This window comes from Cucurbita pepo, chromosome 11, assembly GCF_057944985.1.
Source record: "Cucurbita pepo subsp. pepo isolate OVF chromosome 11, ASM5794498v1, whole genome shotgun sequence".
NCBI classification, from domain to species: Eukaryota; Viridiplantae; Streptophyta; class Magnoliopsida; order Cucurbitales; family Cucurbitaceae; genus Cucurbita; species Cucurbita pepo.
In genome coordinates, this window is record NC_141808.1 from 15,950,764 (window position 1) to 16,086,807 (window position 136,044).

Here is a 136,044-nt window from a genome sequence, read left to right on the forward strand (position 1 = left end):
CTGAGCAGCATCTCTACAGCTCACTGTTCTAAGTAAATGGATATCAGTATAGCTCTAGATGATATCTATGCTTAATATTGCTTCTCTGTCTGATATGTTTAAGCCAGTACTCTTAGTTCTTATTCTCGGTACTTCGTCTTATACAATCATAGTTTCGGGATTGCTTGTATTTCGATATTGGAAAACAAAGGATGTGAGATCCCATATTGGTTGGAGAGGGGAACGAAACATTCCTTATAAGAGTGTGGAAACCTCTCCCTAATAGATGCGTTTTAAAACTGTGAGGCTGATGACGATACGTAACGGGCCAAAACGGACAATATCTGCTAACGGTGGACCTAGGCTGTTACAAATGGTATCAATGCCAGACGCCGAGCGGAGTGCTAGTTAGGACTCTGGGTCCCAAGAGGGGTGGATTGTGAGATCCCACGTTGGTTGGAGAGGGGAACGAAGCATTCCATATAAGAATGTGGAAACCTCTCTCTAACAGACGTGTTTTAAAACTGTGAGGCTGATGGCGATACTTAACGGGCCGCAACCAATATCTACTAGCGGTGGACTTGGGCTGTTACAAATAGTATCAGAGTTCGACACCGAACAGTGTACTAGTGAGGACGCTGGACCCTAAGAGGGGGGTGGATTGTGAGATCCCATAGTGGTTGAAGAGGGGATCAAAGCATTCCTTATAAGAGTGTGGAAACCTCTTACTAACAAACGTGTTTTAAAACTGTTAGGCTGACAGTGATATGTAACAGGTCAAAGTGGACAATATCTGCTATTCTGAGTACCTTTGTTAGATCATTTTTCTGCTCATCCTTGAAGGAATTTAACTTTGGTTTCTCTCATTGTGAAAGCAAACTTACAGCTTCCAGGATGAAGCTGCTGACCATTTCCGCTCGTGATCGATCTTTTCATCTGCCAGTTTGCCGTGCATATTTTAAGCTCGTTGACTGACGTTTACACGTCGCGTAGTACTTGCACAACTCGTCCTTCTTGTAAGTATTCTTAGCATAATTATGCTCTTAACTTATCGGTTCAAATTTTCTAAGTTTATTAGTAATAACTTAACATCGTATCGAAGCAAGAGGTCTTATGTTCGAACCCGAGAGCATCGTGATTCAAATTACTATCTTAAGTCCACACATAAAGGAGAGGTTAAAGATACATTTATAAGATCTTGGTTTTGTTTGGTTGCTTCTTCTGCAAATTTGTACTTCTAACATTATATCCAAACAACCATTGAACTTGTTCATGAATTTGAAGCCTGCAAGCTCAGGTTTCTCATTTGGTTCATATGGGGTCGGATTCGGATATGCATTCTACGGAGTCGAAGAGGAAGTTCGAGGTCGTAATAAGGTTTAGGGTAGATTGTATTTACGCAGGGTAACGGCGTATTCGTTATCTTTGGCTGGACGTAAACTCGAAAACTTGATTAAAGTTTGCATTTATTTGATCCGTGAAGCTTAAATAGTGTTTAATAAGTTTCTAAATTTTCAAAATTTTTATATTTATTGGATATAATCAGAAAACGAGACACTAGTAAAGTTCATCAACATCGACATTTTTAGGTCAACACTCCCCAAGGACAATCGTGCTATGTGTTATCGTCATGCTTGTCCACAATGTGTTGTCTATGGTCGCATGTTGGATGTTCGGGTCACGCTTGTCTAGGATGTGTTGTCCATGGCTGCATGCCCGTTCCAAACCCTTTTTACATGCTTTCATCGTAGATAGACCCTTTTACCATTTCAAGTTGTGTCAATACGAGGGCGTATGACCACTTACCAAAATCATGTCTACACCCGCTCGGGCTAAAATGTCCCAAAATGTACCATAGGGTGATATGACTAGTTGTCACTTCATCCTACCGAGTTATATGTTATTTAAGTCATAGTATTTCTTTCTTTGTTTATAGCCATATAACGTTGATTTCTTCAGTTCTTTTAAATCGTATTCAAATATATTTTCTTGCTCACGTTTTCTAAAAAAACTTGTCGCAAACATGACTCGATACTCGAACATACGCCAACACTGTATGCAATGTCCAAATTTCTCACGGCTAACTTGTTCGTTGGGTTAAAATACATTATCCTACTACCTCAAATAAGTGCTGCATAATCGTTGTCCCGCTGCCGTAAGAGTGCGATCGTGACACTATGCATGCATTGTTTACCTGTTATATTCTTATATAATAACGATATAGATAATTAAAATCGTTGTTATCATTTATTTTAATAATATATCATTAAAATAATTTATATAATTAATATGATAACAAATTAGCCATCGCATCAATTTCATCTCATTTTAAAGAAAAAAAAATCAATTATGTTATCGAGTCATTTGATATTTGTTCAACAAAATAAAAAAATTAAAAAAAATTAAAAAAATCCAAAACCCGAAACCCGAAAGAAAGCGAACCCGACCCGCTTTTCAGAGTGCGATCCCAAGTCAAATTTTCTCTCCTCTCTCTCTTCTCTCTCTCTTCACTCCATTGCAGGCTTGCAGCTACTAGATCCAAATAACCGGCCGGCGACGGAACTGGGCTGAGAGGGTGGGTGCTTAACTGCATTTTCTTTGCAATTCTCGATCTCAGCCACTCTCTGAATTTCGCGAAGATGGTGAGTAAAGCAGAGGAGGCCGAATTGAATAGACTCGAGACCCAGGTCGATAATGGAGGTGGAGGTGCTTGGGAGTATCTTTCCCTCGTCAGAAAACTCAAGGTTCGCCGTTCTCATAAGGTCTTAAACCATGGATTGTCGATCTTGAATGATTCCAGAAAGCGATCCGGTCTCGGCCAAGAGGGTGAGTTTTAGCCCTCTCTGTTCATTCTTCGATCTGGATATGAAGATATGTTTTTCTTTTAACGGTTCTCTTGCTTTGTAATTTTTGGATTTTGGAGGAATCAACATATAATTAAGTTTTGCACTGCTTGCTTTGTTTATAAGAATTTGAATATTAATTTTGGATTTCTGTATCCTTGTTACTGCTCAATTGCAGATTGTAATGTAAAAATTAGCTGGACAAAAGATAATAGCTTTAAAGAAAAGAGCAACTGTAGATTCAATGCACATCTCACTAGATCATTGGATGGACTAACTTTGATTTTTGTTTTTGAATAGTTTATCAAAAGAAACTTTAAATGCAAGTTTTGCTTCATCATGTTTTTAAATTTTTTTGGCTCATACACCTTTTTGTGGCTGAAATATGCATTAAACTTCTTCTTTACCGAAGTTCTTGGTCCAGGAAGCAACTAGAACTTCTTAATTTGCATATGCAGTTTCCTTTATGTATAACTGAAAAATTATATAGGTCCAGGAATTATTTTTCTCGAACAGGAAAAACATGAACTTGTTTTGAAAAACAAGTGAGACCGGACTTTTAATCCCTCTTTTTGTTACTTTTGTATCGTATCGTGGAAGATGTATCATTAAAGGTTTTCCTTTCTCAATGACTAAATTTTTGCCAAAAAGTTTTCGTGACTATGATTTTTTGCTCGGTGTAGAATGGACCCTGTACGAACAGGTAGCTATTGCAGCGCTGGACTGCCAAGCTATAGATGTTGCAAAGGTGCAATTTACACTTCTTTAGTTAACTACTTGAATTGCAGATTGGTCGAGTTCATTTTAGTCTAGTCATTTGATGACGCTTGGTTTTGAGATTTTTTTTTTGCCTTGAATTAATGCCTTACACTCTGCAATCTATTGTAGGATTGCATAAAGGTTCTTCAGAAGAAATTTCCACAGAGTAATAGAGTTGGTATGTTAAAAATAAATTGTTGTTTTTTCTATACTTGTATTCTTGTTTGATTTTGTAACCGAGGTTGACCCTTTATTTGTCATCATATCTGATAATTGAACTTCCAATAACGTATGAAATACTAACCTATGGTAAACCCAATGGTCGGGTAAAGGCAATTGAGCTGCTGAGCCTTGGATTGGAAACCACTCGACTGGCTGGCCTACTCACGTGAGCTAAATATGCCACAATGTGGCAATCTTCTTTTTGACTACCTAATGTTCTAGGGTCGACTTATTTTTTTAGCTATTTATTATAATTGCTTTGTCATTTTCAATTCATTGGTGATTAACAATAAGGCTGCTCTGTGGTAAATGTTACCTTAGATATCCAATTCATTCTATTTTCATGGCTTACGGTTCCTTGTTATCCTTTATCATTCGCTTCACCCATCATTACATTTGTACTCAATTTTATTAAATCCGATAATATAAAAAGCATGGGCATGAACTTGTGATACGAACACAACTCGGTTGTGATAATATGTCATTTTGTAAAGAAATGAGAATATATAGACGCAACAAGGTTTTCTTACCAAAGTACATATTTTGCAAGGGCTCTCAGGCTGAAAAGTTCCATTTTGAAGCTGTAGCAGTAAACTTCATACATTTGAAGATACAATATCTTATAAGGGTTTAAAAAGGAATTTCAATCCAATTAGCATATTTCTAAAAGATTAATATTTCATGATAAGACACAATTTTAAATTAAATTTGTTCATTGAAAATCACTTACTTTACAAAACCATCTTCTTATCATTCAAAGTTTATTTATCTTTCTAAAAGGCTTTTAGTCACATCCACTATTTTGTGGATTATCACTGGGCTACTGTTCGAAGCTGCTAAAACTTAAAGGCTGGTTTTTTGTCGTTAGATCTGAAAAGGAGCTAAACTATAGATTGGTGGATGGATATGATTGCCTGATGGTGATGCTAGAAATTCTCAATTTGAGACTAGGGAGGCACAGATAGTGGTGGCTTTGGTGCAGCCTGGGTATTTTTATGTAAATCTCTTTGTTCTTGGACCGTGTAGTAGATTTTGGAGCCATCCTCAATTGGGTGTTATGCAACTCTATTTTAGGGGAAAATGTCCAACTCCTAGGAAGGTTAAGGTTTTTATTTGGTGTCTAAGTTTGGATACATATGCGAAGGTAGGCTCGTGCTAAGATTCTACTCGTGAGCGCAATGGTATGTCATGGGCTAGAGGAATGGGGAATAAACCAATCGCTTGTCCTTGTGTTGTTGCATTGGAGTCAAATCATGCATCCCCTTTGACTGTTATCATTCTCCTGACTAAAGTGCGTGTCCTCATAGGAAATGTGTCAGTTAAGTAACCATTTCGTTTCGAAGGGAATTTTTTGGTGGACACTGTACAATTGTATTTTATGTGATTTAACTATAATCTGTGGCAGTTTTTGCGACTTTATTAGATCCTGGATCTCAGAATCCTCAACCTGTTTCTCACATTGTGAATGGAATTTCTGTTGATTACATCAGCAAATTGCATATTGTTGATATAACAGATTCTGAGTAGATAAACATTACAAGCACTTTGATGGATTATGGGGTTGTCTTGTCACAGGGAGGCTAGAGGCTATGTTGCTTGAAGCAAAGGAATTGTGGGCTGAGGCTGAAAAAGCTTACGCTAGCTTTCTAGAGGAAAATCCATGTGATCAAGTAATTTTTTTAACTGTTCTTTGTGAAACGATATTTTTATTTTTTCCCGTGCAATTTTTATTTAATGATGGTATTCCATTATGAGTATAATCACTTGAGATATATGATGAGCTATAGATATAGCTATATAAGCCTTTCAGATATTTCATTTTCCTTCCTTGCACTTGAACAGATAGTACATAAGAGGAGGGTTGCCCTGGCAAAATCACAAGGCAACATTGCGGTGGCTATTGAATGGCTTAACAAATATCTTGAAACGTGAGCAGATTTTTGCATGCCTCTTATTTGAAATGCTTAAAAAGGCGTCTTTCAGATTTCTTTTCTCCCTTTATCGTAGATTTATGGCCGATCATGATGCCTGGAGAGAACTGGCTGAACTATATGTATCTCTCCAAATGTGAGTAATTTCCCTTTTCATGTTCCTTTCTATCTATCAGTAGTGTCCAAATTGTGTCCTTGTGTTCCCAATTAAGAAGTTTGTATTTTGTATCTGTATCTTAGGTACAAGCAAGCAGTTTTTTGCTACGAGGAGCTGATACTATCTCAGCCCACAGTTCCGCTATATCACTTAGCTTATGCAGATGTAAGTGGCTCTTCATCCCTGATGACTATATCTTCTACTTCATTAATTGTAATGTTTTCTGGAAGTTTATTGTGGGAAAGCATGTTGGAAGAGATAGTTCTCCTTGTGATGTGTATATAAAGTTTGCAAATACTTTGTTCATCATTTCATAATTTGACAGAGCTTCATGTTGGAGTTGGCTGCATGGGTCCATTGTGAGATCACATGATTGTCAAAAGCGGGACTTTCTTTAACATCTATGACAACGTTATTCTCCTGAGTCATTTTGTCTCCACCATGCTAAGTCTATTTCCTAGATAGATTTCTTGCGTTGATGAGTTATTTGCTGCATAATAAATCATCTTTAGGTAATACTCATTAATGTGGCTAGGTCCTTTTGTTTTCTTGTGTTAATTGATAATCAATTAAGATAAGATGCAATAACTAATTGGGCTTTTTATTTTATTTTATTTTTTTGGTGTACTTATCATGGAGTGTTTTTGCTAGGCTTCTTTTCATAGCTATGGTCTTTCATTGATTCATATCAACCGAAGGGATTTTTTTTCTTTTTTTTTGTAACTTTAGCTCTTGGTAGCCTTTTAACTTCTAACTCCATTTTATTGCTGAAATTTGGGTGAGAATTTGGAAGCTTTGGGTTGTCTTTTATTGATGCACACCAACTGGAGAAATTTGGGTGAGAATTTGGACAGCTCCAAAGAGTTAATGACAAAATCAATGCTTTGGCGTTTGGTTTAGTCACCTTGAAGTTATGGCATAGCTAAGGCAAGTTATTAGGCATTAGGTGGTGAGATAATGGAGCTGTCCACCTCTTGATATTTTACTGACAATGTAGGCTGTGTCTGGATTGTTCGGGTTAGGCTGCGTTTAACCCAAAGAAAATGCCTTTTTTTGTGCTATAACTGCAAGTCGATCGATGACGAAATTTAATTTGGATACCTGATCCAGTTTCATCCTGAGGAGCACCTTAAGAGTTGACCCTGATATTGAGGATTTGGAATGCTTGGAGATTCTCTCCAAGGTCTTAAGCTCAAGTCTCTATATGGAAATTTTAAAACTTGAAACTCATTGTCTCTTGGAGTTAGTTTTAGTGTGGTCAAAACATTTTTGTGCAGTGAGCAATTAGTGGAGCCCCTACACCTCAATTATTTGAAAAGAAAAAAAGAAGAATGAAAGAAAAACCCTTGCAGAAAGGAGCTCTCGTTCAGCATGGCGTTGCTTATCGACATATCTTGCTCAAACTTGCTTTCCCTAGTCTCGATTTTCGTGTTGGAAATTTTAGAAGATGTTCTTGTTTTCTGGCAAAAGCGTAGTATTAGTTAAACTTTGTTTTACCATTCTCTTTAACTTCGTTTCAACTTTCAAGTAATTACTCGAAACCTTTATCTGAATACAGGTACTTTACACATTAGGCGGCCTAGAAAACCTTCAAACAGCAAAGAAATACTACGCATCTACTATAGACTTGAGTGGGGGCAAAAATACCAGAGCCCTGTTTGGCGTTTGCTTGGTAAGCTTTCTCTGGCAATCTTCTGCATATAGCAATTTGTTATATTCATTATAACCTTATATCTGATGCACATTTCACTGTCATGGGAGTATATCCATCATTTTCGGTTGATATCTTGAGTTTTGTGCTTCCTCTATGTGAAGACTATATCCATCATTTTCGGTTGATATCTTGAGTTTTGTGCTTCCTCTATGTGAAGACTTTGTCAGCTTTAACCCAAATTAAGTTTTATTATAACATTGAATGTTTCTTGCCCATGTAGTTCAGCCCAAGTCCACCGCTAGCAGATATTGTCTTCTTTGGACTTTTTCTTTCAGACTTCCTCTCAAGGTTTTTAAAACGCATCGCTAGGGAGAGGTTTTCACACCCTTATAAAGAAGGTTTTGTTCCCCTCTCCAACCGACGTGGGATCTCACAATCTACCCCCTTTGAGACCCAGCATCCTCGCTGACACTTGTTTCTCTCTCCAATCGATGTGAGATCTCACAATAGCGTCCTTGCTGGCACTTGTTCCTCTCTCCAATTGATGTGGGATCTCACAAAAGAGGAACGAGTGCCAGCGAGGACGTTGGACCCTGAAGGGGGTAGATTGTGAGATCCCACATCGGTTGGAGAGAGGAGCGAACATTCTTTATAAGGGTGCGGAAACCTCTCTCTAGCAGATGCATTTTAAAAACCTCGAGGGGAAGCTTGAAAGGGAAAACTCAAAGAGGACAATATTTGCTAGGCAGTTACATTATCTCTCATTTCATTTTAGACCTTATTCTTTTTTTATGTTGTGACAATTTGGTCCTCTCATTAGTTACCAAATAAATAGCAACAAAACCCGTCATGACATTGTAAAAGTTGACATGATACCGCTTTAGCTTTTCATATGCATGAGACCGCATGACATTAAAGTGTTATACCACAGTACCAAGAAACAAAACGTAGACCAGAATTATACTTTTAACAAAAATGAAAAAAAAAAAAAAACAAAAGGCAATTGGCCTGCAATTCCTCGCATTTCTGTCTTATTTCAAGCTGATTCCCTTTTTCTTTTGCAAACCAGTGTTCATCTGCCATTGGACAACTCACGAGAGGTCGAAACCGAGAAGACAAGGAGGGTCCAGAGCTCCAATCTTTAGCAGCAACAGCCTTGGAAAAAGATTACAAGCAAAGAGCTCCACACAAGCTTTCTCTGCTGTCTTCTGTATTGAAAGGCTTGAAGGTCTCCCCTTAACTTTTCCTCCTTTGAACTGAGGCTGATTAGCATTTAGCTACTGGTAGTTTATATTAATTCATTTTCTTGTGATTTTTCCCTAAGAAGAAAATTTTCTGTGTTTCCATAAAGTCCCAAATATAAGAAGTGATGTATTTTTTTTTAGCCTAAGTTAAGGACGACACAGCTACAAAAAGATATAAATCTTATTCTTTCTTCTTTCTAGTTATAGAATTCTATACCAATCTTCTATAAATATGAAATCATTGGGAAGAATGTACACAAATTCCTCTCTATGTCCTTTGAATGTAGGGTTTCTCTGCTCCTTTCTTCTTTATGTCAGTCTAAAAGGGGTATGAGAGATGAACAATATTAATTCTTGGGATTCTAGAGATGAAGATTTTGACAAAAGAAACTTGAGCGGCAAGTTTCTTGCCCCTTTTTTAGTTGTAAGTCCCGGTACAGAATCCGAGCCTCTGACCTCTTTATCGAGAGTACAGACCTTGTCTCCTTGTGTCTTTGTGTCAGTTGAGTTGTGTTCATATTGACTACTTGATAAGCTTTTTTTATTAGATGTAATTATCGCGATCTTAGTTTTGGATCGACCGAACATATAATTTAGACCGTTTTCAAAGAGGAAAAATATTAGGGAGAGTTGGTAAAGAAAATGATAAATTATTCTTTTATTGGTTGAGTATGCTATATATACATTTTAGAAGTACATAAAAAAATGATTTAACTTGAAATTAAAAATAAGAAAAATAGAATTAATGATTTATTTATGTATTAATAGAAATCAATAAAGTGTTCATTGAACCAATAGGTAAGATGTTCGAATCTTTTCATAATTATATTGGTAAGTTTGAATATTGATCATAAAATATTTATTACTTTTTCTAAAGGTAAAAATTTGATCTGGCCTTTTTTTTTTAACCACGTTATTTTTTAAAATAATTACTCCTCTAAATGATTGATTGAAATTAAGTGATAGATTGGGGCGAGATTTATGTAACTAAAAAGTACCCAAAAGATTGGAAACCATTTGATCATAACACTTTTATTTTCCTTCTTAATTCAAATAAAGTTTTAAAAAATATATCCAAATTTATTTAATATTAGTTTTAAAATTTTCTATTAAATACGAGACGTAAAATAAATAAATAAATAAATAAAAGACACCACTTTAGCTTTCCCATGTTTTTTTTACTTTCATTGTCCCTACATTTTTTGTTTGAACAAATCACGTTCTAGGCTTTCATTTTTCATTTTTCATAAATAAAAATAAAAATAAATTAAAAATGTTTAACTGATCTGGTGAGACGGTGGATGTATTTCACTTCATGAATATCGTAGGCTCGGGTCTTTTCCATTTTATTTGCTAAAAAATCCTTGTTGTTAAAACTAACATATTTAATCATGCCATTTAGTTCTTGTTGATGATCAACCTATATCGACAATATTTAAGTAACAGCGTCGATGATAGAGAATTATCAATATAAAAGTTTAAAATTCTTGACTATGAATAAAAAAATTTAATGTTACGTGAGTAAATAAATACAATGATATAACTCAACCGAGTAAATATATATGTTAAAAGTTATTTATTAAATTATTAGACTGAATTTATATATATAATGAGTGTAGTCAAACAAGGTAGGAAAATGAATGAGCCAATCCGGGGTTTGGAACAACATATCTCTGTCACCAAACATATATCCTCTAGGTGGGACCCACTCAGCCAAGAGCTGACAAAAGACAGCGAAGCCCAGCAGGTTGTTTTTTTTTTTTTTTTTTTTTTTTTTTGTCTTTGTCTCAACAATATTATTATTATTATTATTATTATTATATATAAATATTTTACAATATAATTTATAGCTTAATTAAAAAATAAATAAAAAGTAGGAAGAGGAATTCAAAATAGTTTTTTTTAAAAAAATAATTTAAGAATATTATTGAAAATTTAGAAAAAATTCAAATATTTTTATTAATTTAGCCAAATAATAATATATTAAAATTATGATTAAAAAATTAAAGATGAATAAAGAAATTAAAACGATTAAATTTTGAAAGCATCGAGATTTAAAAGAAACATTTGAAGAATATAAGGATTAAAATATCCGAAAGCTAAAAGCATATGTCCAAAGTAGAATTATTATTTTATTACCCACAAAATAAAAATAATTCAATTCAAATAAAAGCATGTGGATAAGAAAATATATATATACCTTTTTTTTTTTAATAAATCCCATGCTCACTTGATTTTTGTGAAATAAATAATATTATTGTTAATTTAAAATATTTTTTTTAAAACTATTTATATCTTTTTTATAACAAGTCACCCATTTTATATTCTTTAACTCCAAAATTATATATATATATATATATATATATATATAGTTCTAAAATTACTATTTTGTTAACTATTTAAAATTAGTAATATCTTGTTTTAAGTGATTCTCGTAAAACAATATATATTTATATTATTTTACATTATTTTTATTATTATTCAAATAACGAAGCAAATTTTGAACCACGATTCTAAATCTATTCATTTATTTTTAATATTCTATTCTATAAAATAAAATAAAAAAAGTAAGAAAAATGTTTTAAAATATAATTCTAACGGTTAAAGAGATTTATACAAAAATTAAAAAAAAAATAGTGTAAAATGCTGTATTTTTTTTTTTTTTTTGTAGGATATAAATTATTTAATTAACCTAAATAGAATTTATTTGAAATGTAACTAATTAAATAAAAAATAAAAAATAAGGAAAAAGATAACTGAAATATTTCTATACATTTATTATTTTTATGTGTATTTTTCTTCCTCCATTTTTGGTCATTAAATATAAATTCTATTTTTTTTTCCAAATTCCAACACACAAAATTGGCCAAAAAATAAATTATATTTCTTTATTTGTTTTTCCTTTCTTACCCCCAAAAATAATAATAAAAAACTTTATTATAAATGGGAATGACAATGATGAAAGAATTAAACCTCTTCCGTTTTTTATAAATATTTTAAGATTATTGATCGAGTAGAAATTTGTTAAAATATTCTATGAAATTTGAGATTTTGAATCCAAATGAGGACCTAAACACATAACGATACCGCTTCAGGTCATTGTTGCACCTGCCCGAGTCTCAGTATTCATCCGATTTTTACTCGGATGACAATCTTAAATTTTTTATAAAATATTAAGAATAATATCGTAAGGTGTACATTCACGAATCGAAATCACATCCGAACAAGAGTGGTTATTAGAAATATGATGGTTTAGAAAGATATAAACGATTTTTCCAGTGGGTCAATCGTAATAATTTTTATGTTGGGTGACCTCTAAAAAAAGATAAATAACTAACTGATAATAGAAAACTCCAGATCTATCCGGTGCATCGGACAATAAAATACAGAAAATACAGAAATAATATTTAATAACTTAATTTTTTAACACGAGAAATAAATAATTATAAAAAAAATATCACTAAGATGAAGAAATGAATTATATATATCCATTAAATTCTCACTCACAAATTTGGCATAAAGTTTTTGCCTTTTAATTGAAAATGTGTTTAATTGTTTTTTTTTTTTTTTTTTTTAATTATTCCCACTTTTTTATTTTTTTATTTTTTATTTTTATTGCTTTCATGATTCCCTACCTAGATTCTCAAAATCACACACTAAAAAACAAAATTAATTGAAAAAAATAAAATAAAAATAATAATAAATAAATAAAAATTATTCAAAAGGAAAAAAAGATGAAAGATTTACATAAATGGCTCATAAAACAAAATTTTAAATTTTTTAATATTCTACCATTTATGTCCATATACTTTTAACTATTTAGATTTAATATTAATTTATAGTTAACCAAATTAACTTTATTACTTTTTTTAAATATTCTAAATTATTATGAAATAAAAATTAACTCGAATTATTGATCTTTTGGATGATAATAATAATTTATTCACTTAGTTACATTAAAATTGACGATTTTTAAAAGTTGTAATTAATTGGTCTCTGCATCGTTAATTTTGTATATAATAAATTTTAAATTTTAGAAAACATAATTTTGTGGATAAGACAAATACTGTAACATCCCAGTCTACCGCTAGTAGATATTGCTCACTCTCGCTAGTTACATATCATCATCAGCCTCACAGTTTTCAAACACATCTATTAGGGAGATGTTTCACACCATTATAAAGAATGTTTTGTGCTCCTTTCCAACCAAGGTGAGATTTCATAATCTACCCCCGTTGTAGACCAAACGTCCTCGCTTGACTCTGATACCATTTGTAATAGCCAAAACCCATTATTAGCAGATATTGTCTGTTTTGACCCTATGACCATCAACCTCACAGTTTGAAAATACGTCTATGTGGGAGAGGTTTTTAGACCTTTATAAGTAATGTTTCGTTTTCGTGTAAGACTCTCGCTCGTTCTCTCTCTAGATTGCAAATTGACCCACCATCCCCCAAATCTTTTCCATTAACTCCCTTTCCTTCCATTTCTTTGTCACTTTGACCCATCATTCTCTCTCTCTCTCCGCTCTGTTTATCTCAAGAATTTTAGTAATCCCATTATATATTCATCTATCTATTCTCTAAAACACTCCCAGTTTCAGTGTTTTTTATCTTTAAAACCCACACCAATGTTCTTCTCTCTCTAAGATTTTGTCCTTTGGCGTCCTTTAAATCCATACCCATATCTTGTTTTCTCTCAACTAAGAGGAAAAAAGGTTGCTTTCTGAACTTTGAATCCCAACAATGGCGGAACCCCTTCACTATCTTCTTCCCCTTCAGCTGCAGCTTCTGTTTGTCTTCCTTTTGCTTCCAAAACGGTGTCGTTCCTTCTCTCCTTTGTAGCTCTCTTCTTTCTTCTACTTGGATCCTCATTTCTTCTACTGCTACTTTCAGGTGCCTCTCTTTTTGTTGTTGGGTTGGGGTTTTGTTTACATTTGAAGATTTTATGTTTGAGATGAACTGAAGATTTTGTAGTGTTCTTAGTGAAGTGATGAACATTGAAATGAAAACTACATATTTACTGTTTTTTTTCTGCTTTTTTTTGGCTGAATCTTTTAGTTTTGTTTAAAGATGTGAAGCAGTTGTTATGGAAGGTGAATTCAATGTGGTTTGTTGGATAATATCTCTGTTTCTTACTTAGTTGTGATATTGTCTATGCTCGGAAAACAGATAGAGTGTGTAACAGCTCAAGCCCACCGCTAGTGGTGAACTTGGGCTGTTACAAATGGTATAGAGTCATATACTGGATGGTGGGTTAGCGAGGACGCTGGGTCCCCAAGGTGGGTGGATTGTGAGATCCCATGTCGGTTGGAGAGGGGAACAAAATGTTCCTTACAAGGGTGTGGAAACCTCTCCCTAGCACCTAGCAGACGAGTTTTAAAACCTTGAGGGGAAGCCCGAAAGGAAAATCCCAAGGAGAACAATATTTGCTAGTGGTGGGGTTGGGTTGTTACAAATAGGAGTATTAGAGCTAGTCACCAGACGGTGTGATGCACTGCTCGGAGTAGGGCTAGACCCTCTCCATAGTAGACGCGTTTTAAAAACCTTGAGGGGAAGCCAAAAGGGAAAGTTCAAAGAGGACAATATCTGCTGGTAGTGGGATTGGGTTGTTACAAATGGTATTAGAGCTAGTCACCGAATGGTGCAAGACACTGGTCGGAGTAGGGCTAGACTCTCTCCATAGTAAACGAATTTTAAAAACCTTGAGGGGAAGTCCGTAAGGGAAAGCCCAAAGAGGACAATATCTACTAGCGGTGGGCTTGAGCTGTTACAAATGGTATCAGAGCCAATCACTGGAGAGTGTGGCGCACTAGTCAGAGTAGGGCTAGACCCTCTCCATAGTAAACACGTTTTAAAAACCTTGAGGGGAAGCCCAGAAGTGAAAGCCCAAAAAGGACAATATTTACTAGCGGTAGGCTTGGGCCGTTACAAATGGTATCAGAGCTAGTCACCAAACAGTGCGAGACACTGGTAGGAGTAGGGCTAGACCCTCTCTATACTAGACGCATTTTAAAAATCTCGAGGGGAAGTCCATAGAGGACAATATCTACTAGCGGTAGGCTTGGGCTGTTACAAATGGTATCAGAGCTAGTCACCGAACGGTGTGAGACACTGGTAGGAGTAGGGCTAGACCCTCTCTATAGTAGATGCATTTTAAAAACCTTGAGGGGAAGCCGGTAAGGGAAAGCCCATAGAGGACAATATCTACTAGCGGTGGGCTTGAGCTATAACAAATGGTATCAGAGCCCATCACCGAACAGTGCGAGACACTAGTCGGAGTAGGGCTAGACCCTCTCCATAGTAGACACGTTTTAAAAACCTCAAAGGGAAGCCCAAAAGGGATAACCCAAAGCGAACAATATCTGCTAGCGATGGGCTTGAGCCGTTACATTGTCTATGCTAGCGACTTAAAGTAGATTTTGATTAACTTTTGTTCTTATGTGTACTCAGAGAAAGGGGACTATTAAGCTGTCCAAATGGAGCAATATGAAATATTGGAGCAAATAGGGAAAGGATCCTTTGGCTCTGCTCTTCTTGTGAGACATAAGCATGAAAAGAAAAGGTTAGACAATGAAGTTCAAGTATTCTTTACCAAATTATTTTGTTTTTCATATAGTTCTTCATAATTTCCTCTCTTTAAAACTTTGAATATGCGTGACACATAATTTTGACCTTTATATATTAAGGTATGTGTTGAAAAAAATTCGCCTCGCCCGTCAGACCGATAGGTCCCGTAGATCTGCACACCAGGAGGTTGGTGTTTTTTTACTCCGACATACTTCTCGAGTCGTTAATAACCTGTCTTGTCTTGTTGCTTTTTAGCTTTTCATGTTCTACTATAATCGTGTCGGGGTGCTTTAGAATGAGTTTAGATTCTCTTCTACTGCCATGACCGTTTCGGTTTTCGTCGATTATCGTAACTAGGAATGCTTTTGTGAAACAACCAATGATCAAAATGAACATTAGATCTTCTTTCACTTTATGTGAACATTTTGGAAAGCTAAGCATAGATCATCCATGATTTTGGTCGATTGGAGGTTATGATAGAAACGTTTATGTCGTTTTTTCGAGCTAATCCGTTCCTGTTTTCTTGTAGATGGAGCTCATTTCTAGACTATGGAATCCATTTATTGTGGAGTATAAGGATTCATGGGTCGAGAAGGTAGATCGAGCTTTAATCACTATAAGTTATTACTAATGTGCTGTTTAATGTTGCTATCTACACTTAAAACATGTACAGTTTAACGATATCGATGGTCGTTTAAGATGGTTAAGAATAAATTTCCCGTTATTCTTAAATCATTCGTTCTTACCATTTGATCGTCTCTAGTTCATCCTTCGTATCGGTTTGGTCTAATGTGAGATCCCACATCGGTTGGGGAGGAGAACGAAACATTGTTTATAAGGGCGTGGAAACCTCTCCCCAGCAGAAGCGTTTTAAAACCTTGAGGGGAAACCCAAAGAGGACAATATCTGCAAGCGGTGGGCTCGAGCCGTTTCAAGTGGTATTAGAGTCAGACATCAGGCGATATGCCAACGTGGAGGCTGAGCCCTGAAGGGGGGTGGACACGAGGCAGTGGACCAGCAAGGACGCTGGACTCCGAAGGGGGGTGGACACGAGGCAGTGTACCAGCAAGGACGCTGGACTCCGAAGGGGGTGGATTCTGAGATCCCACATCGATTGGGGAAGAGAACAAAACGTTCTTTATAAGGGTGTGGAAACCTCTCCCTAGCAAGCGCGTTTTAAAATCTTGAGGGGAAGCCCGAAAGGGAAAATCCGAAGAGGACAATATCGGCTAGCGGTGGGCTTGGGCTCGTTTCAAATGGTATTAGAGCTAGACACCGGGCGATATGCCAACGAGGAGGCTGAGCCCTAAAGGGGGTAGACACGAGGCAGTGTGCCAGCAAGGACGCTGGGCTCTGAATGGGGTGGATTGTGTCCCACATCGATTGGGGAGGAGAACAACACATTCTTTATAAGGGTGTGGAAATCTCTCCCTAGTAGACGCATTTAAAACCTTGAGAGGAAGCCCAAAGAGGACAATATTTGCTAGCGGTGGGCTTGGGCCGTTTCAAATGGTATTAGAGCTAGAGACCGAGCGATGTGCCAACGAGGAGGCTAAGCCCTAAAGGGAGTGTACACGAGGCAGTGTGCCAGTAAGGATGCTGGGATCGAAGGGGGTGGATTGTGAGATCCCACATCGATTAGGGAGGAGAACGAAACATTCTTTATAACAATGTGGAAACCTCTCCCTAAGCAAACACGTTTTTAAAATAAGCGGTGAGTTTGGGCCGTTACATCTAATCTAGTTTCTCTTTGTTGACAGGGTTGCTATGTGTGCATTATTATAGGTTATTGTGAAGGAGGGGACATGTAAGTACTTTTCTAGCCCAATGTTCATCATGTTCATCATTTTTTTTGTATTACTTCTCCATTTAGCCTACATTGATTCGATTTCCACAGGGCCGAAACGATAAAAAAAGCGAACAGCGTTCATTTCCCCGAAGAGGTTCTTAATAACATTGAAAATCTCTTTTCGTTTCGTTAATTCTTTTTATATCTTGTTCATCGTTCATTTCGTTTCGTAGAAACTCTGCAAGTGGTTAGTTCAACTTCTGATGGCACTCGATTACTTGCACACGAATCATATCCTTCACCGAGATGTTAAGGTTCGATGTGTATACGTTTTTGGCTAAATATATACTTTAGTCCCTAATGTTTGGCGTTCGAACATATTTTTGACTAAAAATCGATATCATGTCAATGCGAATATGTTGAGTTCTTTACTAACCATCGATATCATGTGATTTGTTTAGTGTTCGAACATATTTTTGACTAAAAATCGAGATATACGCCTCGGTAAGTGAACTCTTCCTCCATCCCCACCGTGTATATATATAGAATCAAAATTGCAAGTACGAACAGAAATTTGATAGTAATTCATGTTTGATGAACCAGGTGACTTTGGACTAGCCAAAATGTTGACGTCAGACGATCTTACGTCCTCGGTGTGTAATTTGACGACGCATCAGTTTCTTAGTAGTTGTTTTCGCTTGTGATACCTTGCTATTGTTCTTTTAAACACTTGGCATGATAATGCAGGTCGTAGGAACTCCGAGCTATATGTGTCCAGAACTTCTTGCTGATATACCTTACGGTTCGAAGTCGGATATTTGGTCTTTAGGTAGGAACCGCTCGACCTGACCACGAACCTTATTTGGCCTTTATTGACTAAAAATGACTCCGTTTCACATCTGTTTGTCAGGATGCTGTATATATGAGATGACTGCTCTAAAGCCTGCATTCAAAGCGTTTGTAAGTTTCGAACGTCATTTGTTCTTGTTCGGGAATTTCGAACGCCATTTCCTCATCTTCGAGCACTTGATTGTTGTTTTCATAAACTATTCAACTTTTGAAGTTGTTGGGCTGATGGATTCTATGGTAGCTTATGTCCATTAGATAACTCCATTCCCTCTATAATTAGTGTGAGTTTATTTTATAACTAGGGTCCGACCTAGTCCACTCCATGCCGAGGACGTTTGTAAGCCAAGGTCCACCACTAGCAGATATTGTCTCTTTGGGCTTTTCCTCTAGGTTTTTAAAACGAGTTTGCTAGGGAGAGGTTTCCACACAATCCACCCCCTTTCGAGGCCCAGTGTCCTCACTGACACTCATTCCCCTTTCCAATCGACGTGGAATATCATAATCCACCCCCCTTCGGGGACCAGCGTTCTCTCTAGCACACCGTCCGATATCTGGCTTTGATACCATCTGTAACAGCCCAAGCCTACCGCTAGCCGATATTGTCCTCTTTGGGTTTTTTCTTTCAGGCTTCCCCTCAAGATTTTTAAAACGCGTCTACTAGGAATAGGTTTCCACACATTTATAAAGAATTTTTCGTTCCCCTTTCCAACCAATGTGAGATCTCATAACGTTAGAGGGAATATACCAATCGATGTGGGATCTCACAATCCACCCCCCTTCGGGGACCAGTGTTCTCGCTAGCACACTGCCCGATGTCTGGCTCTGATACCATTTGTAACAGTCCAAGCGCACCACTAGCCCATATTGTCTTGTTTGGGCTTTCCCTCAAGATTTTTAAAACGCGTCTACTACGAAGAAGTTTCTACACCCTTATAAAGAATTTTTCGTTCTCCTCTCCAACCAGTTGGGGCGATTACTAGGAAAGTTAGGCAACTATGTACAAACTTTAGTACATGTAGAAATTCAAGCTAAAAACTTCGAGTGAACACTTCGAGAAAAACTGCCCCACGTATAATATGCAAACATATATCAATGGTTACGATTCCCAAATCCGACCATTACCCTTTAAACGTTCATCCTCTTTAATTTACGTTTTAGCCCTCTTTTTTTCCACGTTGCACAAATGTCGTTTTCGAGTACAATACCGAAAATAGGCGAGTTTTGTATGGCCTTCTTGTCATGGCTCTATTGTGTTGAATGGTCAGGTTTGCTACTTTTTCTAATTTGGTTGTGTTTTGGGCAGGACATGCAAGCTCTTATCATTAAGATTAACAAGTCCATAGTGGCTCCTCTTCCAACAAAATACTCTGGTGCATTGTAAGTCCATCTTCTCCCTGACTTCTTGTTCGTCTGCGTTATTGTCGATCTAATCGCTTTCCTTTTCGGTTTGCAGTCGAGGTCTCGTCAAAAGCATGCTACGTAAAAACCCCGAGCTTCGACCAAGTGTATGTGTTATTCTCCTCTCATATTCCGCTCTGATATGATCAAAAGAAAACCCTCTAATAGTCTATCTGATCTATCCAATCCTCTAGTTTTCTTATTCAATCAACGAATGCCATATGGATCAAAATTGCATTACCCGCCCCAATTTCCATAGTTATTTTAGTACTTATGTGAGATCCCACGTCGGTTGGGGAGAAGAACGAAACATTCTTTATAAGGATGTGGAAACCTCTCCCTAGCAGACGCGTTTGAAAAACCTTGAGGGGAAGCCCGAAAGGGAAAGCCCAAAGAGGATAATATCTCCTAGTAGTGGGCTTGGGTTGTCACAAATGATGTTAGAGATAGACACCGGACGATGTGCCAGTGAGGAGGCCGAGCCTCGAAGGGGGATGGACACAAGGCGGTGTACCAACAAGGACGTTGGGCACCGAAGGGGGGTGGATTATGAGATCCCACATCGGTTGGGGAGGAGAACGAAACATCCTTTATAAGGGTATGGAAACCTCTCCCTAGCAGATACGTTTTAAAAACCTTGAGGGGAAGCTCGAAAGGAAAAGGCAAAAGAGGACAATACCTACTGGCGGTGGGTTTGAGTTGTTACAAATGGTATAGAGACAGACATTGGGCGATGTACCAGCGAGGAGGCTGAGCCTTGAAGGGGGGTGGACATGAGGCAGTGTGTCAGCAAGGACGTTGAGCCCTGAAGGGGGGGTCCCACATCGATTGGAGAAGGGAACGAGTGCCAGTGAGAACGTTGGGCCCCGAAGGAGGGTGGATTGTGAGATCCCACATCGGTTGGAGAGGAGAACGAAGCATTCTTTATAAGGGTGTGGAAACCTCTCCCTAGCAGATGCGTTTTAAAAACCTTGAGGGAAAACTCGAAAGGGAAAAGTCCAAAGAGGACAATATCTGCTAGCGGTGGGCTTGGATTGTTCATATAATGTTCGTGCCAAAATTGACGATACAAACGACCGATAAGAAACGCAAATCTCCCAAGTTTATTTCTTCAACGTTTTAGCCAATAAATTCCCTTATGTTCTGTTGTATCATGTTATATAGGTTCCCCAACTCTAGTGTTTTGAATAACTTTGTTTGGCAGGCTGGGGAACTACTTGGTCATCCTCATTTGCAGCCTTACATTCTTCAGATAAATCTCAAACTGAATTCTCCGAGACGGAATACGTTACCGGCACTCTGGTCCGAACCCAATTATATGAAGAAGACGAGGTTCTCCGAGCCATTGCCCTTTAAGCGCCATTCATTAAGCAACGATCGAGCTATAAATCCAAGTGTTTCGGTAATAGAGTATGATTCTCCCAGCTCAACGCATGATATACATGATAAACAGAACTACCCGAGTCGCAAACCGACCACTGGTGACACTCAGGGTGGAGAAGCGTTTCGAAAGATGCCTGCCAAGTCTGCAACTAATGCTAAAACTTCACGGCTTCTATCGAAAGCTTACGCCACTCGGGAAAAACGCGATGAACCGTTGAAAAACAATAAGAAATTGGTGAGTCTGGATGATCTATAGCTTATTTATACCAATTTTGGTTCATTAACTGAGACCTCATCTTTGTTTATAGCAGCTCCGAGTTTCATCTACTTATGTTCGTCGAGCATCGTTCCCGTTGCATACGAAAGCTACCACCGATCAAAGCGCTTGCAGACCGAATGTTGGTATTCTTCACCACATTAAGTCCCCGGATGTCTCGGTGAATTCTCCACGAATTGACCGGATTGCTGAATTCCCTTTAGCATCATACGATGATACATTTTTTCGTGTTCGCCGTGCTTCACTGCCATCCACGCATGGATCTACGAGCTCCCTGCAGCACACTGATTGTTCAATAACCGAAGACAAATGTACAATCCAAGTTTGTGACAAGGTTTGTTCAACTCGTGGTTACACCAAAGCATGGCAGGGAATACAATGCAGCTTATTTCAAGATGACCGAGACGCTCGAAGTGATTCCTCCGCTCAGGATGCAACGGCTGGGGCATCGAGCCATACCTCATCAGACTTACGACAACGCCATTTTGATACGTCGTCGTTACAACAGAGGGCCGAGGCTTTGGAAGGTCTGCTCGAGTTTAGTGCGAGATTGCTGCAGCAGGAGAAGTACGAAGAGCTCGGGGTGTTGCTGAAGCCATTTGGGCCCGAAAAGGTCTCCCCAAGAGAAACTGCTATCTGGTTGAGTAAGAGCTTCAAAGAAATCAATCTCAAGCAGGAAACATGAACCACTCTTTGATGTGCAGAGTCGTCGCATTTTCTCGAGGTATATTTGACACTTGGGAAGATGCCGAGAAGGAGAAAAACGTCTTTTCATTATAGATTATAGTCGTTTTAGTTCGATAGACTAGCTAGCGAGTAGCGGTTATTTGTCGTCCTTAGTTTTTAGCTCATTAGTAGTAGCTGATATGCAACATTTCTGTTGTAGGAATGTAAATTTACAACAGTTAAGATGGCTAAGATGGTCTCGGTTTTAGCTGATGTGCACTTGAACTCGGACGTTGTTTCGGTTCGCTCTGCGATCGGACTTTTGCCCGTGATGTTTTTGTCTTGGCCATATAATTTGGATAGAATGGATGGTCATTAGGCACGAAATCTGAACGCCTTGGATGATCCATGGAAAATAAGGTTGTTTCAGCTGTTGGTTTGGACATGTTCGGTTCCCTGGTGCCGGAGTGATCTTTGTGCTGATACTGCCTCGGGATCGAAAGGTTTCGTCTACAAGAACAAGCATTTGATTCATTCACTATCTGTTCGATTTGAGAACGACTTATATGGTCACTCTTGCTCGTATATGATCTCCGAGTTTCATTGAGATTCATGTTTAGTCTCTAAGAAAAGCCAAGAAAAACCAGTAAACAAAGTGAGTGAGTAATCAAGCAGGTAACTAGAAACTGCGACGAGATGAATCATGGAATTTACTTTGTATACTTCTTCGAGATTGGTGTCAACGATACGCTTACGTCGCCTCCTTTCGAGAAGCTCTTCCTCGTCCTCAAGCAGCTGGATCCGACTCACCCGAGCTCGAACTTGGATTGCCATCAAAGCTTGCAGGCTCTTTAAGGTAGCAGCTGTTTGTTTCCTCACAAGATAGCCTCTCACAAGTGCTTGTATCTTAACCAGTGCTCTTAAAGCATGCAATGCCTTCCTTGCCTAGAAAAAACATAAGCAAATCACAACAGTAAACAGTAAAGAATATATTTCAGGCCGATATTGTTTACTTTGGGCTTTTCCTTCCAAAATTGTTTTGTTCCCCGGATGTGAGATCTCTCACAATCCACCCCTTTCAGGGCCCAGTGTCGTCGCGGGTAAATCTCACAATCCACCCTCCTTCAGGGCCAAACGTCCTCACTGTCACACCGCCGGTGTCCACCCCTTTCCAAAAATATTTTGTTCCCTTGATGTGGGATCTCACAATCCGCCCCTTCAGAGCCCAGCGTCCTCACTGGCACACTACTTGGTGTCCACCCTCTTCGGGGTTCAGCTTCTTTGCTGGTACACCACCCGGTGTCTAGCTGTGATACCATGTTAGGAATCACGGATCTTCACAATAGTATGATATTGTCCACTTTGAGCATAAGCTCTAGCTTTGGTTTGGGTTTCCCCAAAAAAATCTCAAACCAATGCAGATGTATTCCTTACTTATAAACTCAACGATCATTCTCTAAATTATCCAATATGAGACTCCTTCCTAACAATCTTCAACTATATTGAGAAACCAAAGACATAAAACGAAAAACTAATTACCAAATGAGACCGATACATGGATTGGATCGTCGTAGCAGCAGCGTTTCGAGCACTCGATGGTGGCTTCTTCTGATCTGCCATGGCTACATGCTTGAGAGCTTCAATGGTATGAATGGAGCCAACAGATTTAGAAAGCTTATGAGTTAACAGAAGATTTGTCTTTCTAAAACTCCATTTTAGCTTCAAATTTGCAGAGTGATCAGAAAAAGAAGAAGAACCCATCTTCTTCTTCTTCTGATTCTTCTGATTCTTCTGATGTTCTTCCTTCTTCCCAAGAAGAAGATTCAATATCCATTTTGCAGCCTTCCCCATCTTGGCTGAGAAGAAAACTTCAAAAAAGAAATGGGTTTTTGAAATGGTTTCAAAAAGTTCAAATTTTGATCATCAAATTCAAATGGGTTTTTGAAATAATTTCAAAAAGTTCAAATTTTGATCGTCAAATTCAAATGGGTGTGGGACTTTTTGTGTTATGTTTGGCCAGCAACAAAGTTTTTTATACATGATTTGTTGAAACTGTTGACTTCAAGCAATGTTTTTTTTTCTTTTTTTTGTTCTTTTGATTTGTGTTGTTCCTTTTTTGTCTATGGCCTGCAGATTTTTTCTTTCTATGATTAAGCCATTTGCCACTTCTTGAATTATTTTTATATTTTTAAATATAAGAACTGAGGTTGGAAAGGTTCATCCGTAATTAGACTATAAAGCAAATAAGACTCGAGCTTGAGCAACGCCCTAGGACCCAAATGGGATTGGGAAATCGAGATTGGTAAGTTCAAGAACAATCAGACTAGAAAGCAGATAACACTTGAGCTTGAGCAATGTCCCAAGATCCAAATGGGCTTTGGATAAATTTAGGGGCAATCGGATTAGAAAGTAGATAAGTCTCTGATAGATGAACACTACTCTCCACAATGGTATGATATTGTCCACTTTAAGCATAAGCTCTGGTGGCTTTGCCTTGGGCTTCCCCAAAAGGCCTCATACGAATCGAGTTAGTATTCCTCACTTATAAACCCATGATCATTCCCTAAATTAGTCGTTCCACATCCAACAGTCTCGAGCTTCAGAAAACGTCCTACAACTCAAATGGATTTGGGTAAGAGAAGAGACCCAAATTCCTATGCTCGGCCTCGATTAGTGGAAGTAGTGAATTTTGAAAAATTTCGACTAAATGTAAAATTTATTTAGACGTGAACTAAATTAAAAAAAAAAAATTTATTAAAAATATAGAAATTAAAATATAGTCAAATTTAACATATTTATAATTTGAAATAATAATAATAATAATAATAATGCCGACTTTCATCCCTGTTCAACAAGTGAGTCGAAAAATAAAAAAACATTCTTTAAAGATTTTAGGTCAAACTCAAACGTACAAGAACTTGTTCTTTTGAAGATATTCAAATAAAAATATAATAATTTAATTTTGAATAACAATTGACTTATTATATTTTTCAATTTTGTAACAATCATTTTAATATATAATAATTTAATTTTGGCAATTCAATCCCTACTCTAACAATTTCATCATTTAATTAAATGTTGATTTTTATGGTTTAAGATGTAGAAATTTGAGCTTAAACATATGAAATCCCTTTAAATACACTAATTTTTTTCAATCCTGAAGTACAAATGGATACAAAAATTACATTTATTCCATCCCAAATTGAGCATATCATCAGCAAAAATTTGAAATCAAGCTGATTGTTACCAATAAATCATGAACAGGAAGAACAAAAAAAGTTGCAATTCGAACCTCTAATTTAGGGTTTAGGAGGAGGCGAAGGAATTGTAACAGTTTTCAGAAGAACTCACCAATGGAAGTAAATGGAAACGGAAATCATTTGGTTTTGATGTCGATTCCATCTTTTCCGGCGATGATTACGGCGGTCGCCATGTCCAAGAACAATCCGTGCTCCACTACTCCTTCAAACGCCGAGATCTCTTTACCGGCGGCCAATCCGTCCTTAATCGGAGTCTTGAAATACAAATCAACTATGTAATTCGAGTTATCGGTGACGTACGGCTTCCCGTCGGCTTCCAATCGGAGCTTAGCCTCGCAACCTTCGTCCTTGAACAGATCTTGAAGCCTCACCAAATTGTGTTTCCAGCAGAACTGAACGACTTCAACCGGCATCGCGAGGCCGCTTCCACCGAGGCCGTCAACTAATTTAGTTTCATCGACGACGACGACGAACTTATCGGAAGCGGCTTCCACCATTTTCTCACGCAAGAGAGCGCCGCCGCGGCCTTTGACGAGATTCAGATCTGGATCGACTTCATCAGCGCCATCGATGGCCAAATCGAGATGCGGATGGTCGTCCAAGACAGAAAGAGGAATACCTAATGACCTAGCTTGCTCTTCCGTCCGCTTCGAGGTAGGGATTCCAACAATGTCTCTCAATTGATTACTCTTGAGAAGTTCGCCAATCTTGGCGACGACGAAGGCGGCGGTGGAACCAGTGCCGAGGCCGAGGACCATGCCGCTCTTGACATACTCGACGGCTTTGTCGGCGGCGAGCTTTTTAAGGTCGTCTTGAGTGAGAGTGGAGACGGAGCGGGCTTGGACGGAGAGAGGTCGGCAATGGGCGGAGAGATTTATGGATTTTGGGGAGCGGAGGAGAAGGTTGGCTATGGAGGAAACATGGCGGGAGGAGGAGAGAGAAGGAGGAGAGATAGAGGAGAGGGAAGCCATGGATGAGAAAGGGATTAGGGATTTGAGCTTTTCTGTGTTCTTTCTTCTTCGTTCTTTCTCTCCACTTTCCCTATCCAAACTCGGATGGCCAAATAATTTCCAATTTTATTTATTATTTTTTATTATATAAAAAAGAAGGAAATTTTTTTAGCTTTTGGTTTGATTTGTGAAATGGACATTTATTTTTTATTCTATAACCTCGAGATTTAGGTTAGGTTATGATGAATTGACGAGATTTCACTTACGTCTATAACCTCGAGATTTAGGTTATGATGAATTGACGAGATTTCATTTAGGCCTATAACCTCGAGTTTTGGGTTAGGACGAATCGGTGAGATTTCACTTAGGTCTATAACCTCGAGACTTAGGTTAGGATGAATTAACGAGATTTCACTTAGGTCTATAACCTCGAGATTTAGGTTAGGACGAATCGACGAGATTTCACTTATGTCTATAACCTTGAGACTTGGGTTAGGACGAATTGACGAGATTTCACTTAGGTCTATAACCTCGAGATTTAGGTTAGGATGAATCGATGAGATTTCACTTAGGCCTATAACCTCGAGACTTAGGTGAGGACGAATCAACGAGATTTCACTTAGGTTTATAACCTTGAGACTTAAGTTAGGACGAATTGACGAGATTTCACTTAGGTCTATAACCTCGAAACTCAAATTTTTACGTGGCGTTTGATGTTCAGACACTAATGAAATACACACTCAAACTTCGACGTTATGATGCTGATGAAATGCATACTATGATGCTCAATCATTCCCTTGTGGATCGTTTCACGAGTTTGATTCAAGCTTTAAAAGGGTATGGATTGAGCTCGTAATGCTCTGTAAAACTATCGAAAAGAAGATAAAAGGTGAGACAAGATCGAGTAATTTTTCAGAGATTTGACGTTTTTATAACCCAAGAGTAAAAAGACAATTATACCCTTAGAAAAACCATCAACCCTTTTCATGAATCACTTCAAGAATATATATATATATATATATTATATATATTTTATTTGTGAATGATATAACTTAATGACTAAATTTGTAAATTAACCAAATATATATATATATATATATTTTAATTATGATTTAACGATGCATCTAGGGTTTAGAGGGGGATTAGATTCTTGATGGGCCCACAAGCTTGTAGAATATGGAGTCGGGTTATTGGGTATGACCCGACCAAGATTCGGGTCAAAAGGCGATTCCTACCGGACCTTTCCGCCTCCTCACGCGACCACTTTTGAGCGCATTGGAATTTACACAGAATTCATTCCCATTTTCCTTCTTTTTTTTGCTTCTCCTCTCGTTCGATTAGCTATGGCTGCCGCATCTGCAACCGCTATTCATCGGAATCAGGTGAGTGATTCAAGTTCTTGCGGCGTTTGGTTATTTAAATTCATGCTTAGTTTTCGAGAAATGATTATGGATGATGTTTAAACTTGAATCTGGCTGGGAGTTTCAGGATTGTATTGCTTTAAGCTTGGTTTTTTTTTTTCCTTCTCATACTGATGCTTCGTTTTAACCAGGTTGATCTGTCCGACTTCATTAATTGGTCTGGCGTTGAGTGCCTTAACCAGAATTTCAGCCACACTTTTACAAATGCTCTTAACCAGGTGCTGTTTATTATTATTTTGACTCGAGCTGTTAGTCAGTTGCTCGTACTTCATTGTTGTTTTTGAATTTCTTAAATAATTCATTTTTATGAAGTTAAAGATGATGCTGAGTTAGACTCGCGTTCTTCCACAATATAATTTGCATCTATTATTCCTTTCTAATTGCAAGAGATGGGAAGTTGTGAATATGGAGGTCAGCAAGGTTGGCTAGGTAGATGGAAGTTGATGAATATAAATTTAGCTCTTTGGGTCAAGTTGGCGAATAATTCCCTTTGAAAATAGATGTTGTTCAATTCATTGATTTCTGTTTTTCATCTTATAAGACATCTTTGTGATATTGAGTTACGAAATTTGTCGAATCTTTCTCTGTTTTAGTAGTACGCATAGTTGGGTTCTTCACTCTGATTTTGGAGGCTAAAATCTCAAAGAAGATAAAGTTTTTCACCTACCTGATTTCCTTGGGTAGATTATACTTACACCATAGACTTCGTCTAAAAGCCTTCATCTATGGTTTTGGGCCATCAGTCGTGTGTGTTGTATATGAAAGCAATAAAAGATGCTGATCATTTGCTATAGAGATGTCGCTTTGTTGTGAAAATTAGAACGATTTTTGCACATGTTTGGAGTTAGTTTGACTACTCCCAAAGATTGTAGGGATGAGGTGGAGAAGGTGCTTGTTAACCCAAATTTCCATGATTAGGGTCTGAATCAATGGCAAAAAATGTCTTCACAAATTTATTGAATCCATGGCTCGAAAAGAAATAAAGTATTCTAAGGGTATTCTTGAAAGAGTCTTGAAATATGGAACATCTTAATATCTCTATATTCCAGTGTTCTCATCTAAAGTGTTATGAAATTATATCTTATGTTTTTATTTTTATCTATTGGACCAACCTATTGTAATTTTGTTTCAGGTTTTGTTTTTAGATTGCTATTTGTTTGGGCCACTCTTCTTATACATTCATTTGATGTATTATAAATATAAACGTCAAAATATCATTTTGGTTCTTCAACTTTGGACTAAATTTGAATATTTTGAAAGAAGGACTAAAATAGAACAAGTTCCAAAGTGGAAGGACAAAAATGATACTATAACCTAAAATAATTTTTTTTAATGATAAAATAGGTTTCTCTTTTTCCCCTTAATTTATTCCTAACAGGGAAATATTATACCGAGGGTTTGAAGCAACTTTTTTTTTCCTAAATTAGACTTGTAGGGATAATGATAGCTTGCTTTTGGAGAGTGATGCAGATGAGCAGCTTTTGATATATATACCTTTTAACCAAGTCATTAAATTGCATTCCTTGGTCATTAAGGGACCTGAAGAGGAAGGTGAGTACTCTATCTATTACACCATTTTTTAATTCTAGTTCATGGTTTCTTCTCTCCTGAGTATTTCAGTACTGCTTGCATGTATATCGTAGTTCATCTCATCTATTGGCATAACAATTTTGTAACGTGGCTTACAATCCAACGTGGTCACTGAGGGTATGATAGTTCCATTTTAAATTTTTACTATTTGATTATTGTTATTTTGGGTTATCCACTCAAAATAACAGTCCTCTAGTCTTGTAAATCCCTTGTTGTACTGCAGTTTCTTGCTGTGGTGAGGGAGTAATGGACTATGGGCAGAGGAATGGAAAAATTTTCAGGGTTGGATAGAAACACAACATTGAGTTTCGGAGTGGATAAATGTGCTTTATATCAAAAACTTTTGTAATTATCTCTTTACTTAATCGCATTCAATCGAGAAGTTCTTTTTTTTTTTTTTTTTTTTTTTTTTTCTAGTAATTCTTGGCTGTGGAAGGATATCTAATCCTAATCCTCCCTGCCCTTTATTTACTCTCGCACCGCTATGTATTTCTTCTATTCAAAGAATATATGCAACATCTCATTTTAAATGAAAAAAGTACTGTATCACTTCGTCAAGAACGTACATATTGTCTTTCACCTTTCTGTATTTTGTTCTGCTTAACTGTCAAATCACAGGGTTTTTAATATTGAGGTTGTTCTCCAGGCCCTAGGACTGTAAAGCTTTTCTCAAACAAGGAGAATATGGGATTTGGGTAAACGAACTGTTTTCTTTAGTTAATATTTGGTGCAAGTGTTTTCTAAATATTATAATCTGATGATTGTTTGTTTCATGAACGTTGCAGCAATGTCAATGACTACCCTCCCAGTGACACGATTGTGCTCTCCCCAGATAATCTTACGGTAGATTTTCCTATACTTGTATCTGTATCTCATCACAAAATGGAAAACTCTTTAGGTGAGACTATACACAGAAACTGGGAGATCATTGTTTATTGTTATGCTTTGTAGGGAAAGCCAGAAGTTGTAAAGTACGTGAAATTTCAAAATGTTCGTAGGTAAGTCATTGCTGTCATCAGAGTTAGTTTTCTTCATTTAGATCGTATATTGAAAGTCCCTGTTGGTTGTTCTGAACTATTCAATTCTTTATCAGCTTGACAATTTTTATAGAGGATAACCAATCTGGAGCTGACGTTACAAAAGTTCAAAAGATTGCCTTGTATGGAACAACGTAAGTTGTTTTAACAATTACCATTATATTTCATTTGAGTTAATTTTATCTTCATCTTGCTATGTCTAACTGAATTACTACATTGCACAATCAGCAAGCTTAGATGAGATGACTTTATGTTTAGATTACTTTGACCAATAGAGTAATAGCATATGAACGTACATTTAAAGGGGACGCATTTTCGAGGAAAGTAATAAGTGAAGCAATGCTTAGATAGTTCATCTCTGGAAATTCCATTCTAGAGTTTTGCTACTTGATGTTGGCTGGCAAAGAATTTAAACCTCCTCCTTCTTTATAGATTATTTAATTAGTGTAACGGTCCAAGCCCACCACTAGTAGATATTGTTTTCTTTGGGCTTTCCTCAAAACTTTTAAAACGTGTCTGCTAAGGAGAGATTTCCACGCTCTTATAAAGAATGCTTCGTTCTCCTCTCCAACCGATGTGGGATCTTACAATTAGTATATGCATTTCTTATTGGCAACCATAGTAGTAAGATAACAAATAGTCCTCTCGAGTTCTTTTCTTCGTATGTTGTTCCACGATGAGCAATGCATGTCTTTTGCTTTAGGGGATAGCATCAAGTACAAACTATAGTCCTCCATGAATTATATAGACCATCTCATATACTGTAATCTAAATTTATATCGCACATTTTGGGATTGTGATCCATGATGGGATTGGAATAGAGGAAACAACATTCAACTCCATTTCATTATTTCCTTATGCTTGGTGAAGTGTTGAAGTTGTTGATCTGTTATGCAGGGTTGAAACAACTGACATGAAGGGTCTGAAGAAGATCGAGGATCACTGAATGCAAAAAGAGAGGAATCATGGTCTCTCTCTCTCTCTCTCTCTCTCTCTCCCTCTCCCTCTCTCTCATATGATTATGATTATGAGTAATTGATATCAAAGATCAATTTGCAGTAAAGATAAGAACTATTTAATGGGTTTTGATGTCATATTCTAGAATTTTGACGAGTTTGTATACTTGTTCGATCAGTGGCGCGTAGTTCATTCCATGTATCACACCTATGCACATTGTTAGGTAGTTTACAAGGAGGATCAATGGTGATAAACTCTCTAACTTTTAGCTCTGCTTGATGAACATGGTTGAGATTGAGTCAGCCATTTTATAAGAATACATGGGGCGTTGGTTTAGTATGTGCTGAAAAGATTTCTTGTTTATTCTCAATAGGTTGATCCAACCAAACTAATGAATGGCCCTTTAAGATCATCTTTATGTGGGAATTTCAGGTTTGCTGCAATATCTCTTCATCTTTACTCTTTATAGATTTGATATTGTAAACAGTCCTAAGTTATGAATTTTTATGAACACTGAACAAAAATATGTTTAAATTTCACTATTTTTTAAATAAATAAAAAAAAAAAACCTTAAAAAATTTCTGGATATAGTTTTTGAGCTTTCATAATACTCAAAATGTCTATTACTGTCGTTTAGTGGTACTTTTTAAAAATTTTAATTCAATAATATTAAAAAGTAAGTCGAGATATCTCACTTCTTCAGAATATAGATATAATAATGTTTTTTTTACTCTTATCAAATAAAAAACTCAATTCAACACGGATCATTCAAAATTTTATTTTTAATAAAAAGTAAAATGTATTTTTAATAAAAAGTAAAATGTTAGGTCGTAAAATATCTATTTATTTATTTTTAAATAGTTAAAAATCAATTTTAATTGAGTCTTTCGAGAATAAATAATTATAAAATTAAATAAAAATTATATATATATACACACACGAATGTATCTTAAATATTAGTTGAGTCTTTCGAGAATAAATATACATATACATATGTATATATACACATATGTATACATACATATAGATACACATACGTGTGTGTATATATATATATTATATCTTAAAAATTAATTTTGAGTCTTTCGAGAATAAATAATTATAAAATTTAATAAAAATTATATACGTATATGTATGTATATATATATATATATAGGAATAGGTGTATAATTGTATCTTAAAAATTAATTTTGAGCCGTTTAAGAATAAATAATTATAAAATTATTTATATATATATATAGATATATAATTGTATCTCAAGCAAAAAATAAAATGTATTTTTAAAAAAATTAAATAATAAATTCGTATTTGGTTCAAACAGGGAACCGGTGAACCACCAAAATTCACATAGTTTTCATCTATTTAAACCAACTCAAACGGTATTGTGTTGACTTGATTCATCAAATTTTTTGAACAGTCTTATTAAAATATTAACAAATTTTGAATGTATCATTCATACCTTATCAATAAATTCTTCAGACATATCTCATCAATCTTTTGGTGTCCAAATTATTTAAAAATATTGTGTTGTAGAAGAAGATAGATGGGCAAATGTGACATTTAAGACTGTCCTTATGAATTAATGGGCACAGCCAGTTTTGAATGCCACGGCTGGTCGTTGTGCCCACTCATTTTCTCTCAACTCAATCCTCCAATTTTACTCATTTTTTTCTATTATTAAATAATCCAACACGACGCCTCCAAAATTAAATTTTAAACACATGTCGTGATACTACTCGATATATCTCTATATCGAACAACGTACATCTTAATAAATACAATAATATTTATCAACTTAAATATAGTTTAATAGGTTAATGTATCGATAATTTTTTCTTGATCTTTACTTGCATATTAGTAGTATGGTCAAAATAAATTAGTAATTTTAAATACCCTAACTTGAAAAAGGTTATGTATGACTAAAAGGCGTTTTAAGATTAAGATAGGACGAAAATACCCTTATGGTAGATTGTAAATAATGTATTAAGGAAGAGAGAAATGATCGTTTCATATGAACATATTACTAAAAATGATGCATATTTATGTATCTAAAGTGCTCGATTAAATTATAAATAATTCTTTACTAACCGAATTTTTTTAAATGTAAAGACTAAATTCATCGATAACGAACTCAAAAGCACCTTGAGTTGAATAATACTTAGATTAATTTGACTATTTAAATAAATAAAATCTATTTAATTCTATGTAAAAATATTTTTTTTATTAAAAGAGAAAAAAAAAAAACGAGGGGTATTTTTGGAATTTTGTCAAATAGCTATCATGAGAAGAGGTTTATGATGACACGTGTCGAGTTTCTATTGGTTACATTATGCTTGCCGTAAAAAAGTCCATGAAAGAGTAAAAGTAGTCCTCACCATTAAGGCCCCCAACCATCTCCTTCCGCTCTCTTAACGGCCAACTCCCTCTCTCCTCCGGCATAAATACGCTCCCTCTCCACCACTCTCTCCGCCACTAAAAATCTCTCTCTCTCTCTCTCTCTCTCTCTCTCTCTCAGTTTGTCTACTGCGCCAATGTCTCAAATCCAGAGCCGTGTGACGCCGATCACCAAGCTAACGGCGGTGTCGAGCGACCCGAGCATGTCGGGTCGGGTCTACTCGCTGACAGCGGCTGACCACGCAATGGAGTTACACAGCGCCGCCGTAGTGATGTACTACAACGAAAATCCATTCGGGTCGTTCATTTTGGACCCGATGAGAGAGTCGCTTTCGAGGGTTTTGTCGCTGTACCCGACAGTGACGGGTCGGTTGACCCGATCGGAGAATGGCAACTGGGCAGTGAAGGCGAACGACGCCGGAGTTAGGGTTACGATGACAAAGGTGGGGACCACTCTTGATGAATGGCTCAGATCTGCCGATTCGGCCGAGGAAAGATATCTAGCGCCTTTCGAAGAAATGCCGGAGAATCCATATATCTGGTCGCCTTTCCGAATACAGGTAATATATATATATATATATATATATGTATGTATGTATGTATATGTATATATATATATTAATTATTTTTTAGTTTTCAATTAATTTTGATTTTTTTTAAAAAATTAGGTAATAATTAAAATATATATATATTGTTTATATACTTAATTTAGAAAAACTAAAATAAAATAATATAATAATAAATCGTTTAAAAAAAGTTCGAGAATATTTTAAATAAAATATTTATTATTTTTTTTATCTAAAATTAAGAGTAATAATATATATTTTTTTTTAAATTTAAGAGTATTATTAAAAAAAAAAATAGAAATAATTTATTAATATAAACAAAAGAATAATAATAAAAATAAAGACGAGTTCAAGTACGACGATGAATTTTATATGAAAATATGAAAATTTGAACGTTCAACTCTAAAAGATTCAGTTTTTAATGAAAATTAGGATTTGGAATAGGTATGACGTGATCGGTCTTTATATCTATTGAAAATTAGGATTTGAAATATTTACGAGATTATGAGTATAAACCTTAACACGGGTTAACACGGGTCAGGACTGATAGTGTTTATGATTGTCCAGATCAATGAGTTTGAAGGAGGGGGTGTGGCCATTGGAGTGAGCTTCACTCACCTAACTGCAGATCCAACCTCAGCAACTTTCCTCCTGAAAGCATGGGCCGACGCTCACCGGGGCGAACCCGTGTCGCCACCGATTTTCACCCATCCATCGATTGGAGACGGTGAACAAATCCCGAACATGGCCACGAAATCAACCAGCTTCTATGCCAACAAGTCCAAGACATGGACACAAAATCAACCAGCTTCTACTACCAAAATGGCCTCTGCTACCTTCAAATTCTCCAACTCAACAATCAACCAATGGCTATCAAAAACAGAGCACCATTGTCCTAACGCCACCCCTTTTGATCTCCTGGCTGCTCTCTTCTGGAAACAAGTCCTACAAATTAAGGGTCTGTCCCAAAATGAGCTGAATCATTCATTATCAATCTGCACTGACTTAAGAACTTCATTTCAATCCTCACAAAGGTTCTACTTTGGGAATGCTCTGCTTTTTTCAGAGCTCTCTGTAAGCTCAAAGGACATGGAGCAATGGGATTTGGGAGAGATTATGGGATTGATACACAGCCATTTGGAGAAGGTCGATGAGGAGGACGAGATTCGGACCGCGATGGAATGGCTCGAGTCGAGGAAAGAAAAGGGCGGGAAATATGCGGCGCCGTTCAAGATGTACGGGCCGGAATTGACTTGTGTAAGTATGGAACATATGGGGGTGAAATTGAGTTATGCAACGAAGTTTGTGAGGGATTCAAAGGCTGTTCATGTGTCGTATAATGTTGGGAATTGTGAAGGGGATGGATTGATTGTTGTAATGGCTTCTAATGAAGAAGGGGTTGCGAGGAATGTGATGGTGATGCTACCGGAGAGGGAGATGGCTGAGCTTTGTAAGGATGAAGCTGTTTTGAGGTTCAATCCGACAGTGATTCTTGGTGGAAGGTTGGTTTGATGAACAACGTTGTACTTGATGTTCTATGTTGGGATGAACTTGGAGTGATATTGTTCTAGGATTATGTTGTGTTTGTGTGAGTTTTTATGTGTTTTCGTTTAGAGCGAAAATTTGAAACTCGAAGTTCCTTGTTTAGACTGAAAATGGGTGTTTCGTAAGAATGAAGATTGAAATAGGAGATAGGGGCGGAGCGGGGACGGAGATATAATCCCTTACTCTAGACCTGTTTAGCTAATTGGAGAGAAATCTCTTCCAGTATCTCTCTCGTCCCTTGTTTAAATGAGGTTTTCTGTCTCGTTTGAAGTAGGTTAGTGCAGGTTAAGTAGATATCTTTAATGGAGCTATAGTTAGGGATGTAACATGTTTCAAACGGTGAGATCCCACATTAATTGGAGAGGGGAACGAAACATTACTTATAAGGGTGTGGAAACTTCTTCCTAGTAGACGTGTTTTAAAACTGTGAGACTAATGACAATATGTAACGGGTCAAAGCGGACAATATTTGCTAGCGGTGAGTTTGGAGTATTATAAATGGTATTAGAGCTTGACATGGGGCGGTGTGCCAACAAGGAAGCTGGCCCCCAATGAGGGTGATTTGTGCGGCTACAAATGGTATTAGAGATAAACACTAGGTATTGTGTTAGCGAGGACGTTGGCCCTTAAGGAGGGTGGATTATGAGAGCTCCCACCCGATTTTCGTTTGACCGACATCGGGGTGACATCGGTGGCTATTTCCTCACGTTCTAGGGCAGTTCCATAAAGTTGCTTTCTCTTTTAGATATCTTAATATATTCCCCAAGGAAGCAATGCTCATTGAATTTCGAAGAAAGAGAGCCTATAGCACTGTACGTATAGGATCAAAATCAAACCCTAATTTTGAAACCGAGGGTGGATTATGAGATCCCACATCGATTGGAGAGGGGAACGAAACATTCCTTATAAGGGTGTAGAAACCTCTCCCTAGTAGACGCGTTTTAAAACTGTGAAACTAATGACAATATGTAATGGGTCAAAGCGGACAATATCTGCTAGCGGTGAGTTTAGAGTATTACAAATGGTATAAGAGCTTGACACGGAGCGATGTGCCAACAAGGACATTGGCCCACAAGGAGGGTGATTTGTTCTGCTACAAATGGTATCAGAGACAGACACTAAACGTTGTGTCAGCGAGTATGCTGGCCCCCAAAGAGGGTGGATTATGAAATCCTACATCGATTAGAGAGGGAAACGAAGCATTCTGTATAAGGGTGTAGAAACCTCTCCCTAATCGACGTGTTTTAAAACTATGAGACTAACAACAATATGTAACAGATCAAAACGGACATATCTGCTAGCAGTGAGTTTGGACTGTTACATAGACCCAACTCAATTACTCGGGTTGTAAATTTTTTCATCAGTAACTTTTATTAAATAATGAATCGAGTCATTTATTCAATTTTTTTAACTTCGGGATCAAATAAGAAGCATCATTTTAGCAAATTCTTCATAGTCAATAAGACCATCTCCATCCAAATCAGCTTCTTTCACCATTTGCTCTACTTCTTCATCAGTTAATTTCTCTACCATGTGGATCATCACATTCTTCAGCTGCCAAACACACAAAATTAAACCATTTTAACCCTTTTTTCTCGGGTTTTCGAGTTAGGGTTTAGGGATTGAAAATGATCGAGAGGGATTCATAAATTTTTAAGTAGAAATAAGTAACAAAACTTGAAAATCGAGCTGATCGATCGAATTGACTTCAGTTGGTCGATTTAAGTTCACGTATCAACTGGGATCGGTTGGCTGGTGAATTCATAAACGCTCAAACCAACCGACCTATCAGACAATATCGATTTTAAAAAACCAACCAAAAAACGCTTCCAACCTTTTCTTTTTCTTTAGGGTAATTAGAAGTCAAACCTCGTTAGGCGATATGAACCCATCTTGATCCATATCAAATACTTTGAAAGCTTCTCTCAATTCTTCTTCTGCTTCACTTTCCTAAATATTCAAATATTTAAATTTAATTCTCGAACTTTCAATAAATCCTTAAATACCCTTTATTAGTCTTTCTTCTATGAACGTTAGCACATTGTGTCTCTTTCGGAAGGAAAATTATCGCTATTATTTTACTAATTGTAAAAAAAAAAAAAAACTATCTCAAACTATCTCAAACTATCTCGAAACGTCACAGATATTTAATTATTTTATAAATTATTGAAATATATTTCTTTTAAATGATTGAATAAACTAATTTATTTATCAATTTCTTAAGCATAAACATGCTTTTTTAACAAGTAATTGACTTGATTTATCAACAAAATGAAGATTTAATAATAATTTTTAAAAATATTAGCAGGCTTGTTTAACAATTTATCTATTAATAATTATTTTCTTTAAATTACAAATTAAAAATTACATAATCCTCGAAAATATAAAATAAAATAAAATAAAATAAAATAAAAAGTCAAAACTCATATTCCAACAAGTTGGCCTCGTTGAAAAATTGTGGAAATTAAAAGTATATAATTGATTATTTGAAAAATCCTTGTGGAAAAAATAAATAAATTATTAAAATACCCGAACTTGGAAGTATGTTTACATTTATGCCCTTATAAAATTTTTTACTTTTTACCTATGAAATTTATCAAAAAGAATTACTATTTGACCGTTTGTTTCATTAAAATAACAATATTATTAATATTATTTACGTAAATTATGTGACTTTTAATGTCTAAAAAATTATTATAATATTTTTTAAGATAAAATAAATTGTATTAATTTTTAGATATTAAATGTTACGTCAATTTTCATCGTTTATGGATATAATTGAAATTAATATTAATAAATACCTTCATCTTTTTTGCCATGAGATTGAAGAACTCCTCAAATTCAATGGAACCACTCCCGTTAATATCAACTTCATTCATCATGATTTGCAATTCTTCCTCGGTAGGGTTTTGATGTAACGATCTAATCGCTGTAGCAAGCTCTTTGATCGTTATGCAACCTATATTTCAAAAAACGTTCATAATTACGATCAGATATCTAGTCATCTTGAACATCACTCAACGGGCTATGATGTATATCTTTAGCCTTAGAGGTTCGAGTTTTCATCATATACATATCGCTGAGTTCATAAAACGAAAAAAAAGTTCGACCCAAAGAAATTATGAGAATAGATCATACATTTACTTTATAAAAAAATGAAAACTCGAACAACAAAATGATTATCAAACGATGATCGATAATTCAAAAATTCAAGAATAAAAGGTCGATCGTGGCAACGGTCAGCTACCATGAGCGGTGATGGAAGAGAATTTGATTCCGATATTCATAACTCATACGTACCATCACCATCTTTGTCAAGCAAACAAAAAGCTTCTTGAAACTCTAAAATTTGTTCTTCAGACATGATGTAATGAAGAAGAAGAAGCAGCTGGTCTTTGATGAAAACATTAGGCTATATATATATATATATATATATATATGTATGTATGTATATGTATGTATATATATATTATCAATAAATATATATATTTATGGGTCACATGTTGTTTTATTTAATAAATATTAGGACTTTTTATACTTGTTTTGAAAGGTTGATTTGGTAAATGTATGAATAATATTTTATTTTTTTGAGTAAACGTATATATTTTTTAAAATTATTATTATAATTTTCTCATTTAATTTTATGAAAGAAAAATAAAAAAACATTTTGAACTAAAAAAATAATAATAACAATAAAAACAAGTTTAAATATATAAAATAATACATTTATTCAAAATGAGATAGGAATAAAATAGGTTTAAAATATAATTTCGGTGGCCCTAATTTAAATTCTATTTTATTTTGGTATTCAAATTTAAATAGATTAAATTAATAAAAATATTCTTAAACTTTATTTATTTATTTTTAATTAAAAAATAATCTTACCATGAAAAATGTTAATACTTTATTTTTGAATTTCAAAATTTTTATTAATATCGTTAAATTGACGTTATTTAAAATGTAAAAAACAACTTTAATTTTTTTAAAAAAAATTTAAAAATTATATTTTCAGTTAGTATGACATTTCAAAAATACAGATGGATTTTCAAGAGTAGCTTGGAGATAATCTATGAAGTGTTAATAGATGTTTTCCGTGTTAATGCACATATTGACTAGGTCCAAGTAATTTTTTTTTTTTTTTAACAGAAAAATAAAATTGAATAAAATAAATAAAATCTGTCAATGAATTAAGAAGGGCAAAGTTGAAATAAAAATAAAATAAAATTACTCTAGGCTTTTTCTTTTTCTTTTTTTAAGAAAAATAATTTTAGATTCATATATTTTATTATTTTTCTTTGTCAGTCTTTCAAAGATGTTTATTATTATTATTTTTTTCCTTTTTTCTGTCTCATGTGAATTGTTTATTATTTTTTCTCCAAGGAATTGTAAAAAGTCCCATTTAATTAATTAGAGACAAAGACAAATTATATATATATAATACAAATACTGACCAAGTAAAATGTTATTTTTTTTTTTTTGATATTTATATATATTTTGCGTAGACTTTTTAATATAAATTTACGTATCGTCATTAGATTCATGGTTTTGTTCCCCTCTTCAATTGATATGGGATCTACGATGACTAGCTCTACTACCGTTTATAATAGCTCAAGTTTACTACTAGTAGATATTGTCAACTTTATCGGTTATGTATTATTTTCAGTCTCATAATTTTAAAATTTGTTTATTAAGGAGAAGTGTTAAAAATGTCGATTAAATTAAATAAAAATTAGACTCCAAAACAAAAATTCAAGAATTTAAAAAAAAAAATCGTCAAAATTTGTATTTTATTCCAACTCAATACTATATTATATTTTTCTAATCAAAATTGAAAATTTTGGAATATAATAAAAAATTTAAAATGGATTAAATTTTTTTTAAAAAAAAAACGTATATTTTGATAAAAGACAGAGATACTGTTCGTAAGCCCAAAGAGTCAATTTCGCGTTTGAAGTAAACTCTCCATTTCCCTCTCTCGAGCTTTTCTTCCTCTCTGCGAAAAAATGTCAGAAGCCACAATAACGATCCTGGACGGCACGCAGCTAAGATCCATCGACCTCTCTCTGTCCTTCTCCGATCGTAGTGTCACCGGAGCTCAGGTCCTTGACCTTGCCGATTCCTCTGTCTCCTCGTTTCTGTTCGGGATCGCCTTGCCGGAGACTCTCAGATCATCTGCTCTTAATCGCATTGGCTTCCACGACATTGTTGCTTTCCGACGATCGGAGCTCACTCGTGAACGAGCCTCTGAGATTCTGAAGGACTATGTAGCTGCGATCGCCGATAGTTTACGAGGTATCTTGTCTTCTCGTGTTTGTATGGTGTCTTAGTGCGTAATGTTCGTGAATTTCGTTATCGGAGCTCTTGGCAGCTCATCAGGAAGTACGATTGAGTGTTTTTTTTTTTTTTTTAATCATGGATTTGACATTTTAGATCTTGCGAATAGTGAATTAGACTGTGAAGGATGAACAGAAAAGTAAGGAGAAATTGTTTCAGCATGATGAAATTGAACTGATGGATTAAATGTTGGTTGTTTAACTGGATTCCAAGCATGTGTAGGGCGTTGATTGCCAATGTGAACTAGATAATCCGCTCAAAAGTTATAATCTGATATTTTAGATATATATACACCTTGGTACAGATATCATGTATCTGTCTGGTTCATCCATTTTAGTCTAGTAGAATGATCGAGGATTGCCTAGATAACTGTGTATTATGAACGATCTGTTGGATATTTATTTCTCTTTGTTTTATTTCTATAGCAAGAAAACGTTACTAATAAATTTTTGTTTTCCCAGATGATCCTGTTGTAGTGTCAATTTTGGATGGGAACAATCTGCGTGTTTTCTTAGATGATGAAGATGATTTTGCAATGCTAGCCGAGACCCTTTTCACTGATTTAGATACAGAAGATAAAGGAAAGATCAAGAAGAGTGAGGTTAAAAATGCTCTTATCCACATGGGGGTTGAAACGGGTGTACCACCTCTCTCAGGTTTATTCATATTTTACTTTCCTCCTTTTCTCCTTTTTTCTTGTTTCATTCTTGGTAATCTACTTTCAATTTTTACTTTGGTCTATGTCTTTAGACTGAGAATTGTTTTATACACGCTTCTACAATGAATTTATTTGCAAGTTGGTCTTCCTGCCTTTGTTTGTGGAATTTTTCAAAACTTTCTGCTCAATTATATCCACTGTTTCATGTGTTCAACATATCATGTTTAAAACTCCCCTACATAAGCTTCTGCGAGGATATTTTGAATCTCCTCTTAGTGGTACAGTAGCTAGCTACATAGAGCTATTATACTGGTACAAGTCTATAACTATTTGCTGAAAAAACATACTTCCTCACATGTTTATCACAACTATGAATGCTTTCCACGTTAAATGTATGGAAGAATTTCTAGAATGTTGTAATACATTAAGGAGATGCAGATCAGACTCATTTTCCTAACTTGGAAATGGTTTTCAAACAACTTTTCTCTATTATGACTTAAGGAACTTTAGTTTTGAGCATTTGTTCTATTTTTAACTGATTAGTAAAAGGACCCTACTTCACATTTGAAGTGATAACCTGTGTGCATTTGCAACGAACTTCTCTTTGTAACATACCAGTGATGAAACAGAATATCCTTTGCTGAGCGACATCTTGCAAAAACACGAAGTGGAGAGCAGCAATGAATTGGGCCAAGCTCAATTTGCAGAAGTGCTTCAGCCTGTCCTTCAAGAGTTAGCAGATACTCTTGCAAAAAAGCCTTATGTTTTCATTCGAAGTATCAAGGTCGCTAATGGAGCTCAGATAAAAAAGGTAAATCGGTACCTTTCCTTTTCTTCCTTGGACATACCCTTCAATGATATCTTCCCCTTGACATTGGGAATTGGGAAGTGTTGTAAACCCTTTTTTTTGTGAGAAACTTTGAAAGTATAGTAAACCCTTAATACCATCATTAGCATATTTTCTTAGATAAGTTTACTGGCCTGGTTTATCTGCATCCGACATTTTACGTACTAGAAGGATTACACCCATCAAATTGTGGATTCATTAATTTTGGAAATTTTAACATTATATTATCAGTAACAGGCACTGACAAAAAATGGGTAAGCCCCGACCTGTAGTTTCTTTTCCCCTCAAGTTCTGCACTCTGTTGACTAGCTTCTGGATCTTAGAACTATCCACTGCACTTAATACCATGTGAAATTGTTGTTATTATTTTATGCTCGAGGAAAATATTCTTTCTGTTGGTCTTATGATGATAGATACCACTGATTGCAGTGAGCTAGTTCTCTGGAGTCGAAGTATATCAATTTATGTCTGATCCTTCACATATAGTTTCCTTCAACCATATTCTCTTCATGAACTAGAGCCAATCCTAATTGATCTTGTAAGAGACATGCTATTGAACAAATTTGTTTTTCAAATGATTTATATCGTCAAGTATAAGCTGATTTTATATCACCCTTCAATTCGAATTAGCAAAAGCAATGTCTCCTTACATAATATGGATTCCAAACATTCATGATTTGGATGTGAATGCGTCGAATTACTTATCCCTTGGTCTATTAATGAACTATCTCTCTAGGGATTTTGTGGATTGTGAAAGATGTTCCACTAGAAATATTCTATTCTGACCTGCACTTCAGATATTGTAAACTGAATGTATATATACACAGTGAGATCTGGTAGTTTTCTTCTTTGTGATGAAGTTTTATTTTCATCTAGTCTACTCTAGTGTATAGTGACAATGACTTCTTACTACTATTTGGGAACTATGAATACTTTTGAAAATATTGTAATTCCTGATGTGAGTTGCAGCTTTTGGCTGACGAGAAGCAATTCAGCAATGTCATAGAAAAGCTCTGGCAGTGGCAGGGAACCCATAAAGAAGAGGATGAGGTAACAACTTTGCAAAAAATCAGGAATTACTTCGAAAAAGAATGGAGGGAACTGGGCTTACCACCTACAGAAGCCAATGATGCCATGGTTCTTCTCTATGATGCAATATTTGCTGATATAGCGAAGGAGAAGTGTGGTTCAATATCTGAAAAAAATCAAGTTGAAAAACTTGCGAAGGAGATTTTGGAGATATTTGTGGAGCAGCTTGAAGCCAGTCCTGTGTATTATGATTGTGACCCCAAATGAGCAAGGTGACCATGTTACATCTGAAGCTCGCGTCATCACTTACGGAATCGGTCGTTTCTTCGATCATCATTCTCTTATGATCAGGTACGAGCATTTAAGAGTAAAGTAATTATGATATCAAACTCGCATTGGGCTAGCATGTTATCCTGAAACATAGTCATGTTCATTATATACCATACTGAATTTGGAGCCCCTTGAAGTGGCCAATAGTTTTATACCATGACATACAGAATCAGAATAAAATGTATCATTCAGATGGGGTTTAGTTATACATTTTTGTGAGGAACAATTTATAATCCTACCAGAAAAATTCATGTACTCCTAGGTGAAGCTTTTGTCTGGTGAGATTAAAAGTAAAATGCATGCTTCATTTGCATCCTTTTCTTTGCTTGCTTTATTGATATTTATTCTTTGAATTTCCTGTTTTCTTTTCGCAAAGTGCACCTTCTTTTCCATACTTAAGAGTGTTAGACTTCTACTTTTTGGGGCTTCTATGCAACCTCTAGCGACCCAAACCCACGCTAGCAAATATTGTCCTCTTTGAGCTTTCCCTTTCGAGTTTCCCCTAGGATTTTTAATGCATCTGCTAGGGAGAGTTTTCCACGAATGTTTCATTCTCCTTCCCAATCGATGTGGAATCTCACAAACACTCACGGCCCAAATCCACCGCTAGCAGATATTGTTCTCTTTGAGTTTTTCCTTTCGAGCTTTCTCTTAAGGTTTTTAAAACGCGTTTGCTAGGGAAAAGTTTCCACAACTTTATAAAGAATGTTCAGTTTTCCTCTCGAATCGGAAACAGAGAACCATTAAACCTTACTAACTACCAAATTTCTTCCCCAACTTTCTTAACTTCTTTGAAAATTCTATTATTTTGTCCAGCCAAACACCTCATAAAATAGAACAGAAACTTGTTTTAGTTTATGATTTAACCAAAATTAAAACAAAGCTTATTTTTTTCTTCCTGAAATTAATTTTTGTATACAAATGTTGATTCACAATCTTAGTGAAAATGACCTCTACTTTATTTGAGAGCTTTTTGAGGAGTCCACGTATAAGATTTTGTTTCGTGGGAGTCATCACTTAATGAAACACGTTACACTACTATTTTCCACATCTTCTCGCCTTTTGCCTCTCCCCTAAGTTCATTTATTTTAGTCGTCGAACACAATTCAACTAGTTAAGAAGTTCGGCTAATTTTTTTTTTTTTTTTTTTTTTGTATGTGCAAGTATTTGAACCATGTAACATGATTATGACTATCACGATAGGAGAGACGTAATACATGACAAGCCTTGAACTTTATGTCTCATTTCATTGCTGACATCTCTCCAAATATTGAAGATTAACAAATGAGAAGATTTTTATTATTATTATTATTTTTTGCTTTTTTGTGAACTCGATGTGAGAGCCTCTCGATCGAAGGGTATATGCTCATCAACTGGTATATACCCAAATATGACCTTATTTATTGGTCTATGGTCCCATATGTTTGGAAACAGTAGCATCAACAATAATTTCAGGTTGATTACAAAATATTCGTATTGCTTTATAGTACACAAAGAGCATATTTACTCGCAAGGTTACAAATTTTCTTTTATTAATATCGAATATGTTAAAAATTTAGTATTTAGTATTTAATATTAACTTCTCCAAAATACATTACATTATTACAACGTCATAAACATGTCTTAACTAATAAAGATGTTTAATATTGATTACAAACGAGTTGTATTTAATACTAATAAAGATGTTTTAGCTATTGAACTATACTTAAGTTGATATTGATTTTATACTCTGGGCTACTCATTGGTGGTAGGCCGTTGCCCCAAAAAAAGGACCAGGAAAAAGGGGCAGTTGAAAATGAATTAGGAAATGTACACGTCCTTTTAAAAGGACCACAAAGCAAAAGGTGAAGCAGATGGGAAGGTGGCCTCATTGGCACCAAGTGATTTCTCTTCTTTCCCTTCTTGAACCATCACTTTTTGCTTTGATTTTGATCCCTTTTACGTACATGATTTTCTCGACGAGTCAAATCTCATATTGACTTGTCGAGTACGGTTATTTATTGTGTTTTTGTTGGCTTTCTAATATTGTTTTCAAAGCTCGTGTCAAAGTTTTTAAAAAAGTAAAAAATAATTAGTTGGAGAGATAACGAAACATTCCGTAAAAGGATATAAAAGCCTCCCCTAAATGCAATACGTAACGGGCCAAAGCAAAGCCAACGGTTGTCAGTGAAGACGCTGGGCCTCGGAGGGGGTGGATTGTGAGATCCCAAGTTGGAGAGGCTCGAAGGGGGTGAATTATGAGATCCGAAATTGGAGAGGATAACAAAGCATTCCTTACAAGAGTATAAAAATCTCTCCCCAACAAACGCGTGAGGCTCATAGTGATACATAACGAACCATATCTGCTAGCGATAGACTTAAGCAGTTACAAACTGTCTCTTAATTTTTTTTTAAAGGAAAATGTCGTCTTCGTCCTTTTGGGGACAATGGCCAACAAATAGTAATCGCGAGTCTTTTATTAAGGAAAAAAAAATCAATCTTACCCTAAACATAAATCAATCTAACCCTAAACATGGCGACGTGCAAGATAAACTTAGATAAACGTCGTAAAATCATACACAAAAAGTTCAGACCTCTGCTCTCTGTTGAACGAAGCATAGGTTTCAGAATTAACAGTGAAATAAACTGGAAAATCTATAAGAAATCAGACAAGAACATGAACCTGCTAAACAAAACTACAGTACTTCCTTAAGGGCATGTAGAATTGAATAGAATAGTAGGCATATAAAAGTATCCAGTAACATCTGAACACTACACAGAATGTAGTAGGTAGTAATAGCAACTTTTGAAAACAGCTAGTATAGGTCGGGTTGCACCGATACAACCCGAACGGCTTATCCGGGTGTTAACTAATTACTCTTTACCATCGGCAGCACGGAGAGACCCGAGTTGAACCGGAGCTTGGGTACCAACAACCTTTGATGATCCATAAAGTGAAAGGTCAATGCCTTGAGACTTCTCTTTTTCAATTTGCTCCTTGATCCAGAAGTAGGTAATTCTCAAACCATCCTACACATAATATACAGGAAAGCATAGGTGACGAAGTTGCGAAGAATTTAGGATCGTCGAGATGAAAACGAATGGCTCGACATTTACCTTCAACTTCATTGTGGGAGCCCACCCAAGTTTCTCTTTGATGAGTGTGTTGTCCGAGTTACGACCACGGACACCCTCGGGACCAGGGATGTGGTGAATTGGAAGCTTTTTGTTATCGAAGCTCAGAACGATTTCAGCCATTTCGTTCATGCTGACCATCTCGTCGCTTCCAATGTTCACTGGCTCACGGAAGTCCGACTTCGTCAATCTGTAAACAGAAGTTCGACGATTAAAATCTCATCCTGAGCGAGCCATGGTTTGTAACAAAAGATTGCCAAGCAATCGAGCTGTTCGTTCACTCAACAAAGACATCAATCATTAAGCAGTCATCCCAATTCATGAATCAAAAAGTTCACAACCAAACAGATCAGTGTACAGCCTACATACAATCTATACATCATTTTCCCTTTAGCTCAACCTTAATTTAGTGAAGCTAGAGCTGAAACCAATAAGCCAAAAAGTACTATAACGGGTGATGGCCAAGTGTGAGATCCCACATTGGTTAGGGAGGAGAACGAAACATTCTTTGTAAGGGTGTGAAAACCTTTCTCTAACAGAGACATTTTAAAACCTTGAGTGGAAGCCTAGAAGGAAAAGCTCAGAGAGGACAATATCCGCTAGTGGTGGGCTTGGGCTGAAACAAATAGTATTTGGAAGGGTGTGGATTGTGAGATCCCACATCGGTTGGAGAGGAGAACGAAATATTATTTGGAAGGGTGTGAAAACCTCTCCCTAGCAGACGCGTTTTAAAGCCCAAAGAGGACAATATCTCCTAGCGGTAGGCTTGGAATGTTACACCAAGCCCAACTAATTCAAGGAAGGCTTCAGCCACCTTGGCCGATCGTATCAAATCCGAGAAGCAAAAATTTAAAACATGGAATTTGCAGCAGATGAGCTTGCTTACCTAAGGACACCTTCAACACATTCATCAATGAAAGTGAAAGATCTTGTCTGAAGACCATCACCCCACATCTCAAACTTGTCTACAGAAGTAAGAGCCTTTCTACAAAATGCAGCAGGAGCCTTTTCCCTTCCACCTACATGAATAAACTGATAGCATTAGATCTTACAACATAAGTTCGAACGAAATATAACCCTTTTCGGCATTTCAATCTACCTTTCCATGTTCCGAAAGGACCATAAATGTTATGAAACCTCCCAACTCGACACTCGATACCAAAATCCTTTGTATAATGCTTGCACAACTCCTCCGTAGCAAGCTTCTCCAAACCATAAGCATCTTGAGGCTACAAAACAATCGTTAACACGGTTTTAATAACGACATAGCTAACAATAGCTTCGTTTCTTAGTCGTTAACATAGAAGCAAATACGTACCTCAGCAGGCCAAGCATCTGACTCTTTCAAGCTCACATTAGTTTCCAATTGCTTAAATTCAGGGTAGATACAAGCACTAGATGCATAGAAAAACCTGTATCCACAAGATGGAAGGGACAAAGCCAAGAACAATGATTATACACATAATAGCTCATAAAAATTTCTAGCTCATCCTGACCCCACCACCCACAAGCCATGATTCTAAAGGGTAAAAGCATTAACCAGTCCTGTATCGTTCTAGAAACCATGAATTGAGAAAGATTTTCATGAAAACTAACCTCTTGACGCCATTGATTCTTGCAGCTTCAAGCATATTGAAGCTAATCATGGTGTTATTATACATGATAACAGAGTGATTGGATTGGATGAAGCCCATACCGCCCATATCAGCAGCTAAATTGAAGACATGGTCGACTTTTTCAGTGACCTTCAAGCAATTTTCCATCACTCTAAGATCAACAAGATGGAATTCATGGCAGAACATATCCTCTGTCATGTGTTCATTCTTTTTCCAATCAGAAGCAATGATGTAATGGCCTTCGCTCTTCAAACGCCTAGCAATGTGAGAGGCGATAAACCCACCGGCGCCGGTGATGGAGATTCTCAGCTTCTCCGATGGCCAATACGGCTCTCTTTCAAGCTCCTGATAAGTGTAAGAACCATAATTCGCTTCCCCTGCGCTCCCCATTCTGCAACGTTATGGAGATTCATCATCAGAAGTGAATGTGAATTTCACAAAATTCAAACAAATCAAACGAAAAACAATAAATCAAGAACTACCCAGAAATCGAAACCCTAAATTGAACGAAAACACGGAAACATTGCAAGAATCAACAACAAATGAAGAAAAGAAAGCAGAGGAAGGCACAAAATCAAGTTCGGAGTTGGGGTTTTTTACCAGAAAAATGGCGGAAATTCACGATTCTAATAGATAGAATTGGGGAAGAAGACGTAATGGGCAGTGATGAAAGCGGAGAAGGGGAAATGGGTAGCGAATGGAATGGCGTGGCGCAGAGCGGGTAGGCTGTGGTGGCTATTAATAGACGAGAAGGGTGAAGTGAGCGAGGAAAGACGGCCATTCATTTATTTTTCTCTTACCCTTCCCGTTGGTCCCATCTCTCTCCTCCGCCATAACGGCAGCTCCAATTTCCAAACCCGCCAAACCAGATCAATTCAGACAAAAAGATGAGCATGAGACGTTAGTAGTGACTCTGAACAGTATGTAAAAATTTGTTTCAAAAAGATTCGTATTTTCTCGATCGATTCAGACAAAAAGATGAGCATAACACGTTAATAGAGACTCTGAGTACGTGGAAATTTAGGGTCGTTACAAAAAAATTTATATTTTCCCGATCGTTTCAAACAAAAGATGAGCATGATCGTTTCAGACAAAAGATAAGCATGACACGTTAGTAGGTACTAAGAGAATATGGAAATTTAGAGTTGTTACGAAAAGATTCTTACTTTTCTTACCATTTTTTTTTAAGTCAATTCTAAAGGGTTGAATTTAGACTCGAAAAAGATGATACCTTTCGAATTGTTTTTTTAGTTTTCACTCGGGTTTCTCTCGCTTTTGGCATAGCGGGCCCCAGCGGGAGGCCCGCACGACGGGCTTTAGCTCAGTGGTGGAGCGTGCCCCTGATAATTGCGTCGTTGTGCCTGGGCTGTGAGGGCTCTCAGCCCCATGGATAGTTCAATGTGCTCATCAGCACGAGACTCTGAGATATGGATCATCCAAGGCACATTAGCATGACATATTTCTCCTATTTGAATCGGGGTTTGAAACCAAACTTCTCCTCAGGAGAATAGATGGGTCGATTCAAGTGAGATCCAATATAGATCCAACTTGTTTTCTGTTCGTGTTTACTATGATTTTAGTAGGTACGTTTGCGTTCTTCGTCAAATTTTCAAAACTTTTTTAGAATTAGATAATAAAATCGAACAGTTCTGTTTTATAAATTATTGAAATGTCAGTTTAGATGTCGGATGTTTTGCTGCATAGATTTCCTGACATCCCTCCCGACAAGCACGAGTTTATCGACATGAACCGCAAAGTTTATTTGAGAGATGTTTTTTAAAGAGAGCAGATAAATCAAGTTTTGCTTTCGATGAAATAATTAAGAATATTTTAGATTAAATTTGTAAATACTATTTCTACTCGTAAATTTTTATGCTTCATTATCTACTTTCTATTGACGATTTCAAAAGCTAAAAACGTACTGATTATTAAACGGGTTTTAGAGACTAGATTTATAAATTATTATTTTAATGTTAATATAGTAACTTTAGCTTCAATTTAGGCTCGGAAAATTTAAAATTCTCAACTTGATCCTCGTAAATTTGTTAATCCAAGTGTCTCGAGTTGACAAAATTGTCTCGTGGGACAATTCTTAGAACATGCAACATGTTTTTATTGAATGTAAATAGGCGACTTAACTTGTAATCTAACACTATATTTGACCTTAAAACATGTTTTAGATTTAATGAAACTAAATAGATATTGTTCATCTTGACCCGTTCGTGTTCACGGTTTTAAAGATGTAGAGGTTTCCACATCTCTTATAAGAATTGTTTCGTTATCATCTCCAATCGTGAGATCTCACAATCCACTCCCCTTCGGGGCTAGTGTCATCGTTGCCACACCGCTCAATGTCTGGCTGTATACCATTTGTAATAGCCCAAATCGATTGCTAGCAGATATTATTTGCTTTGACCCGTTACATATCGACGTCAACCTCATAGTTTTAAAACGCTTTTGTTAGAGAGAGGTTTTCAAACCTTTATAAGAAATGTTTCGTTCTCCTCTTTAACCGATATGAAATCTCACGTCATTGAATAATAGTGTTTTAAAAAAATTAAATAAAGTTTATTATAAGTGGAACATAATATTTAAATGGATGGAAGTTCTAATACGCTTCATCAAGTCCTATGATATGTTTGAACTTTGACCCAATAATATATATATATATATATATATATATATATATATAGAGGTTCCATTTTAGTATAAATTACGTAAAAGAGAAAAAAACGTGATAATTTATTCAGTTTTTGAATCTTTGATTACGACTTTGTCAAACTCTCGAGTCATTAAAATAAAATAGAGTCTTGATAACGTTTTGTTTTGTCCTTTTTGTCGTTCAAAAACCTTCACGTCGTGATGGGTAGTCCAAAAACTACTCTAATCTTAAAAAAGTTGAAACTTTGGTTATCGAAGACGGAAAGCTCGGATGTGCCAATATGAACATAGCTCAACGATAATTGACATAAATTTCTTATCAAAGAATCAAATCTCCAAATTTCATATTTATTATATCTAAAAAAAGCTTCGATTTATAGGAATATATGAATTCGTCTTTACATAACTTATATATATCACATGGAAATTAATACAAATATTTAACCGAGAGTACTATCTCATGTGAAAATGCTCGTTTGAAATAATAGAGAGTAGAGATGTCCACAAAATAGGGCAGGGACGAGAAAACTTTCCCATCTCCATCCCGACGTCTATTTCAACCTCTATTCTCATAAATAAAATAAATAAAAAAATCATTTATTTTTGCAGTGATTGAATTCTCGATAAGAAATTTTGTCTCATTTCTGAAGTTTTCTGTAGAGTTTAATTATATCTAATTCTGAAATTTTTTAAATATTATTTCGAGGAATTGAAGCCTTTAAATTAAAAAATCAAACGTTAAATCAAATATAATTTCAAATCATATTTCTATGTTTAATTTCAACTATGTTTACTCAATATAGATTTGATTAAATATTCTTGTACCTCGAGAATAAAACGGAATCATTTTATAGATCGAAAATGGGTATACTTAAAAAGAATCAAATAGTTTTAAAATTGAGCGAAAAAAAAAAAAATATATATATATATATATTATAAATTTAGTCATTCTGTCTATTTGGTTCTTAAACTTTCAAAATCATAAATTTAATTCTAAAATTTTCAAATTTTTTAACCAGAAATTTAAATTACTATAAAATTTTAATTTATATCAATTTTTTTTTTAATTGAAGGGACTATAATGGTTTAAAAATTAAATTTGTAATTTAATAAACGCTAAATTAATAAAAATATTTATAAGTTTTGTATTTGGTCTCAAAAATACCTCTAATCTTTAAAAAAAAATTTAATAATATCTTTACTTTAAAAGAAATTCTAAAAAATATTTTAGCGTTAGTTTTGGATGGAAACCGTTAATACTTTATTTTAAAAAAAAAATTCTTTAAACTTTTAACAGTGTTTCAAATATACTCTTTAAAAAATTTCATAAATATCCCGTCGTTTAAAAGTATCTTTATTGTTAATATTTTATTTAAAAAATACTTGTGAAACTAAGACTAACATTAACACCCTTTGCCGTTATAAAAAAATTCAGAAAATTCATACCATCAATAATATATATATATACAAATAACGACACTTCATAGATTATTTTCAAACTATTTAACTTACTTTTGAAAGTTCATGCCTATTTTCGAAACATAATACTAGTATTTTTAATTAAAAAAAAAATTCAAAAGTATTTTTATTAAAAACATTTTAAAAATTTAATGATATTTTTAAAACAAAATGGTTTTCATTTAAAATTAAATATTTTTAAATTTTTCTTGAAAGATATTATTTATTTATTATTATTATTATTATTATTATTTTTTTTTTTTTTGGGAAAGATTAAAGATATTATTGAAATTTTTAAAATTTTTTCTTTTTTAATAAAAATAATAAGAATAAGAATAAGGTTGGGCCCACATAATGTGGGCCTTTTATATGGGCCTCAAAGTTGTTGAGTGTGTTATCCATTTTGAGTATCCGTACGTATCATTGGTAAGCAACCATCCATTGGAACCCACTTGGCCTCTCCCCATCTTCAATTTTTTTTTTTTTTTTTTTGGAATTTAATATCCATCACAAATTCATATTATCCTTTTATCATTAAAAAAAAATATTAAAAAATTAATAATATCTCACTTTTTTTATTTAAAAAAAAATAATTAATTTTCGATCTTCAAACAATTGCTCAACTCGGTTTACAAATACATCGAAAATGGTGATGTACACTCCGTTATAGTCCCGTCGATATAAACATAATAATTTCTAAAATAAATTTGAATATTTTAAATTTAGTTTTAATTTTTAAATGAAAATAGGAATATATATATATATATATATAGATATGAAGGCAAGTGGATGATGATAATTAGCCATTTAGAAAAATCTTCATATTCGCCTTCCTTTTTATTGAACAAGTGGGAGGGTGAGGAGACAAAAAGCCTATTTTAGAGACATTAAAATATATTATTGGGTCCTTAATTTTATTTTTTTAATAATATAATTATATATACATATATTATATTATAACGGCTCAGATCCACCACTAGTAGATATTGTCTCTTTTGGACTTTTCCTTTCGGGCTTCCTTTCAAGGCTTTAAAACGCGTTTGAGAAGGTTTCCACACTTTTATAAACAATGTTTAGTTCCCCTCCTCAACCAATGTGGAACTCCCACAATCCACCCCTTTCAGGGCCCAACGTCCTCGCTGGCACTCTTTCCTTTCTCTAATCGATGTGGGACCCTTATCAAATCCACCCCTTTTGGGGCTAGCGTCCTTACTGACACACCATCTCGTGTCTATGTGTTTATTTAATTTTAATGTTATTTATTATCCTATCACTCTTTATAATAAATTTTAACCGTAAATAAATAAATAAACCCGGGTAATTTCTGTGTTGTTTTTAATCAAATAGGAAGAAGAGATTTTTTAGAAAAAAAATATTATTATGTATTTATTCAATTATTGGGACATTAAAAAAAATTATATTTATTAGGGGAAAAAAGGGTATGGGCCCTGATAAGTGGGCCATGGTTTTGATGGGCCTCAAAGTTGTGGTTATCCATATCATTGGAAAGCCATCCATTGGAACCCACTTGTCCTTTTCTCTCTCCTCTTTTCTCTCTCTTCAATTCAAAAAGTGTGGGGAAAATTCCATCTGCACCACAAAATGATATTATCCTTTGTCCTTTTATGTGTGGCTTTTTGGTCATTTCACGTTTTATTTTCCCACTAAAAATATGGGAAATCTATTTTTTTTTGTCCACCTTGTATTTTATAATATCCAAAGTTTTTATTTTATTTTATTTTATTTATTTATTTATATATTTAGAGTGGTTTACTTTTTTACTTTTGTTTTGTCTAAGGATTCTTTTCTTTTATTTATTTTTTATCTCTCAAATTTTAAAATATTGATCACATTTGATATTTAATAAAAAAAATTATAATTTTATATTTATTTTATTCGTAAAATTTAAAAGATATTGAATAGGTTCGAAACTTTTAAACATTAAATTTAAAATTCAGGTATCTATTAGATATAAAATTAAAATTTATGCATTTATTAGCCACAAAATAATAAATATGTAGACCTATTAAACACAAAATAAATTTATATTTTATGAACGAAAAATATCTATAAATTTTATACTTTGTCTCAAAAATACCTCTCAATTATATTCTCAATCTTTCGAAAAAAAAATATAAAAATAGAAATTTTGTTTAAAAAATATCTTAAAATATCGTTAAATTTTTTAAAAAAATTTAAAAATACTCGGTTAGTAATAGGTTAAAAAATATACATAAAATTTTAAAAATAACATTAACACTATTTACCTTTATAAAAAAATTTTAAAACTTATTATCGTAAATATACAGACGAAAACTGTGTGATTATTAAATTTATGTATATTTATATAATATATATAAATAAATATCGGTCCAAGTGGAAATGGTTATTTATGACGAAAATACCCTCGACCGGAGCTAAAAGTTCTCCCGCACCAAATTTGCAAAGGAGTCGACAAGACAAGGGACATTTGGAGAGAGAGAGAGAAAATGGATAGGGTATTCTCAGTGGGTGAAATTTCTGACCAGTACTGGTCGTCTCAACCCGCCGCCGATCCTCCGCCGTCACGGCCGCTGCCGACGGCTGACGAAGGCTCCAAAATGAACCGTAGCGCATCGGAGTGGGCCTTCCAGTGCTTTCTTCAAGAAGCCTCTGAAACTTCCCCTCATTCCTCTGCTGCAGACCATGACGAAGTTATCGAGATCAAGGACCCTGCCCCTAATCAATTGCAGAAACTTAATGCTAATCGCGATGGCGCTAGTAATTGTAATAGCAGCAGCATTTCTACCAATGCTGGGCCACCGAATATTCCGATCGATTCCGAGGAATATCAGGCCTTCCTTAAGAGTAAGCTTCATTTGGCTTGTGCTGCCGTCGCCATGAAGAGGGTAAAATTTCCCCCCCTATTTTCTCCTTATTGATGGGAGTTGTTGATTTCTTTTCTGTGTTCTGTTGATGAGAGAATTGAACAATATATTAGAAATCTGAGCAATGATTTTGACATTGGCTGTTTAATCCGTTCATTTATGTACTGATCCAGTAGGGGACGGGTTTATCAAATCTCTAGTTCTTTAATTTCTTCTTTTTCCCTTTCTAATCTGGATTTATTCACATTTTTTAGTTTCTATTTAGGAAGAGAGTTAGCTCTAAGTGTCTAGATTGCTGGATTCAAACACTAGGAGTTGTTTTTTCGTTAATTATCTTATGGAGGTATTGTAGAAACTATGATCAAGCGTTTTCTTATATTTCTTTTAGGAATTTCAACTTCTTCATGTATGAAAACGAGATATTATTTTGATTAATGTTTGCGGATATGTCTTCCCTTTCCCCAGAACCAACCTTCGTATGAAAAATTACTCCCATTGGAATAGATTGATTGTTGAGATTCGAATGAATAATTGCTTGTCTGCATAGTCTTTAGGAAAAAGAAAAAGCATATTCTGAAAGTTATCAAGTTTGATAAGTTACTGAAGCTGGACAAATCTACCGTTCATCTGTATGAAGAGATTTACTAGAAGGTAAAGATGGGTTAACCTTTTTAGAAGCTCTAGAGGCTTTCCTTTGAAGTAAATTTTCAGATGAATTATGGACTATGGCTAGCTCACCTTCTCTGCTTTTGGTGAGGAAGAGCCCAATCACGATTTCCAGAACCATTTCATTGATGACTTGAAAATGTTGAGTCTCATTCTTTGTGGTGCCATTTGATATCTAAAATTTTCATCTCATTGTAGTTTGACATGGAGTTTACAACCTTACTCTATTTGACTTATAGCGATAGGAGTTGGTATGACAAGATGAAATGAAACAGTATGAAGGGGAATGCAGCTGCTGTTATCTTTACAAGTTTGGAAAATTATGAAGGGATTAATCTTGAATGCTGTTAGGGGAGATAAGGAGGTTTGAGATATTTGATAACCATGGATATTCGTTCTAATTTACGTGTGTGTCTCGTCTAATTCAAATGAAAAACTGCAGGACCTTAAAACGCTCGCATAGAATGTTTAATATTTTCTTAGGTAGGTGATACCGTTGGTTGTATCTATGTAACGGCCAAAGCCTACTACCAGCAGATATTGTCCTCTTTAGGCTTTTCCTTTCGGACTTCCCCTCAAGGTTTTTAAAACGCGTTTGTTAGAGAGAGGTTTCCACACCCTTATAAACAATGCTTCATTCTCCTCCCCAACCGATGGGATCTCACAATCCACCCTCCTTCGGTGCCCAATATCCTCGCTGGCACTCATTCCCTTCTTCAATCGATTTGGGATCCCCCAATCCACCCCCCCCCCCCCCCCCCCCCCCCGGGCCCTAGTGTCTTTGTTGGCACACCGCCTTGTGTCCACCCCCTTTTAGGGCTTAGCGTTCTCGCTGACACATCGTCTAGTGTCTGGCTTTGATACCCTTTGTAATGGCCTAAGCCCATCGCTAGGAGATATTGTCCTCTTTGGGCTTTCCCCTCAAGGTTTTTAAAACGCATTTGCTAGGGAGAGGTTTCCACACCCTTACAAAAAAAAAAAAAAAAAAAAAAAAAAACGCTTCATTCTCCTCCCCAACCGATGTGGGATCTCACAATTTACCCTCCTTCGGGGCCTAGTATCCTTGCTGGCACTCGTTCCCTTCTTCAATCGATTTGGGACCCCCCAATCCACCCCCCCCCCCCCCCCCCCCCCCCCCCCGGGCCCCAGTGTCTTTGTTGGCACACCGCCTTGTGTCCACCCCCCTTTAGGGCTTAGCCTTCTCGCTGGCACATCGCCCAGTGTCTGGCTTTGATACCATTTGTAATGGCCTAAGCCCACCGCTAGGAGATATTGTCTTCTTTGGGCTTTCTCCTCAAGGTTTTTAAAACGCATCTGCTAGGGAGAGAGGATTCCACACCCTTATAAAAAAAATGCTTCGTTCTCCTCCCCAACCGATGTGGGATCTCACCATCTATGACCTCATGACATATAAATCTCAAGTTAATACTTAGGTCCACTAGAAGCTTAGGATTTTGTTAGCTGAATGCTTTCTTTGGACGCTCAAGTCCAGTGTCTTCTCAGACTACTTTATTTCAATGTCACGTTATAGCTACCTATACTCCTCTAGCCTGACTCCTAGTCATCTTGATGTTAATTTCATTCATTAACTGTTTTTTAATAAGAGATGAAACAAGCTTCATTCGAAGACGATGATAGCCAAAGAAAAACAACCTTAAATGACAAAGGGGCAAGACGTCCTTGTAATAGATTAATTCAATTGTTTCTTCTATCACCAAATGAAAAGACAGGAAGAAGAACTCACGTATTACTAGCCATTGGACAGTCGAAAACTGGCCTGTCTAAAGAAGTAATATCAACTGCTGGAAACTAGAAAACGTATTTTTTCTTCTTTTACTTATTTCTTATCTGTCTGGTATACGTGATCTATACTTGGCAAATCCTAGCTGATATAGGATGAAGTAAAAGCTTTACTTTCATATTAATTGATCTGAAGAGTTAAAGTTGGTGGAATGTTGTTATCTGTATGAGCAGGGATCCTTTACAATGGCTCCGACTTTGTCCACCTCAGCTGACTGTGGATCACAAGCATCTAATACGTTCGGTGTTCAAGCTCCTAAAGGTTGGGATCACTGCTTGTCTATTTTTCATTTCCCACAATTAATATGAAATGTTATTAGATCTTTGTCTTTCTTTGTGTATCGTCAATATCTTTTAGCTATCCCGTCAAGTCGGTGATTAGTTAAATGAAGTACTGAATTCTAGATTTTAATTTTATCCATATCCTTCTCTTCCATAGCTTCTAATATTGGAGCTGGGAATAATTCATTAAGGTCACCAGATAAGGATATAAATAGAGTCCTTGGAGTTGCATCCTCACCTGTGGTGCCAAAAATAACTGAGGTTCAGGCTGGGCCAGTTACTAGTGGATCATCAAGAGACGTGTCGGACGATGAGGATGTCGAGGGAGAAACCGAAACAACCGAGAGTAAGGACCCTGCCGATGTAAAACGTGTAAGGAGGTAACTACCTGCATAGAACCAATTTAGGGACTGCAAGTATTGGATTTTTGAGTCTGTCCTCACCTTTCTTATATCAATGATCATGATAAATGGGACTTCAAAGTGGTGGTTTTTGCATTGAAGTGGTTGTTGTGGAGTTCTTGTTTCTAATTGAATGTTTTTCATTGTTCGTGGCGTTTTCAGAATGCTTTCAAACAGAGAATCAGCTCGACGTTCACGAAGAAGAAAGCAAGCACATTTAACTGAACTCGAGACGCAGGTGTTTGTTCACTCGTGCCTACAACTCTCTGTCCAGTGCCTTTATACCTCTTTTTATTATCTGCTGAACTGATACACTGATTCACTTTCTTTTCATAAACCAAGGGTGCCCAATTAAGAGTTGAAAATTCGACCTTGTTGAAGCGCCTCGCCGATATAAGCCAAAAGTACAACGAAGCCAACGTTGATAACCGAGTTCTAAAAGCTAATATTGAGACATTAAGAGCAAAGGTAGAACAACAATCCTTTGGTTCTCAGTTTTCCTTGACAAGCTTTGTTATTAAGGACAATGTTGTTTCCACCTTGGCAGGTAAAGATGGCCGAGGAGACTGTCAAGCGAGTTACTGGTAACCCAATGTTCCATGTCATGTCTGATATCACCTCCATTGGCATCTCCTCATTTGACGGTAGCCCGTCCGATACATCGACCGATGCTGCTGTTCCTTTGCAAGATGATCCATGTCATCATCTATATCAGTCTACATCTAATAACCCTGTCGGACCACACGATGTAGTTGTCAACAATGGATTGGCTGACATGTCACATGTAGGCACTGGACAGAAGAATTCTCCGTCTCCCGTACCGACAGCCATATCGGGGAACAAGACGGGAAGATCGGAGTCTTTGCGGAGAGTGGCTAGCTTGGAGCATCTGCAAAAGCGAATCTGTGGAGGCAAAGCAAATGCAGAGAAGTAGATGCAGCAGGCAAGATTTGGAGATGGCCCTTGCATTTGTGAATGATTTGTTTTTTTTACCTCATGAGGTGAAAAAGAGCTTTAGTTGTGGAGATTGATGCAAAGGATCATTGATCATTGATGCTGTTAATTTTGTGGTCTCCTCCCATTTACCATGTAATAATTCTAAATGAAACAGGGTGATTGTCTGAATGCTCTCTTGTTCTCGTGTATTCTAAAAATGCCTCTTTTGTTAGCAATGGACAAATTCGGATCTTGTGTTTGTTGAGTCCAACTGGAACCTTTCTGACGAGGAATCAACTCCAGGGAAAACTCTGATACTAAATGATACGGAATCAACCTAAGATAAACATTTGATACCAAATGATAAGGAATCAACTCAAGGGAAAGCTCTGGTATCAAATAATAAGAAATGATACTAAATGATAAGGAATCAACACATCTTAAGTTAAGAACACTTGTTTGAGATTCGAATCATTTTACAAGCAAGATTGATTATGTCAAACTTGAATTGTGATGTCCCACATTAGTTGGGGTGGAGAACAAAGAACAAACCACCATTTATAAGGTTGTGGAAACCTTCCACTAGTAGACGCGTTTTAAAGTCTTGAGGGAAGCCCGAAAGGGAAAGCCCAAAAAGGACAATATCTGCTAGCGGTGGATTTGGGGCGTTACAAATGGTATCAAAGCCAGACGTTGGACGATGTGCTAGTCTTCTCGCTGTTCCCCGAAGGGAGTAGACATGAGGCGGTGTGTCAGTAAGGATGCTAGGCCCCAAAGAGGGTGGATTTGGGGGCGGTCCCACATCGATTAGAGGAAGGAAAGAGTGCCAGCGAGGACGCTGGACTCCGAAAGAGGTGGATTGTGATGTCCCACATTGGTTGGGAGGAGAACAAACCACCGTTTCCAAGAGTGTGGAAACCTTCCCGGAAGCCCAAAGAGGACAATATCTGCTAGCGGTGGATTTTGGGCATTACATGAATGATTCTAACATGCAATCTAAACTATATAGAATTGCAAAGAAAAGGTAAGAACAAAATTAATCATGTCAAGCTTGAATGGTTCTGTATCCCATCCCAATCTAAATTAGGTAGCAGCTACATAAATAAATCTTAAAATATATTAAGAAAAAAAAACATTTTTAATATGGAGCTTGATTCATATTTAACCTGACATAAATTGCAACCGCTTGTGAATGTTGTTCTCCGTCCCTCCAATGACTTCCCATGGCGTCAATCAAGAACCAAACTACAGAGACTCTGCCTTTGGAACCCACCCCTTAAGCCCTAATTCATGGAACAGAAATACCACGAGAAGATTTGAAATCAGTGCCGGGTATTTTCTTCTTCAATTGATCATCCATTTCAATCTCTAATGATTTATACAAAGAATTTGAGTTCCCTTTTGAAGTTTTACTTATGTTCCGCTATGGGCGAGGCGTTCGCCTTCTTAGTTCATCTTCAACAGGTAGAAGGATCAACTGGGATCCAACTGTGAACCTTAAACTCAATCACCCATCTCTTGTTTTGCTTGAAAAATGCAACTCAAGAATCCAATTCAAGCAGATTTTAGGACACATGATGAGAAACAATTTGATGGGCCAAACATTTCCCATGAGTAGGCTTCTTTTTTTCTCTGCTGTTTCACATCCTGAGAATCTGGAATGGGCAATTCTTCTGTTTAATCACTTCACTCCTGATCCAAATGTTTTTATATTCAACACCATGATCTTAGGCTTTTCATTTTCAACTGAGAAGGCTTTTTCAATTTATAGTTCTATGCTCCAAAAGGGCATTTACCCAGATAGGCAAACACTCCTTTACCTTCTTCAAATTACAAAATGTGTTGCTGAATTGAAACAGATTCATGTTCATGCCTTAGTTATTGGTTTGCTGGCTAATGAAGGATACTTGCAAAATTCACTGATCAAGATGTACTTAGACAACGGATGTTTTGGCTCTGCCCGCCAAATGTTCGATGAAATGTCGAGTCGAGATGTTGTCTCCTATAATATCATGATTGTTGGACTTGCTAAGATGGGAGACATTTTAGGAGTGTTGGAACTATTCCATGATATGAGGGCTCATGGTTTTGAGCCTGATGATATCACTATGTTAGGCCTTTTCTTGTCATGTGGCCAGTTGGGTGAGGTAAAGTTGGGAAAATCTGTTCATGCACAGATAGTGAAGTCCAATGGTTCTTCAAATTTGATATTGTATAATGCACTTTTGGACATGTATGTGAAGTGCAATGAATTGAAGCTTGCTCGAAAAGTTTTTGATATGCCGATGGAGAAGGACGCGGTTTCATGGAATACGATGATTGCGGGATATGCCAAGGTAGGTGAATTGGAACTTGCTTGTGAGGTTTTTAATCAGATTCCTACAAGAGATATTGTCTCCTGGAACTCTTTAATTTCTGGTTATGCACAGAATGGTGATTATGTGATGGTCAAAAGTTTGTTTACTCGTATGTTTGCCGAGAATGTTAAACCCGACAAGGTCACGATGGTTCACATGATCTCTGCAGTAGCAGAAATGGGAGCTTTAGATCAGGGGAGATGGATTCATGGATTAGCAGTGAAAATTCAGATAAAAATAGATGCATTTTCGGGCTCTGCGTTGATTGACATGTATTGCAAGTGTGGAAGCATCGAAAGAGCTTCAGTTGTTTTCAATCAAATTTCTGAAAAAGATGTCACAATTTGGACAACAATGATCACTGGATTTGCCTTTCATGGATATGGAAACAAAGCTCTGGAACTATTCTCTGATATGCAGACCGAAACAAAGCCGAACGATGTGACTTTCGTTTCAGTTCTCACAGCATGTAGCCACAGCGGATTAATTGATGAAGGGCTCAAAATATTTAGCAGTATGAAGAATAGATACAGTATCGAACCAGGGGTCGAACATTTTGGATGTTTGGTCGATCTGTTGTGTCGTTCAGGTAGGTTGTCGGATGCCATTGGTGTGGTAGAAAAGATGCCTATGAAACCCAGTCAGTCTATCTGGGGAGCAGTACTGAGTGCGTGTAGGATGCACGGAAATATGGAACTAGCAGAGAAAGCTTTGATGGAGCTGCTCAAATTCGAGCCCGAAAAAGAGGGTGGATACATTTTGTTGTCTAACGTGTATGCGACGTGTGGGAGGTGGAGCCATTCGGACAGCATTAGAGAAGTAATGAACAGCAGGGGAGTGAAAAAGATTGCTGGCTGTAGTAGTGTGGTGGTGGATGGTACGGTCCATGATTTTACAGCTGCAAATAAGCAGCATCCAAGATGGATGGACATCTGCTCTACGCTAAGCTTTCTAACAAGTGAAATGAAGTTGGAACCGGATGTTCCATCACAAGCTCACTTGGCTAACAGTTGAAATTCGTTGAAAGGTTTCAAGAGCTCGGTTGAAAAGAAACGTCACCAAGGGGCTCAACCTCCTTAGCAATAGAGCTCCCTCCGTCTTATCGTACCTCTAGCAAACAAACTTCAGAGGAGTTCAACAATTTTTGTCTCTTTGCAGGTTTTGATCCCATATCGTGAATGGGAGAAGTTTTTCGTAGTCTGTGCTATTTGATTCACTTGGCTAACAATTGAAATTCGTTGAAAGGTTTCAAGAGCTCATTTGAAAAGAAATGACACCAAGGGGCTCAATCACCTTATTAGTAGAGCTCTTTTCGTCTTATCGTACCTTTAGCAAACAAACTTCGGAGTTCAACAATTTTTGGCTCTTTGGAAGTTTTGATCCCTCATCGTGAATGGGAGAAGTTTCCCGTAGTCTATGCTATTTGATACACTTAACTAACCGTTGAAATTCGTCGAAAGGTTTCAAGAGCTCGGATTTGAATATCGGCCTCAACTTGAATTCATTCTTTGGGTCAATGAAGGAAGTAGTACTTTTTAAAAGTGTTGTTTGCTCCTCACGTCGAGTCACTTGGAGTCATACTCGGCACCACTGAACGATCGTGTTGCTAACATTTTTTTATTGGTTATTCCACAAAGAAGATTACAAAGATCAAGATAGTTGCAGGAAACGGGTATGCCCTTCTCAATCTTTTTAGGGAAAGAGACACGTTGATGAGTAGTTGAATGGAGTTTGGAACCAAACTTGTGTATGAATTCAAATTGAAATGCCAACTTAAATTCTTACCTTTTGTCTTCTGAATACAGGTTTGATTAAATTGATATATCGATGTAAATGCATCCTTTGAATCAGACATGAAAATACATATTTGTTTATGAAATAATTGACAGCAATTCCTTTTAGGAATTGACTATTCATGACAGCTAGCGCTCCGAGTAGAGATTTATGAAATGTGTGCAAGATTTATGGTACTGGCACACCGTCTCGTGTCCACCTTCTTCGAGATCATTGGTTCATCATCCGTGTCTAGCTCTAATACCATTTGTAACCGTCCAAGCCCATTGTTAGTAGATATTGTCCACTTTGAGCTTTTTCTTACGGGTTTCCCCTCAAGGTTTTAATATGTGTCTGCAAGGGAGGGGAGAAGTTTCCACACCCTTTTGAAGAATGTTTCGTTCCCCTCTTTAATCGATGTGGGATCTCGTACCAAACATAAATATAAGTCCATGAAACATGTTAAAGAAAGAATTGCGAAAGGAAGAGGAGGAGGTAATGGCATCTTGCACAAGTTTAACATTAGGTTAAATGAGTACTCTTTATAACATGGAGGAACCTATTTTCCAGAGTTGGAGTGAAACAGCTGAGGCAGAGTGGGTATGGAGGTGTACAAGTGTAACATACTAAATTTACACATCGCCTGATTAGTGTAATATTTACAAAATCAGACCCAAAAAATGATTTCCCAATGTTACAATAGGCCGACATTAAAGCATATCATAAGAGCCTAATACCATTACTTTACCTGCATCCAATTCGAACTAGCAGCACCTATCAATCTGAAACTCTAAATCAGCTAATTAGACCAAAAATTTCCCTAGACATGTTGCCACATCTCCAATGAAGTCTAATGTTACAAGATCCTCCAACTTTATCCCACAATTTTATCGTCATCTCTGCGATAAACTACCTTCCGCTGTCGTTGCGTGCTTCGTCAATCGAAGATTTAAGAACATGTAGTAAATGGTGAAATAATGCCATACCAATGAGAGGCAGGTACATTTGCCCATTACGAGGTTGAGCCTGCAATTGCTGTTATTTCACTACCCTCTCTCAATCCTTGAAGGCACATATGCAATGTTCTCTGGACACTATCTGCTACAATTCTCAACCTTCCTTGGCTAAAATCTCCGGTTGAATTACTCACTTCGACTGTTCGAGCCACCCTCTGTTTAGATTTTTCCCAGTCATCAACGCGTAGCCAGCATGCTCGGACCCCGTGGCTTCCTTCCATACCAAGAAACGAAACAACGGGGCTTTCACCGAAGGAATATCTCAACTTCACTGAGACACAGTATGGCAACCAGGCAGCACCACCCGCTGCATTCATGTGTGGTATATGAGCAGGATCGAGTACAACAGTGAGAGCGAAATCAACAGAGTTGTGTTGCCTATCATAATGGATATTGCTTTTCGAAGTCGATCGTTCAGACTTTTCATCTATACTCAACCCAGAATGATTCTCAAGACACAATTCGATGCGGGGTTTTTGTGCAGGAGCAATATCTCCACCCTGTGCCTGAGCCACTCCCTTTTTCCATGCTATCAATTTCAAAAATTCCCTTAAAACCGATATTGGCAACGTGAGGAGAGTAATGAAAGAGGCAACACGAGAAGCATCGTATGGCTCTGATGCAACACGACGGCTAAAATAATCACATATTTCACCAATTTCTGTTTGTGTCAACTCCTCTTGTGCTGTAGTGGAGTTTTGTTGCTGTTGTTGTTGATGATGGAAACGCTTCACGCTAAGCACTTGGAGAAGCAGTTGAACTCTATGAACGCTTACAGCAAATACATATCCCCTACACAACATATGTACTTGGATGAATTGCAAATTCCTTCAGAAATTACCATAAAAACAAAGTTCTGTAGCACAACACATGTTGAAGTAATGAACATGTTTTTTATTATTGCATCTTCATCAGAAAATTTTGGGAGAAATTCAGAACCTCTCAGGTTTTTGTGCAAAAGTAAGGAACATGAATTCAGTTTTTGGAGGGCAGTTCAAAAGAAAAGCAAAGTTGTGATGAATAAATAAGAGCAAAATCAAACAAATAGGATTAAAACAGCAACATACTTACCCCACAAAGAAACGTAAGGCAGGCTGCTCAGGATCCAAATTCAGCAATGCACCTTCGTTGTCCCTCAAAATTGAACCTAGGATCTCTTTCAGAAGATCTGGAAGCTGGGCAAACAGCCAAAGAACTCCGAGGTATTTGAGAATACCTCTCAGAACTTTCTTCAGAGCAACAAGAGGAACCCAACCTCCTCCATAGCCCCCATCATCCCCCAGTCCAATAATGGCTGTATTCAGTTCACCTCTCACGTGTGCAGGGACACCGGTGCCTGGTGATCTCCGTAATGGCAATCCTGAGCTCACAGAAACCAAATTTGAAGATCCAGACAGAGCATTTCCTACACGATTTATGTTAGCCACCTGATTTCCTGCCCTAGGCATTGCAGGAGAACCAGGAAGACTAGGTCTGTTTCCATTTGCAGCAGTGATCGAGCTCGAATTTGGATTCTGATTGTTTGGGGCTGACAATCCAACGGTTTGTTGAACACCTGGGAAGTTTGGCTCTAAGCCATTTAATTCTTGGGCAACATGCTCCATAATAAATGGCCGGAATTGTGGGCATGGTAATGACCCTCCAACGGAAGGGTTGACCTTCGCAGGCGTTGCTGGTTGTAACCACACTTGATCTCCTGCAAAGCAGCGCATGTCAACTGCAAATTGTTTTCGATATATTATTCTTATCCAATATGGACCACGCAACACAACAGAAACATCTATTGGCAACAATGAACTAGGAGCAATGCCAGGCCCGCCACGCCCAGCAGCAGCTAACATTGCAGCCCCATGAAGGCTATGATTTGCAAGAGGGCCAGAAACATTTGCAGAAACAGTGTTCCCAATTGGGCCATTGGTAACTTGGCCAGTGTTCGCGGCTGAACTGCCGGGTAAAACACTCTGGGTTGGTGTGTATCCTCCATGTTTTGGAAAGGATGAGAGAGCTGCAGCTATGCCAGGAAGGGTTGAAACAGGACCAGCTCGAGCAGGTCGGGTTGCTGCTGCAAGAGCATGTAGTGGTCCAGCAGTGAGACGAATGCAATCCAAGAGTGATGCAACTTCAGCTCCGTTTATAAAATCTTCCAAAAACTGTTCACACCAGAAAATATATACACATTAACATATTTATGAAAACTGAAAATATATCCAGGCAAATTTTTGAACTCATGTCCTAATGACTGGAAGAAAACATGACAAAGGCACATATATAATAGACGCACCTTTGTATGAGGCCAAAGTTGATCAGGTGAAACGTGCATAGTGCAACCCTCTTTACCTGATTCCCACTCTACAACAAAACGTGCCAGCACACCAGAACCAAAACTAAACCACAAGCTCATTAACCCAACTGCCTCAATTCTAAATGCCCTCCTCATCTGTTCGGTTAACTTATCCACCGTGTCAGGTGCACCTTTCGTAACTGGTGCCTTGACATCTGAGGTCAGACTACTTTCTTCTAGCTTCGCATCTGTTCCAACCCCAAGCAGTTTTCGCATCCCAATGGCAAACGTTCTTGCATTGGAGAGCCTTCGTATATCTGCCACCAACTTGTCTATGCTATCTGCCTCTACTGATTGATAACTGAGAATAACACCTTCCGGATCATAACGAATGTGAGAGTCTTTGTCAGATGTATTCGCTATTCGAACATCAGGGCCCCATGGAGACTTACTACTTTTCTTCTGAAGCTCCCACAAATCTCTGAAGTGCTGGTCACGTATCTTGACATCCCAACACATGGTTCCAGGCCTTCCAAGTCTCAAGCATATGTGTTGCCAGGAATCATCTCTGGCAAATGGAAGCCGGAACCATATATTTGTTGATGCATTTCTTAAACCAACTTCTTCAACATATGGAATATCAAGTGCATCCATCTGGCTGGTAAGCCTGGCATGTTTGATACATAGTGAACAGTGTCTGATTACATGAAGCAGAGCAGAGACATATGTACTCGAAGGTGCAGTGCCTTTGTTCGCTTCAGCAATAAGGTTACCGTAACTGTATTCAGTTTTGGATACCATTTCTTTTGAAATAAGCAACTGTGATGAGGGTTTAGTAAATCTAGCTGATTCCAAGACCTTCCTTCTCTTAGAGAGTCCATTAGGTGCATAAATACCTTTAAGTGACGGGATTAAGCTCAGCACATCTAAAGCGGTACGCTTCGGAAAACTGTCACTTTTTAGACCACTTTCATACACGGGACTAGAGCAAGAATCTTGATTCTGGGCTGAAAAATGTACATCTCTCAAGTTAGTGAAAGTAAACAACTATCCCTTTTTTATAAGTTCAGAGCTTCAATTGTTAAATTACACGCAGTCAACCAATAACATAGAAACTCAGAGAAAGTGTCTTACATACGGGAGTAGAAACCAATGAGCAAGATCCAGAAGGCTTTAAAGACCCTGTTGGAGCTGCAGTTGGCGAACTTCTGGATCCATTAGGTTTTATGCTTGCAGAAATTCGAGAGCCACCATGTTGCGATGGAGACAATAGCCGAGAAGACCTATTTGCGTACAGCCCATCCTTTGACGTATCATTTGGCATACTTATATGATCATCATCCAACGCAGTATAAGAACCAACCTCAACAGGATTTGGGAATCTAAGGGAAGTTAAATCCTGTTCAGATTTTGAATTTGAAAGTCGTCTCATAGCAGCACCCCTTCCCGGACCAGAAGAAATAGAACCCAGGGATGTCGAATGCACTGAACCCTTTAAATTGCTTGTTGAATACAAGGAACCGTTGCTGTGCGAAGGAATATTTGAGAGCTTCGCAACATTATTACCCTGGGATGGCTGCATACCGACTTCCCACTTCGGAGAAGAAACTGCCTTTACATTATGAATACTAGAGAGAGAACCATAAGGAGATGCAGCTGAATTGAAAGACTGAGAAGGATTTGAAACGGAAAAATTAGGTACAGTGGGAGGCCCCTTCTCCAACCCAAACACTTCATCAACAACAGATGAGAAACTGGATGGAGGATATCCAGCAATCTGCAGAGCACCATGAAGGCTCATATCAGAAAGAAGACCATTTTCGGAAGTTTGATTTGTGACAGAATTTGGTAAAGAGGGCAACAGCTTTCCCCAGTCAAGCAGACTAAAGGTCAGATCGTCTTCAAGTATCTGTATCTGATCAACGTCAATTTTCTTCATGTGTATCACATTGCTTAGATCACTAAGACCACGGGCTTTACCAGTAGGATCTGACTTCGTCTCCAGCAATTTAAACTGGGGTTTGAAATCCTTGTCAAGCTGCATGAACAAAAAGTATGAATTCCCACAATCTGGAAATCCCATCAGCAACATGGCTGAACCATTTGAAATGTTCTTTGGCAATCGAACCGCAGAAGACCCATTTTCATATACCTGCAAATGTTTAGAGATTTAGATTTTTATTTATACAACACTTAGTAGCAATCACAATGTATCACGTCGTTTCCTTCTTTACAAAGAACATAAGACGCACAACCATACCTCAAGACCCATAAATCTACTAATAGATGCAAACAGATGCAGAATACTTCGGCTTCTCAATCTTATAAAAACATCAGTTGCATTCATACTTCCTTGATTTAAAGCTTCTTCACAATCTGTCAGTGATGCGGTTGCAAGTTTATTGTGGGAAGACTGAAGAAGAAAGCGACCATTCCTACAAACAAAATCGTAGGTAAGAGACAAAGAAGCTGAAGGAAATCTATGATATACTAAAAGGCAACATTAAACTGAAACATTTTTTGGACTAATATGTTTTAATGAAAGATCACCTGCATTTAATCACAGTTTACAATACTTAATTGACATCTATAACTTTTCTCTCGACAATTTCGATGGTACACAAACATTAGGATTAATTCCATAAATATTGTGGTACTATTCTTTTTTATGTTGAATTAATCAAACTCTCGAATGATTTTAACTACCAGTTTATAAAATCATTGTTTCGTGAATTTTTTGTGAAACCAATCTATAAAATCATAACCACATTCATAGAAAAGAAGTTCTACAAACAAACGCTTCCAATACTTTAACTACACTTATTATCATAACCATCAACATAAATAATTATATTAAATAAAACATGGACTCTTTAGTTGTATAATCCTTAATTTTTATAAATTAAAAAGAATATGAATACACAACTGACTTCTTCACATTGAATAACCTCCACAATCAATTTGGAAATAGTTTCGTTCCTTCTCTTTCTCTACTTTGCAACTTATCGTAGATGCAATTTACTGATTACATAAAATTCTCCGGTTCGATTTTTAGTCATTCTTCCTTCTTACCGTTATTAGTCCAACAAATTTCCATTTACCACCAGTTCTACCTATTCCTTTGTGTAATATACATATATCCTCAATGCATGCAAAATAATTTCGCACTAGGATATGTTGAATGTAGCACTAATTCTTTCTTTCTTTTTATATAAGAACTGTAGCATTAATTCCACTAAAAACAAATAAACAATTTAAGGAATTGCAATTTATAAAATTCTCTTCCAAATTTGTCAAAAATATAGGAGAAGCATGTTGACATGGGAAATTACGCTAATTGATAGAAAAGTATAAATTGTAGCATTCTGTACGATCCTGTATTTCTTTTCAAGAAGGATAAATTGTATTTATTTAATTTTAAATTTCAGAGCAAATATTTATCAAATGATCAAATTGATCATTAGTTAAGTTTGCTTTACCAAACTCGATTTACTTGATTTTGGCTTGATATGAAATTTTAATCATAAATAATTGAAAATCCATCAAACACCTAATGTAGTGTAGCAACTTTATTTTCTTTTTAGCTAATATCATCTCAAAAGAAGAATACCTTGTATTTATTCCAAGGGTGAAGAATGATGAGCCGTAAGCACGCACCCGTAATATTTCTTCTCCCTCATATGCAGAGGGGTCATGAATTTTATCCTTCTGCAAAGAAGGAAGATGTTATAAGAAGAGTAAAGAAAGAGGAAATCTAGTTCAGTGCCATTACATACGTATGCAGCAAAAATAGATAAATAGCAAATTCCTACGACCAGTAGCAAAGAGAACAAAAAATGAAAAGCCTAACCACTTTTCTAATTGCAAATAACCATGATTTGCAGATATGCAAACCATTTTCACTTGAAAAATAATGGAATAAAATAAAGGACATGAAATTAAGAAAAATTAAAAGTAATTGATACCATAAAATGAAATTGCCTCAATCAAGAAATTGCATGTCCTCTGAAGATTATGCCTCAATAAAAGATGGGAAGGAAAAAGAAGACCATAAAAAAATTCTCACAATGGTGAACGAGAACCACAAACATAAACTCTTATACACAACTGAGCGCAAACCCTTCACCATTTCTTCCTAAATCCTGTTAACTCTCACCTTAATGAATTGACTTTTCTAATCGAATGATCCTGAGCCTAAAGTCGGAAAAGACTAAAAATACCATCCCGTATAAATGGTTGTGATGGGGGATGGTAGTATTCAAACAAAGCACCCTTCATGTCTAAATTAAAGGGAGAAGAGAGTAGTAAACTAGACATGACAAAACAACTTTATTGTTCAACGCAGTAAAATTTATAGGAGTATGAAGAAAAGGAATGATGTAAACGTTCAACCTTTTTATGGTCAACATTAGGCTCCTCAACATGGTGCTGAAGAAGAACATCATCTTCTGTTCGACAAATTTGAATATTTTTCTTCAATTCTTTTTGAATTTCAAGAAGCCGAGTATATTTGTTACAACATATAGCTCTCAACAGCAACTTTTCAACATCGATGCAACTTTGATCAAGAGAAAATTCTGCTTCCTTGTTGGTTATCGGATCTATGACAAATGTACTGTGGATACACTTTATCTGCATATCTGGTCCAGGTTCAATTTTAATGAAAGGACATGATCCTGGATCAGAACTACCAGTGTTTTTATCAAAATCCAACCAATACATGATTTTCAACCCCGGGGTTCGAAGACCAGATAAGTCAGTTTCTCCATCATGGTTAAATTGTGAGGAACCACCTGTCATACCATCAGATATGATATCAAATCGAATAGCATCTCTCCATCTTCCTTGTCTAAGAGAATGCACTTGCTTTAAGACAGTATCCATAACGAGTGAAATGCAAAGTTCATGCAAAATTGAATATAGTGTAGTGAATGGATTTTCAGCTGCAGCCATCCTGCGTTCCAAATCATCTCCAAGGACATGACGGTGCACTTCTTCCAGTTTCACAAGTCCCCTTCTCTCTCCAACTAGCAGCTCCAAATGCAGTATTCTCCACATCGATAAGTGTCCTCTGTAGCCAAGAGTAACTAAAACCTTAAATTCCCCATCTACACGAAGCAGTGCTGTACCATCACTGACTTTTACTTCAGAAATTTCTTTTGGAAGTGAGACATCCAGTAACTTAGACCGTACTAAAATCTCCAACTTTTTTAACGCATTCTTTTGTTGTTCTTCAGTTAGTGTTCCCTGAATACTGATATCTTCTACACATTTTGGTAGACGCTCATAGGTGCCAGAAAGGAGAATTTCAGTAGCAGATGGAACATCATAAATAGGTGCACGAGCTTGCTGTAGCCCCTCATGCATGAAGAATAAAGAATCTGCAGTTTGTGTAAAGCATGTATCATGACTCGACAAAGTTGATGCAAGTTGCTGACAGTATTGAATCAATGGAACCTGCAAGCAAAGAGGTAGAGAGTAAAACAAGAGAAAATATAATTTAAGAATGAAGAGAAGTGTATCCCTTATCCAAATTATCAACTTTGAATTTAACTTTAAAAAAGGAATATAAAAATGTAAAAGGCCAAGTGGATGAACTCATGTCTACTGTAACACCTGGAATTTCAAGAAAATAAATAAAAGATGTTTTTCAAAAATAAATAAATAAATAAAAAAGAAGGAAGGAAAGAAAAATGGCATGCACGCAAGTTAGAGAATATAACCATACAGTCGACAGTTAGTTTCTCAACCTTCTCTTCAACGAATTTGAAGCTACCCATTTTCATCAGTTTTATTGTTTTGACTTAATTTAGGGCATATTGAGGAATTTTGGAGAAATTTGAAATATCCTCAAAGACCCCAAACAAGCTCGAGAAGTCTACAATCAAGTAAGTAACCATATGGAGCAAGTTTCTAAGAAATACTTGTAGGAGTCGATTAAGATTGAGGGCAATGATTGAGTATTATGTTTAGGAACCTAGTTTGAAAGGATTCCTCGTAAGCATAGTAGAGGTGAAATCAAAAAATGCTGACTGGTAAGGTCATGAACCAATTGAAGATTGCAAGCATCAAATTCCAGAAGCCTCGGGTAAAGGGGCAATCGGTAAATAGGTGAGATTGACTTCTAGATTCTCTATCGTTTGACACCAATTGGACGAGAGAGCTTGAAAAGTAGCCCTTTTTTGAACCATATTTGGGGTGTTGTTGCATCGTGGGACATCTCCCATAGGAAAATTCGAACTTTTTTGGGCAGCAACCTTGCCAAATTGAGGTATACAAGGGCAAAGATCCATGGTTCAGAAAGGAAGCATAAAGGGATTGTACGGTGAAGTTGATGTCCAGGGGTCACATCCATTTATCCTTACTGCTATGGAGTAAATTGTTATCATTTGACAATTTAACTTTTTTGGGTGTTGATTGCATCAAGAGACTTGTCACCATTTTAATTCCTTCTAATGAAAAATTAAGAGAAAGGGACCTGATCAAGAAGCCAGTCCCGTATTCCTAGGTTATAAAGACAACTAGAAAGAAGAGAAACGAAAGATCAAAAGACTTCTTATGATTTTAACTTCTAAATCAAAAACTAGGGGAATGGGACTCAACCAAGAAGCTAGTTTCGTATTTCTAGCAGTAGAGAATTTATAAAGATGGTGGCAAAAAGAAAATTTAAGGAATTGGGACCAACCCAACAGTGTTCCTAAAGGCAAATGCAAGACACATGGTCATAAGAAGTTTTCAACACTAAGTGCCTAAGCATATACTGGTAACAGAGTACATGCATTTGATACAACCAAAACTTATTGCCAATCTGTTGCCATACAGCTAGAGAATCTAGAAAGAAGCACCACAACTACTTGCCAAGAAGAGCAGCGTTCTTATACACTGGATTCTAACAAAAAACAATACCCCATCCCTAATGGACAAGGATGCAACCTTCCAAAGACAGTGAGCAACTTTCAGTACTAGCTGTTTCCATAAGTTTCTGGATGCCCCTGGGTTGATTGGTGTTTTCATATAGACGGTGAGCAACAGCGCATGGTTCAACTTTCATGTTCGCATTTTTTAAAGATAGCTAAATTTCTATGGAACAATGATGCCAAATACCTTCTTTGGGAAATTTGGGTGGAGAAGAATACAAAAATATTTGAAGTAAAGAATAGGAGCTTCAGTGACTATGAATCTCACTAGATTTTTAGCTTTTAGATGGGATCTCCTGTCCAGAGAATTCTGTAATTTATAGTCCTTTTTTATCCGTGCCAACCGGGCCTTTCTTGTAACCTCTTGTAGCTACTTAGATAAAGCCAATCTTCATCTTTCTCTATGATCCTTGGTGAATGGAATGGTTTCTAATCAACTAAAATAAATCGATGTCAACAAACCCAACTATCAAACTAGCCAATACCAACTCATCTTGAATACTGATATTGTTGGTTTGATCCTACACCCCAACAAGATAATTCCTCAAGGGTAGCTAACTGAAGTGAATGCCCTCCCTACTAAAAACCTTCAATATAGCTTCTTCACACCCCTCCATCAATCAATCTTCTTGGGCAACGAAGATAAACAAGAACAGAGATTCCTTCCCTAGTATGGCAGACAGAAAAGCCTTCACCTCGACTCGAATCAAAAACAATCAAGAAGATTGTTAATGCACTCATACAGTTATACCTAACTTTGTCTTCCACAAAGCCTAATCAACATGATCATGAGCCATTCATAGTCAATTATAAGAAAAATAACCTCCAGAATGTGGGATGTCTAATTCGAAACGGCCTCACCTAGCAATTCTACTTCCGAGAGACGCAAACAGCTAAAGAAATGGCCACTCTTCTTCCATATTCACGAAGAACACTAAAATCAGGGTATGCTCAATTCCCAAGAGAGAGAGTTTAAACTTAGAAGACATTAAATTCCAAAATTCAAGTAAAGGAAGACAAAGAGTAAAGGAACCAACCTGTTGGCACCACTTGGCAAGGGCATAAAGGCGGAGTACCCTCTGCTGGGTCTTGTAGACATACTTGAGAATGTTAATTTTCTTCTCGGAATCGGATTGGTCAGAGGATTTAGAGTTGTCTACAAGTTCTTTGAGGGAGAGGAAGGAGTCCTCAGCAGCACGAGAAACCAGGGCAGAGAATTCGACCGTTTGCTGGCCTAGCTCGGCCGCCATGATTAGGGCTTTTCCGTGACCCAAGGATGAACTGGGAGATCTATAATGCGGAAATCATGGGAAGCTAGGGTTTCGGAGAGGGGAATTTGAGGAAGACGAAGAGTTGGGAATACACAGTTTATCAGCTAAGAGAGAGAGAGAGACAAAAGACAGAGAAAAAAGATTTCGGCGTTGAGATTGGTTTTTTTTCTTTTTTATTTTTTTAAAATGATTTATAATTTTGGAGGGCGCTCCTCTGGTCATTTTTGTCCACGTGTCATTTCCATGGTCAACGTTTCAACATTTTTTCTCCAAAATTAAAACGATGATATTAATTTTTGGAATTTTTTATTTTCCATATTAAAAAATCAATTATGAATTAATTTAAATTAGCAATAAATTTACAAATTTACAAATTTACAAATGGTATCAGAGCCCGACACCGAACGATGTGCCAACCTTCTCGCTCTTCCCCAAAGGGGTAGACACAAGGCGGTGTGCCAGTGAGGACTCTGGCCCCAAAGTGGTAGATTTGGGGGCGGTCCCACATCGATTGGAGGAAGGAAATACTGCCCGTGAGGACGCTGGGCCCCAAAGAAGGGTGGATTGTGATGTCCCACATTGGTTGGGGGAGGAGAACAAACCACCCTTTATAAAGGTGTGGAAATCTTCCCCTAATAGACGCGTTTTAAAGCCTTGAGGAGGGGAGCCCGAAAGGGAAAGCCCAAAGAGGACAATATCTGCTACCGGTGGGCCTGTGTCGTTACAAATGAGTAAAAACTAATTTCAAATTTTTAGAGTTTGTTGTCTCGATCTTAGTTTCATATTATGTTTGGGACAGAGCATGTAAAATCTATGTACGATGAATAATAAAGACACTTTTATGGTCGAGTTAGAATGAAGAAAATAATAAATAGAAAGTTAAAAATGAAATGGATGTCAGTGAGGATTTGATGCTCGTGACAAACAGCTTCATCCACATGGTTGGTTTTGTTGAGCTTACCGAGGCATGAGTCCTCCACGAAGTCGGATTTGCTTCCACTCCCGAAGTCAAGACTGCGGTATAGGGCATGATCATAATAATAATAATAATATGCGGGAGTTGGTTGAGATAATCTTCTTTCCGGAACTCAGTCTATCCTGGAAGCATACTCAAGACTGCAAAGCATTGAGCTCAAGTCTTACGATCTCTAATTATTTTGACATGTTTTTTTTTTTTTTTTATGGGAGAAGAGCGTTTTTTTTTTTTTTTTCATATGAACACAATTGTTTGATGATGTATTGTAAGACAAACCAGGAGTGAGTTCTCTTGTAACGAACCATGGTTTAGCTGGGTGGAGGTTATTGTACTTAGAGACCATTTCATTCTGTAATTTCTCTGTTAATCTTGTTTTATTTACAGTTTAAAATAAAAAAAAATGATAACTCTCCGTTAAATAATTTATTTTTACAGTTTTAAAAATTAATTTATACTTAAAAAAAGGAAACTATCATATATAATTGGAATGATTTATAATATAAATTACTTTCACTAAAGTTGGAGATAATAATTAAGTTTGTTGAATTAGTTGGTTAATGTGTTTATTTGTTCAACATTTTTTTGGATTAGTTTGCTTTAATTGGTGGATTACCCTCTTTAATTTTCAACTATTTTGGTGCCTTATCCACAATGTCCAAAATGCTGGTAAAATTAGTTTGCTATGGTCGTTAGTCACCCGCTGGTAATCCACTCTTATAAAAAAATGTTTCGTTCCCCTCTCCAATATGAGATCTCACAATGCATTCCCCTTGCGAGTCCAGCGTCCTAGCTAGTATATCACCCAGTGTATGTCTCTCATACCATTTGTAATAGCCCAAGTCCTTCGTTGGCACACCATCCGGTGTCTAGCTTTGAAACCATTTGTAACAACCAAGATACTACTAGTAGATATTGCCTGTTTTGACCCGTTATGTATCGCTGTCAACTTCACAGTTTTAAAATGTGTTTGCTAGAGAGAGGTTTCAACACCATTATAAAAAAATGTTTGATTTTTCTCTCCAAATCTCACTTAGTCTTGAAAATTATGTTAATTTAGTTGATAAAATACGAATTTTTAAAATATCGGAGAAATTTTAATAGATTTAAAATTTATATTTCTATCTAAAAATTACTTTTAGAGTTAATTATCTATTTTTAAAAAATAAACTTCTTTTGTTATCACAATTTTTTTATTTTGAAAACATTATATGTAATCTTTGAAATTTTGTTAGAATTTTGATTTTTTTTTTAATTAAAATAGTAAATTAATAACAAAAAAATAATGGGTAAAAAAAAATTCAATCCCTTTTCCATTTTAATTTGTAAATTTGCCTATTATTATCATCCATGGGAAACAAATTTGAGAAAATTAAGAAAATAAAATAATTTTTTTTTAAAATTAATCATAAATTAATTTTAAAAACTAAAAATTTAAATACTAAATAGGACTAAAATTGCAATTTAACAAAAATTATAGAAACAAAAAATAAATATATTTTCTCTTGCAATTGATGATTATGTCACATTAAATTACATATACAAAGGTAATTAACATAATTTCCAAGAATTAATATGAATAATCACCAAAAAAAAAAAAAAAAAAAAAAACTTGTCTTTTTGGGTTTCTTCATCATCAACCTCTCTCTCTAAAAAAGAAAATCAAGATCTGATTTTTCATAAAAATTTACACGACAATTTGGTCGGATCATCGGAGCTGTCGCCGGCGAATCCACGGCGGCTGTGATGAACTTCGGCAGCTTTTCCGATGATCGTAAAAAAGAGAGCCATTTGGGTGCCCTCTGATCCCTTTTCTTCTTCCTTTTTTGTTCTTCACACTGATCCACTGCTCAACCCTTTGGCTTCTGATCCCTTCATGATCCTAAGCTTCTTGCATGACCCCATGAACATTCTACAAATTTTCGAATAAACCCACCGTTAGTTACTCGAACCAAAACCTAAACCTAAACCGAATCTCACGATCAACGAAAAAAATTATCGAACGTCACCGTTATAATAAAATTGTTCGTGGGTTGAATCTAAAAAACGATAAATTCTGGTTGGTTCAGTAATCAAATCTAATTTTAAGAAAATTTATCGGCTAATTCAATCAAAATAAGTTCATAATCAAACTCAGATGTATCAGTTGAATTGGGTTGATAAGATTTTTTTAGGTCGTGACAAATATGTATGAAACTACGAGAAAAAAGTTGCATGCTTGTTATTTTAGGTAGAGATTGAAACTTACTCCCAGGGAACGTCACCGACGAGCATCCAATCGCCATCTTTATCTTCATAAGTTGGAACAAATTCCGACCCGTTATACCCTTCTCTCTCGCAAAACTTACCTGCAAAAACACGACGAAAGTTGAATAAATTTTCATTCTAGAGCGATTATGATGTCGAGATCCATGTTTAAGAAAATTACCAAGAGAGAATTTGAACATGTTCTCTAAAGCTTGAAGAAGCTCAGGATATCCTTGATAGGTTTTGAGATCAACTTTCCTTAGAAAAGGAGCTCCATCCATGCTTACTTTAATGAACATCCCTCCCGCCGCCATCGCCGCCGCCGCCGCCGTCGCCTCATCTTTTTTCTTAGCTTGAAAACAATTCTTTCTGAACGATCTCACCGGCGGCCACCCCACGACTTGTGCCCTGAAAAGTTCAAATCTTTTCGTCAAATTCTATTCAAATAAGAGATAAAGTTTGAGTTTTTATTATGAGGTGCTTACTTGGTGGGTGGGGGATTTTCTTGGGCGGATTTAGTGAGATCGGAGTTATTGTCCCGGCCGGATTCCGGCGGGTTCTGGTCGTCGGACGGCAAAGCTCTTTTGTTGGAGATGATTCGGTTGATCGGAGAAGATTGATCGTCCGGCGAAGTTCCCGGCAGACCTAATCGGAGCTCGGTGGCTTCCAAGTTGAGATCTTTCTCGAACGCCATTTTTTTTCCTTCTCTGAAATGGGTTTCTTGAATTTTCTGATGGGTTGTGTTTTATTTTCTCGGGAAACAAACAGAAAGTGCAGAGAATCAGAGGAGAAATGAAGTGCTTGTTAAGCTCAAATAACACTCAAACGTATTTTATAGAAGGCGATTAAAGCAAAAGGAGCTATAATTTCCCCACTTCCCTACTTAGGCGCGTGTTTACCACGCGCTACAAATTAAAACTTCAATTTTATTTGAAGTTATATTTTAGTTTGATTTCCCACATATATATATATATATATAAAATGAAATAACGTTAGAATTTGAGAGTCAAAAGAAAATAAAGTCATGTTTTCACTGGGTCGTTTTTTTAATCTGATATCGTAGATTCCCATCAAAACATAAACGAGACGGAATGAAAGCTTTTAAACGAGAGTAAATTTGAAACTCTCCCAGCTTAAAATCGAAACCCTAATTTGAAAATTCAAATTGGACTGTATGAAGTATGTGCATGAAACAACTGAGTCGTAATCGGTAGTTTTCGACAGTGTTTGAGGAATGTTCAAATTTCATGATTTCAATGCGAATTTCGAGAAAAAAGAGCCTATAAGACTGTAAGTACGCGCTTAATACCAAGCAATTTGATTTACAAGATCTGGCTAGTACATGAACAGTGAAAATAAAACAATGAAAATTTGAACTATAGAGATACGGTTGCGATTTAAGGGCTCTGACCCTACCGTTTTCAGAGCAGTGTTGAACTCCCATCGGACCCGAAAGCTTAATTAATTAAAAAGGAAATTGAGGAGAAAGAGAGGAGTAGGGCCCAGGAGAGTGGGGTAGGGAGCATGGGAAGGGCAAGGGGAATCAAATAGGTAAGAGGTGGGGACATGGGCAGGTAAGGGTGTTTGGGTAATGAGCTACACAAATTAAAGGAGGGTGTCTTTGAATTTTAAGGGCAAAAGGCCCTTTTGAATCCAACGGTTGAGGATGGAGATTAGGGAAAGGAGAATTAAAAGGTGATGTATTGAGAGCCGTTGGATTGCGGATTGGTCCCACATGGGGTGCTGTTTTTGGGTGAGACAAGCATGGTGGGTAGTAATGGTATGCCCTTAAAACCTCTTTAAAAACTACATGCTATGGCGGTTGGGGTAGCCATCCCATGTGCTCACTTCCACCTTATTAAAAACTTTCCTCCCTCTCTCTCTCGGTTGGTCTCGAGAAATAACGTGGCTAGTAATTTACACTGTTGGATGTATGGAAGAAGAGAATTTACCGAATATAATTTGATCTCGTGTAAAGTAGTCGCTACGAAATATACATATTTTGAATATGCTCAATTGGTTAAGACATATACTCTCGATTAGGGTTATCCATTTAACCCACGAAAGACATGGTCCTATAGGGACCTGTCCCAAACGAGGCTAAGAATGTAACAACTCAAACCCACCGCTAGCAGATATTGTATTCTTTATGCTTTCACTTTCGGGATTCCCCTTAAGGTTTTTAAAACGCGTCTGCTAGGAGAAGGTTTCCACACCCTTATAAGGAATGTTTCGTTCCCCTCTCCAACCGATGTGGGATCTCACAATCCACCCCTCTTCAGGGCCTAGCGTACTAGTTGGTACATTGTCTGGTGTCTGATTCTGATATCATTTGTAACGGCCAAAACCCACAAAAATATGACGGGAAATCCCCATCCCAAATCCCAGGAAAATAAATGGAAAATTTTGCGAGAAGCGGGGACGGGGACGGGGACAGAAAAAGCTTCCTCGTCCTCTACTCGCCTCATGGACATCTCTATTCTCGACTACTTAGTCAGATATTCGAGTCTTCTCTCAACGTACATGTCGTAAGTTCATACATATATTTTTTTATTACAAAGTCAAATGTTCGAGTTTCTTCTACTCTACGTGTCGTCGATGTAAATAATTGTTATTATCTTCACGGAGTTCGATAATTATTTAAAATTATTAGGAGGGAAGATTCCAATGTATGAATGGATTTAGAAAGTTAGTATACATTGAATTATGTTCACATGTATATGTTTGAATAATAATGGAATTCTGTTACCATTTTTATATTTTGGGTAATTTTTTATTCTCATTCATTTCTTAATGTTTGGATATTGTCTCTCTCACACTGTTTTTTTTAAGGTTTGGTTAATTCTTTTTCTCATGCTTTAAGGTTTTAGTGATTCTGTTTCATACTTTTAAGATTTGGGTTGTTTTCTCCCTCTCTCTCTTGTTTATTTCTCTCTCCTTTTCTAGAATTTAGGTTATTCTGTGTCCCGACACGCTTTTCATTTCGTTCAGCTATACGTTATGTGAAGAATTTGAATCTCGAACCTCTTAGTCAAGACTATATACGTTATGTTAGTTGAGTTATATTCAGTTCAGCTATACATCAGGTGGAGAATTCGAATCTCGAACCTCTTAGTCAAGACTATATATGTTGTGTTAGTTGAGCTATGCTCGGTTTAGCTATACGTCAGGTGGAGAATTCGAATTTCGAACCTCTTAGTCAAGACTATATATGTTGTGTTAGTTGAGTTATGCTCGGTTTAGCTATACGTTAGGTGGAGAATTCGAATCTCGAACCTCTTAGTCAAGACTATATATGTTGTGTTAGTTGAGCTAGGCACGGTTCAACTATACGTTAGGTGGAGAATTTAAATCTCGAACCTTTAGTCGAGACTATATATGTTATATTATGTTATGTTATGTTAGTTGAGCTAGGCACGGTTCAACTATACATTAGGTGGAGAATTCGAATCTCGAACCTCTTATTCAAGACTAGATATGTTATGTTAGTTGAACTATGTTCGGTTCAACTATACGTTAGGTGGAGAATTCGAATCTCGAACCTCTTAGTCAAGACTATATATGCTATGTTAGTTGAGCTAGGCACAGTTCAGATATACGTTAGGTGGAGAATTCGAATCTCGAACCTTTTTGTCAAGATTATATATGTTATGTTAGTTGAGCAATGCTCGGTTCAACTATACTTCAGGGGTGGAGAATTTGAATCTTAAACCTCTTATGTTAATTGAGCTATGCCCGTGCTCTCCAACAAACACTTCACTGATTTAGGATTTGAGTAGTAATTTTCTCTCTCTTATTCTCGAGATCAATACTTTTCTCGGGAGAGAATTCAAACTTCCCACTTATAACAAAGGGTATTAATACCCTAATTGACTCAAGCTCACTACTAGTAGATACTGTCTACTTTGATCTGTTACGTATCATTGTCAATCTCATGATTATAAAACGTCTGTTAGGCACACTCTTTTATTAATTATTTTTAAAATATATACAGAAAGACGATCTCATTAATTATTTTTAAATCCAAATAATTTTGAACAATAACATCGGCGTTAAATTTTAATTTTTTTTTATCAATATGGCTAAATGACGTAATTTAAACGAAAAAGTAAGTTTAACCTAATTCGTGTTACATTGCTCCCGAGCTTATTTTTATTATAAAAATAATAATAATAATGGCTTTTCATGATGTGAAAGGGCAACCCCAAATTTTAATTTTGATTTTGATTGTGAAAATAACAAAAAAAAAAAAAAAAACATTAATTATAATTACTTTTTTAAAAGTAAAGTAATTGATTATATAATTAACTTAATTCTAATCCTAATTCATAATATTCAAGAAATATTAATTGTGAATTTCATAATGATTATTTTTATTTTAATTAATTAGGTATTATATATTTGATAAGAAAATATATATTATATTTCATTATTGGAATAAAAACATTACTCTTTCCTATAATTGCTGCAAAATTTAAGCCGAAGTTTTGGTGTTAATTATTAATAAAATTTGTTTTCTAATATTCTTTATCATATATTATTTTAATAATCATTAACCATAATTATTACTGTTATTATTTTATGAAAATAATTATGATACAATTATAGCTTCAATTAAAAAAAAAAACTATATATAATTTTAATTTTTAAAAATAATTTTTTTTCTAACCAGATTTTTAACGAGAATGGTCCTAAAGATTATAAAAATTGTAGTTATTATCGGTGTCAACACAGTTTTTTTTAAATAGTTCTAAAAAAACATGTAATGAGAACAAAACATGCTTAAATGACTCCGTTAGTCTGAGAAGACTGTTAAGGTCATGAAATGTCGAATCCATATATTTTAAGTACTGGACCTGGAGCATAGTTTTTTTTAGTGCGGGGATAGCTCTGAAAAGACAAATTGCCCATCTTTTCTTTAATCTCGGGAGATATATAATCGGGGAGTGCTAATTCAAACCGCCGTTTTTTTCTCATTTGTAAGAAATCGTTCAGTTGCATATCATAAGAAATTCAAACAACTGCTTCAAATACAGTATCAGAAAGCATTGCTCCACAAGCTTATTAGCTGAATGGCAGTTGGTACAGACAATACAGTCGAAAATGAAATAATTATATTAAAAAAATTAAAGAAGAAAACAAGGATTTTAAATATTTTTTATTTTTAAAAATAATTAATGTTCATATATAATCATTAAAACAACATGGAGCTCATTAAAGTAGCTTTATTATTATTTTTTTAATTTTGAAATGAAATGTAAATTATTTAATATAAGTCAACAATGGCATAAATTTGAAAATGATATATTTAAAATAATAAAAGGCGTGCGGATAATGGGCCAGACAAAACATGGAACACAAAGGGCCCACAACATTATTAGACCTTTTTTTGTATAACCAATTCATTGTTTTAAGCCCATAACACCCAACCATGTGGGCCCCACTAATTACCAAAAGCCTATTTAATTGTATTTTTTTTTTAAATAATAATTTTAATTTTAAGAAATAACTTAAAATGGTCGGGTGTGTACGTGGGTTAGGCCACGTCGGATAGAGTAGAGACATTTTCTAGACCTAACTCGGTTGCCCGGGTTCTATTTTTTCAAATAAAAATGAAAAAGTTAAAATTATAATAATAATTAAATAAAAATGAAAATTTGGAGGGTTTTTTTTTTTTTTTTTTTTTTTCTCTCTAAATAAAAAAAATTAATAATAATTATACCAATTAAATAAATAAGGATTAAAACGACAGCGCATTGGGAAAAAAGAAAATGAAAAGAGTACGGTACGGAAGAGAGAGAGAAAATTGTACTTCGTCGAGAAAGGAATAACCACCACGGGTTTTAATCACCTGCGGCCACTCATAACCAAAAGTCAAAATTAGTAACCATCACCCTATTAAATTCTCACACGTGTCATGTCAAAGATTACATTATTAATTTTTTTAATTATGTCTAATAAATTTAGTTAAATGGTGTCTAATCTAATTTAGTTAAGGGTCAAATGCAATATTTAAACTTGTAATATTAAAAAATAGATTTTTTTTTCTTTTGTTAATTGAGACATAGTAATAATAATAATAATAATAATAATTATTATTATTATTATTATAAAATTTGCTTTAATTATTATTTTATTTTTTTTCAAAAGGGTGGGCCCATTTTTGTCCACGTGGTCCCACCACACGAAGGAAGGCATCTATGAGTTGGATTGGTTGAGTCTCTGGCACTGGGGCCCACTTTCGCTGTCTTGTTTTTAATTTTTATATTTTTTTGGAGTAAAAAAAACGTCGCTATCATGTCTTGTCAGCCTTTATTTTTCCCTTTTTTAATATTTATTTATTATTTTTAATTTTTAATTTTTCTCTTAAGCAAATTGAATTAGGATCACACTCTGTCTGCCATGCCAACCCCATCCCATCCATCATAACTAGGGTTTTTATTTTAAATAAATAATATAAAAAATTATAAAATTTAATATGATAGATGAATCATAACGGCGACCCATACCGAGGACTTCGATCAAGATTCAGAATCTGAATTTGGTACTTAATGACTTTGACATTTCCTTGTATCTCGTGCCACATAGTCACGTTACTTACTTCTCGTTCTAAGAGTAAAGACTATCCTCACAGACCAACACGAGTCTTTTTAGCATGTTTTGTTCTCACTCACATGCATCCTAGACAAATTACCGGGAGATCACCCAACATAAAATTACAGCAAAACACGCTTAACTATAGAGTTTTTATAATTTAGCCACGGAAAAAAAGGTGCCCATTGTTTATATAGGTAGTAACTTTTAATTATTTTAAAGCCCTCTTTAGTCATCCATCCTCATGACCATTCTCATTCAGATATAATCTCAGTTCATTCATGTACCTCATGCTTAACTATAAGGTTATCACGACGGTTGAGTAAATTGAGAGCACATGAATAAACCAATATCACATCCGAACGAGAGTAATCTTGAGCATATGAAATTATACTTAATAAATGCCTACAAAAATTCATACTTTCCACCAATACCCATAAAACACGTTTTTTTTTCGGTGACTCAATCATGCTCGAAAACACATGAGTGAGAACCAAACATGGTAAAAGAACTCGTGCTGGTTCGTGGGCAACGTACTCGAGTCGCACAAGATACAAAAGATATCGGGATCATCAAGTGCCAAATCCATATTCCAGATCTCGAGTCCGAGTACCAGACGTATATATTAACTCTAAACCATGGTGAAAAGATGATTTAAATTAGGTGGGAAAGTAGGAAGTGTTGAGAATAATAGTTGAATGGAATTAAATGCGAAAAGCAAGAAGGAATCTTTATAATATATGAAGAAAAGGAAACATTTTAAAAAAATTTAGTACAAAATGTGAATACATAATTAATTAATATAAGGTATGTGAATAAATTTTAATATATAGTTGTTGCATGCAATTTCATTAATGTGTCACATGGGCATTGTCCCCTCTTTTAATTTCTTTTGTTGGATCCAAACCTAGGTGACATGCCAACATGTCCAACCCACCCTTTGTTTCCATAATTTGGGAACCCATAATTATAATTATAATTTATTTATTTACTTTTAAATTCTTTTCAATTTTTAATTGGGAGATTTATTTTCTATTAAATTTTAAAATTTAGGAATTTATCCATATGGTTTGATTCCTCTTCTACAATTATTTTTTTTTAAATAATTATTTTTCTAAAATTAACAAAAAAAAAAAAAAAATTAATTTCTTTTTTTTAATATTTAATTAAATGCCTAATCATAGAGTTTCATATATTTAAGAGGGTTGGAGGTGTAATTATAATAAATTTTAAAATAATATTTTTTAAAAATTAAATATATTTATTATCCAAAAATATTCTACCTTTAGTTTTGGATTAAAATCGTTAATATTTTATTTCAAAAATACCCTTTAATTTTTAAAAGTGTTTCAAAAATACCATTAAGTTTTCAAAAAATTTATTAATATCGTTAAAATTTAAAAAAAAACTTTAAAAATATGTTTAAATTTTTTTAAAAAATTAAAAAATACCTTGATTATTAGCACCACATTCAAAAAATACTCATGAACTTTTCGAAATAACATAAGGTGTCGATAAACGATTTTTGTCCATATATTGACGGTAAAATTATTTAATTTTTTTTTTTCATAAAGATGAAAGGATGTTAATGTTAATTTTAAAATTTTATGAATGTTTTTTAAATATAATACTAGCAATAAATATATTTTTGAATTTAAGAAAAAATGTTAAAAAAGTATTAATGATTTTTTTTTATTTGATTGTTAAGTTTAAGGTTATTTTTTATTATTATTTTAATTTAAAAATATTATTGAATTTAAAAAAATTTAAATAAATTATAAAATGGGAGAATATTTTTATTAATTTAACATTAATTTTAAAATTTGATAAATTTGGTAGCTTTCAATTTAGATTCCCAATCTTGCACCAGGTACGCACGAATGTCTCCCAAGTTTGACTTTTGACTTTCGAAGTGGGACCCACCCCCCGACATGTCATTTATTATATGAATTTTACAGCTTCCTTCCAACAGCCTTAAAAGTCGGTGGCCAAAAATAAATTAATTTTTAAATATAACTGTCTTTTATTTATTTATTTATTATTATTATTTTAAAAAAATGGTTAAAAATTAATTACTTTTTTTATAAATAAAAAAATTGGTAGTTATTTTTGTGTCGGTTATATAACCATTCTAAGCTCCATTATGTCATTATATCTTGCCAAGATTTTATGTTTTGTAGTACCCATGTACGTTTTGTCTCTATATCTTATCAAATTTACATTTTTGTCCCTACGTTCGGTTTCAATTTAATTTTTATTTCGTCCTTAAATTTTAAAATATTACATTTTTATTCTTCATTTATTCAGTAATTTCAATTTTTAACCCTTTTTCAGTTTGAGTTCCCGCATTAGTTGATGATAATAAGGAAATATCTCTCTAATAGATATGTTCTAAAATCGTGAGGTTGACGATCATACGTAACGGGCTGAAATATACAATATCTATTAGTAGTGGAATTGGACTATTACAAATGATATCAGAACCAGACGTTGAACAGTGTGCCAGCAAGGACACTAACCTCAAGGAGGCATATTGGTTGGAAAGAGGAACGAAACATTCAAAATGTGTAGATGAGGCTGATAGCAATACATAAAAGACTAAAGCGAATAATATCTACTAGCATGAACTTAAGTTGTTACAAACTTTTATATGTGATTGCTCGTTAGGGTTTTCACTTTTCATCATTATTAAAATTAAATTAAAAGTTATTATCATGATTATTTAAAATTTGTTAATGAAAGTTAAAAAGCTAATAAGAACTTAAGGGTAAATATGTAAATTTAAGAATTTAGGAACTCAACCGAACTCATAAAGATTTAACATTTTGTAATTTATGGGTCAAATGAAAACTATACCGAAAATTTAGAGACTTCATAAATACGGTTCAAAACTGACCATAGTGATGTGTATGAAAATTGAGTTACGACTAACATTTTATGAGAAATAACGAGCGATTAATGTCAAACTCAAATTTTCATTCATATTATATATATATGTGTGTTAAATTAAAAAAGAAAAAAGTGTAATATCTCATATCCCGGGCATCCCCAATATTTTTCTACGACATGATCACGTTATTTAGTTCTTTCTTCTACGAGCGAAAATTATCCTCAGAAACTAACATGAGTTCTCTCAGCATATTTTAGCCTTAGTATGAGTTCTTTCAGCATATTTTATCTTCAGTCATATGAGGTCACCCAATATAGAATTGCTCATAACAAAACGTGCTTAATTTTGAAGTTTTTATGATTGAGCTATCGAAAAAGAAGTACACATTGTTGATATAGGTAATAATTTTCAGTTCATTTTATCCTTAAGATCCAAATGTAATCTTGATTCATTCATGTACTCTTCATTTACTCGGGTGTTACATAATGTTAAAGATATTCTTAAAAAATTTCAACGGTATATTACCAACTTAGTCTTCCCTCTTCCATAACTGACCTTAAAATGCACGTTTTCTTTTAATTCAACTTTAAAAGACACGTCAAATACAGACATTCAACGTAAATTGATATGCGTGTGAAAACCTACGAAATGGAATAATACATAAAATAAGTCAAATTTACTATTTATTTTTATTAAAAATCGTGTCGTATATATTAGTCATGTCAATTGTATACGAATAAAATTAAAGTTCGATTAATAATTAATTAACACATAATCATATTAAAAGTTAATAATATGATTCAAAAACTTTATTTAAAACTTTACCCTCGTTTTCCAAATAAACACAAAATAACAATAAGAACAAAAATCAAAAGAAAATTTTGAAAAAAAAAACAATAAAACAAAAATTTATGGATAAACACGATACTTTCATCGAAACAAGCAAAACCATAATAATAATAATAATAATAATAATATACAATCATGAACGATGATTTTTCAAACTTCAAAATTAGGGTTCTGAACACATGCAATTGATAATCAACAATTTTATAAAACCGTAGCTATTTTCTTGAAGAACGGTGCGAAATTGTTTCACCGAAGTGGAGAAACGAAGCGGTTTTACGGAAACGACGAGTAAAAGATTGAGATGGTCCCTTATGCTTCTTAAATAGAATTAAAAAAAGAAAAAGAAAAGTTCTTTGAATGGTGACCATCAATGGTGATGAAGGGTATAACAATTGACAAGATGGTAGTGGAAGAGGCTATCCCATCCCCCTCTTTAACAATTTTTTTAACCTTATCCTCAATTCCCACTCATCACTAATATATATCCTTAACGATCGAAAAAGATCAACTCAGTTCATCGAGCCTGTAACAACTCAAATCCACTGCTATAATCGTTTTTAGGCTTTTTCTTTCGGGTTTTTCCTTAAAGTTTTTAAAACGCGTTTAGTAAGGAGATGTGTGCACACCCTTATCAAAATTGCTTTGTTCCCCTCTTCAACTGATGTGAGATCTCACAGAACCCATGCTTCGGTATACCAAAGCCTAGTAGTTTCATTCAACCTGATAGTTTAGACATTAAACCTACGTCCATGCATGTGGCTCGGTGACTCAAAATGTCAAAAAAAAGATGTAAAATTGAGAATATTTTGATATTGCTAAGGGGTAAAATAGTCAATATTAACATTATTATAAAATGGAAAAAAAAAATTATAATAGTTATAATTTAGCAAAATAAAATAAATATTTTAAGAGAGAATAATTAGATTATTATTAATATTTTTATTTTTAATAAATAATAAAGAGTGAATATTTAATTAAAAATATTGATAAATAAACAAATAATAGAGTGTTGGGAGATTAACAAACAAATCCAAAAAGCACTAAAAAGGGGAGGCTTCAACAGGCCTTGTCGTTCTATAATCATTTCCCAAAACGACGTCACTCGTGACATAACTTCAATCCAACAAACCCCTCCACGTGGCAAAATCCTCACTCTCCAAATTATCTCTGATGTTTTCATGCCATCCGCGTGAGCCAACACACATTCCTTCTTTTTTTGAAAACTAGCGCACTTTTTCATTTTAGAAAAATAACATCCCACTTTTTTCTAAATATAATTAAAATCATATTCTTTTCCAAAATTTAATTATTATATTATAAGAATTTCGATTTCATCCTTAAATCCATCCTACTAAAATATTTTAATTTAAATACCCAAAACCGTCATTTCACGCAAATTTCAACGCTATTTTTCCAAAAAGAAAAAAGGAGGTCAATTTCCCAAAAACATAATAATTAATATAATATATCCAATTCGAAGCCCCGAATCTCAAATTCCTTCGTCCTGCAAACAAAATTCTCGATCTCGGCGATTTCATAAGCAAAATCAGACGAATTAGCGCAAAATTCCGACGAATTCGAAAGCGAAAAAGAGTAGCAGAGTCATGGAATCGGAGCAGAACGATGAGTACAGAGCGATCTTGATCAATTTCGAGCAGACAGAGCTCCGCCTCGGCTTGCCCGGCGGCGACGGCGGCGACGGCGGCGAAACCAGCGGCGGGAAGAGTAGTTCGGCGGCCAAGAGAGGTTTCATGGAAACTGTGGATTTGAAGCTTAATCTATCGTCGTCAATGGCGCCGGAGAAGGAGGAGGCGACGAATTTGGAAGAGACTAAAAGCTCTTCGCAACGGCCTAACGATTTCGCTAAGCCTCCTTCCAAGTAATTTTCTTTTTTCTATTTTTAAAATTAATTAAATTTGAGAATTATACATGAAAAAAAAAAAAGGTAATTAATTATAAAATTAAAATTAAAATTATATTTTAGTGAAAAAAACCCAATTTTTTTAATTATTTATTACTTTAAGAATGTCTCAATAAATCAAAATTGATTAAATAATTGTAAAAATTTAATTTATAATGAAAATGATAATAAATTGTTTTATTTATTTTTGGTTGAAATTTAAAAATAAAAAAAAATTTAAAAAATATTAATTTTCTCTAATAAATTTTTATGAATTCATTATTAACAGAGCACAAGTAGTCGGTTGGCCACCGGTTAGATCATCAAGGAAGAATTTGGGGGCGCAGAGGACCGGCGGGGAAGACGGCGGCGGCGGCGGCGGCGCGTCGTTCGTGAAAGTTAGCATGGACGGCGCTCCTTATTTACGTAAGGTGGACTTGAAGCTATATAGTAGCTACAAAGACCTTTCCCACGCGCTTGCCAAAATGTTTAGCTCTTTCACCATTGGTAATTTTTTTTTTTTTACTTTTTTTTACTGTCGGTAACTTTTTAAGACATACGATAAGATTAATAGTATATTTTACCCAAAAGGTAAAAATAAAATTTGGTTGGAAATTTTTTAGTCGAAATTCTTAGTCATGATTGAATGGCAGGAGGAACGTGCGAGTCGGAAGGAATGAAGGATTTCATGAGCGAAAGAAAATTAGTAGACCTTTTGAACGGTTCAGAATACGTACCGACTTATGAAGACAAAGATGGAGATTGGATGCTCGTCGGCGATGTGCCATGGGAGTAAGTTTTCTTTTTCTCATTTAGCTTACGAAATGCTCGGTTTATGAAAACAAGAAAGTTATATAGAAACTGAGTATAAATAAGAGTCGGGTAGACAAACGAACACTAGCTTAATTACGAGTCAAATACCTTCAACGTCTACGTAGAAAGACTCGAAATCCTTCTAATTGTACTGTCTTGTTAAACAGGATGTTTGTCGATTCATGTAAACGTTTACGGATCATGAAAGAGTCTGAAGCCATTGGACTCGGTAAGTCACATAAATCTCTCGTTTGGTTGTCTTATTAATTTTATTTTTAAAATTTGATTTAATTATGGACAGCACCAAGAACAATGGAGAAAAGCAAGAACAGAAGCTGAGGTGTTTTTATTTATGAAAATTTGTTTGATATTTACCGATTTAAATTTATTTTCTAATTATTATATATTAAGAACAAGAGGGGTTTATGTGCAATTTCTAATTATTATATATATTGAGTTTGTAAGGACTTATAAAATATAACATTAGCATAGAGGGGTTTATCTGCAATTTCTACTTAATATTTTACATATTATGCTGTATTATTATTTTTATTTTGCCTATTTTGTTTATTTTTTGTGATTTGCTTTATTTATTTGTTTATTTTTATTTAAATGGGTTCTAAATAATAGCATAAAATAGATTTCATTAATTTGCATGTGAATTTTAATTTTTTTTAATTAATTTTTGAGTTCTTCAATTTTTCGGTTTGTGTCAAATAAGTTCACAAAATTTTAAGAATGGTTGTGAAATCTCGTATTAGTTTGAGATGAGAACGAAGCATTCCTTATAAGCGTATGGAAACTTCTCCCTAGTAGACATGCTTTAAAATTATGAGGCGGCCGACAATACGTAACGGGTCAAAGCGAACAATATCTGCTAGCGGTGGGTTTAGACTGTTACAAATGGTATGTGTGCCACCAAGAACGCTGGGCTCCCAAGGGGTGAATTGTGAGATCCCACATTGGTTGTGGTCGGAGACGAGAACAAAACAACATTTGTTAGACTGTTACAAATGGTATTAGACACTGGGCAGTGTGCCACCAAGAACGCTGGGCTCCCAAGGGGTGAATTGTGAGATCCCACATTGGTTGTGGTCGGAGACGAGAACAAAACAACATTTGTTATAACTATGTGAAAACAACCAACACATTTTAAAACTTTGAGTGGAAGCCCAGAGAGAAAATCCCAATTGTTTAATAGATTCACGAAATTTTAATTTTGTATCTAGTAGATCTCTGAATTTTGAAAAATGCTTATAAATCCTTGAACGTTTGATTTTGTGGTCTATTAAGTTCTTAATTCTTTCAATTTTGTGTCTTATACGTAAACATTTATGGCAGAGACAATAGACACAAACCCTCCAACCGTGTGCGTTTTTCTTCATCTTTGATATGAGCTACTGTAACGCTCTAAGCCCACCGCTAGCAAATATTGTCTTTTTTGGGCTTTCCCTTACGAGCTTCCCATTTTTAAAACACGTCTGCTAGGGAGAGTTTCCACACCCTTATAAAGATTATTTCATTCTCCTCTTTAACCGATGTGAGATTTCTAATCTACAATCACGAGTAGTGACGTTTGCATGCCAACAACGCTTTCAACAAAGTCTAACACATACCCACAAGTTTCTATCGACAACAAACTTCTCCCCAACATGTTTCTCAGTTAATAGACGACTATCTACCAATAATTTTGAACACGTTCGAAAACCAACCTGTAAGAACTCAAGCTTCTTTGGTAACGTTTCGAGAGTAATATTCGTTATTGATTCATTTCAAATTTGGTCTTATTTTTTGATATTTTTTAAATTCATAATATAATAGAAACAATGATTAAATAATGGAATAAAATAGGTGGAAAATGTCGAGTGGTGTCTGTCATTAGCAGCGCCAATCATGGAGCTCATACCTCAATTTTGCCAATGTTGACTCTAAGTTGAGGAAGCCAAATATGAAAATCTTGGCTTATGATCGAGACCCGACACATCTAAAACATTGCATACCACATCACGAGCAACACTATTTTGAACAAGTCCGATATGTCGGAATGTAAAGTCCTCGACATTGTCTTGTGACATGATCACATTTCTTACTTGGTTTAAACCGTTCCAAAGAGTGGAGTCTGTCTTACAAACAAACTTAGATTTTTAAGGATGTTTTGTCCTTCCACACTTCCATCCAACATAAAATTACTCAAAGCTAAAGAAAAGCAAAATCTAAGGAATGTTTACGGGCTAGGCCAAGAAAAGTCTAGGGACATCGACTTAGGCCAAAACTACAAGGGAACTTACTGTTGGAATACCTACACGCTACGTTAGATGAATTGACTGATGCATGAATAACACATAATCTGTGACCCTGTTTTACACGTTATTATTTATGTTATGACATTATGGTGAATTTTATGATGCATGTAGTTCCTCTTTTGTTGATCATGTTACTAAGTTAATACGACCACATTTACACGTGTGAGACATAGAGAATTTATGTCATAAAAAAAATATATTATCTGCATCATTTTTAATATGGGGCCTTATGCATGTTGTACGTCATATATGAGTATGAATTACATCTCTAGTATGTTATGTATGAACACATACATCATATTATTATTCATGTTCCTTTTGTCGGTTTCCATCAACGTGAGCGTGCACGAGATGATACTCAGGCCTAGGAGGTACGTTAACAAACCCACCTATTGACTTAATATGCGTGTGCATGAATCATATATAGAAAAATACTATGCATCCAACCCTCCCGAAAAGAAAAGTAAAGTCCAAGGAACAATCACAAAAACTACGTCCACCACGTTAACTTCACTTCATTTAATTTATTGATGTAGTTAGAAGAGTCGTCTGGTGCAAGTAAGCTAGTCTAGAAACAGTCCTATGTTTAAATTCATAATTATTTTTTTATTATTTATTCTCCAAAAATATATATTCGAATGGATTAAATAGTACTTCTATTAAAAACAAAATTTTAAATAAACTGATCGAAAAATCGAACCAATTCGACCTAGGTTGGATCGAGTTTATTTACAACCCGAACAATTAAATTAAATCTAAAAATTATCCCAATTCGACCTGATCTAATCCAATCCAGCCTACGAATACCCGTGCCTATAAAGTAAATGATGAAAGTTGAATTTAAGCATATTAATGGGGGAGAAAATTCAAAGGGTGGGTAAAAATAATATATGAGTGGAAAAGTATGCACTTATTTTCCACTATAAATCAAAGCACTCTCTCAATGAAACCTCACAACAACAAAGAATGGATAAAGGAAGGTTTTTGATGCTATTGGCGTTGGCTTTGGCCATATTGAGCTTGGCTAATGCTCAAAGTGCCACCAATGTGAGGGCTACTTACCATTTGTATAACCCACAAGACATCAATTGGGACTACCTTAGGGCAAGTGTTTATTGTGCAACATGGGACGCCAACAAGCCCTTGGAGTTTCGCCGCCGCTACGGTTGGACCGCCTTCTGTGGCCCTGTTGGCCCTCGTGGTCAAGCTTCCTGTGGTCGTTGTTTGAGGGTACGTAAATCTTCTCGTAATGAGTTTTTATGAAAGGAAGAATCGAAACATTGAAATTAGGAAATTTTGTGAAAATGTTTGCAGGTGACTAACACTGAAACAAAAGCTTCGGAAATCGTGAGAATTGTCGATCAATGCTCTAATGGAGGGCTGGATTTGGATGTGAATGTGTTTAGGAGAATCGATACTAATGGAAATGGATACCGTAGTGGCCATCTTATTGTCAACTATCAGTTTGTTAACTGCTAAGTTTCTTTCTCTCTGAAAGGAGGAGAAACGGAAAACTATGTTTTAATGAATAAACTATGAATAAAGTACGAACAGTTTAATATATCGTTTACATTTTGAGATAGCCTTAAAGAACACGGGTTATTATAAGCATTTACGCTCGACCAAAAGAAACTATTACACATTAATTATTCGAAGAAAAGTCTCGTATCATTTAGAGAAAAAAAATATATAAACGTAGTAAAATAAAAAAAATATATATATATATATATATATTTTTTAATAAAAAAAACTTCGACCTCATCCAATCTCTGTCATTTTCACTTTCGCTCATCTCCAACCATTCTATCATTACTGTACATGCGATTCTCACCGTAAATGAATCGTGACTTGAGACCTTTGAAGAATCTTTTTCATTGTTCGGTTACGTGTGTGACTCGTAATTTTCTGTTCGGTCAAAAAAAATCCAAAAAAACGAGAGTGAGTTTCCTTAAGTTCGTTGTGAAATCTCACATTAGTTGGAGAGAGAAATGAAATATTCTTATCCAAACATTGGACCGTGTGCTAGCGAGAACACTAGGCCCCCAAGGGGTGGATTGTGAGATCCCACGTCAGTTAGAGTAGAGGAACAAAACATTACTTATAACGAGCTAAAGCAGTTGACTTGAGCAGTTACATTTTCAAACCCTGATAAGGATTGTTTTGTTCCCTCTCCAATCGACCTAGGATCTCACAAGAGTGAAGTCATAACAAGTTAGTCGTACCGAAAGGTGTTGTTGGATCACTTTCTTTTCAAGGAGAGGTAACGTTATTATATATTTAATAAATTAATTAATTTTTAATTAACTCCCATTTTAAATTTGGTATCTAATTAAAAAGGGAGTTAGTAATTAAATAATGGATTAGTCAAATATGTGGTGGAAGAAAATAAAAGAAGAAAAAAAAAATCTAATTTTAAGAAAATGGGAGTTAGAATGTTCTAGATGTGGCCCTCTTTGACTTTTTTTTCTTGACCTTGACTAATTTATATTTATTTATTCTCTCAAATTTTAAAATGTTTTTCAAAATTTTTTAATTTCTATCTCTAATATATTTTTTTATCCCTTATTATGCACTAAATATTATGATTTTAACATGTATATAATTTTATTTTTTTTAAACATAGTAGCTGAATCTAAGAACCATCAGCCAAATCAAGCTTAGGAACACCAAGTTGAATCTGAAACTGTTGGATGAAACGCCTACCGACTAAGTTGGATGAATTGACTGATACATGAATAACACTATACTTTATTAGCTATTTACTATATTTGATGTTTCATGTATGATAAGCATGAATGAAGTACCATAAATATATATGCACTTTATACTATAATACGTAAGGAAGTATTATGTGGATCATCTCTCATTGAACCCTGATTCTGAATGTGGGACCCCATGCACATTATACGTCTCACAAGCATAGGTTAATTATCCGGTATGTAACGTACAGATCGTACACCACGATACTTGTTCTTTTATTTTTCCTTGATTTTCGGTAGCATGAGTGTGCACTAGCCCATAGTCAGACAAACCCAACATGTTTGGTGTCTGGCTTGAAGATCACCCTCTACGAAACGATATTGTTTTTTCGTCGATTTTATGGAGAAGGAAGTCAATTTTGTGGGCCAATCGAACCATGTGGGTGTGGATTGAATATTCAAATTAAACATTACCTATTCTTTTGGTTACATATTTTTTTATTTCAAATAAAAAAAATTTATACATACATATACATACATATATATATATATAGTTTTTGTGGAAATTAATAAAAAAACATTTGGGGTTGGAGTAAAAAAGTGAATAATTGAAATTGAATAATAATTGCCACCATTTCGAAATAGTTCAACTCCATTAAAATATTGACTAAAATTTTACGTGCACAAGTTAAATTTCAAAAAATTATATTTTAACAGTTGAGTTATCATCATGTTAGTAATAAGTGGGAGTATTTAACCAATTGAACTGTGCTCAAATTGACAATTTCAATGTTGATGTTTGGTCGAAGCTATTTTTTTAGTTACACGTATTGAAAGCGTCGAACCGAACGTTCAAATCAGGTTTTTTTTTTCTTTTCTAACGTAATTGTTTAATGAACTTAAAACACTTAAAATTTAGATCGAAGAGAAGATTCAAACCAACAATGTATAGTACTATCTTATCTCTTAAAGTTATGTCGACATCATGGAAGAACGGTCAAACTTGAAAAAATTTTCCAAGGGCGGCTAAGAATGAGATTTGAGTTGAAAAGTATGAACGTTCTTCTCTATAAATTAAAGCACTCTCCCAATGGAACCTCACAACAAGTTATAGAGAGAATCAAGAAAGAAAAGAATGGAGAAAGGGAGCTTTTTGATGATATTAGCTTTGGCTTTGGGCATATTGAGCTTGGCTAATGCTCAAAGTGCCAACAATGTGAGGGCTACTTACCATTTGTATAACCCACAAGACATCAATTGGGACTACCTTAGGGCAAGTGTTTTTTGTGCAACATGGGATGCTAACAAGCCGATCGAGTGGCGTCGTCAGTACGGCTGGACTGCCTTCTGTGGCCCTGTCGGCCCTCGTGGCCAAGCTTCTTGTGGACGTTGCTTGAGGGTAAGTAAATCTCCTAGTTCTTGTGAAAAATTATCATGTTTTAGAGTTACAAATGTACTGAGAAATTTTTATGGGAATGTTTGCAGGTCACTAACACTGAAACAGGAGCTTCGGAAATTGTGAGAATCGTTGATCAATGCGCTAATGGAGGGCTGGATTTGGATGTGAATGTGTTTAAGAGAATCGACACCAATGGAAATGGAGTCTTCCGAGGCCATCTTATTGTCAACTATCAGTTTGTCAATTGCTAAGATTTTTCTTTCGATTTATTCTTCCTAGAAGAAGAAAGAAAGAATATCACGTTCTAATAAATAAGTATGAACAATAAACTATGAATTCAAGGTTTCTTGAATTTATGAATTTTTTTTTTTTTTTTTTTTTTTTTTTTTTTTTTTTTTTTATAATGGTATGGATAAAATAAAAATGCCCTACGTACAATTGTGTCCATAACTATTTACTTTATCTTGAACCATTTGGCCAATATAGTACGACACTATGTCAAATCAATATAACTTCGGTTTAGTGAACGTGTCATGTAAATCACTTCAACACCAGCCTTGAATCTAAAGATTTGTATCGATTCTCGCTTGGGAGAAGATATAAGAAAAATGACCAATTTGACCTTTAACTCGAGAGTAATATTTGGTTTCTTTAGGAGTTTTAACGAGTTTTTTTTTTTTTTTCGAACAAAACATGAACAAAAAAACATTAGGTTTTGGTCAAAGGAAGAAAGTCAAACCCTATGATTGATCATTATGGAGAAACACAAATGTTTAATTAGTTAAGCTAAGTTAACGTAAACAAGAGGAATAATGTTCTCAAAAGAAAATTCAAAGGCGGCTAAGAATTGAATAAATTATGTTTTTATTGAACCAATTAATTCATTAAATAATAAAATTTCTTGTTTAATTGGTTCTTAAATATTTAATTTTATATTTAATATATTTTTTTTTTATGTATAAAATTACTCGATTAAATACAAAATAAGCGGTTTTATGCTCTCTTTAACTAATAATAACTTAGGTTCAATCTCAACTCTAAACCGACTGAAGTAGAAAAAAAAAACCAACTTGAATTGTAGTGAACCTGTAGGATCCTATTCGGTCAGAGAGGAGAACGAAATATTCTTTATAAGGGTGTGGAAAACCTTGAGAGAAAGCTCAAAAAAGACAATATCTGCTAGTGGTGGGCTTGAGCTGTTACAGAACGGAGCCGAATAAAAAACTAGAGTAAACCCTCGAACAATTGAGAATACCTATGAACCGAACTTGAACAGGGTTGAAATAGCTGAACAAGAACTAAACCAAACATGAACAATATTGATCGAGTGGAATTAAGACTAACCCGCATAAAGACGCTATAATCCAACATAAAAAAACACAAAATCCTTAACAAAAAGTAATATTCTTAAACGACATTGTTGTAAACGACTGCAGGCCATTGTGAGTAGACAAGATGAAAAGAACATTCCCTCCTCCCTCTATAAATAATAATGCATGCCCAAATTAGGCATCAAAGCAAGTAGAACAACATGGAGACAAAGGGTTTGATGCTGATAACGTTGTCCTGTCTATGTCTTGTAATGTTGTCCAAAGCTCAAAGTGCGAGCAACGTGAGGGCAACATTTAACTTATACAATGCCCCCGAAATCAATTGGGACTTGAACGCTGTGAGTGCATTTTGTTCCACATGGGATGCCGACCAGCCTTTGGAGTGGCGCAGCCAATATGGATGGACTGCCTTTTGTGGCCCTCTTGGACCTCAAGGCGAGGACTCGTGTGGCCTATGCTTACTGGTACGATCGTTTCGAATGACTTTTTAAGTGCTTAAAAATATATTTTGTGTTTATGAATGTACTTCGAAAAACATTCTAATAGGCTCGTAATGATGCTCTGTTGGATGATAGAACCTTTAACCTTTTACGTACGTCAAAAATTCGGGTTTTTTTTTTTTCATGGATAATGTACTTGCATTATCGTTATATGGATGAATTATATCGAGATAACGTGGTAGGTATATAACAGCTCAAGTCACCGCTAGCAGATATTATCCTTATTGGACTTTCCTTTTCAGGCTTCCTCTTGAGCTTTTTAAAACGCGTCTATTAAGGAGAGATTTCCATACTCTTATAAAGAATGTTTCGTTCTCTTCTCTAACCATTGTGGGATCTCACAATCCACACCCTTATAAAGAATATATAATGTTTATAACTGATGTTAATGATGTGTGACGGGTGAATGTTTAATATTTAAATTTTATGAAAATTTAGTTAATAGCGAGACATGCATTATAGATGAGTAATATTTTTTAAAATAATAATTTAAAAAAAAAAAAACCAACCAAACAACCTTAATCCAACCAAAAAAATAGAACGTTAGGTTGAGAACACTATTCGAGTTGCTCGAGTCACCAACCCAACCAGCTTGAAATTTCGGGTTAGTCTAAATGATTTTTCGAATTCAACCCAACAAGTCTACAACCCTATAATGTGAATTTGTCACTCCCTCTCTATACCATTGTAATGGTTACTTTAATACGAGAGTAAAAGTATTCATCTTTATAATCTGAACATAATTCAACTGAATAAAACATATATCGAATAAAAAGTCGAAAATTTGAATCGAGCGTTAGTTGGATGAAAAACTTATAATAGTTCATCTAATGGTGAAAAAAAAAATACATGAACATACAGGTGACTAACACAGAAACAGGCGCTCAACAAACCGTAAGAATTGTGGATCAATGTAACAACGGAGGTCTAGATTTGGACGTCGGAGTGTTTCAAAGTCTCGACACGGATGGAAATGGCAATGCTAATGGCTTTCTCACAATCAACTATGATTTTGTGAATTGTTGATGCTCATCCAAGGTTATCAAAGAAGGGGAATTTTGTGTAATGACTAATAAAATTTTATTCCAATTTATTAAATTTCAATATGTCCAAAATATTTATGTCGATGTCTCCATTTTCTCAAATTATGGATGAAAATAATATTATGTTTTTTTTTTCAATTATTTTATAAAGTTTAAATTTCTTATTAATAATATTATGTTCTGTTTTTCTTTTATATTTTATTGAATTTTTTTATGATATTAATGGAATATATAGAATAATACCATGAATTACAAGCCATATTACATATTTTTTAAAAAAATATAGTGAATAATTTAATTATTATTATGTTTAAAAAATACTTATAAAATTTTAAAAAGAAGGGTTAATACATTTATTTTTATAAAAAAAAATTACTTTTTTTTACCGTCACTAATATAAACAAAAATCGAAGGATATTAATTAAAATTTTGAATGTTGTATTTTTGAAATATTATTAAAAGTTTATCGGTATTTTTTAAATAAAATATTAATTATTTTCGTCCAAAACTAAGGAAGGTATTTTTTAGATTTTTTTTTTTAGTTTAAGAGTATATTTTTATTAATTTAGCCTAAAACTATAAATTAAAAACTAAATAATTATCGAATAAAATTTGAAGTTATTTCTTTTTTTTTTTTTTTTTTGAAAATTAAATATTTTTAAAATCTGAGAAAAATACATTTAAAAACATTTTATAAAAATTTATTTTGGTTTTAAAAATTTGATTAAGAATTCAAATTATTGGATGAAAATGAAAATTATACTAAGAAAAGAGGAAAGAAACAAATATAAATTTTAAAATAATACTATTTAGGATGTAACTTTAGGGAAGAAACCTACTTTAGGGAAGAAACACGGGAGGTTGATGTTTCCTCTCGAGTCTGACCTTGTATGAGATCCCACATTGGTTAGAGAAGAAAACGAAGCATTTCTTATAAGGTGTGGAAACCTCTTCCTAACAAACGCGTTTTAAAACCGTGTAGCTAACGACAATACGTAACGGGCTAAAGTGGACAAATCTATTAGCAGTGAGCTTGGACTATTACAAATGGTATCAAAGCTAGACACTGGGTTGTGTGTCAGCGAGGACGCTAGGTCTCTAAGGGGGTGGATTGTGATATCCCACATCGGTTGGATAGGGAAACGAAGCATTTTTTATAATGGTGTGGAAACCTCTTCCTATGTTTTAAAACTGTGAGGCTGTCGGTGATACGTAACGGGTTAAAACAGACAATATATACTAGTGGTGATTGATTCAGAGGGACAAACCAGAGTCGTCATCTTCATCTAAGGACGAAGCATAAACAAAGTATAGAGACCAAATTAAACCAAACACCCCAACTAGAATCCACCCTAGCAGGTTGTTGCTTAAACCAAAAGGCAGCCCTGTCCCTTCTGTGCTCAGCCTCTCATCCACCAGCGCCACTGCCGGACCCGCCGCTGCCATCGTAGCCATCGCCACCGTCCCCGAAACCATCCTTTCTTCTGACCTCTTCCCTTCTCGCTTCTCCTCCACCTTGCACTTTATCGCTCCCTTCTTCATCTTGGGTAACCCTGCAGATACTCCCGTTTAGTTCGAGAGCATATGTCTAAACTAGTTGAATTGCACTAAGACTCGCTCTTTCTTTAACAACCTATTTCCTCGTTCGAAAATGAATATGATGGCTTTTGAGATCTTATGTGAGATCATACGTCGGTTGGAGAGAGAAACGAATAATTCTTTAAAAGGGTGTAAAAACCTCTCTCTAACAGACGCGTTTTAAAATCGTGAGCCTGATAGTGATACGTAACGGACTAAAACGGACAATATGGTCGATCGAAGAGTCGCTAACAAATCTAGAACTTCATATCGAGGGTATAAGTTCATGGAAGATAAGAAGTTTCGTTCACTTCTACGTTTGTGTCTATATATCGTTCTTGTCGGAACGATCAAAATGATAATTAAACTAGAAAAACAGAGAGAACCCATTAGAAGTCTTTGAATGAAGAGAAAGAAAGTAAAAGCTTTTTGTGGAATTGGATGATAAAAAGTACTGCAAAGGCTATTTGGAACTGAAGAACTCACTGCGAGCAGCCATTAATGGCGGTGGAAGAACCATGGATGATCCTTTGAGTAAGATCCTGGAAGGAGAAAGCAGGGAGGACGCCATTTTTCTGGCAAAAAAAAAAAACCTGGTAGAGGTTGAGGGGAAAGGTGTCTTTTTTATGCACCACATAATTTGGATATGTGAACACCCAAACAGTTCCCTTTGCTCAATCCTCATTCATCCAATCTTTTCTCTCCACGTGTTCAGCCCAAATAAAGAACGGAGCCACCACGGTCATGCTTGTGTATGATCGAATGTATTATAAGGAGATGCAACTAGCCGTCCATTCCTCCTACTTGGAATTATGTGCCATTTAAGTGGTTGTGTTGTCTTCTTTGCTTGTAACATATAACATTGTTTTTGTTTTATCTTGCTTTTGAGCTCTCTTTTTAAAATCTCTCTCTACCCCCGTTTTTTAAAACCTTCTTAAAGCGGAGACAGAAGCTTGGGTATACATTATTTGGCCGAAGGCAACGCGATTTCGAGTTGGCTGACCACTGATCGCGTTGGCTGACTCACTCAGTGGTGAGAATGAGTGCTGCACAATCACTTACAAACGTTCTTGTGACACCATGCATCACTTGTCGCTGATGTATCGACATGGTTCAACTAGTGTTTGTTACCGATGTCTCACGTCCGTGCATCATTGAGAGAAAGGTAACACCATCACATCGTTGAAAAGGGTCCGGGAGGGAGAGGGAGGAAGAAAAGGGTGTCGAGGTAGTGCACAAAAGATTACCTCCCATCTTTCATCTTGAAAATTACCCCACCAGAATGAATCTTCTGTTGTTTTCCATACAAATATCAACACTTCGACGAACAAAACAAAACAAAGTCGAACTGAACTTAGCTCAACTCGTTAAGACAGACAAATCTGGTAAAAAGAGTGATACCATTGACTGAAGAATCAGTAAAAAAGAGCCAAAAATGGAATCGGAAACAGCACTGGATCAATTGTTCATTATGTGGGTATACCAATGAAATAAAACCAATCAAAGAATTCAGATATATAACAACAATCTGCATGTTCACGCAAATATGACGAACCCGGAGTCTTCGGGTCCGGATTCTGATGCTCATTAAACATTACAAGATGTAGACGACGTACAGAAGCAAGAACACGATTCAGAACCTCGTCAAGGGGTCTGCACTTTTCGACAGTACGAGAGGACCATAACAAAGTCCTTAGCAGATGAGCCAACCGATGCTGGAATTTTCTTCGCTGTCGACGCTGTTCGAAACCACAAGTCAACCAAGTTCTGTAGCTGCTGCGTTGGTAGCACCGGCTGTCCCCGACACAATATTTCCACCTACGAAGTAACATAATTAAAAAGAAAGAAACATATTGGCAAAGTATTTGGGCACTTTGGGACCAAGCTCATGAAATAAGATATCGAATTGAAAACTCACCTCGGCTTCGCTCTTAAGATCTAGTTTCTTTACGAGATACTTTTGGATAGACGACACGGGCATTTTCCCGTCCCTATAATGTAATAAATGATTAGCAAAGTAATTAGCAAGCGAGTATCAGTTACTTCATTCATCTTAGAGAAACAACAGGAACTATAATTGAACATAAAAACAGAGTTCAGAAGATATCACAGAGATTTACATGAAAAATGGTTGCCTGTTTTCTTTGAGAAAGTCCAGAACTTCATTGATGCAATTAACTAATTTTTCAAACAAACAACCGAAATAAAAACACACGAAAGGAAACCGACAGAGCAAAATAATGAGACCCCACATCGGTTGGGAGGAGAACGAAACATTCTTTATAAGGGTCTGAAAACCTCTCCCTAGCAGACGCGTTTTAAAAACCTCGAGGGGAAGCCCGAAAAGGAAAGTCCAAAGAGAATAATATCTACTAGCGGAGGGCTTGGGCCGTTAAAGTTGGTAGTAGAGCCAGACACCAGGTGATGTGCTAGCGAGGTGGCTGAGCCCCGAAGGGGGGTTGACACGAGGCGGTGTGTCAGCAAGGACACTGGGCCCTGAAGGGGGGTGGGATTGGAAAGTCCCACATCGATTGGAGAAAGGAACGAGTGTCAACGAGGACGCTGGGCCCTGAAGAGGGGTAGATTGTGAGATCCCACATGCGGTTGGGAGGAGAATGAAACATTTTTTATAAGGGTGTGGAAACTTCTCCCTAGCAGACATATTTTAAAAATCTTGAAGGGAAGTCCGAAAGGGAAAACCCAAAGAGGACAATATCTACTAGCGGTGGGCTTAGGCCGTAACAAAAATTTACATCATTTCATATTATGTAAACCCTTTACGCTGCACAATTTCTAGCTGTCTTAGATCTACAGAGTAGCTATAACGACAAAAGAGTCTCGGGAAACTCAAACAACATTAATGTTTCGACACGACATAGAAAAGTACGTAAAGATATCATTGTCTATATGCAATCTTCTGAATGTCGTCCCTATAATGCGATTGAAAATTTTGATAAATGGACGAATTTAAATGAAGTAATAAGATGGGAGGAACTTACTTTATTCTCAAGTAAGACGTTGATATTTGAGGCAACGGAAAACCGCCCTTCCTAAAACTTTTAATAACAAATCAGTCGTACGAAACTTAAAAGCCGATTTCGTATTACAAATATTTGATAGGTAGAGTATATTACCTGTCGTCCGAGGCGATTAACGTGAACCAAATTGGATTGTTTCTTCTACATTTAGCAGCCGATGCATCAAGAACGACCTGTGCCTGAGAACCTAGCTCACCAGATGCAGCTGCCTTGTTACGAGCAGTTGCCCGCAACCTTTTACGTTTCGTGGATTCTGGGAGTGATGTGGTTCCATTATTATGGTTATCTTTTGCCTTAAAGTTGCTTCCGTGCTCCTTAGTTCTTGTTTTGGGCGTATATAATCCGTAATTCGGAGCTCCAAGTAACAGCGCTTTCTCCTTAGTTTCTTGTGCATCGAGGTCGCCATCAGCAACAAAGGACGGTTCCAGTTTGGCCATTGATGACGCTTGGAAATTTGGCTTGGTAGACTTCGTTCGGTTAGCAGCTTCAACCAAACAATTCAAGGGTGTCCAGAGATCAGCTTTTCCTTCTACTGCTTCAACGTTGTTTTCCAGATCCTCGTGTCTTAGACCGTTCGAAGGCTCAGCCATAGATGAGTCCTGCAACGATTTCATACTTTCATACATCTATGAATGTGGGAATTTTTCCGATATTTTAACGATGTGCGTAAAATCCCCCTACCTGCCTTCTGTGTCTAACAGTCTTATTCAAATAATCGGAAGAGCTCGAACTTGCTGAATGATCTTCTCCAGAATCTTCTTCTTTCTTTAGCGGTTCCTCAATGCCAAAACTACATCCACGTAACGCAGCGCCCTTTCTTGCAACGTTCTTGGATCTTCTTCCAGTCAACCCGCCACTCTGCATCGGCACTTTGGGAGTGTTTACCACCAATGATGATAGCGATCTCTCCTTCCTTTTTATGGGCAATGAAGCCAAGGGCGAAACTTCAGGTGCAGTAATCTTCCTCCGCTTAAGAGGAAATATTTTCGCTCTTATATCTTGCAAATTGTGGTCAGGCCTGCAAAAGGTAAAACAAAATCTAAATTATGCATCGTCTATTCTTTTTCGTCGAATTATTCCAGCACCATAGAAATCTACCTTCAAGCATAATTAAAAAGAAGCAAAAAAGGCGCCATTTTCGGTCAGCCAAAGAAAGTGTATAAATTTTAGCATTATAAAATCCCGTCCAAGGAGACACCAAATCGAAGTCGTTTTTGAAACTCGTTAATCCATATGGATTTTTAAGGCGAGAGAATGGATCTAGACTTTAGTAGTAAGGAATCGGGACCAAGGAAACAACAAAATAAAGTCTTTTCGATAAATTGTGGATCTTAAATGAGTTAATTGACATCTAGAAAGCCATGGTATTATGAGAAGTTGAAAGAAAGAAGAAGAAGATGAATGTTTTCACGGTTAAGCAAAGTTTGGGTTAAGAGCAACGCCTACTTTGCCAAACACCACAAGGAGGCTAAGCCCCGAAGGGGGTGGACACGAGGCAGTGTGCCAGCAAGGACGCTGGGTTCCGAAGGGGGGTGGATTGGGGGGTCCCACGTCAATGGGGGAAGGGAACGAGTGTCAGCGTCACACTGGGTACCAAACACATCGATTGGGGAGGAAAATGAAGCATTCTTTATAAGGGTGTGGAAACCTCTCCCTAGTAGACACGTTTTAAAAACCTTGAGGCGAAACCCAAAAGGGAAAGCCCAAAGAGGACAATATCGGCTAGCGGTGAGCTTGGGCTGTTACAGCAACACTCTTTGTAACATAGAAGAGCATGAAAGCATAAAGCTCGATAAATTTTTTAGGAACTTACGACAGTTCTTTCGCTATACGCTCAAGAGATGTCAAGTTACGCAATTCAAGGGAAACTACGAAAATAAAATAACAAACCTTAGTTTTTCCACAGGAAGACAGCCCAGATCAATGTTGCATACAGGACAACAATCAACCTCCTCGTCTGAGAGTTTCTCGTATATGCACTTCCTGCAAACTGTGTGCAACCAGAACTTAAATGTATTAGAAAGCTAGCATTCATTGTCGCCGATGAATGAGTTGTAGTAAGTTGGGGGGCGTTCGTTAGATAAATTCACACAAGTTACGAACAAATGCAAGTATCAATAAGCACGAGGGACCATTCACAGTTCACAGATATAAAAATACTTATCATAACGGGTAAACAAGCTCTTTAAGGACACGTTTGATGAAGTTTTTTGTTTCGGTTTTCGGTTTTCATAAATTATGTTTATTTATCAACAAGTCCCTTTGTAATTTTGAAAAAATAAGAAACTTTTGTCTTCAAAAATATGTTTTTTATTTTGTTTTTAAAACGCGTGTGCTAGGGAGAGGTTTCCACACCCTTATAAAGAATGCTTTGTTCTCCTCCCTAACCGATGTGGGATCTCACAATCCACCCCCTTCGAGGCCCAGCGTCCTCGCTGACACTCGTTCCCTTCTCCAATCGATATGGGACCCCACAATCCACCCCCCTTCGGAGCTCAGCCTCCTCACTGGCACATCACCCAGTGTCTACATTTGTAACGGCTCAATCCCACCACTAGCAAATATTGTCCTTTTTGGACTTTCCCTTTCAGCCTTCCTCTCAAGATTTTTAAAACACGTCTACTAGGGAGAGGTTTCCACACCCTTACAAAGAATGCTTCGTTCTCCTCCCCAACCGAGGTGAAATCTCACACCTTCCCAAACGGGGTCTATACTTTCCAAAACTAAAAAATCCTAAGATAAACACAGGGAAGTCCGACCATCCCATTTGTAGCAGACGCCTCAAGTAGCCAGAGAACCGAATTCAATGCAATAACATCATATGGCATGTCAATACACAAAGCACAGAACACGATCGTCCGAAAACAAACGCCTTATAGAAACATGCGACCGTTTTAGATAGTTTTCGAGAATCCCAAACATATTAGATATTCACATAGAGTTCTCAATCTCTTGATGTTTCATATAAGCAAACACAGAGACCAGAAATCGAGATACAAAGATCAACAACAGAGATTATAACATGCATAGAACCTTTGATCTAAATAGTTCATATCTGTAGAAGATTAGGTATCTTCTTCAAAATGCACTGTCAAGTTACTTGAGTAGAATGCATATGAAGTGGAATCACAATTCAGTGAACTTGGAACTATGAATCAGTTCAAATTTTGAATCTTTGTAATGTAAACAAGTGATCAGTAAACTGTTCTAAGAAGACAGGAAAAAGAGAATTGGGGAAGAGAAGATGAACTATAAACACAGAAATTGATCCAAATGTCATGAAAAGAGAATCAAAACCAGAAGGAGAAAGAGTTTTTTACCACATTAAACAGCTAAAAGGCAACAGAAGGAGAGAAATTGGCAGCAACCCAGATGATAAAACAGCTAAAAGTGAAGAACCCAAGAAGGGGAAACACATGCAGAACAAAAAGAAACAAAAGAGACACAAATGGAAGGAAAGAATGGCTAAAAGAGCCATTGAGGAAAAAGAAGAACTTACACGTGTGAAGGCAAAGAGATATGGTAGTAGCCTCCTTCAAGAGCTTCTTACAAAGAGGGCACGTCATGCATGCTTCAAGCGTTTCCCTCTTCACTCTCACCACCTGACCCGCCATAGCCACACCCCTTTTTCTCTACACCCTTTCTCTAAACCACATTGAACAAAACACAATCTATCGCAAATCCACGCAGAATCAGGCGCAGATTTTGAAGGGCAACGTTTTGATTGACTTAAACGTCTAGAAACTACGGATCTGAGGGCGAATGCGAGAGAAAAGGGATTTTTGGGGAAATTCAGAGATGGGTTATGGTCCGAATGGGAAAAAATTACGTGGGGTTCGATTCTTGGTTTGATTTTGGACACGAAAGGTACAGGGGAAGGGGAAGGTTTGAGGTTTCGATGAAATAGCATGGTCTTAAGGAAATTATAGATGTGTATATATATATATAGAGCGATATAGATATAGATATACGCAGAAAAGGGGAGCGGGGGCGGGCAGTATCTGGCAGATTTGTGCATTGTTTTGAGGAAAAACGTGAGTTGGTGATCGAGTTGGAGAGTGAGTTGGGGTTCGAGTTTGGTAATTTGGTAGGGAAAATGAATAAATTGCTCTGCCCACGTTATCCAACCAACCCTATTCATAAATTTCATAATTGTATTCATTTGGTATTCTCGATCCATCGATTCAACGTGTACTTTCGAAACGTCTATTTTATCTTTAAAACTAATTTCCTTTTTTGTGACTACGAGCAAAATTTTGTTTTGCTATACATACTTAATGGTAAATGCCTCAAATAAATCTAACGAGTAACTAATAATCCTGTTGTACATAAAAAAGTAGCTATCATGTCCTTTTCTGATGAAGCATAGAGTCGTACGGTTTCATCGACTAATATGGTTATCAAATGAATTGTAATGACAGTTGAAATGACCGAAAGATATATATGAGTTAATATATGCTCTAAAGTTGAAAATATCATTAAAAAAACATTCAATTATTTGAATTAATATCGGGATGTAAATTAATTATATTATAGAATTTGTTTTATAATATAAAATGGCATGCCGCTACTCAGACTCGAATCGAGATGCAAAAAATTATGTTGAAAATGTAATTGGAAATATAGAAAATAAAAAGTAACGCATAATATAATTTCAAAATGAATAAAAATGATATTACGCGATTTATTTATAGACTATTTTAGGTATTGATTAGTGCTGAGCTCTACTTGAATTGGTCTTTTAAGTGAATGAGAAAGTGTCATCCGGAGGATAAAACTCTCTCACACTCACACATTATGTTAAAACTAGACTGGTGCGTATAATAAATGTGGGATATAGAGATTTGAACTTTCAGTTTCGATGAAAAAAATATGTCCATTATTGTTGAGCTAAGCTCGTGTTAACAATTTGACTCGTACACTTATTGTAAGTGCTTTTACGCACGTCTCAAGCTAGATTGTTAGGTCAAAATCCACGAGCATAATTAATCTTTAAAATTTATTGAAAAATACCCTTAAACTTCTTTAAACAATGACACGTGTCTATTTAACCGGTCTGTAAACTTTGTAATTAAATATAGAGTTAAGTGATAAATTGAGTCCGTAAACTTTCAGCCACGTGTCTATTTAATCGGTGAGTTGTAAAATGTGTCTGTACAATAGATTTTTTAACTTTAAAAGAACGTTTGTGGACAGACGGTGGAACCTACCAAGCTGGAGTATGATAGGGGCAGAGAGAATTTCTGGTTTAATTGTATTTATTGTGTTGAAATTTTTTTAATTTTATATTTAATATTTCCTTAAACTATTTAATAATTTTTAATATTTGATAAATATTAAAAATGGAAAGGATGGATAAATATTTTAAAGTTTTAAGGATTATTTGAGACAATTTGTAAAATTGAGGGTAAAGGGGTAATTTAACCTAAATATAAATATAATGGTAACCTAAAATGATAAGGGCAATTTCGTCATTTCGCTCAGGACTCCAATTGGCTCGTTCCATTTCCGTCTAACCGGAGCTTTCTTCCTCATTTTCACTACGAGCGATTGACTGACTGTTCGAACATGCAGCAGGTAAACGAAACCCTAATCGAACTCGTATTGAACCACTAATTTTCCTTGTATCATACAAATTTCCTTTCTTTTTCCGTTTTCTGACAATGGCGTTTTTGATGTGCACAGGGCGGAGGATCTGAATCGGAGGTCACATGGGAGGACCAACAGAATATTAACAAATTTAGTAGGTTGAACAATCGGTTCCATGAGCTTGAGGATGAGATTAGAACAGCGAAGGTATTGATTTCATACGAGGAATCGGGTATTTTAATGGTTTATTTTGCTCTTTACTTTAAATATCTGACGTCCTTGCTGATTGATGGATTTGGAGTATGGATGTGATATGAACTTCGAAGTTTCTCCTCTTGAATTTTGTGAGCGCTTGAAATGTTGTTAAAAACTTCAATTGAGTAGTTGCTTCTTATCCCATTTTCTTCTCGGATTCAATTTGTGTAACCACGGAGGAGGCAATTCGCGTTTGTTTTAGTAAAACAAATGCCCGATAGAAGGGGTTAGATGAATCAAGTGACATATTGCCTAAAAGATTGATTATCTTGCTTTCAATTTGTACTGTGTCAATACACACCAGATGTTTTTTTTTGCTCTGTTCTACAGCATAGTATGTTGTTTTCTTTCCCATCTTTACTTTGTGGTGGTATTTGGGAGACTCTAGTTAGTGAAGCGATTCATCAATTCTTGAACCTTGTGTCTCCTAAAGTTTGCCCTGCAACCAAATGTTTATTAGAGTGAGTGAGTGAGTTTGTGATGACTTTTGAGGGATTTTTTTTTTCAATAAGAAATTTGGAAAAAAGCATTGGTTTGTTACTTCCTCGATGAGCATTCTAAAGTGCCTTCAAGGGAATTTTCAAAATCACTTTTGGTTACTGTAAAAGTCACGTTGAATTCACCTCTGACAGTCGCTTTTCGTAGGAAACAAATGATAATCTAGAGGATGCAAGTAATGAGTTGATTCTCAGTGATGAAGACGTGATTCGTTTTCATATTGGGGAAGTTTTTGCTCATGTACCAAGGGAAGAAGTAGAAGGCAGGTTGGAAGAAATGAAAGAGGAGAATGTTAAGAACTTGGAGAAACTCGAGGAAGAAAAGGATTCTATCGTGGCCCAGATGGCTGAGTTGAAGAAAATTCTGTATGGAAAGTTCAAAGACTCCATCAATCTAGAGGATGATTAATACAGATAAGTTTTCTGAAGCTGTTTTGATTCTATGTCTTTTGGATCTCGATGTCGTGTTCTTTCATGTGGTCGTAGTCTTGGAATCCTCTGAAATTTTTGGAAAAGTGACCTGATAGAAAAACTGATATTTTTCTCCAGATCAATAGATGTTTGTAGTTGCATGCTTGTCTCTATAACAAACATGAATATCCTGTGTTCCTTGACTAGTTTTATTAAATGGATGGATTCTCTGAACTAGTTGCTAAATTGTTTCCCTGTTTATGCTTCCCTACCTTAGTTTCAGTTTCACTTTTGTATTTAAACTTCTTAATCTCAATAGTTTGTGTGTCAATATCACCATGTAACACTATTTTTCGCCAACTTGAGCGTAGCTTAACTGATTTAGGCATACCCTTGACTCAAAAGGTCAAAGTTCAAATTTCTCCAACTCCTCGTGTTGTTGAACTACCAAAAAGAAAACGTAAGTCTTTTTTAGTTAAAAACATAGGGAGATAGAGGGATTCAAACCTCTAACCTCTTGGACGAACGCATATACATTCACTAGTTGAGCAATGATTATGTTGGACTGAAACACAGCATTGTTTCAACATTTATTCAAGATATAAAATACATAGAATTTTCATTCATTTGAGCTATATCACCTAGCAACCTTCAGCCTCGTGTAACATTTTACGCCATCTCTCGACCCTTATCATTGCAGTCACCGTCTTTGCATATACACCTTGCCTTGCCACTGGCTCTCTCCAGATCCTTGATACCTGAGAGGGAAGCCAAGCCATAGAAGGGGAAAAAACCAACAAACCTAACCAGTAAAACCAAACTGATCCCAACTTCCTTCCTAACTAGTATTCAGCATTGTTTTAGAAGGCTAAAGTGGGAGTCTCAAGGTTTTTCCTCTTGAAGAGGTGAGGCCATATGATACAGAAATTTGTAAGATAATGATGTTATGATTCTCTCTTGATGACGTCATTATTATTATTATTTTTATAAATGGAACATAATTAATCATACACCACAGAGACATAGACACATTACACTACACCTAATAATAATAAATAAATACTAATGTTTTTTTTTTTTTTTTTTTTTGTTAGTTTGTTTGTTGGGAATCCAGCTGAGATTAGCAATGATTCATTCATACACTTATTGATGCCAACCCATTTCATCAAATTTTAATTTTTGGTATACAATGATTTCTAAGTTTCTAAAAATAATCCATCTTTATGTTTAAAAATTACTTTTATTATTAAGTTTTGAGTTTCGTTTATTACATTTTTTACCCTTTATATTTCACTAAACATAAATACTCATTTTCAATCTTTCTAATACTTAATTTAAAAGAATTAAATTAGTTATTAAAATCAATTATATTTTTTATATCGTAATTATGTGATTAATTAGATAAAAGTTAGATTAAAAATCTTAAGTGAACTCTAGCAAATGCGATTGCCTAGTAATGTAATAACGTAAAAGATTGCAACGATTGTCTAAGTCGATGAAATCGAATATTTATGGTAAAAATTGATACACCATACCATTTTATTAATTAACAATAGCAATTAGATTAACAAAAGTCAGACAATTTTCACCACGCTATTTTTTAAAATTTATTTAGTCCAATTATCATAACAAATAAAAGAAAAAACCATTTATGTTAATCAATGCCAAAGATTCCAAAATTTAAATTTGTGACTTTTAAATCTTTTTTATTTTCATAATTGTGATCAAATGAATCATGATAAGTTGGTCTAGTGATCAATAAATATAACGTAAAAATAATAAAAGATTTAGAGAGATTTTGTCTAATGAAACTCTAAATTTTCAAATTGGTTAATCAATTCTAAAAAAATTAAAAGCTCGACGACTAAATTACTAAATTTAAACCTCAATTTAAGCCTCGTAAAAAAAAAAAAAAGTTAAAAGCTCGACGACTAAATTTAAACCTCGTAAAAGTCGATATTTCTGGGCAGTCGTTTTATTCGTTTTAGATAGCTTCGAGTCCCATCCCCTACATTATTCTCAAAATCCTCACAAATCAATCCCTGAAGAGGTTTCATCCTAGCACAGAGAAGTTTTGGCTATCAATTTTTCAACCTAAAAAGTAAGCGCCCAGGAAGGCCTTCACTAGGGCACTCTCGGCAATTCAAAAACATAGTTCGACCATGTTTCGAGTGAGATTATATATCTAATTCAGTTGAGCTATGCTCCTGTTGCTTTTCAAACCATAAACTTCTCATAGTAATACTTTTTTCTACATCAACATCATATAAATGAATGGATAAACAGAAGGCCACATCAAAACATTGTCAAATCAAAAGATGCAAGCACAGTATTATAGAACAAGGAAAAACCATAGTTCCTCATGCTAAATGTTCGAGTGATGAACATTGAATATTTTACATGTACATATGAAAAAAAAAAAAACCAGGCAAAAGCAAGAATCCTTCCAGACCCAGAAAATAAACACCAAATTCAAGAAACCCTCTCCATTCCAAGATCCAACCACATCAATCTCCCAGAAAAAAGTTGATGATTCAGAAACAGCATCTCAGAATCTCCCACATTCAAACTCATGGGTGTCTCTAATGCCACTAAAGCTTTAACCCCACCATAAATATAATCCACACCAAACGAAACACAATGTGAAAATAAAACCAACAAATGAATTGGAACCAGATTCCAATGACCAGATGAATCCAAGCTAGCACAATAAGGAATCGAGTAATTGAGACATACCCATCAAAAACGCCAGAATTCTGAATGAAATTGAGAATCAAATCCGAGTGTAACCTCGTTGTTGTTGTTGCTGATTTCCCACAACCGACAGCAATCCCCCTTCTGCGGCGGTCTCCTCGTCGAGGAAATGATCCGCTGTAATCCGAAACGCCGCGTGAAGTCCGACCACAGCGACACCTGTAATTAGGGCTCCCAAAACATTCGATCCGACATCAGTAGAAACAAGAGCAATGATGGTAACAATGCTCAAAACCCCCAAAACGATTTTATCATCGAATGTTTGGTTGAAGAGAACGAGAGGCTGGTCGCGAAGGAAGTAGCAGAACAACCAACCAACGAAGATGAGGAGAAATACGATGATCGAAATCGGGTGCCAGAACAGGCTGAAGAAAACGATTATGAGCATCACCAAGGCGTAATTAACACGAAAGTAGTCGACGTTCTGGCGGATTCTGGCCATGGCGTCGTCATAGCTGAAAGGGAGAGAAAAGGCGGAGAAATCGAAGAGCTCTCGCCATGGCCGCCGTGTGGCGATTAGGGATTGCGTGGTGGATTTAGCACGTTCGAGGAAGGAGGAACTGGAAGGGAAAGATGGTGGAACTCCGGCGGAGGTGGAGGCAGCCGGAGAGGGTACGGTGCCGTAGCCGGCGGAGAATTTTACCGGTGACATTGGGGGAATTTGGACGGATCTGAGGGCTTTTTGGGGGGAAATGGGTTTTAATTTTCTGGGAAATTGATTTGAGGGTTGGATCAGTAGAACGGAGCGATGGGAATATGGGTTCCCATCTCCAGTTCTTCCTGTTTCTGAATCGTCTTACATTCTTTCTTTTGCAGAGATTATAAAGAAGACGGAGATGGAGAGTTTTCAGTTGCAATTTCCACCGTTTTCTAAATAATAATTTAAATGAAAATTATGAATTTCAATATGACATGTCAATTTAGTTCAACATAAACTAATTAAGTTATGGTTAATTTCGTTAGATTAAGTCTTCATGAATGCCACAAATGATAAATATGGTAATTTTTAGTAAAACAAATATAACTATATCTAAAAACATATGGATTTTAATATATTAAAAAGTCTCAAAACCTTAAGAAAAGATTACAAGGAAAATGCCCAAAAGAACCCCTAAAAGAGAATATAACCCACCGAAGAACTTAAAAGAGAGTCTAAAGGGGCCGAGAATGAGAGTTGTGAACCTAAAGGACGCGCTCCCATCATAAGTGATAGACGATTACTCGCCAGGCTAACATCCAAACTCAATAGTGTAAGCATTCCCTAATACTAGTACGACAAACAAAAACCAAATTTGTTGTCCCAAGAACGTATCTCAAGGCACTCGAAGAATAAGTGATCAGAGAATACATACGATTAGAAATAAAACATTCTAATGATGTAATTGAACCTGTATGTAAAACCTATCCCAAGCAGCCCGCCATAGAATAAAGTATGCTTAGGAATGTTCCCTCCAAGACAACCGAGTTCTATACTAAGGCATCTTGGGTCTCTTAAGGCACGGTACATTTAATGTTGGTCAATGAAAACACACTAGAACGATAGGAGGTCATGCAACTTAATCCTTCCTATCATAAGCCAAATAGAATACATAGAACTATACAATCTATCCAATATAAAGAATCACTATGTTATCGACAAGATTCATATAGTCAAAGAAAATCATCCACTTATAAATAAGGTGTCAGTATCTAAAACAAGCATCGTGCTAAACTAGTGGAATATGAGTCCTACTAAAAATCACGGGTCAAACAAGACTAAACACTAACAACTCTACCACGCATAATCTATGTCTGAACCCAAACAACACAAAGAGAAAAACTCAATTCGTTAAGTTACTATTTTATTAACATATTTAAATACACGTGCATAACACACGAGTGGGTCTGCTACTTACAAAAAAATAAAATAAAAAAAATAATAAAAAAATAAAATAAAAAAGCTTAAAGGAGTGATTACATGTGAAAATCTTATCAAAATATTAAAGAAAACAAATATACGTTTAAAGTAGAAATTAACTCACCAACCAAATTCAAGACTAAAAGATAAAAGCATAACACAACAAATAAAATTAAAAAACTTTAACAGTAACCAATTTTGTCTTGTTTTTGCATTATCAAACAGAGTTTGTTCCAAGAAAATAATTTAGAATTTGTTTCATTAGATTAGCCTAATTCTTAAGCTGTCGTGGTTGCCCACGTCTTCAAATTCCACTGCCTCATTATTATCTAAATTTTAAATTGGCACGTCCTCTCCATATCATCATCCTATATCAACACATTTTTCACGTAATTATCAGAACAAACCAGCTTAATTAATACTAATCACCAACTAATCAAATCATTAGCTCTAAACTACTCTCAAAGTTATAGGACACTTCCATTTTTATACAAACTTCTATACCAAAAACAAACATAAAAAATAAAATAAATAAATAAAAACATAAGTCAAGACTGCAACAGAAAGGCGTAAACAGAACAACAATCCATCCAAAGTGAACGAATTTCTTCGTATTAGCCTTTGTAAAGTTATCTATAGAACAATTGCAAAATGGCTGTTGAATAGGCTCCAACTTGTCTTAGGCAATATCATTAGTGATTCCCAAAATGCCTTCATCTCAAGCTGCCAAATAGCGGATAATATCATCGTTGGATTCGAATGCATTTACTCTATCCATTGCTCTAAATGTAACAAGAATGTGTATGCACCTCTCTAACTAAGTTAGATGCGATGAGTTTTCCCTAAAGGCTTCAACAGAATAACAATCGTTCTTATCACCAAATTTTACCCTATTAACCTTTGTAATGTTCATAGAACAATTCTGTTTAATGGTGGACAATATCATCGTTGAATTCCAATGCATTCACTCTATCCATTACTCTAAATCTAGAAAGATCGATCATGCATCTATCATGCGAGTTTCACTCAGAGGCATGATGAATAAAATATGTTTCCATGACGAAGTTCATCATAAAATATGTTTCCATGACGAAGTTCAGAAAGTTGGTAGGTAACCTACCAGCTTATGATAGGGTTGAACGGGTTTTTCACCCAAAAAAAAAACGTTTGTAGATCATAGTCTACAAGGATATCTATTCTTGAAAGATGAAGAGGAAATTTTACTGAAAACAACGGTTCCAATCAATTCCAATATACACTATAAGTTGTTTCAGAATTTTGAGCAGCTGCTGTCAGTACCTGAACCATATCATGGCAAACTTTTGGTGGGGCAATTCAGAACTCTTTAGGAACTCCATAGCCCATACACCTAGAATACCTACAAAAGCTATACTCTTTATGTGGCACGCTTGTCTAAATATCCTTCCCTCACAGAACCTTTACCCAAGAGGAAACTTTTAGACACTCCTATGAGCCCATAATGTAGGAAACTACTCCCTGAGACTGATATTCATGTTCTTTAGCATTGCAAAATGGTAAAGAAACATCAGGCTCATGAGAGACACTTACGTTTTCCTTTTAAACAGCCCAACTTTGATATCCTCAATCTCTCTTGCAGGGCTTTATCGGTTCTAAACAGAGCTAGGTGAGCACTTTATTGAGATAGGGAAACCCCTCTGAGAACCTCTGAGAACCGTATATGAGAATGTGGCAGGCTAATGGCCAGGCTGGAATACGCGGAACACAATGGTGGTAAACAGACAATCCACAACAAAATTATCAGAGACAATCAGAGACAAATAATTATCAACACAGTAACACGACCAATGACAACAAAATGGGAAGCTCCAAATAAAAACACTTACAAAATCAATGTGGATGCCCCCATTTTGGATCAAGCCATAGTTTTGGGTTGTATAATCTGGAACCAGAAAATTGTGACTGGGGCGGAAGAATGCGCAAGTGTCTCAAATCTCATGGAATTGGCCGAAGCTACAGCTATTCATATTGGATTTCAGCTAGCCAAAGATGCAGGAATCAGACCTGCCACAATAGAGTCCAACGCCATCACCTTCTACAATCTGATCCGAGGAACATATCACTACGAAAACGACCTCCAACCTGTTGTGGAGAATATTCAAGAACATTTGAAAGGAGGAGATGTTACAGGGTTTCGCATACCTGTCGCCAAGCAAATGGCCCAGCTCATGCCTTTGTCGTCCATGCCCAAATCCACCGTCACACTGAAATCTGGATGGAAGAAAGCCCACCTTGGGTAAGACGAGGAGCTTCTGGATGTCCAAGCAATGTTACGGCTGCACAATCTCAGATACCTGACTTACGAGGACGAAGACGTTTTGGTGCCCCATGCCAACTTAACTTTTTTTTAATTCTGTTTTCAGTTTTTTCTTTATGTTTAAATGGAACAATTGATTACGATCTAGTTATCGAGACTAATCCAACATTAAATTACCACTGATACAATATCAAATAAATTGAATAATAAAAAGAAAACAGTCACTTTAAGTTATTCTATAGAGGGTCTGTTCATGAATTCCACACCTCAACTTCTCTCTATCAAAATCAACACTATCATTACTGTATCTAACGCCCACCCCAAAAGGAAATAAATTACAGGGAAGACAGGCAGAAGTAGAAAAATGGATCCTCGCCAGCACAAGATCTGATCATCTAAAGAATCAGCTATAGACGCTGGATTATGGTTTTTGTTTATCTGTGCCATGAAACTTTCTGCCCGCTTCAACTGCTTCCCTGAAAAGAACGAATAGTGTGATGAATTATGAAGAGTAACCCCAAAATCCCCAAAAAAGAGAATCCTCAAACAGATTGGAGGAAGCATATATCATATCAACCCAGAAAGCATTACTGTCATAATCAAGTTTGTCCACTTTTGCAGTCATAATAAATGAAGACTTTCAACAAAACTGACTAATTACCATAAAGAACTACAAAAGAATAAATAGAAACAAAGACTATCAAAAACGAAACCTCCAAATATAAATAACAAAAAAAAACACACACACGCATAGTAGAAACAGATTGAGATTAATAAGAACCTGAAAGCATTGACCAATGCCATATTGTTAGGATCAAGCTGAACACCCTCGTAGAAAGAGTTTGCTGCTTCTTCAAACCTCTGCAGTTATGACCACAAGTTCATGGAATAAGAAAAGTTTTATGATTCTTAAACAAAAAAAAAAAAAAAAAGAAACTACTGAGTAGTGAGGTTATGACATCAACGCCCATGAAATGATTCACAGTGAACCTGAAGACTTGCCTGCAACAAACGTAAAGCTGCACCTTCTCGATAGCAAGCCTTGGGCCAATCTGGTTTCAATGCTCTGCAGGCTCTTGCATCTGCTAAGGCCTGCTCAGCTTGACCTAACCGTATCCAACAAAGGCTTCGGTTGGAAAACAATGTACCATCAGTTGGATCCAGGTCGATGGCCTACAAATTTACATTGTATTAGCAGTCCGGTAGCATCAGCCATGCTTCCCAATACAGTCTCTGCCACATCTCATAAATTCAAAAAAAAAAAAAAAAAAAAAAAAAATCCACCAAAAAGAACCAAGAAAGCAAAAGACCAAAGCCCTACCTGTGTATAAGCATCAACCGCTGTCTGAAAATCCTTTGTATTGAAAGCATCATCCCCTCTAGATTTGGCCTCTGCGGCTTTCTTCTTTGCTTCAGGTGACACCTAGAAGTTAAGTTGTAACAGTCACAACAGAGAACTGTATTACCACTTATAAATATCATTCTAGTTTCTGTGCGCTTCATTAGCATTTTCATTTTATCATTTGATTAAAAAGTTGGTTGTTAAGGGAGAGGATAGAAGTGTACTTATCTCATGAAACTTCCAGGGACCAATTTGAATATAAATCAAATCACCATATCAAAATTTAGTAAATATTCTGTTGATACCAAATTCCAAAACCTTATTGCAACCATATTTTGAATAATCCATACGTAAATAATTTCCCTTTACAGCCAACTCAATACACAAACAGGCCAATGATTCATCTAAAGAAAGGTTTGAGTGCCTTTAATGCTTAATTCCCTCCGAGGTTCGCAGTTATGAAAGGTTGAACACTTGAACCAATATTTAAAATTCTTTTCCAAACAATGAAAGTAGTTGTTTCTCTCACCAAAAAAAAAAAAAGGAATTCTTTCCCAACCAATATATTGAATGACATAGACAAATTGTAAGTTACCATCTTAATTAGCCATTAACTTTCATCATCATCATCACTTATTAATCACGTTGGAGTGTTGCATAGAACGATCCATATGAAAACTTTGAACAGATGCATAACCAAAAAATAAGCTGATCGAGAGGGTTATAAATGCACCTCAGGCAAATCTTGCTCTCGTGCTGTGGAGTCTTTATGTTTATTAACCTCTTCCAGATTTCTAGAAAGGTCCTACAAATTTCCATTGCAGTTAAGATACAAAGCAGCTATGAGATACAAGAACAATAAACAGGCAGATGTTAACGCAATACTTCATAGAAAGCAGCAAATTCAATCCCTTGTTACTCTATTCCAACAAAATTTAGCCCTTAAATTTATAATATGAAGCAGCTATGAGAAACAAGAAACAATAAACAGGCAGATGTTAACGCAGTACTTGATGGAAAGTAGTCAATACAATCCCTCTGTTAATCCAACAAAATTTAGCCCTTAAAGTTAAGATACGAAAGAGCTATGAGACACAAGAAACAATAAACAAGCAGATGCAAACACTGCACTTGATAGAAAGTAGTCAATACTACCTCTGCTACTCTATTTCCATTTAAAGGGTTAGTAGTGTGATCCCCCTATTCAAGCAACACTTTTTATCATTGTTATTATTTACGTTTATCTCTCCATTTCGTAGATCAGATAGCTTTACATACAATCTTCTTTAATTGCAACAGTCTAGATCGTGCAACAATAAGTTATCGAAAATGCAAGGTCTGTAACCTTATTCCGCATATGGCTCATCAGGAATATGGCTCAGCTTCCTCCCTTTATATGAACAATTTTCTTGTTTTGATAGAAGATTTATTTTTGTAAAGGAAGAACAAACCACATGATAAAAGCATGAGACTATCCAAGGGATGCTGCAATCTAAAGGTTCGTATGGGAGCAGAGACCAACATCAAGTGTACATTTTGATATCAAACGCAAAGAGTTTCTGAAGCGTATATATGCTAATGGAAAAAATGAAGGTATCAAGAATAACCTATCTGCTAATTAGAAAGCCAAAATAGAATTACAAAATCATACTCGATCTTTGTTGATTTCATTCTGCATATACTCGAGTATTACATCAGTGGTCCAATTAGGAATTGCCTCAACTGCTGAAGTCAAGGGAAGAAGAATCTCAACAGCTGCCCGATTACCTCTGGCTGCTGCAACCTGTACTGGCTTTAGCCCATCCTATAATGCAACAATAAAAAATAAAAATAAAAAAATTATGCTTAAAAGTGATTTTCTTTGATATAACTTTTTATAGCAAACAAAGAAACTTTAGTGATCACAGCAAAAATGTACACAGCTTTTGACTTGCAAGTTAAAAACATGGAGTAAGACCATTCTAGTCTCCCTAGAGTTCGAAAGGAATCTAGCACATATTCATAATCATTACAAGAAGTTTAACAAGCACTTTTTGATCAAATCTAAAAAAATGGTATGTTGGTTGGAAAAATTCTAATATCAATTTCAACTGAAGCTGCATAATACCACCACGAGACCTCAAATAAGCTTTGCCGGTTACTAGTTGATTTGATCTTGAAATATTTGTAAATAAGCAACTATTTGTTTCTTTTTTCTTATAGCGGAGAGTTTCTTTTAATTTATAGTAAAGACTTTTCACATATCAATGAAAATTTTCTATTTCTTGTAGGGGAGAGTAGGATATCATATATTGATTATTTTGATTTTTCTGGTGTCTCTACTACCTTTTTAATTACCTAAAGTTGGGGTGTGGTTTTGTAAGCTCCTTTTGACAAGGTTTATAGATGTTATTGTATTTTCTCAGTACAATTTTATAGTAACTTCCACTATATCAAAGAAAGATGTTTTGCATAAAAAAGATCTGAGAGAGAAGAAAAATATGAAACGTTGGTATCCCATCCCATAAATCAACAAAAGAAAGAATATGAACAAGATTTTTTTTTAAAAGTAATAACCATGCCTAGATGTACAACTTTGTCCATGGACTAGGCTCCATACTACCTCATCAATGGCATTAGGATTGGCCCCAGCTTGTAACAAACTATTAATAATTTCAAGGTTCCCACTATCAGCAGCAATATGAAGAGGGGTTGCTCCACCAGCACTGATATTTACTTTAGCACCTGCCTGTGGATTAAATGCAAAGGATGCAAAAAAGTCATATTCTACTAGACACGGACATACAGCAATACTTGCTGATTCAAAAATTAGCATAGAGCAACAAAGGAACTACTATGGTTGAGCACTGTAGGGCGGATTTGTGGAAGATATGGCTGGAATGAAACTCAACAAAATTTTAAACGAAGAGAAGGAACCACAAGTGAATTTCTAGAGTTCTCTATCTTCAATGCTCTTTACTGGTGTAAAATAGACAGCCTTTGAAGAATTCAGCTTAAATTTCCATCTGACCAACTGGAGGAATCTTTTGTAATTCCTCTGATTGTGACCTCATTTTGTATTTTTTTGGATTATTTCATTCTTTCAATGAAATTGTTTCTTATCCCAAAAAAAAAAAAAAAAAAGGCATAAAGCAATATAACTGTCCAACAAATGCACAGAATGAAAGTACATTTTCCATCACCAGACAAATATGGATTCTTCCAGATAAGAAACACTCGTAAAGAATTTACAACAGGGAGAAAGAAAAAATAGGTAAAAAAGAAAACATACTTCCTTGCTTCTTCCTCGAACATCCTAATCACTAATTGTACTGTGTTCTCCTGAATAACTTTCAAGTCCCCATAGAGACTGCTTTTTGCCAAGCTCTCAGCTCAGTCTTTATTTTCTCAAGTTTGTAAAACAAGACCTAATGGACATTCTCAAACCATACAATTCTTTTTTCACTGCTCTTCTTCAGCAACCATTTAGAAGAATATGTTCAAAACATTTGGATTTCAATGATGCACTCCCCCCTCCAACTGGTAACAGGTTAGAATTTAGATAAAAGCTATTGGGAGGACCAACATAGCTACTGTTCAGCTATTTTCTGTGAATATGCCATAAGATTCCTTACTAGCTTAAAGGGATGTCAAGGATTTTGAGGAAAAAAAAAATTATTCTTAGCCTCTAGGCAGTGTATACTAGACTGGATATAAATTTTTCTAACTATTCATCATTTTTACTCATACCAATTGTATCGTTTTCTGTGCTCTATGATGGTGAATGCACACATTCTGATGCCTGTGTTTCCATCACTTTTTTCAATATTATCTTCTCTATAGGAAATGCTTCTGATCCAAGACGAAGAAGCAAAGAGTTATCTCTAGGTGGTGTACACTGGACTAGCTATATATTTTTCAAATTATTTATCATTTTTTATTCATACCAACTAGATAGTTTTTTGTGCTCTACGATGATGAATGCAGAGATTCTGATGCCTAGTGCTTCCATCACTTTTTGTACCATTTTGTACCATTCTCTTCTCTGAATGAAATGCTTCTGATCGAAGAAGCAAAAGGTTCATTATTTACACATTACAGCTTGGAAGTAATTAGAATTCAATCAAATATCATTAGTATATGACCTCAGAAGGAACGAAAAAAACGAAGGTCAACAGAAACAAAACCTGAATCAATAAATCCAAGCAAGCCAGAGAACCAGCAGCCACTGCTGACAATAGGGGGGTAATATCATCATCAGTTTCAGCGTTGGGCTGAAAAATATTAGAGAACATTTATCGCATTAGTGTACACATACAAAGGGAAAAAATCATCCACGCTTAAATTATCTAAAACATGTTATTGAAAAAATTATGACATGACAAGCTAGTGAAAGTAAATGAAAGAGAAGCTGAAGAACTTAAGAATATATAATGTAGTTGAGGATAATCCACAATCAATGGCAAAGACCCATTAGAACATCTCTGTTTTTTTTTTTTTTTTTTTTTTTTTTGTGTAAAGGACCGATACTTCTCTCGACAGTTAAATCATTACTGGCCTCCCAAAAATAGAGATCAATTCATAAAGAAATCTTAAAGGAAGATTACAACTTTACAAATATTGTTCTATGAATATTATGCCGAAGTTAAAACACAAGAATTAACAAAGCAACACTTTCATCAAAAAAACTTTCCAATTAGAACGAAATCAAATAAGAAGCCTCAAGTACACAAGAAACTTCAATCAATTATATATTTAAGAATAAGAAATCTCAGAATGGAGATAAAATTGTGAGCTTATATACATTAGCGTGGTGCTCAAGGAGCAGTTTTACAGCTTCCTGTTGGGCATGACCAGCAGCCCAAATCAAAGGGGAGCCGGCATCACTCTGGGAATTAACATCAGGACCTCTTGAAAGTAAAAACTTTAGCAGCTCAATATTTCCTGCATTAGAAATTAGAATTAATAAAAGTTATACGTCGTTCTACAAAATTAGTCCTTACCCTTTCTATCTGTTCTAGGCATGGCACGTACATTTGCCAACCCCAATATTTAGTTTGGTTAAGCATCCTCCCTTCCCTCCCACCTAAACCATTCACTCTCACCCCTTTCTAAGCAAGTAATGGAAGAATTTCATATCATATAACAGACACTTGTAGTTGTAACTATTTAAGCAGCCAAGCCACATGATAAATAATCTAGATGTAAGATGTTCAATGATTAAAACAAAAATAGTTCCCTTCTAATATCCAGACCTAAGAATTAGATGTACAATGATGCAGAACTAGGTTCCAGCAATACACTCTACTGTTACTCAAATACTTTTTTTCTATTTAGGAACCGCTGCTTAATCAAATCAAAATGCCCAGAACAGAACCCTGTAACCCACTACATGTAGGGGCGTGAGAAGAAAGAAGAAGGATTAAAAAATGAATTTACCAATGCCTGCAGAATGATGAAGAGCTGTGGCCCCTAAGTCGCTTGCTATTGCAGGATTAGCACCACTCTCAATAAGGTATCTTGCAGTATCAGTATGTCCTTGTCGAGCAGCATGAATAAGTGGCGTTTCACCTGTAAAACTCCAAATGAGGTCTAATATTGTAGTACTTGGAGAAAAAAACACAGGACATCATGGTTTCCTTTTTAAGTAAAATGAAGAGCGTCTTGAATTCTTGATGTGAAGAACATGATCATACAAATAATTTACATCCTTTATTGAACTTCATACTAGCAAAAGGCAATAAGAATTATACAAGAAAAAAATAATTATACAAGAGTGACACAGACAAAACCAATAGAACTCTATACTCATTAAGAGAGCATTTAGAATATCAAATTAATCTTCTCGTGCTCAACAGTCAAACATTTCTCAACCTGCATCTTGCCTCTATTTGTCAAATGCAAACTACGATGCCTCCTTGATAAGTCTAATGGTAATGAAGTACTCAACCAAGTAAAAACAAATACACTCCACCTAAATCCAAATGCTAACATGGATTCCAAACTAATCTACGTGTAGCATCAAAACCAGTACCAGGTGCAAATAAGAACTCTTTCTGGGAACTTGTTTCTTCAAGACCAAACTTGGCAGTTCAGTTAATTACCTTGTTTTCTTTGTTAAACAAAATATAGTTAATTCTACAACACGAAAGGTACATCTAAAACACAAATTAGAATCCAACTTCATCGATATGCAAGTGAAGACAATAAAATAAAATAAAAAAAAATCTATCATGGGCATAAAATGGAATATCAAATTATTTTCAGCATTCCTATAATTAATAATCATACATAAGCCAATTAAATTCCTAAAGAGTTGAACATTAAAGGCAATAGAAAAGATTTAAGAAGATTTATAGTTCAACAATGGCCAACTCTGACGACTAAAACACAATTTCCTTATCTCATAACCCAAATTCCCCCAACAAATAGACAAATAACGGATGAGTAACTTGCCATCTTCATCTCTTGTATCAACATCGAGCTTCAATTCCTCTAGCAGATACTTGCAGACCTCAGTCTTTCCTTCTCTTGCCGCGAAATGAAGTGCTCCTCGCTTATTAGCATCCTTAATGTCAGCCACAGTTCCCGACAATCCCTTCCCATCATCAAGCCTAGCAGCCAAATCTAATTGAACATAACAAAGCATTACATAAGAAGTCGAGAAATTTTATAAGAAACATAAAATAATCAAATTCAAGCTGACAAGAACTCGAATAATGAAAAAACTTACTCTTCATGAGATCAATGTTTCCCGTACGAGAGGCGTTGAGAAATTGTTGAACTATCTGCCTCACTGGATAGAATACAAGATTTTGCATTATACAAATTGTTAGCATATAAGCAGAAAAAAGAAGAAGATTAAAATGGGAAACAGGTACAAAAGATGGTGCTAGAAGAACCTGCGAGAGCGTCTGAAGCATCGGGAGCCATGTTGAGGTAGGCTTCTGAGATTGGTTCCTAAAACCCTAGAAGAAGAAATTGTCACTCCAACGACGACAAAGCAGTACTGCAGTTCGTAGAATTCACTGGCTTGCGCGGTTTTTTCTTTTTTTTTCTTTTTTTGATAAATTATGATATTAGTTTCTATTTATTCCCGACTTTCAAATTTGTCTTATAAATCATTGTAAGAATCGGGAGCGATTACTTTAAACACGTTTTCGATAATCCAAAGTTGTGGACTACTCATAGAACTTTGTTCAAGAAGGAAAAACGTTAGTAATCCGCTCTCTGGTTGAGCTATGAGAGTCGAAGAACATCAATAATTCGTTATTAAACTCGATATTTTTAAAATCAAAGAGACGAACAAAAAGAAATGGAGAGAGACACTCTGTTTTCTGATCTCCTGTAGCTAAATTCTCCGTACAAATTATGAGCTGGAATGAGATTTCAACTCGGTACCTTAATTTACAATTTTGTGTTTGATATGTTTTTAAACATTCAATTTTACGTCTAATAGGTATTGACAGATTAGTGACTCGTTTTATTTAATAAAATTTGAACTTTTGATGAGGCTGACAGCAATACAGTAACGTCCCAAAGCGGATCATACATTACCAGTAGTGGGCCTTGACTGTTGCAGATGGTATTAGAACCAAATACAAGGCGGTGCGTTTGGTTGTGAGGTCTCAGTGGGTGGTTGTGAGGCCCCACATGGTTTAGAAAGGGGAATGAAACATTTTATAAGAGTGTGGAAACCTGTCACTCGTAAACACATTTTAAAAACCATGAGGTCGACACGTAATGAGCCAGTTGATAATATCAACTCACGTGGGGCTATTATAGCTATCCTAAAAAAAAAAAAAAAACTTAATTTTCACCGTTATCTTGCAATTTGTTCCATAGTTATTGGTTAGATTTGATTTTTTAAAAAATTTATCGTATTTTTGTAACGTAAACGACAATAATGATTTGATGTATAATCGAAACCGACCACAATCGACTGGTAAGAACAAATGGCAACCAACCAACCAGCCAACGAGATTTGATCGACCTTGAATCAAACCTCAATCGTAGCAAAATAAGATTTTCAAACGTGTTAGAGACGGGTTTGCTTCGAATTTTGGACCAGAATAATTAATATTTTTTCTATTTTCTATTTTCTTTTTTCTTTTTAATTTATAGATTACAATATTAAGCATACTTATATTTTGATTAATTTTTTTAATTTTAAAATTATAACGATGAAAAATTAAATATCCACATTTAAAATGATAATGGATATAAATTTAAGGATTAAAATAAAATTAAAAAAAAAAAAAAAAAAGGACAAATTAATAATTATTTGGTATAATTTAACCTTTAGAGCTATAAAATAAAAATAGAAAAAAAAAAACTCAGCTATATATATAGCCAAATTCAAATTTCCCGTTTGTTTGTAACAGTTCACGCGGTTTAGAGAGAGATAGAAGAGAGAGAAAGCAGGAACAGACCAGAAACCCTATTTCTGCACGATGAGGACGACGATGGAAGAAGACGATCCGGCGAAGATTTTCATTTCCCGCGATGTTCTTTCTTTCTGAGATTAAAACCCCTTTCCTCCAAACTGAAAAGTTTCTGTAAGAATCCAAAAATAGCTGGATTCCGTTGTCTCCGTCTGTTTGAAAGAACTTCTTGATGCCTCCTTCAACCCAACGATCTCCCTTATGCCATTAAAGCACCTCCTCCATTGTTGATTAGAGATGTGTTAGGTTAAGATTCCTGTAGAAGAAACCTAAACTAGCGAACCCATTGGGTCATTCTTTTCCTCTGGCGTGCAGGGAAGAAGGGTTTTCCTCCATTTTTCCCCTTCTCTCTTCTTTCGATTTCTTTCCCCTTTTGTTTTCTTGGTCAATTTCTTTTCCTGTACGCCGAAGATATTATGCACATATGAATGTCAATACCTATGTGATGTTTTCTCTCTTCTTCGTCTTGCTAGGGCTATTTAATGGCTTTCACTCTGTTTCTGTTGTGGCTTCCGATCAGGCATTGTTGTTGAGTTGTGGTTCTAATGATGAGGCCACGGATGATAATGGCCGAAAATGGACCTCCGATTCCAAATTCCTCGACAGCAAAAATACCCTAGCCGCACCTGCTGGATTTCAAGATCCGTCCATGACTTCGCAGGTTCCGTACATGGAGGCTAGGGTGTTTACGGCAGTGACGGCTTATAAATTTCTGATCAAACCTGGTAATCGCTACTGGCTTCGACTCCATTTTTACCCTTCCACATACGGCCCTCATGATTCTGCAAGTTCTTATTTCACCGTCGTTGTCAATGATTTGATCCTTGTGAAGAATTTCAGTGCTTATCTCACATGTCAGGCCTTCACTCAGGCCTACATTGTTCGCGAATTTTCACTCGCGGCTTCCGAATCTGAATCCCTGAGTTTGACATTCACGCCTGTTTCTGGATTTGCCTTTGTTAATGGGATTGAATTGATTCAAATGCCGGAGATCTATGGGAAGGCTAGAATGGTGGGTGTAGGGGACCGCATCATGGATTTGGCCCCGTCGAGTATGCAGACGATGGTAAGATTGAATGTCGGCGGGAGCTATATTTCTCCAGCGAATGATTCCGGCCTGAGTAGAGCATGGTATGATGACTTTCCTTATCTTTATGGTGCTTCTGAGGGCGTTACAGTTGAAGCTTCCAAGAGTTTGGTGATTCATTATAGAGATATGCCGAAGTATATTGCACCTGTAGAACTTTACAGGTCCTTGAGATCAATGGGTACATTAAATGGTGTGAATGTGAATTTCAATCTGACATGGTTGTTTCCTAATATTGATCCCGGGTTCATGTATCTTGTGAGGTTACATTTCTGTGATCTGTATATGAGTAAGCCAAATCAGGTGGTGTTTGATGTGTTCATTAACAATCAAACTGCAGATGCGAACGGGATCGATGTGATAGCTTGGGCAGGTGCCGCGGGGGTTCCTAAATTCAGGGATTATGTTGTGTTTTCTCCAGAAGCACCATCAATGCAACAGATTCAGCTGGCATTGCATCCTAGGCTGTCGGATGGGCCTGAATATGCGGATGCTATGTTGAATGGGGCCGAGATATTCAAGCTTGAATCCGGGAAGAACTTGGCAGGGAAGAACCCTCAACCCTCAGCCTTGAGGATGAAGATTGAGAGTCAAACAGAGAGAAATTTTGAAGCAAAGAGCAACAGTGCTGAAGTCATTGGTGGGGCTGCAGGGGCGGCTGCAGTTTTTGTTGTGATTGCAATTTGCTTTGCAGTTTACTATAGGAAGAACGGAAGGTCAAGGACTGATCCACATACAACTAGCTGGTTACCGATCTATGGGAACTCACATTCGACTGGGAGCAAATCAACGGTGTCGGGGAAGAGTACTGCAAGCAATTTGGCTCAAGGTTTGGCTCGGCATTTCTCGCTTCCAGAGATTTTACATGCTACCAAGAACTTTAGTGAATCTAATGTGATTGGGGTTGGAGGATTTGGGAAGGTGTACAAGGGAGTGATTGATGGAGGAACAAAAGTTGCTATTAAAAGGTCGAACCCGTCATCAGAACAAGGAGTTCATGAGTTCCTTACGGAAATTGATTTGCTTTCGAAGCTGAGACACAAGCACTTGGTATCCTTGATTGGTTTTTGTGATGAAGACAATGAGATGTGTTTAATTTATGATTACATGGGTTTAGGAACTATGAGGGAGCATCTGTATAAGACCAACAACAAAACTCGTCTCTCATGGAAGCAAAGGCTGGAGATTTGTATTGGAGCAGCTAGAGGACTTCACTACCTTCACACAGGAGGGCAGTACACCATCATTCATAGAGATGTTAAAACTACCAACATTCTCTTGGATGAAAACTGGGTTGCAAAGGTTTCCGATTTCGGGCTATCGAAAACTGGTCCGGACATGGCTCATGGTCATGTTAGCACGGTAGTTAAGGGTAGCTTTGGCTACTTAGATCCAGAGTACTTCCGGAGGCAACAACTGACTGAAAAATCTGATATCTATTCTTTTGGGGTTGTCCTGTTTGAAGTGTTGTGTGCAAGGCCTGCTCTAAATCCAAGCCTGCCAAGGGAACAGGTTAGTCTTGCGGAATGGGCGTTGCACTGCAAACGAAAAGGAGTTCTTGAGGATCTCATCGACCCTCACCTCAAAGGTAAAATCACCCCTGAAAGCTTGAACAAGTTTGCAGATATAGCTGAGAAATGCCTGAATGATCATGGAGCCGAGCGACCGTCTATGGGCGATGTATTGTGGAACCTTGAATTTGCTTTCCAACTTCATGAAAATGCCAATGGCGGTGGCTCGAGTCATAGTTCGAGGATAAATGATGAAGATAGCCACATAAACGAAAACATGGCTGCACATTACAACAACCTCAACCTTGGAAATGACCAAGACTCACTTCAATCCAGTGAACAAAATAGTACTGCAATCTTCTCTCAACTTCTCCATCCACAAGGACGATAATGCGCGAAAACCTCTTCGACATCGTTCCTGTGTCCCCTGAACAAGGTGCCTAACCAGTGAACAAACAAAAACCATAGTAGTTCAAGCATGTTGAACTTCAGGGAGCGTTGTATTTATGTTGGTATTAGCTATTGGGTGTTTCTGGATGTTTTCATTGGACAGTATACGCATTGGAATCTGTAATTCACACACAACAAACTTGATCAGACTCAAATTCAGCCTGCTGCCTGTTCCTTATGATAAAGTTATACTCACAGAATATTTTAGCTCTTTGCAAAGAACAGGTACGTGCACGTGCTATATTCTAGGAGCTGTCTCAGATGATCAAGTTAGTTTTTCATTTCTCTTAAGTGGGTTTTTCTTTCTGCATCCTTCGAATGTTGCTGATTAGATGTTAAGATATTAGGGGCTGGAATGATCATTGCCATTGATGTGTATATTTCCTAATTTGGGTTGTACCTCGTCGAGCAATGGACCTGTTAATGCTCTCGATATCAGGTTTAGTTTTTTCCTTTTTTTTAAATGGTATTAGTATTGGTAATTTAGGTTGTACTCTCGTCGAGCAATGGACCTGTTAATGCTCTTGATATCAGACTTTGTTTTTCCCTTTTTCAGATGGTGTTAGTATTGGTAAATTTCTCATTTTAGGAGTGTAATGTTCTACAATCATCGTTACTACTATATTGATTTGCACGGATTTTGATACCATGTTGTTCAATGTTCTACGATACTTTATTTTTCCCTTTTTCAGATGGTATTAGTATTTGTATATCTCTCATTCCACGAGTGTAATGTTCTACAATCATCGTTTCTACTGTATTGATTTGCACAGATCTTGATACCATGCTGTTCAATGTTCTACAATCAGACTTTGTTTTTCCCTTTTTCAGATGGTATTAGTATTGGTAAATCTCTCATTCAAAGAGTGTAATGTTCTACGATCATTGTTTCTGCTATATTGATTTGCACGAATCTTTATACCATATTATTCAATGTTCTACAATCAGACTTTGTTTCTCCCTTTTTCAGATGGTATTAGTATTGGTAAATCTCTCATTCCAGGAGTGTAATGTTCTACAATCATGGTTTCTACTATATTGATTTGCACGGATCTTGATACTATGTTGTTTAATGTTCTACGATCATCATTTCTACTATATTTTACGAATGATTATGACCTCATACTATGAATCACACTTCAAGAAATTGTTATAGTGGTTATCTTGACTTCTAAGAACCACGACTATGAATCAAACGTTCGCCTTATCGAAAAACTAGTTGAATTGCAATGTTTCTAAAGAAGAATATTCGTACTAGTAATATTGCGTCTAGTGTCGAATGCAAGTCTTCGATTTAGAATACTTAAGGTAGCATTGAAACGCTACAAAAATAGTAACGTCTTTTCTTACGAACACTCAATCCCTATTACATAATGTTATCATCCAATTAGGTAAGTGATTCGACTCTACAAATCATTTTAAAGTTCTTAAAAAGAACCAACCAACGTGTACGTTGGCGCAATACTTTTCACCGAGAGAGGCGAGCAAAGAAAAAAAATCGATTGTTTCGCTTTATTATTACATGTTTACTTTCAATAAAGTTGACGCTCGTTAATACTAAATATTATCCACTATTAACGTGTGCAACTTTGATAGAGTTTGAGTTAAAAAAATTCACATCTAACGTTGATAAAAACTTTCAATTTTTAGACCACTCGAACGATCGAGAAGGTAGTTAAGATAGTGAAAGAAAATTAGACGATGAATTTCAAATTTTGTATTCAAATCAACTGATAACGCGAAATATGTTGAAAAAATCCTAATTTCAACCGGTATTCACGAGAAACTCAATTACTTTTGATATAGGGCACCGAACAACTTGAAATTACATTCATTTGAAAGCTTAGATTCTAAGCTACAAAACCATCTCAAGATCACTAAAATTCATCAAGTATTGAACAAGTTATGGCCTTAAGAAGTCAAGTGAAAAACACATAAAAAAACTCCCATTTTCATATTGAACTTGCTCATCCATATCCATTCTTAACCCCTACTTTCATTTCCCACCGTGGATTAAATCCTAGATCTAACGGCTAATATTTAAATTTCTACTAGGATCTCGATCCGCGTCGAAAGTATTTGGACCAATCATATCGCAGTAGCATGACTCCATTTGATTATATAAACTGCCCCCAACCATCTCTCTCCTCATCGAGTTTTCTCTCTCTAAAATCGATTCCTCTTTCTCTCGCTCTTTAGCTAACGTTTCGAGTTCAAGCTATTTATCGATTCCAATAATGTCTTCCGCCGCTGATCCTGTTGCCTCCTCCGATGCTCCCGCCACCGTGGCTGCGGTGGCGCAGCCAGTGGAGAACGATTCGAAGTCGAAGAAAGCTGCGGCTTCTAAAGCTTCGAAGGCTAAGAAACCATCTGGTGCGAAGAGGACCAGATCTTCGCCGACTCATCCTCCTTTCTTTGAGGTATGAGGAATTGATCTCTGTGTTGATCGATAATGTTTGTTTATTCTATTTCTACGTTCTGATCTGATCGAATTTTGAAATTGTTCTACAGATGATTAGCGAAGCGATTGTGTCGCTGAAGGAGAGGACCGGCTCGAGTCAGTACGCCATTACGAAATTCAGCGAAGAGAAGCATAAACAATTGCCGTCCAATTTCAGGAAGCTCTTGCTCGTTCATCTGAAGAAGCTAGTTGCCGCTGATAAACTCGTTAAGGTCAAGAACTCCTACAAACTTCCATCAGCGCGCTCGAAAGCTGCAGCAGCGCCAGTTGTCGCCAAGAAGCCAGCAAGCTCTAAACTCAAGGCGGCTGTAAGCGTAAAGAAGGCCGCCGTCGCTAAACCGAAGGCTAAAACTGCTGTGAAACCTAAGCCAAAGGTCGTTGCGAAGCCAAAGGCAGCCGCTAAATCGAAGGTCGTCGCGAAACCAAAGGCCGTCGCTCCAGCCAAGCGTAAGGCGGCAGAAAAGGTTAAGAAGGTCGCTCCGAAGCCTAAGCCAGCTGCAAAGCCCGCTAAAGTTGCGAAAACACTGTCACGAACTTCGCCAGGAAAGAAAGCTGCACCGGCGGCGAAGGCGAAGAAGGTAGCGGCGAAGAAGCCAAAGACTGTAAAGTCTCCGGCGAGGAAAGTCCAGGCAAGGAAAGTCAAGAAATGAATTGTTAGGGTTTTTGATTAAATTCTAGGGTTTGTTTGTTACTTACTACTAGTTCGTAGCGATGTAAATTAGGAACATGAGATGCAATCGTTGCTATACACTATTTTTATTGAAATTTCCAGTTTGATAAATTCAAGGGTTTATCAAATCAAATCTTCTGATCTGTTCTCCAAATACAGTGATTATCTCTCTTCTATGTTTGTTTAGCTTGGGATTCTGATTGGTTTATTCTAGAGATGAGCGTAAAAGCTTCGAAGGTTTGCTTCAATGGCGGATTTCTCGTATTGTGAGGCGTTTATTCTCTGTAACGCCGTTTTGATATCTGGATGACTCACGTGCGTCGCACGCGATTACAATCCACGTAGGATTTAAATTGCTTACCAAAGTCCTACACTTTTTGGAGCCTTATTAAAATGATTTTTCTTTTCTTTATTGTAAATAAATAATTTTTTCATATTGTTTTTTTGCTTTAACATCGAGACTGCCGTTAACAATACAGTAAAATTTTAATTTATTTTCAATAATTAAATTAATAGCCCATTTTCGGTTATTATCATTTTATTAAATAGCTATTTTTTTTTATATGATTATTTTTTAAAATTAGATGTTCGTAACTACTTAAATTAATAGAAAATGGAGGGAGCCTCCAAATTAAATATATATATATATATATATATATATATATATATATATATATTTACACTATTGAAATATATTTGACTTTTATTCCGTGTTGGAAAAGTAGTAAATTATTATTGAATTTATTAGAATATTTTACCTTTTTAAATAAAAATCATTTTGAAAAAAAAAAATCTTAAAATAAAAAACAACAAAAAGATATGAGGAAAAGGAATGTATGGTCATGCAAATTTACTCCAAGAAATTTCAGCCCTAAAAATGAATAGAAAATTTTACGAAAATAGAGATTGAAACAAGTAGCTCAGATGACGACTCGTTCTATGGACATGGACATCTCTTCGGTCAGAAGACCACGATGATTCGTCCTATGGACATAGATATCTCTCCGGTCAAAAGACCACGGTTCGTCCTATGGACATAGACATCTCTCCGGTCAGAAGACCACGATTTGTCCTATTGACTGGACATCTCTCCGGTTAGAAGATCAGGAAATTCTTGATAAAGTTAAAAAAATTGAAGCTTTTAGGTTTGGGGTTTGATGATTGAAATTCAAAATGTAAAGCAAAAATTG

At 35.9% G+C, this 136,044-nt stretch overlaps 24 protein-coding genes, 1 long non-coding RNA gene and 1 pseudogene across 35 annotated transcripts in view; 15 read left to right on the forward strand and 11 right to left on the reverse strand.

The window, feature by feature from the left end:
* The first annotated feature begins 2,467 nt into the window (after positions 1–2,467).
* Positions 2,468–8,989, forward strand: LOC111806143 (uncharacterized). The gene is made up of 9 exons (XM_023691506.2): positions 2,468–2,805; positions 3,506–3,570; positions 3,711–3,759; positions 5,379–5,473; positions 5,646–5,731; positions 5,811–5,870; positions 5,975–6,056; positions 7,450–7,563; positions 8,615–8,989. Exons 1-9 carry the CDS (start codon positions 2,619–2,621, stop codon positions 8,783–8,785), a joined length of 909 nt encoding a protein of 302 aa, XP_023547274.2. The 5' UTR covers positions 2,468–2,618; the 3' UTR covers positions 8,786–8,989.
* A 4,348-nt stretch (positions 8,990–13,337) lies between these two features.
* On the forward strand, positions 13,338–21,991 carry LOC111805048 (serine/threonine-protein kinase Nek2). 3 transcript variants are annotated; one of them, XM_023689910.2, is made up of 16 exons: positions 13,338–13,684; positions 15,242–15,353; positions 15,478–15,544; positions 15,888–15,953; positions 17,119–17,165; positions 17,256–17,301; positions 17,381–17,461; positions 17,609–17,651; positions 17,751–17,800; positions 17,895–17,976; positions 18,058–18,107; positions 19,300–19,373; positions 19,450–19,501; positions 20,599–21,012; positions 21,086–21,778; positions 21,941–21,991. In XM_023689910.2, exons 2-15 carry the CDS (start codon positions 15,268–15,270, stop codon positions 21,737–21,739), a joined length of 1,812 nt encoding a protein of 603 aa, XP_023545678.2. In that variant the 5' UTR covers positions 13,338–13,684; positions 15,242–15,267; the 3' UTR covers positions 21,740–21,778; positions 21,941–21,991. The 3 variants fall into 3 exon arrangements, with proteins under 3 accessions (XP_023545678.2, XP_023545681.2, XP_023545683.2); XM_023689913.2 differs by having other exon boundaries at positions 13,341–13,684; positions 21,089–21,991; XM_023689915.2 differs by lacking the exons at positions 13,338–13,684; positions 15,478–15,544 and having other exon boundaries at positions 21,086–21,991.
* LOC111804821 (protein IQ-DOMAIN 19-like) lies at positions 21,969–24,446 on the reverse strand. The gene is made up of 3 exons (XM_023689619.2): positions 23,260–24,446; positions 22,435–22,665; positions 21,969–22,343 (listed from the first exon to the last, which is right to left on the reverse strand). The coding sequence occupies exons 1-3, from the start codon at positions 23,569–23,571 to the stop codon at positions 21,969–21,971; spliced, it is 918 nt and encodes a 305-aa protein (XP_023545387.2). The 5' UTR covers positions 23,572–24,446.
* A 443-nt stretch (positions 24,447–24,889) lies between these two features.
* LOC111804947 (putative ribose-5-phosphate isomerase 3, chloroplastic) lies at positions 24,890–25,969 on the reverse strand. Its single transcript, XM_023689784.2, has one exon. It carries the CDS (start codon positions 25,949–25,951, stop codon positions 25,097–25,099), a length of 855 nt encoding a protein of 284 aa, XP_023545552.2. The 5' UTR covers positions 25,952–25,969; the 3' UTR covers positions 24,890–25,096.
* Positions 25,970–27,156: 1,187 nt separating this feature from the next.
* LOC111804935 (PITH domain-containing protein At3g04780-like) lies at positions 27,157–31,477 on the forward strand. 4 transcript variants are annotated; one of them, XM_023689769.2, is made up of 9 exons: positions 27,157–27,312; positions 27,483–27,569; positions 28,779–28,902; positions 29,588–29,636; positions 29,727–29,784; positions 29,893–29,939; positions 30,035–30,112; positions 30,876–30,946; positions 31,309–31,477. In XM_023689769.2, the coding sequence occupies exons 1-8, from the start codon at positions 27,274–27,276 to the stop codon at positions 30,922–30,924; spliced, it is 531 nt and encodes a 176-aa protein (XP_023545537.1). In that variant the 5' UTR covers positions 27,157–27,273; the 3' UTR covers positions 30,925–30,946; positions 31,309–31,477. The 4 variants fall into 4 exon arrangements, with proteins under 4 accessions (XP_023545537.1, XP_086984163.1, XP_023545538.1 ...); XM_087128037.1 differs by lacking the exon at positions 31,309–31,477 and adding an exon at positions 30,983–31,274 and having other exon boundaries at positions 30,876–30,950; XM_023689770.2 differs by lacking the exon at positions 31,309–31,477 and adding an exon at positions 31,114–31,274.
* LOC111785563 (uncharacterized) lies at positions 28,909–29,502 on the forward strand. The gene is made up of 2 exons (XR_002813678.2): positions 28,909–29,058; positions 29,165–29,502. It is a non-coding gene; the product is annotated as an uncharacterized LOC111785563 (long non-coding RNA).
* A 1,850-nt stretch (positions 31,478–33,327) lies between the features above and the next one.
* LOC111805097 (acetyl transferase 1) lies at positions 33,328–35,665 on the forward strand. Its single transcript, XM_087128606.1, has 2 exons — positions 33,328–33,889; positions 34,463–35,665. The coding sequence occupies exons 1-2, from the start codon at positions 33,467–33,469 to the stop codon at positions 35,405–35,407; spliced, it is 1,368 nt and encodes a 455-aa protein (XP_086984732.1). The 5' UTR covers positions 33,328–33,466; the 3' UTR covers positions 35,408–35,665.
* Positions 35,666–35,866: 201 nt separating this feature from the next.
* On the reverse strand, positions 35,867–38,843 carry LOC111805990 (calmodulin-1-like). Its single transcript, XM_023691304.2, has 4 exons — positions 38,741–38,843; positions 38,242–38,399; positions 37,310–37,390; positions 35,867–36,994 (listed from the first exon to the last, which is right to left on the reverse strand). The coding sequence occupies exons 1-4, from the start codon at positions 38,802–38,804 to the stop codon at positions 36,860–36,862; spliced, it is 438 nt and encodes a 145-aa protein (XP_023547072.2). The 5' UTR covers positions 38,805–38,843; the 3' UTR covers positions 35,867–36,859.
* A 1,525-nt stretch (positions 38,844–40,368) lies between these two features.
* LOC111806141 (calcium-binding EF hand family protein) lies at positions 40,369–43,955 on the forward strand. The gene is made up of 4 exons (XM_023691504.2): positions 40,369–40,732; positions 41,236–41,430; positions 42,062–42,243; positions 43,249–43,955. Exons 1-4 carry the CDS (start codon positions 40,444–40,446, stop codon positions 43,573–43,575), a joined length of 993 nt encoding a protein of 330 aa, XP_023547272.2. The 5' UTR covers positions 40,369–40,443; the 3' UTR covers positions 43,576–43,955.
* Positions 43,956–46,254: 2,299 nt separating this feature from the next.
* On the reverse strand, positions 46,255–49,189 carry GME (GDP-D-mannose 3',5'-epimerase). The gene is made up of 7 exons (XM_023691306.2): positions 48,969–49,189; positions 48,349–48,759; positions 48,071–48,164; positions 47,852–47,981; positions 47,639–47,771; positions 46,735–46,942; positions 46,255–46,647 (listed from the first exon to the last, which is right to left on the reverse strand). Exons 2-7 carry the CDS (start codon positions 48,756–48,758, stop codon positions 46,492–46,494), a joined length of 1,131 nt encoding a protein of 376 aa, XP_023547074.1. The 5' UTR covers position 48,759; positions 48,969–49,189; the 3' UTR covers positions 46,255–46,491.
* Positions 49,190–54,922: 5,733 nt separating this feature from the next.
* LOC111804699 (light-inducible protein CPRF2) lies at positions 54,923–59,698 on the forward strand. Its single transcript, XM_023689454.2, has 6 exons — positions 54,923–55,375; positions 57,995–58,082; positions 58,260–58,482; positions 58,666–58,741; positions 58,846–58,971; positions 59,051–59,698. Exons 1-6 carry the CDS (start codon positions 54,977–54,979, stop codon positions 59,435–59,437), a joined length of 1,299 nt encoding a protein of 432 aa, XP_023545222.2. The 5' UTR covers positions 54,923–54,976; the 3' UTR covers positions 59,438–59,698.
* A 913-nt stretch (positions 59,699–60,611) lies between these two features.
* On the forward strand, positions 60,612–63,717 carry LOC111805061 (Tetratricopeptide repeat (TPR)-like superfamily protein). The gene has a single exon (XM_023689929.2). It carries the CDS (start codon positions 60,855–60,857, stop codon positions 62,808–62,810), a length of 1,956 nt encoding a protein of 651 aa, XP_023545697.1. The 5' UTR covers positions 60,612–60,854; the 3' UTR covers positions 62,811–63,717.
* A 343-nt stretch (positions 63,718–64,060) lies between these two features.
* Positions 64,061–75,208, reverse strand: LOC111806168 (mediator of RNA polymerase II transcription subunit 14). Its single transcript, XM_023691539.2, has 8 exons — positions 74,821–75,208; positions 71,259–72,323; positions 70,477–70,574; positions 69,127–69,301; positions 68,001–69,018; positions 66,867–67,873; positions 65,657–66,735; positions 64,061–65,377 (listed from the first exon to the last, which is right to left on the reverse strand). Exons 1-8 carry the CDS (start codon positions 75,031–75,033, stop codon positions 64,582–64,584), a joined length of 5,451 nt encoding a protein of 1,816 aa, XP_023547307.2. The 5' UTR covers positions 75,034–75,208; the 3' UTR covers positions 64,061–64,581.
* A 2,293-nt stretch (positions 75,209–77,501) lies between these two features.
* On the reverse strand, positions 77,502–79,090 carry LOC111806170 (auxin-induced protein 22D). Its single transcript, XM_023691542.2, has 4 exons — positions 78,760–79,090; positions 78,456–78,682; positions 78,276–78,375; positions 77,502–77,939 (listed from the first exon to the last, which is right to left on the reverse strand). Exons 1-4 carry the CDS (start codon positions 78,966–78,968, stop codon positions 77,861–77,863), a joined length of 615 nt encoding a protein of 204 aa, XP_023547310.2. The 5' UTR covers positions 78,969–79,090; the 3' UTR covers positions 77,502–77,860.
* Positions 79,091–90,124: 11,034 nt separating this feature from the next.
* Positions 90,125–91,850, forward strand: LOC111806169 (auxin-responsive protein IAA16-like). Of its 2 annotated transcripts, none has more exons than XM_023691540.2 (5): positions 90,125–90,486; positions 90,797–91,014; positions 91,161–91,299; positions 91,488–91,549; positions 91,622–91,850. In XM_023691540.2, exons 1-5 carry the CDS (start codon positions 90,212–90,214, stop codon positions 91,657–91,659), a joined length of 732 nt encoding a protein of 243 aa, XP_023547308.2. In that variant the 5' UTR covers positions 90,125–90,211; the 3' UTR covers positions 91,660–91,850. The 2 variants fall into 2 exon arrangements, with proteins under 2 accessions (XP_023547308.2, XP_023547309.2); XM_023691541.2 differs by having other exon boundaries at positions 91,164–91,299.
* Positions 91,851–94,563: 2,713 nt separating this feature from the next.
* Positions 94,564–95,184, forward strand: LOC111784851 (pathogenesis-related protein P2-like). Its single transcript, XM_023665401.2, has 2 exons — positions 94,564–94,853; positions 94,938–95,184. Exons 1-2 carry the CDS (start codon positions 94,590–94,592, stop codon positions 95,100–95,102), a joined length of 429 nt encoding a protein of 142 aa, XP_023521169.2. The 5' UTR covers positions 94,564–94,589; the 3' UTR covers positions 95,103–95,184.
* A 2,222-nt stretch (positions 95,185–97,406) lies between these two features.
* Positions 97,407–98,081, forward strand: LOC111784850 (pathogenesis-related protein PR-4-like). The gene is made up of 2 exons (XM_023665400.2): positions 97,407–97,721; positions 97,808–98,081. The coding sequence occupies exons 1-2, from the start codon at positions 97,458–97,460 to the stop codon at positions 97,970–97,972; spliced, it is 429 nt and encodes a 142-aa protein (XP_023521168.1). The 5' UTR covers positions 97,407–97,457; the 3' UTR covers positions 97,973–98,081.
* Positions 98,082–99,252: 1,171 nt separating this feature from the next.
* Positions 99,253–100,578, forward strand: LOC111784852 (pathogenesis-related protein PR-4-like). Its single transcript, XM_023665402.2, has 2 exons — positions 99,253–99,516; positions 100,414–100,578. The coding sequence occupies exons 1-2, from the start codon at positions 99,253–99,255 to the stop codon at positions 100,576–100,578; spliced, it is 429 nt and encodes a 142-aa protein (XP_023521170.2).
* Positions 100,579–101,801: 1,223 nt separating this feature from the next.
* On the reverse strand, positions 101,802–102,822 carry LOC111805876 (photosystem II reaction center W protein, chloroplastic-like). The gene is made up of 2 exons (XM_023691147.2): positions 102,660–102,822; positions 101,802–102,148 (listed from the first exon to the last, which is right to left on the reverse strand). The coding sequence occupies exons 1-2, from the start codon at positions 102,808–102,810 to the stop codon at positions 101,850–101,852; spliced, it is 450 nt and encodes a 149-aa protein (XP_023546915.2). The 5' UTR covers positions 102,811–102,822; the 3' UTR covers positions 101,802–101,849.
* A 787-nt stretch (positions 102,823–103,609) lies between these two features.
* On the reverse strand, positions 103,610–109,220 carry LOC111804982 (E3 ubiquitin protein ligase DRIP2-like). Of its 2 annotated transcripts, none has more exons than XM_023689832.2 (7): positions 108,711–109,220; positions 107,102–107,201; positions 105,893–106,229; positions 105,308–105,810; positions 105,173–105,223; positions 104,092–104,164; positions 103,610–103,991 (listed from the first exon to the last, which is right to left on the reverse strand). In XM_023689832.2, the coding sequence occupies exons 1-7, from the start codon at positions 108,823–108,825 to the stop codon at positions 103,818–103,820; spliced, it is 1,353 nt and encodes a 450-aa protein (XP_023545600.2). In that variant the 5' UTR covers positions 108,826–109,220; the 3' UTR covers positions 103,610–103,817. The 2 variants fall into 2 exon arrangements, with proteins under 2 accessions (XP_023545600.2, XP_023545598.2); XM_023689830.2 differs by having other exon boundaries at positions 105,173–105,229.
* Positions 109,221–110,685: 1,465 nt separating this feature from the next.
* AIP3 (ABI3-interacting protein 3) lies at positions 110,686–112,209 on the forward strand. The gene is made up of 3 exons (XM_023689817.2): positions 110,686–110,788; positions 110,897–111,007; positions 111,701–112,209. The coding sequence occupies exons 1-3, from the start codon at positions 110,780–110,782 to the stop codon at positions 111,959–111,961; spliced, it is 381 nt and encodes a 126-aa protein (XP_023545585.1). The 5' UTR covers positions 110,686–110,779; the 3' UTR covers positions 111,962–112,209.
* A 2,057-nt stretch (positions 112,210–114,266) lies between these two features.
* On the reverse strand, positions 114,267–115,990 carry PRA1.E (prenylated RAB acceptor 1.E). The gene has a single exon (XM_023665395.2). It carries the CDS (start codon positions 115,367–115,369, stop codon positions 114,737–114,739), a length of 633 nt encoding a protein of 210 aa, XP_023521163.2. The 5' UTR covers positions 115,370–115,990; the 3' UTR covers positions 114,267–114,736.
* Positions 115,991–119,083: 3,093 nt separating this feature from the next.
* Positions 119,084–127,290, reverse strand: TPR10 (ankyrin repeat family protein). Its single transcript, XM_087128595.1, has 13 exons — positions 127,134–127,290; positions 126,965–127,027; positions 126,688–126,858; positions 125,671–125,802; positions 125,036–125,175; positions 124,419–124,505; positions 122,855–122,980; positions 121,904–122,056; positions 120,986–121,057; positions 120,232–120,333; positions 119,913–120,083; positions 119,692–119,771; positions 119,084–119,386 (listed from the first exon to the last, which is right to left on the reverse strand). The coding sequence occupies exons 1-13, from the start codon at positions 127,162–127,164 to the stop codon at positions 119,332–119,334; spliced, it is 1,383 nt and encodes a 460-aa protein (XP_086984721.1). The 5' UTR covers positions 127,165–127,290; the 3' UTR covers positions 119,084–119,331.
* Positions 127,291–128,618: 1,328 nt separating this feature from the next.
* On the forward strand, positions 128,619–132,280 carry LOC111785277 (receptor-like protein kinase ANXUR1 pseudogene; annotated as a pseudogene).
* A 1,585-nt stretch (positions 132,281–133,865) lies between these two features.
* On the forward strand, positions 133,866–134,965 carry LOC111806158 (uncharacterized). Its single transcript, XM_023691529.2, has 2 exons — positions 133,866–134,143; positions 134,235–134,965. The coding sequence occupies exons 1-2, from the start codon at positions 133,961–133,963 to the stop codon at positions 134,832–134,834; spliced, it is 783 nt and encodes a 260-aa protein (XP_023547297.2). The 5' UTR covers positions 133,866–133,960; the 3' UTR covers positions 134,835–134,965.
* Positions 134,966–136,041: 1,076 nt separating this feature from the next.
* The window catches only part of LOC111785275 (FAD/NAD(P)-binding oxidoreductase family protein), a 4,782-nt gene continuing 4,779 nt past the window's right edge, over positions 136,042–136,044 (reverse strand). For all 4 annotated transcript variants that reach the window (XM_087128276.1, XM_087128275.1, XM_023665681.2 and 1 more), the window contains exon 10: positions 136,042–136,044. This exon is cut by the window's right edge and continues 143 nt beyond it. The gene's annotated coding sequence lies outside the window, so the exon portion shown is untranslated.

Bases quoted from the DNA above. Each gene is read 5' to 3' on its own strand.
- LOC111806170 (XM_023691542.2), bottom strand. From the start codon at position 78,968: ATGGCGTTCGAGAAAGATCTCAACTTGGAAGCCACCGAGCTCCGATTA. The intron at 78,683-78,759 runs GTAAGCACCTCA...TGAACTTTTCAG, and splicing joins GAAAATCCCCCACCCACCAA to GGCACAAGTCGTGGGGTGGC. The intron at 78,376-78,455 runs GTAATTTTCTTA...GTGTTTTTGCAG, and splicing joins CATGTTCAAATTCTCTCTTG to GTAAGTTTTGCGAGAGAGAA.
- PRA1.E (XM_023665395.2), bottom strand. From the start codon at position 115,369: ATGTCACCGGTAAAATTCTCCGCCGGCTACGGCACCGTACCCTCTCCG.
- LOC111806141 (XM_023691504.2), top strand. From the start codon at position 40,444: ATGTCAGAAGCCACAATAACGATCCTGGACGGCACGCAGCTAAGATCC. The intron at 40,733-41,235 runs GTATCTTGTCTT...TTGTTTTCCCAG, and splicing joins GATCGCCGATAGTTTACGAG to ATGATCCTGTTGTAGTGTCA. The intron at 42,244-43,248 runs GTAAATCGGTAC...TGTGAGTTGCAG, and splicing joins ATGGAGCTCAGATAAAAAAG to CTTTTGGCTGACGAGAAGCA.
- LOC111805876 (XM_023691147.2), bottom strand. From the start codon at position 102,810: ATGTGGTGCATAAAAAAGACACCTTTCCCCTCAACCTCTACCAGGTTT. The intron at 102,149-102,659 runs GTGAGTTCTTCA...GAGTATCTGCAG, and splicing joins GCCATTAATGGCTGCTCGCA to GGTTACCCAAGATGAAGAAG.
- TPR10 (XM_087128595.1), bottom strand. From the start codon at position 127,164: ATGGCTCCCGATGCTTCAGACGCTCTCGCAG. The intron at 122,981-124,418 runs GTTTTGTTTCTG...TTTAATCCACAG, and splicing joins GCTTGGATTTATTGATTCAG to GCAGGTGCTAAAGTAAATAT. The intron at 119,772-119,912 runs GCAAGTCTTCAG...TCATAACTGCAG, and splicing joins CAGCTTTACGTTTGTTGCAG to AGGTTTGAAGAAGCAGCAAA.
- LOC111805097 (XM_087128606.1), top strand. From the start codon at position 33,467: ATGTCTCAAATCCAGAGCCGTGTGACGCCGATCACCAAGCTAACGGCG. The intron at 33,890-34,462 runs GTAATATATATA...ATGATTGTCCAG, and splicing joins GGTCGCCTTTCCGAATACAG to ATCAATGAGTTTGAAGGAGG.
- LOC111804982 (XM_023689830.2), bottom strand. From the start codon at position 108,825: ATGGCGGGTCAGGTGGTGAGAGTGAAGAGGGAAACGCTTGAAGCATGC. The intron at 107,202-108,710 runs GTAAGTTCTTCT...GGTTGCACACAG, and splicing joins ATCTCTTTGCCTTCACACGT to TTTGCAGGAAGTGCATATAC. The intron at 104,165-105,172 runs GTAAGTTCCTCC...ATTACATTATAG, and splicing joins ACGTCTTACTTGAGAATAAA to GGACGGGAAAATGCCCGTGT.
- LOC111806143 (XM_023691506.2), top strand. From the start codon at position 2,619: ATGGTGAGTAAAGCAGAGGAGGCCGAATTGAATAGACTCGAGACCCAG. The intron at 3,571-3,710 runs GTGCAATTTACA...AATCTATTGTAG, and splicing joins AAGCTATAGATGTTGCAAAG to GATTGCATAAAGGTTCTTCA. The intron at 7,564-8,614 runs GTAAGCTTTCTC...TTTGCAAACCAG, and splicing joins CCCTGTTTGGCGTTTGCTTG to TGTTCATCTGCCATTGGACA.
- LOC111784850 (XM_023665400.2), top strand. From the start codon at position 97,458: ATGGAGAAAGGGAGCTTTTTGATGATATTAGCTTTGGCTTTGGGCATA. The intron at 97,722-97,807 runs GTAAGTAAATCT...GAATGTTTGCAG, and splicing joins CTTGTGGACGTTGCTTGAGG to GTCACTAACACTGAAACAGG.
- GME (XM_023691306.2), bottom strand. From the start codon at position 48,758: ATGGGGAGCGCAGGGGAAGCGAATTATGGTTCTTACACTTATCAGGAG. The intron at 48,165-48,348 runs GTTAGTTTTCAT...TTGTGGATACAG, and splicing joins AGAATCAATGGCGTCAAGAG to GTTTTTCTATGCATCTAGTG. The intron at 47,772-47,851 runs GTAGATTGAAAT...TTATTCATGTAG, and splicing joins TCCTTTCGGAACATGGAAAG to GTGGAAGGGAAAAGGCTCCT.
- LOC111806158 (XM_023691529.2), top strand. From the start codon at position 133,961: ATGTCTTCCGCCGCTGATCCTGTTGCCTCCTCCGATGCTCCCGCCACC. The intron at 134,144-134,234 runs GTATGAGGAATT...ATTGTTCTACAG, and splicing joins CTCATCCTCCTTTCTTTGAG to ATGATTAGCGAAGCGATTGT.
- LOC111804947 (XM_023689784.2), bottom strand. From the start codon at position 25,951: ATGGCTTCCCTCTCCTCTATCTCTCCTCCTTCTCTCTCCTCCTCCCGC.
- LOC111806169 (XM_023691540.2), top strand. From the start codon at position 90,212: ATGGAATCGGAGCAGAACGATGAGTACAGAGCGATCTTGATCAATTTC. The intron at 90,487-90,796 runs GTAATTTTCTTT...CATTATTAACAG, and splicing joins TTCGCTAAGCCTCCTTCCAA to AGCACAAGTAGTCGGTTGGC. The intron at 91,300-91,487 runs GTAAGTTTTCTT...CTTGTTAAACAG, and splicing joins GTCGGCGATGTGCCATGGGA to GATGTTTGTCGATTCATGTA.
- LOC111806168 (XM_023691539.2), bottom strand. From the start codon at position 75,033: ATGGCGGCCGAGCTAGGCCAGCAAACGGTCGAATTCTCTGCCCTGGTT. The intron at 67,874-68,000 runs GTAAGACACTTT...TACATTTTTCAG, and splicing joins ATTGGTTTCTACTCCCGTAT to CCCAGAATCAAGATTCTTGC. The intron at 66,736-66,866 runs GTGCGTCTATTA...TGGTGTGAACAG, and splicing joins AACTTTGGCCTCATACAAAG to TTTTTGGAAGATTTTATAAA.
- LOC111805048 (XM_023689910.2), top strand. From the start codon at position 15,268: ATGGAGCAATATGAAATATTGGAGCAAATAGGGAAAGGATCCTTTGGC. The intron at 17,302-17,380 runs GTTCTTAATAAC...TTCGTTTCGTAG, and splicing joins GCGTTCATTTCCCCGAAGAG to AAACTCTGCAAGTGGTTAGT. The intron at 17,801-17,894 runs GTGTGTAATTTG...ATGATAATGCAG, and splicing joins CAGACGATCTTACGTCCTCG to GTCGTAGGAACTCCGAGCTA.
- LOC111805990 (XM_023691304.2), bottom strand. From the start codon at position 38,804: ATGTCTGAAGAACAAATTTTAGAGTTTCAAGAAGCTTTTTGTTTGCTT. The intron at 37,391-38,241 runs GTATTTATTAAT...TTGAATATTTAG, and splicing joins TCATGGCAAAAAAGATGAAG to GAAAGTGAAGCAGAAGAAGA. The intron at 36,995-37,309 runs GTTTGACTTCTA...TGTGTTTGGCAG, and splicing joins GGTTCATATCGCCTAACGAG to CTGAAGAATGTGATGATCCA.
- LOC111804699 (XM_023689454.2), top strand. From the start codon at position 54,977: ATGGATAGGGTATTCTCAGTGGGTGAAATTTCTGACCAGTACTGGTCG. The intron at 58,083-58,259 runs GTTGGGATCACT...TCTCTTCCATAG, and splicing joins CGGTGTTCAAGCTCCTAAAG to CTTCTAATATTGGAGCTGGG. The intron at 58,972-59,050 runs GTAGAACAACAA...CCACCTTGGCAG, and splicing joins TTGAGACATTAAGAGCAAAG to GTAAAGATGGCCGAGGAGAC.
- AIP3 (XM_023689817.2), top strand. The intron at 111,008-111,700 runs GTATTGATTTCA...CGCTTTTCGTAG, and splicing joins ATGAGATTAGAACAGCGAAG to GAAACAAATGATAATCTAGA.
- LOC111804821 (XM_023689619.2), bottom strand. From the start codon at position 23,571: ATGGGGAAGGCTGCAAAATGGATATTGAATCTTCTTCTTGGGAAGAAG. The intron at 22,666-23,259 runs GTAATTAGTTTT...TGTTTTTTCTAG, and splicing joins CCATGTATCGGTCTCATTTG to GCAAGGAAGGCATTGCATGC. The intron at 22,344-22,434 runs GTAAATTCCATG...GGCTTTTCTTAG, and splicing joins ATCTCGAAGAAGTATACAAA to AGACTAAACATGAATCTCAA.
- LOC111804935 (XM_023689769.2), top strand. From the start codon at position 27,274: ATGGCTGCCGCATCTGCAACCGCTATTCATCGGAATCAG. The intron at 28,903-29,587 runs GTGAGTACTCTA...GTTGTTCTCCAG, and splicing joins TAAGGGACCTGAAGAGGAAG to GCCCTAGGACTGTAAAGCTT. The intron at 30,113-30,875 runs GTAAGTTGTTTT...TCTGTTATGCAG, and splicing joins ATTGCCTTGTATGGAACAAC to GGTTGAAACAACTGACATGA.
- LOC111784852 (XM_023665402.2), top strand. From the start codon at position 99,253: ATGGAGACAAAGGGTTTGATGCTGATAACGTTGTCCTGTCTATGTCTT. The intron at 99,517-100,413 runs GTACGATCGTTT...ATGAACATACAG, and splicing joins CGTGTGGCCTATGCTTACTG to GTGACTAACACAGAAACAGG.
- LOC111784851 (XM_023665401.2), top strand. From the start codon at position 94,590: ATGGATAAAGGAAGGTTTTTGATGCTATTGGCGTTGGCTTTGGCCATA. The intron at 94,854-94,937 runs GTACGTAAATCT...AAATGTTTGCAG, and splicing joins CCTGTGGTCGTTGTTTGAGG to GTGACTAACACTGAAACAAA.
- LOC111805061 (XM_023689929.2), top strand. From the start codon at position 60,855: ATGTTCCGCTATGGGCGAGGCGTTCGCCTTCTTAGTTCATCTTCAACA.